Source organism: Psittacula echo (genome assembly GCF_963264785.1).
Source record: "Psittacula echo genome assembly, chromosome: 9".
Taxonomy (NCBI): Eukaryota; Metazoa; Chordata; class Aves; order Psittaciformes; family Psittacidae; genus Psittacula; species Psittacula echo.
Window position 1 is genome coordinate 5,968,910 of NC_137745.1, and position 144,179 is coordinate 6,113,088.

The 144,179-nt window shown below is 43.2% G+C and overlaps 1 protein-coding gene across 1 annotated transcript; it reads right to left on the reverse strand.

Annotated features, from left to right (window-relative positions):
* Positions 1–8,800: 8,800 nt before the first annotated feature.
* WNK2 (WNK lysine deficient protein kinase 2) lies at positions 8,801–120,293 on the reverse strand (the record flags this gene model as incomplete). The annotated part of the gene is made up of 28 exons (XM_080625531.1): positions 8,801–9,154; positions 20,821–21,074; positions 22,612–22,656; positions 27,808–27,906; positions 28,952–29,170; positions 31,380–31,594; positions 32,780–33,465; positions 33,543–33,598; positions 34,873–34,945; positions 35,943–36,946; positions 37,397–37,513; positions 38,600–38,645; positions 39,492–39,659; positions 39,821–39,937; positions 40,018–40,183; positions 42,525–42,574; positions 45,378–45,686; positions 48,123–48,653; positions 49,720–49,911; positions 54,219–54,371; positions 57,041–57,237; positions 61,101–61,389; positions 63,707–63,926; positions 64,782–64,870; positions 74,969–75,126; positions 79,129–79,349; positions 80,337–80,509; positions 119,523–120,293. The coding sequence occupies 28 exons, from the start codon at positions 120,291–120,293 to the stop codon at positions 8,801–8,803; spliced, it is 6,972 nt and encodes a 2,323-aa protein (XP_080481657.1).
* Positions 120,294–144,179: the final 23,886 nt, after the last annotated feature.

Below are 144,179 nucleotides of genomic sequence, written 5' to 3' on the forward strand. Positions count from 1 at the left end.
ACAACTTACTGCTCTGCAAGGAAGAGAGAAACTGGAGGCAGCACATAGGGAGGAATAGCTGCAAAGCGCAGCTCTTCCTCAACAGAGGATCCCATTCAGAGGTTCATCCTGGAGGAGGTGAAGGACCCTGGGCACATCTTAGGGCTTTCATTTCCAACTGCAGTGCAAGTTAGTCAATACCTGGGCTACATCCTAAAATGGAGCAGCCTCTTCCAGAAGAGATTATCTAAAGCAGTATGTCTAAATCCACCTGTGCTCTCAGCACCCTTGCAGGCGGGCATGAGAAGCCAAAGTGGAAAGGAAATAGGTAACAACAGCATCAAAATAAGATTTATTATTTAGAAGCAAGATTTGGAAGAGACAGACATGGCAGATAACAACAAAACAAAATGCCAGGCTCCAGCTGTGAGAAAGGATGGTACTGAAAGGCTTATGGGCAAATAGAAGTCCCTATTTCTCTGGTATCAAAAACAGGAGTGAAAAGGCCAGAACACTGTGGTCTGGAACTAAGGAGGAAGCAGCTGAGGTGCTTGGGTGCACAGCATAGCAGCAGAGGGTCAGAAGAGTTCGGGGCCCACATGTAACTGCAGGAGCAGCACCCCCCCACTCATGAGGAACAGTGCTAAACCCCATCTTTCTAAAGAAAAACTTGAGTAGTCCTTTATAATAAATAATTACTCGTGAGATTATTGCTACACACTACTCGGTACGTCACCTGAACCCCGGAGACAGCTGAAACCCATCGTCAGGGAATTAAGAAATCTCCCACTACATCATTTTAGCTTGTTGAAGGCACTTTAAAGTCTTTTAAAAATTGCTCCAATTGCCAACTCCTCTGCAGAAGGATTTTAGTCTTACATTTAAAATTAGAAGTGACTTCAGAACTGTATTTAACTCTGGCAAGAAAACGCGGCCAGTCTGTCAGAAAAAGAAAGAGGTAAAGAGGGAAGTGACAAGCACAAACTTACTCTCTGGTGAAGCATCTGTAGGGTTTTTTACTTGATTTAAGTGGATTTAAAATAGAGTATTATCTTTACAAAAGAACTGTAAGAAATCTAAATGGAATTGGAACTTATCTGCTTTGTACTAGAACCTGAATACATGTGCCTGGCTTATCTTACCATTAACTGTGTGAAAGAAAAAAGGCGTGCCTCCTCCTCCTCCTCCCTCATCTCCAGCCACTGCTCACGGGAACCTGGCTCACAACAGAAGGGAACAATTTGGAACAAAATCCTTTTCCCCCAAAATAATTCTCCTTTATTTTTTTTTTTTTTGCATAACAGTTTTTGTATTTCCAACTATAAATAAATAAAAAAAAAAAGATTAGAAAGAAGTTACAAAATTTCATTGAATGGACCAGAAGGGCACAGAATTTCTCACACATGATAAATCACTTCCCTTCTTCCTCTTCCTCCTCCTTAGCCGCAGCAGGGCCTTGTGCTTGGCGCCATAGCTGAGGGGGCCACGTGTCAGTCGCTGATGATCTCATTTTCAGAATCTAAAAAACAAAATATCCACATATGGGTTTCACACACAGGAAAACCCAAACAAAACCCAGAAGTGCCATTTGAGATTGTGGACCCGGAGCAGGCAGAAGATGCTTCTGCCAGAGCGTGCCAGCTGCGCTTTGGGTACCACAGGGAAACAGAAACCAGAATCCTCTGTTAACACATCACCTGTGTTGTGCTGAAAGCTTAGAAGCATAAAGAGGTTCATGTTTGTGGCAGAACTTAAGCACCTTGTGGAATCCCTCAGACCAGAGTCCTGTGTCCTGGGAGGCAGAAAGAGAAAGCTACCACAGACGCTCAGCGCTCCCCTCAGATGATGAGACTGTCACTGAGGAGAGGAGAGGGACAAGGTGCTGTGTTTGCTGCAGGAGGCTGCTGGAGGGATGGTGGCACTGCTGGGGCTGGTTGTGAGCACCGCATCCCTGTGCCTGCAGGCTCAGCAGCACAGCCCAACCTCACCTCCCTTGTCCAAAGGAAACGGAGCCAAGCCTAGGACCACCTGGGAAGCAAGGATGCCATATCCCACACACCAGCAGAACAGAAGGCAGAGAGGGGACCCATCAGCCTCCACCACCCTTTGCAGCCCACAGGGTGAGGTGGCCGGACATGGGAGTGTGCAGCAATGCCAAGGGCTTGAAATGACAGTACCAGAATAAAACACAACAAGGGTGCTGAGAGCACAGCACAAGGCTGGGGCAGCAGTCACACAGGGTGCCACCACACATCCCCTGCATCCCATGGCATATGCCCCACTGGCTCACAGTGACATGCACCAAAGGCTTTTATTCTATGGCATGGGAAAATGCACACTGTTATGGATCTGCGAGCCTATGTAGGGTTTATACAGCATATGGTTTGTTAGATGCTTTCAGGAAATATGCAGTGAGTCTTTTAGGACATAGAATGAAGGCGAAGGACACAGAGCGGAGGCACACTGTGCAAACAGATGCTGTCTGCCTGGCATAGCTCCTGGTGGGTCTCCGTGTTTTAGGCTTTGCTTTTATTAAATGCTGTCCCAGTTTTCTCCCTCCTGTATTTCTGCTTGTAGGAAGAATCACTTTTAAAGGCAGTAAAATCATGGCTTGATCATAATTCCTCCCCAAGCTTCTAGTCAACATCAGTTCTGCAGATCCACCTGAATCCACCATCAATTCTCAATATCTGCTCACTATGGATAACCAGCATTTGGCACAGAGGTTCATCCAGAAAAACAGGACAGAATTAACTATGTTCAGCTAATGGGAAAAGCCTTACGGCAGCAGCAGGTTACAGCCCAGGGCAGCCATAAAGCCAGAGCAAGATTGCCAGGCCCCTGGCTCTTCGCGCAGACCCTTGCAGATGCTTAGCCCACACCCCATGGACAAGCTCTTCGCTTCTCATTCTGAAGTCAGGCCAAGTTTCCAAAGACTGAACAGGCAACAGCACTGACAAGGTCAGTGAACTCAGCTGTACTCAACATTTTCTCGGTGCTGGGGAGAACTATGGGAAAAAGGCTGGGATTGCAAATCTTGTAGTGCTGTCTAACAGAGATCGGATGTAGTCTATCTAGCCTAATAAACAATAAGGGAATGCTGAGGAAGCTTTACCTGATTTGCAAAAACCAAACTCACACAAGTTAATACTTTTTGGGGTGTTTTATGTTGCACCTGAAGAACACCCGTTTGAGAAGGGCTGGCAGCTGGTTATTTCTTCTTAACTTTCCCAGGTTTTTACAAGGTCCCAGAGCCCTGAATCTCAGGAAAGCTACGACAGACACAAAACATCCCAGAAGAGTGGCTCAAGAGGCTCTCACCACATCCATCCTGTCACCTGAAACTCCTCGAGAGCAATGTTGCTGTAGCTGCACTCAGTGGTGCCTTCCATAATGACAGGCAGAGTATGGAGATCTGCTCCTTTCCAACGGAACAAAGAATTCCCACCTTTTCCTTCGGCCTGTTAATGTGTGACTACAACATGCTAAATATGCACCATGCATCCAGTGGCACTACATCAAAAGAAATTAATCCAAGCTTCCCTTGCTCACCAGACTTTAAAAAAACCCAAGATTGTCACAAGAATTTCACTGTTATAACAGATCTTTCATCAGAACAGTAGGTCCTCTTCCCTGCATAGCTTCTCCAGGCTTAGCAAGCAAAATCTAAAGCTTAATGAGGCTTTGCATGTAACACTGAAGGCTTCAATTACACAGCCTCTTCATTGTGAATGTTATTTCATGGAGAAAATTCATAGTCAAATATAGATCTGAGCATATATAGCAACAATCCTGTTAGTACACCACAACTGCTGCTGAAAAGAGAGCAGGAAGGATCACATAATTTACAGAAGTTGCTGCCTCCTGATACAAGCTTGACTTTCAAATGAATCAGTTGTAAGTAATCTATTTACCAACACAGCTGACATCAGCACCCCAGAACATCCAAATCCCTCTGGGCAACACATTCTTTCATAAGGCAGAATTTGTAACCTGGCAGCTTCTAAAATGCACTTCATTATGTCGCACTTCTGGAGCTTATCCTCATTAATAAAAGAATCAGCAGGGTCAGAGCTGGAACATCACCTTCCTGCTGCATCTGCAAGAACAGATCCACAAACAGACCTACCTGAAAAAGCAAGTATCACCCCAAAAGTCACCAAAGTATGCAAGTCAGAACAGGATTCCCATCTGATTAACAGTTGATTTCAGGAGTATAGAGACAGGAAAATAATTGTATTTGCCAGTGTCTTTCAGAAGAAACACCACAAGGATCAGCACAGCAGATAGCTTGCCAAAATACTCCACAGAAGCTCAGCCTGCCTAAGCACCAGCCAACCACAGCCCAGCACCACACATCAAAGAAATGCTCCTCAAGGATTCAATCAATAATAAATGACCATAGCAAGAAATTCCATACTATTAAGACTTTACTGTTTAATAAATTCAATCCCATCATGAGATATTCATCCACCTGTGACAATGAAGAGCACATGAGCTCCCTGCTCATATGCTTTGCAGAGACCTTGCCCACATTGAGCAATCAATCACACAGCTCTCCAGCACTGCCACCCTGCTCCACCAGCATTGCCAGAAACCAGGGACTGAGAAAGGCAGACGGGGAACCAGAGAGTGCAAGAGAACTTGAATAAGGTATAAAACACAGCCATGGACTATTTCATTTGTGACTTCTGTCTCCAAGCCAACACTTCAACAGCAATTATTGAAGACTCAGGTCATAGGAGCTAACATCTGAGACATCAATCTTACTCAGAAAGACTTGAACCCTTTCTTAACCAAAGGCAGGGGACACAACAGGGAAAACAATGCTGAGGTCACACCTTTTCACAAGAGAGACTTCTGGTTACAACTCTCCAAAGGCAACTCCCAAAGAACATAGGAAAATTGATGTTTTTCCTACTCAAACATGGACTAACTGAACCATACTGACACAGACCCTCCAAGCGCTACATCCATGGGGCTTGTCTGGAAAACTCTCAATGTTCTCAGAATTGAAAATAGTGCACTGGGACCATAAAAAAAATAATAAATAGATAAATGCTGGAAGGGAAAGAGCAGCTGTTGCCAAAGCCGAGTTCAGCCAATGACTGATGCAAAGTATTAGTGACCTCTTTCCACAAATACCTAATGGCAGAACCTGCAGCTTGATTAAGAAGCTCATTTCAGAAATCCTGCCATTTAGTATGAGCACACCCTACTCCCAAACATGAGTATCTCTGTAGGAGCAAAGAGAAGCCACATTTGGCCCATTCAATCTTGTCTTTGATACCAGCCAATGTCAAATATTGCAGAAAAAAGTAATCATTAAGTAATATTTCCTCCATTAAGTTGTGGAATGAAGACCAGAGTTAAACAAGCAAATAAACTGCAAGGGTCAACTTTACATCACTCTTTTGAATGAAATCTGTGTCAGGGAGGTTGAATCAGCATTTGCAGAAGAGCCTTAAACCACCTAAATATCTTTCCCTGCCAGCACCAGCTCCCAGCTTTGCATCCCTGCAGCAGACAAGCAGCACCAGCAGCTCTTCTGTGTGCCCAGCCCTGCTCCAAGCAAGCCAGGGATACGGTAGGAAAACAGGATGTGAGTGCACATTAGGTACTCCATCTATAGTAGTCAGAAAGCCAAATTAACGGCATATGGGCAAATTTAATTTGGCATTTCCTACTGGGTGCGTGACTTGGCAGTTTAAAACGTTCTTCCAATGGTTGTGTTAAGTTTCTTCAGCTTCTAGAAGATTGAAAACTGGAGGTAGATCTGCGAGCTCCCTCCTCGAAACCTCGTATTTAAGGCTAAGGATCCGTACTGACTTCACACATCCCTGCAAAGCAGCATTGAGAACTTCAGGAGACAGCAGAGCTATGGGACATGGCTTCAGGCCTGTGAGGCAAGGAATTCTACCCAGCGGGTTTGCCCCCTGGTTGCTTCACATCAAAGCAATATTGAGAGTCAGGAGTAAAATTAGTTCAGTTCTGGGCTCTGCAGGAGAATGTCTTTCTGCGTACAGACCCCCCACCACCTCTGATGGTGCATCATGGACCCTTCAGGTTCCTCTCGCTCCTTTCCTCACTTTCTGCTCAAGAAGTTGTCTCATTTATTTCATCTCATGTCATTTGCTTAACTGCTACTGACGGTCAAAGCACCCTTTAACATGACTGGCACAGAATCACAGAATGGCTAGGGTTGGAAAGGACCTTAAAATCATCTAGTTCTAATCCCCCTGGCCATGGGCAGGGACTCCTCACACTAGACCATGTTGCCCAAGGCTCTGTACAACCTGGCCTTGATCGAGGACAAGAAAGCCTATCTTGAAATTAGAAGTCAGAACTGCAGCCAAGGCAGCAATCAGACAATTAAACTGATGAGCACTGAAATGCAGACACCAACCTCTGAGCCAGTGTTTGTCCCCAGTGCCAGCTGGGGGACATACCATGCAGCTAGGAACATACCCAATAGAAAAGTGGAAGCTGCACTGAAGCCTGGCTCAGGCAGGGTGCCCAATGCAAGCAAAGCAAGAGGGGCTTGCATTGTGCCCACTGAATATCTTCTCTTCCCTTCCCTTCCCTGGATTTCAGTGATACCAGGATCAAGTTAAAAGGGCTTCTCTAGCATGTTTCAGTGTAGGAGACACACGTCTCCTCTTCCATGTGCTTTTTCCACCACCTACCAAAGTCTAGCATCCTCGTGCATACCACCAGCAACACTGAAGGTACCGTCTGCTCAAAAGAACCCATTTAATGTTCCAGACTGGTTCCAGCATAACATCAGAAATACAGCAGGGGGGTGGGGGGATTTCATCAACGTAACCTGTGAGGAGGCACTATGCAAGCTCTGGAGCATCATTTCACTTCTACAGCTGCCAAGAGGTGGGATGTGTCACCTATGGGTGGAACCTGAGAAACACTGGAGGCACCACATCTGCTCCTTCTACACAAGTCAAGGGATAAAAGTCCGGAAAACAAACGTAGAGTTACCGGAGCAACTGGGAATCGACACAGTTCTATGGTTTAGAAAAACACTGGGTTTTTCACACAATTTTCAAGCACAAAATGTTTATTTTTCTTCTTTTTAATCTATACAATTTCTCAGGGTCTTTAGTGCCACTGACTTTGTCAGTATACAAGGGATGGACTATACAACAGGCAATAGCGACATAAACTGTAAGATTCAGTGCAAGCTGAAGGAAAACTGGTGTGAGAACATATTTTCCATGTTTGCTCATGAAGCATACAGACATGAATCTAAAAAACCCAAACAAATTAAAGATACATGTTACAGAGAACAGAAATCTCTTACTACAGTAAGTATTTTGCCCAGGCAGAAGACTCTGCATAATTGTCTATAAAATTCAATTCTAACTGAATTGATGGAATAAGATATTCAAAGGGTACAAACAAAATAATTTAGACAGATATAATGCTCAAAGTACAATAGAACTATACAATTCACAGCTTGGCAGCACAAGACAGCTCTGCCCTTCTGCAGACAGTATAAAATGGCATCGCAGTAGAGATAGAGAGCAATGTGCCTTCAGATGTGACCATGTGGTTGGAACCTGTGCCTGCAATGCTCTCCCTTAGCGATCCCAGGGAAAAGAGACTTACCATCAGCAAATGAGTGTTAGTGGTTGTCTTGTGCCTTTAGACCGAGAGGTGCAGGTGGAGACTCTATGCACAGTAAAACGGGCAAAAAGCAACTTTCAAACAGGAGAGAGGTGTCCATGGCACCTAGAGCGCAAACTTGAGTCAAACGAAAAAAGAAATAAAAAATAAGAAAAAAAAAAAGAATTCAAACACAGGGTGGTGAGACTCCAGAACCGAAGCGTCACATAGGAAAAAGCACAGCTTCACATTCTCATTCCGTTTTAGCGTGAATACTGCTAGCACGTCAGTGGCAAACCACCGTTCTTCACCTCGGAGGCCGGAACACACACCAGTGCTGTACTTACAAGGCTCTTACAATAACCCGGAGGTACGTTCTCCTACCATCACAATTTCAGTTAAGATTTCTTCAGTTATGAAACATGCATGAATTTGTAATTCAAGTAAATTGTCAAAGCCCAGCGGGGGATAGAAAATGTAATCCAATTTGCTGCTGATCCGGAACAAAACAGTATATGCCTGCCTGGTAGAGAAATAAGTTGCTGTCTATAACAACTTTACCAAAGGCTGTGAAAGAGAATGAATTGCACTGCCCGAAGCTATTACCTGTCCTTATATACAACTTACTTGGATCGCTCTGTAAATGCTTCTATTTTAAAATGCGCATTTCACTATTCTGTTTACAAACACAATTTTTACCAGCACGTCAAACAACTCTCACCTCACGATGATTATTTTAAAGCTTCAGAAATGAAAATTCATCCCATGAATTAAAATGAAAGCATTTACTGAAGAATGAAACTGATAGAGAACGTCAACTGTAAATCTTCAATATCTTTGCAACTAAAAAGAACTCAAACTCACAGGTGGATTGTAAATAAAACACCTTTCACATAATTTTACATCTCTTTCCAGCTGGAACTGAAAAGCAGAAATTCAAGGCACTGTACTCCTGTAGGGGTTAGTACAATTTTCTAGTCATCAATTCAAGTACATCGACTTTAAGGATCGCAAGTGTAAAACATCAGAACACAACAGAATAAAGTGTCTTCAGCAATAAAATAGAAGCAAATATTGCCACCACAGACGAAGGATCTTTTGTGAAACCATTTCACAGTGATTGCTGGATGCAGTGTATGGCTGAGTATGCTCGCGGGCCTGGATCCCTGCCTTGTCCGACACGAATGGCATCATCTACACATCAGACACTCCACGGGACGTTCCCATTACCGAGGGTGGGCAGATGCGGGCCGGGCGGCTCGGCAGCACGCGGCTGCGGCGGCACCGGGAACATCCGCAGGCAGGGTCTGCTGAGGGGCGAGAACCGTGCAATGCCCGCGCCGCCAATGCGCCACTGCGCTCCGTAAACGGGCCTCGGGAAAACTCCTCCGTACTGACAGAGAGGCATCACGTAAGGGGTCACTGTGACAGAGAGGGCAGGCCCTGGCATAGGCACTGGCAGGGACGGTGATGCTCCAGGAGCTAATGCAGCGGGCATGGGACAAGCCACTGGAACAACGTATTTTTTCCCCAATCCCGTTCTTACTGAATTAACCTACAAAAAGAAAAATACAAAAAGCATCGCTATAGAGCTCCTCCTCCCTCCCTGCCACCGGCAGCGCTGCCCTGCCAGGACACGCATGGCTGTGCCAAGACACATGTGGCCATGCAGGGACCACAGTAGTGCTGCTGCCCCGGTGCCATGGCTGCGGCCACTGCCATCACCACTGCTCTGCATCTGGGCTGGTGGCTGGGGAGAGCACAAGGATGGCACTGTGTGCTCAGAGCTTGGGGGGCACTCTCCTTTGTGGTTTTTAGTCTTTTTTGGGTTTAGTTTTGTTTGTGGGAGGGATTGGGGGGGGTTGTGGGTTTGTTGTGTTTGGTTTTTGGTTTTATTTTTCTTCGTTTCTTAAGACAAAAATTTTGAAATCAGAAATATTTGTGCTTGTTCAGCCTGGAGAAGAGAAGGCTTAGGGGAGAAATTGTAACGGTCTTCCAATACCTGAAGGGAGCCTACAGGAAACCTGGAGAGGGGCTTTGGACAAGGGCCTGTAGGGACAGGACAAGGGGAATGGCTTTAACCTGCCAGAGGGGAGACTGAGATGAGCTCTTAGGCAGAAGCTCTTCCCTGTGAGGGTGCTGAGGCGCTGGCCCAGGGTGCCCAGAGAAGCCGTGGCTGCCCCATCCCTGGCAGTGTTCAAGGCCAGGTTGGACACAGGGGCTTGGAGCAAGCTGCTCTAGTGGAAGGTGTCCCTGCCCGTGGCAGGGGTTGGAACTGGATGAGCTTTGAGGGCCCTTCCAACACAAACCAGGCTGGGATTCTGTGATTATTTAAGTCTGGGAATCTCCAGTTAATTTGATATTTCCCATTAAATTGATAAAATTGGTATGAAGGTGAAATTTCAGCAGAAAAAAACCAAACCCCACGACTATATATGTAAGGCTGTATGGAATGCTTACTCTCTGCTTTTGACTTTAGTACCTCTTCTCAACTAAAAATAAAAATGGCAATGTCACTCTGTGATTTACCGCTTTGGGGCACTAACCTATGCTGGAAAGCAGATTTTACAAACTACAGAAACATCTGATATCCTTCTTCGCTTCACTGTTTCCATTTCTAATCTGAAACCTGGATCTGATGGTGAGCATCAAACTAAGAGAAATGCTGCTTTGGTATAATAAATTTAACATTATTAACATATAAAAATCCCCCCAAATTAACAGCAGAAACCAAAGAACAATAAGGACATATTTTTAAGACCTGAAGACTTCTTTAAGCTGTTATTAGACCCTTGTCTTAACATCCTCAAAATGATGGTTTCCACCAAACTGGACAACTGTGAGTGGATGACAATGGATGCCCATAGATGTACCTAATCAAAATATATCATTTCTTATACAAGCAGTAGATTATACAATAACATTGAAACTGTAAGATGGCATTTTAGTAAGTGGCCCTATTTAAAAATTCTAACTTAGTGCTTATTTTCAGTTCCTTTAACATACTGAGAAAACTGCCTCTACCCAATTCATTCTTTTTGACCTTTTTGCAGCTAAATTATTCCATAAAGCAGCTGTATTTAAGGCTATATTTCTACGACTGGAAAGAAAATTGCATCACGTTGCAAAACCAAGCATTATACCTACTTATTAAAACCTGCTAACATCTTGACAAACGCATGTCAATTATTTAAGGTTGCCTCCTCTGCCTTCTAAGAGGCAACAAGACATCTAGCTCTTGAGACTTCCCTTGGACAGAAGTCTTTTGGTCAAAGCCATTTTTTAACCATCATCTCTTAACCAGCTACGACAATCCAACACTGACAGGAGGCTGAAACAACCCATTTCTTGCTGCATGTAGATGCCAACTGAAACACCAAAATCAACATACACCAGAAGAATGCTTTCAAAACAGCAACAGGAGCCACGGATTTCCCAGCTCTAGGAAAGCCAAGAGACTGCAAGTCACTTTGTTAATAAAATTCAAAGGGAAGCGGGTAGCCATTCACGCCATGATGAACAAGGTGTGCACCTGCACTGGGGTCAGTCACAGCTGTAAACAGAACTAGCTCGGCATGGCAACCCATCAGCTGGTATTTTAATGGAAGTACACCAAAAAGCAGGCCCTGAGATTCACGGTGCAGCTGGGCGCCTTGTCAATGGTAAGGGGGTATTTCACCCCTGAGCACGGGCCCTACAGCTGCTGGGGGGCTGAAGGTCACAAGTGAAGCTGTGAACCCCTAAGTTCTCCCATCCATCACTCATGAGCTGGCCAATTCTGTGCTGAAAGGACACATGATCTGTAGCCTCCCTCCTTAGCCAGGTGACCTCTCCTCAGCTACTGCCTTGTCAGTTCTGCAAGTTTGCTCGAAGCTGCCCAGGGCAGTGATAGAGTCAGCGTCCCTGAAGGTACCTAAAAGACATGTAGATATGGCACCTGGGGACATGGTTTAGTGCTGGCCTTGGCAGTGCTGTGATAATGGTTGGACTCTAGGACCTTAAAGGCCTTTTCCAACCTAAAGGATTCCATGATTCTATAACTGGTGCCAGTTCTGGCACAAACTGTCAATGCCAAAATAGGCATCACCTACAGCACACTGCATCTTAGCGGTGATGAGGCCACAGCTTCCAGTGCAGCTCCTGGACTTTGGTATTCCACCCATAGCTTGAAAGTAGGGATGGAAATTGTTTCTTTTATACTGAATTCAGTATAAAAAATTCAGTCCATAAACAATTGGCTATGAGACTGGTGCTGCAGGCAGGGCTTTGGAGTCTTTGATAACGGCTGGTTTTATAAGGCTCCAGTCCGGATGATGGCACGTGGGAAAGGTTTATCTCACAGAGGCAAAAGGATGCGGGGGCATGAATTAGCAGGGCTCATTTGGAGAGCTTTAAACTAGATTCGAAGGGGGATGGGGTTGTAACTGGGCTTGCCCTAGATTCTAGAGTGGGGCAGCACTCTAGAATTGATGAAGACTGGGAGGCCTCCTATAATCCTAGGGTGAAATTGGTGAGCTCAGCTCCCTCCTTGAAATGCCTGTACACCAATGCGTGCAGCATGGGAAATAAGCAGGAGGAGTTGGAGACCTGTGTTAAGTCAGGAGATTATGACCTGGTGGCAATTACGGAGACGTGGTGGGACAGCTCACATGACTGGAATATACTCATGGAGGGCTATGTCCTTTTCAGGAAAGACAGGCCAGCCAGGTGGGGTGGTGGGGTTGCTCTTTATGTGCGAGAGCAGCTGCAATGTACTGAGCTCTGTCCAGGAACAGGGGATGAGAGAGTTGAGAGTCTGTGGGTGAGAATTAAGGGGCAGGCTGGCAGGGGCGATACTGTTGTGGGTGTCTGTTACAGGCCACCAGATCAGGGTGAGGAAGTTGACGAGGCCTTCTACAGGCAGCTGAGAGCGGCCTCACAGTCACAGGCCGTGGTCGTCGTGGGGGATTTTAACTTCCCTGATGTTTGCTGGAAGGACTACTCAGCAACCCAGCCACAGTCCAGGAGGTTCCTCCAGTGTATGGATGATAACTTCCTCATGCAGATGGTGGATGAGCCAACCAGGAGAGGAGCGCTGCTGGATCTCATCCTCACTAACAAGGAGGGGCTGGTCGAAGCAGTAAAGGTTGAGGGCTGCCTCGGTTGCAGCGACCACGAGATGGTGGAATTCAGGATCTTGTGTGGTAGGACCAGTACAATAGCAAGTAGAATTGCAACCCTGGACTTTAGCAGGGCAAACTTTGGCCTTTTCAAGCAATTGCTAGGGGAAGTCCCATGGGCAAGGCTGCTTGAAGGTAAAGGGGCCCAAGATAGTTGGTTGACATTCAAGAATTGCTTATTCCAAGCTCAAGATCAGGGCATCCCGACACGTAGGAAGTCAAGGAAGAGGGCCAGGAGACCTGCGTGGCTAAATAAGGAACTGCTGGGTATGCTCAAGTAGAAGAGGAGAGTTTACAGGTCATGGAAGGAGGGGCTGGCCACTCGGGAGGAATATAAGGCTGCTGCTAGAGGATGTAGGAAGGCAGCTAGGATGGCTAAGGCCTCCTTAGAATTAAATCAGGCAAGAGGGGTCAAGGACAGCAGAAAGAGCTTTTTCAAATACATAGCTGATAAAACTAACACCAGAGGCAAGGTTGGCCCACTGGTGAACGGGATGGGTGCCCTGGTGACAGAAGATACAGAGATGGCAGAGTTATTGAATGCCTTCTTTGTCTCAGTCTACTCTGCCGGAGGCAGTCCTGAAGAGCCCTGTACTCCTGAGACCTCAGATGAAGTCAGGTCAATAGAGCAGTTTGCCTTAGTTGACGAGGAATGGGTTAGGGACCAGTTGAGCAATCTGGACATCCATAAATCCATGGGTCCAGATGGGATGCACCCGCGGGTGCTGAGGGAACTGGCGGAAGTCATTGCTAGACCACTCTCCATCATCTTTACCAAGTCTTGGGAAACGGGAGAGGTGCCTGAGGACTGGAGGAAAGCAAATGTCACTCCAGTCTTCAAAAAGGGCAAGAAGGAGGACCCGGGTAACTATAGACCGGTCAGCCTCACCTCCGGCCCTGGGAAAGTGATGGAGCACCTTATCCTTGATGCCATCTTAAGGCATGTCAAGGATAAGAGGGTTATGAGGGGCAGTCAACATGGCTTTACCAAGGGGAAGTCGTGCTTGACCAACCTCATAGCCTTTTATGAGGAAATAACATTGTGGATGGATGATGGCAGAGCGGTGGATGTGGTCTACCTTGACTTCAGCAAAGCATTTGACACAGTCTTCCACAGCATCCTCATAGCTAAATTGAGGAAGTGTGGCCTGGATGATCAGGTAGTGAGGTGGACTGCGAACTGGCTGAAGGAGAGAAGCCAGAGAGTTGTAGTCTATGGGGCGGAGTCCAGTTGGAGGCCTGTATCTAGTGGAGTGCCTCAAGGGTCAGTACTGGGACCAGTATTATTTAATATATTCATCAATGATTTAGATGAGGGAATTGAGTGTACTGTCAGCAAGTTTGCTGATGACACTAAGCTGGGAGGAGTGGCTGACACGCCAGAAGGCTGTGCTGCCATCCAGCGGGACCTGGACAGGCTGGAGAGTTGGGCAGGGAATAACTTGATGAAATATAACAAGGGAAAGTGTAGAGTCCTGCATCTGGGCAGGAACAACCCCAGGTTCCAATATAGGTTGGGGAACGACCTGTTAGAGAGTAGCGTAGGGGAGAGGGACCTGGGGGTCCTAGTGGATGGCAGGATGACCATGAGCCAACACTGTGCCCTTGTGGCCAAGAAGGCCAATGGCATCCTGGGGTGTATTAGAAGGGGGGTGGTCAGTAGGTCGAGAGAGGTCCTCCTTCCCCTCTACTCTGCCCTGGTGAGACCGCATCTGGAATATTGTGTCCAGTTCTGGGCCCCTCAGTTCAAGAAGGACAGGGACCTGCTGGAGAGAGTCCAGCGCAGAGCAACTAAGATGATTAAGGGAGTGGAGCATCTCCCTTATGAGGAAAGGCTGAGGGAGCTGGGTCTCTATAGTTTGGAGGAGACTGAGGGGTGACCTTATTAGTGTATATAAATATATAAAGGGGGAGTGTCACGAGGATGGAGCCAGGCTCTTCTCAGTGGCAAACAGTGATAGGACAAGGGGTAATGGGTACAAACTGGAACACAAGAGGTTCCACTTAAACTTGAGAAGAAACTTCTTCTCAGTGAGGGTGACGGAACACTGGAACAGGCTGCCCAGGGGGGTTGTGGAGTCTCCTTCTCTGGAGACATTCAAAACCCGCCTGGACACATTCCTGTGTGACCTTATCTAGGTGTTCCTGCTCTGGCAGGGGGATTGGACTAGGTGATCTTTTGAGGTCCCTTCCAATCTCTAACATACTGTGATCCTGTGAATTTTTGAATTGAAAACAAGTGGTACAGTATCAGACTCCTGTATCCCGCTAAAGCAACCAATGTTTAGAGATCACAGAAAACCAGAAGAGCTTTATAGCCACAGCCTGCAGTCAAACAGGACAAGCATTTGGGGTTTATTTAAAATACTCCAATCCTCCTGCAGGAGCATAAAGTAGAAGTAGCCTTTTCCTTTCTTAAATCAACTTTAGATGATGCAACACTAGTAATGAGGGATGAGATTTATTAAATGACTAGGCCAACTATGGGTGATATTTAATTTTTAATATTCCCATATTAATTTACTTCTATTTGTTCTGCTGCTTGTATAGAGTCTGGCAAAGCCAGCTGCCCTGGCCTTAAGCAGGCTGATAAGGTAGACACGGTCTCAAACATAATGAATTTAACAACAGCTCTGCAATGTCATTCCCATGTAAGAAAGTCTGCTGGAGCTATTTCATAGGGTTGGTTGTTTTTTTTTTTTGAAAGAGAAACTGGGTTGACATCCTAAAATGTATCCTGTATCATACGGGAAGGAAGTGAAATTCCCCTCCTCTTTCCCTCTGCATCTCAAGAAAAGAAGGCTATGGGGATCTTGTCGCTCCCTACAACTGCCTGACAGGAGGATGGAGCCAGGAGGGGCTGGGCTCTGCTCCCAAGGAACAAGGGATGGGACAAGAGGAAACGGCCTCAAGCTGCACCAGGGCAGGTTTAGATGGAGCTGAGGAACAATTCCTTCCCCAAAGGGTGCTCAGGCATTGGAACAGGCTGCCCAGGGCAGGGCTGGAAGTGTTCACACACCGTGGAGACAAGGCCTCAGTGCCATGGGTTAGTGGTGGCCTTGGCAGAGCTGGGGAATGGTTGGACTTGATCATCTTAAAGGTCTTTTCCAGCCTGGTTGATTGTGTGATTCAAATAGCCCCCTCTGCAAAAACAACATACTCACCGAACAAATACTTATGGTGACAGCTGTGCATGCTACCTTCTTACCTCTGCTGAGGTCCCCTCCTCTCCTGCACTGGCCAAACTCTCCCTGCACTAATAAACCTCCTCTGCCTTGAGGGAAGCAGGTAGGGCTTGTACAAGTCCTTGCCAGGTACGAGCTACCTCCTGCTCCTGCTTGCCCAAATACCTGCCTTCTCCTGCCAGTCTTTCCCTTGCTGCCACTTCTTCCTGTCCCCATAATGTAAGCACACATAGTCATTGAGAAAACAAAAATAATATACAAAGAACATCATCGACAAGAACATGTGTAAAAATGAAACAAAACCCACAAAAGACAAAGCCTATGGTAGTCCATGAAAAAAACCCCAACTGTTATTCAGCCTTTTTGAAAGTCTCCACCTTGTTCTCATGCTTTAGACCAAGCAAGCTCTACAGTGCCACCTCAGCAATATTCATAGCTATATACTTTCACAGTACTGTAGCAAGGAATTGTGTAGCTAGGATTTGTAAAATCCAGGATTTAGACTATTTTTCTTTCAGCTACATCTTGATGGCTAAGTTACTTGCATTACTTGTTTACTTCTGTATGGTCCAACTACCACCGAAACAAAGCTGAATCACAGGACAGGGTTAGAGCTGGCTGCCCTCATGGGCAGGGGAAGGATGTGAATACATCTCTTTTTTTTTTTTAATCACCTTTTTCCAGGTTGGTGAAACCCCAAAGTTCTGAGGTGCTACAGAAGGTTTGTGTTTGTGCTCTTCCAGATTCCTGGAAAGCTGTTCTGACATTCAGACCCAGAAGGCAGTGTTGAATAGCTTCAAACACAGATTCATCCTATTTTTTCGATTCTTGCAATCCAATGGAGATGGAAGACACAGTACAAGGTGTTAACAGTTCTTCCACTATGCTTTCCCATGTGAGGCTGTCTCCAGAAAGCCTACTTCCCAGGCAGCCAGCTCTTTAAAACCAAGGTGTACTAAATGTAAACAGATGTGCAGCTATGGATGCTGTTGTCTAAGCCCCAGCACATATTACAGACTGATGCGGACCTGCACGTTCACAGAAGCAACCTTATTATGGACTTGGAACATATTTACAGCTCTTTTTGGGAATAGTTTTCTCTTTAAAAGCCATGGAGCTATGTGACAGTATGAAGAACAGAAAACATTTTGGTAAGCCCTTTATTTCCAGGCATCTTCAAATAATGCCTTTAACTGCACAATACTCAGTACTCTTTACACACAAGGCAGGGCAGTTCATGTGTCTGAGGGTATTCCTTGACTGATGGTAACCACAATTACCTGTAAAAAGGGATTATTTCATCATGTCTTCAACAGAGATAAGCATGAGAGAAAACTATTATCAGGCAGTTTGGCTTCAGTTCTTCCTAAGGTTTCCCATCACATTTCAAATTACTGGTGATGAGAATCTGTGTATTCCCATGTTTAGATAAAACATTTGAAAAGGAACATTTCAGTGTTCCTGTGACATAACTGGATGCTCAAAGGCTCCCCCATAAATTCCTAATACGTATCAACCAGGATTTGACAGGTAACTTTCACAGAACCAAAGCAGAATTTAAAGTCCTCCTTCACACGCCGATTATTTTATCACTTTCTACACTTCTGATGATAAAAAGAACGAATATAAAACCACTTCATCAAACACATCACGAACATCTCTTCTAACCTGATTTCCAGCCTTAGAGAGTATCTTTCACTTAAAAAGGTACCAATACTATACTATATTCACATAACGAACAGTTTGCTGATGTTGGTAGAAGCATCTCAAATAAAAAAAGATAATCCAGGGAAATTACTCCTCTGTTTCCAGGTAAAAGAGAAGACTTGAAGTGAGCCAGACAGCAACACAGCCACCCTGCATATTAATAACAGTGGGTGGACAGTAAAAGAAAATAATGAATTAGAAAATAAATAAAATAACTCTACCCTCACCAATAAGGATTTGTTGCAGTTTTCCTTTGGCCTGGATGTTGAAAAAAGAACCCCAAATACACAGGCCATTTGATTTGATGCCTCCTTTGTGATATCTCCTATGACAGAACCCTAAGACTTCCACCCCAGGAGGATGCTCATCACCCACATGGCGGCTGTGTTGCGTATGAGAGCTCTGTGTGGTGCTAATTGCAGGAGAACTGTACCCAACACAGCACCATGGGACTACTCACATTGCTCCTACTCCTGTTTAAAAACCCTTCAAGGAGACATCTTTCTGTCCAACAACCTCCAGAGACAATTTAGAACTGAAAGTATGAATTCTGCCTTCCTTCTGCCCCTCTTTCATCACACAGGACCAAAAATAGCCTCTAAGCACCCAGTCTGAACATAGGAGACAACCTGCCTGCTAGTTTGCTCCCATCAAAAAAAAAAAAAAAGGCGTAAGAATCACCATGTTTCCAATTTACCTTGCCTTTTTTCCAAATAAAACCTTATTATAACTTTCTCTGATGGGCTGGAAATCCATTTAGTGCTCCTTACTTTTTTCTTGCAAGGGCATTTTTCTACTTGATCAAAAAGAGGACAAAAAGATGTTAAAAGATGGACTGAAGAAGTACAGCCCCAGCTGTATACACTCCCTGTTAGAAAGCTATTTTTCCATCCTTTATACGATTCCCTAAGTTCATTTTGTCTTTCCATTACTACTTTAAAAGGTGGACTCAACAGTGATTCCGTGGCCATGTTACATCTCCCCATGCTGCTCATCACACCAGGCGCTGATGTTGTGGGTCACTTCTCTGGCCGTCCAGACTGAGGGTGCTCTCACACAATTTCCTTCCTCTTCTTTTAGCTATTTTTCTCTCAACATCATGAATCCTTCTCATCCCTTAACTTCAGTTTCCCCTTTAGGGTGAATTTCAAGAGGTACAAACAGCAGAATGATGCTCAACTCCCAAAACAAGCTTTATAAAAGTCTTTTAAATCATACTCATTGCCCTGTTTTCTATCATCTACAGCATTCTGTGCCACCTTCATGGCCAAAATATCCCAACAATAACCACATCACTAATATTTGCCATCTACCTTTGCATCTCTTCTGCAGCACACATGGCCCTACAAGGACTTGATGCACAAAACCACCCAGGGCAAGCTAGTGTGGGCTGGCAAAGCCCAAATGACTGCCACTCCAAGCAGCAAGGGATGACTGGAAATGAAGAGCAGGGTATCCCAACCTCTCTGTGCTCCTGGTAAATTACCTCTAAAAGAAATGTTAATTCCCTGGAACAACTGCCATGTTCTAGAAGGAAACAACCCCTCTAAAATCAGTGTATTGAGATAGGGACATTCCTGTTCCTCTCACAGCAATACTTGAGCCTTCTCCATAGGCTTTGAAACAGAGACACCAAGACTGCAGAAGGTAAAAATAACCCTAAATTAATGTTAATGGGTGATTTAAAGAAGCAAAGTAATCACTCTCTTTTCAAGAGTCTGAAGTGGGCAAAACACTCCCACTGATTGCTTCAAACTATTGTAGGAGTCTCACCAAAAAGACATTGAACTGCAAAAAGCACATCAAAAGAGCATAAGAACTGACTTAACAGAATCTGTGCCCTCACCATCACTTTCTGGAAATCTTCAATTTGTATCTACAAGCATCTCTGTTGATTTATTTTATGAGAACTAATAGGGTCTTAAGTAGATGCCACTGTTACTCCAGAACAGGTTTATACTGGTTAAACCATTACTATGTAGAAGGATTATTTACTCTCTGGGTTTTGTTCATTTATGGCAATTAAGAATTGATGTAAAATTGCTTATTAAATTTGCACAAGTGCTTTTCCTTGTGAAGTCAGTGACCCCACTAACTCAGAAACCAGCAGGTATCAAAACAGACATGTTTACAGACCCTACTTGGACACATCTCACCTCACAGATAACTATAGATTTACTACTGGTGCATTCAAGTTTTTTTCTACATGCTAAAAAGGCAATGGTTTACTACCCATAACCAGTTACTGCTTTTTAAAGGGATTACAAAGCAGTCCCTCACCGGCTTTCTTTTCACTGTTTCATTACTTTTAAAATTACTTTACTTCCCTCTACTTTGGCTTAATCTCCAATCTTCCAAAAAAAATTAATCCATCAAAAATTATTAGTCAAAGGATCATCCAGCCATAAGGAAGAGGAGGAAGAGGTCTGGAAATCCAGACCAGGGTGTGACAGAACAGTAAACTGGGATTCTGAATACAACTTCATTCATTTTTGTGCCTGCCTCCAGGTATATCATCACTCAGCCGTGAAAAGAAGCACAGAAAGCACACATGAATGCACATCATGATGTTTTTCCCCTGATAATGAAAGTAAGACAGGCTGAATGGGGGTACATCTGATTTCTATTTTGTTCTAGTTTACTTTCACAGCATTGCTGAAGATGGTATTTTCATGAGGCAGAGCACCTCAAAGATGCCTAGCACAATCAGCAAGGGTCAGAACCACATCCAGCTCTCCCTTGTCTCAGCACAATCCTCACTCCACCTCCACTGAACCAAAGGCTCACTACCACCAAGCCACCAGCTCTGCCACTGCTCTGCCAAAGGAAGACTAATATTAAACATCAAAAAGAAGTAATAGTTAAAACTTAAGTTGAGCAACACATGGTTAACGGTAAGAGTATTGCTGTATATTGCTGTTAATAAGCAGTTTGCCATTTAAAAATATATATTTTTAATATATATATAGCAGCCCATATATCTCTTAAGATTATTCCAAAAGACAATTTAAAAACAAAAAGTCTGGTTTAGTATTTAATGAAAAGAGATGGACATTTATAGGAAGCATCTATCTGAAGTAATTTTAGTCTATGTCCTCCTCCAAATTTGAGTTCTGCAAAGGCTTTCAGACACATAACAAAAGGTACGTTCTTCAAGGAGTGCCACTTACTCCACATGTCTCATTCTGTGTTTGCATGGGATTAGCCTTTGGCTCCATGTCTTGCCTTTTTTGGTTCTGCTTCAGTTGGTTTAAAGAAGGTTTTGTCTGTGCAGCTCCAACAGTTTTGCTTGTCCACTGGTCAACCAGCTTGTGAAGATCATCTGTGAATGTCCCTTTCTTGTTGTTACTGTTGTTGGCCTGAACCTGCAGGGTTGATTGCGGGAGGGGCTCAGGACACGTTGCGAGACTGTTTGTCGAGGATCCTGGAAAACCACACACAAAGAAAGCTGAGGATGACATCTCTGCTTCGCCACTTCCCCGCTCAAACAGTTTCTCATCTACTCCAACTCAAATGGTGGCTTTTCAAAATTTTATCCCTCCCCCTCCTTTCTACAGAACACCTTTGCTTAAAGAAATGGTCTGAGTCCAACGCATTCATTGTTTTTCTCCCATTCTGTTACCTCAGCCACTAGCTGTTGTGCCCACAACTTCTCTCTAGGTAAAATTAATGTTTTGGAGAGAAGAAAGGAAAGCAGTCCCAGTAACATGGACATCCTAAGGCTTACAAAGTCTCTTCTGAGGAGACCACCATGAGCAAGTGGGAGGCAGGATGTATCACTTGCTAAAACTGCACACATTTAAAAAAGTAAATTTACCATTTATTGTACTCGCATAAGTTTACTGTCCTCCTGGAAACACATAATTGGCACATAGGTTACAAGTAGGGCTGGCTACAATGCCTCCAGGAGCCCACAGTCTCTCTCGATGGTGCTAGGACCATTTACTCTGCCATCTGCATCTTTTTTGGGGAAAAAACCTCATCAGGATCATGACAGAAAAGGAGAGGAGGACATAGCAGGTGTGTGAGGTTTTGAGGTAAAGATACAGAACTTTTGGTATAGACAAAAGCAGACAGGAAGAGTATTGACAGATATTTCATTTTATATGGTCGCTTCTTTCTAGAAGAAGTAGGAAAAAAAAAATAATCTGTCTTTCTTATGTGTTGGTAGCTACAAGCCTGACACAGCAAGACCAGCAGGGAACAGCAACTGAAGGTGCCTGAATCGGACCTAAGTAGAAAATACGGGGCAACTTTTCACCTAACGTATTTGATATAGCTAAAGATTTGAAATAAAGACCATCTCTCCAAGCAAAAAGTTCATTGAATTGTGGTAAAATTATCATAGAAGCAAACATGAACATTCAGTCTTCTTGTTTCTGTTAATCAGTTACCAGCCAATGAAACCAAGTAAACTAATTAGTCCTATGGTTATACAAAATACATTAAGAACCTTTAAATGATCATGCATTCAACCTGCAACATAACTTCTAAGTGGATACTGCTTGTTTTCTTTTCCTTTACTTGGGGAAAAGGGGCCAGTGAGAAAAATAAGATTTTTGACAGGAAAGCTCTTCAATTAGTGTTTTGTATTTCATGCAGCTCAATGGGAACAAGATTGCTTTAAGCTATAAATTCCTCCAGCAGAGAACTGCAGTCATATAAAGGTGTGTATTTCAGAAAGACAAACACTGAATCCAGTTTTCTGGCCGCATGCGTGCACAGTCTCACACACAGAGAATACCACGAGTGTCTTGCAGCATGCGTGATCCCCAAGACATCATAGCACATGCATTATTATGAAAGTACCACAGTTTATACAGTCGAATTTCATACCGGTATAAGTGCATCAGCTCTATTTATTAAACAACTAGCTTTTAGTAAAAAATAACTAATAAAATAAAGCAAAAAACATCCCATGCCATGAAGGAAATACTGAGAAACAAAAATGGGATAGTTACTACTACTGTGATCTTTGCCTAGACATAGTCGTTTCAAGGTGGACCCTACAAGGTAAAACAATACAAGACATACAGAATTAGGTAAGACTAAACATAACAAATCTGACGGACAAGCTTCGGTACTTTTAAGCAATCAAAAAGTAGTTATTATGCAAGAAAGGACAGACAAAGTCAGCAGTTCAGGTGAGTAAAGAAAGTCTAAATAACTGGACAGCTCAAACCTTTCTTAATGTGCAGCCATTCAGAAGCTTTGAAAAGTACAATAGCATGCCAAAAGCAAGGTCTCATGACTTAAAGATGCATTTGGTTGGGATATTTTGTTGGTTTGGTTTGGTTTTTGGTTTGTTTGTTGTTTTGGGTTTGTTTTTTTTTTTTCTCCAAATTGCCTTGGCTTCCTTATAGGAAGTTTTAATTCCTACTCTATTTATGCAGGAAATGATGTCAATTCAGTTTGTGATAGGAGGCCAAAAATGCTTTCAGGAACAAGTCAAGCTAGTCTGGCTGCAAAGACAAACTGTAAAACAACCCTAAAAATCCTGTTTTACAAGTCCAAAAAGATACATTGTTCTGCAGGTCTGAGGCCAATTGTTTCCAAATACTTTATTAGTAGGATTTGTGTCTAAATGTGAGATTCTGAACTTCAATTGACAGTAACGGTGAATGAGATTCCCTTATGCCTTGTCCAAGTGCAGAAAAACAATCCAGCAGAGTGGCTGAGTTTTCATTTAACCAAACTACATGGTTTTTTACATTATTATCTTGTTACATCCTTTGTCATGATTTGACATATTCTGTTGGATAGTTACAGTGCCAGAAGTGTACCAAGAACCCTCCTCGACTGTCAGATCTTGCCAGACATAAGCACCATTTCCATTTGAGTGCCAAATTTTCCTGAAAGGTATTTTGGACTTGGTAAGAATATCATTATGGTATGGGAGGAGATGCGTATTTGACATGGGGCATGGTAAGTTTATTGTGAAGAAGCACTTGAAAATATGAGCACAATCAGAGAGGGGCAAAAAGCAGGAATCAGGACGGATGTGCTTTTTGTCTGCAGCAAACCAGCGTAGATAATTTATGTTACTGTGCCAGAAATGCAGCTTTAAACTCAGAGATTGTAGGTCCAGATTGACACAGGCTCTGAATGAGTCTTCAAAGGAGAAAGGAAAGACATCAGTCAGAGACTGAGGAAGAGAAAGTGGAAAAAAAAAAAAAGGAGAGGGAAAAGAGAGAGTAAATATTTGTGTTTTGATATTGGTGGCATGAGGAGAACAGAAAGATTGCTTTGAAAGATTTTCTTATTATTTCATACAGTTTAATGAGGTTTCTATTCCAGGAAAATCAGAAAGACAAGACTACAGTAATGTCTTATGCAAGCATGACCAAGTGTAGGTTTTCATCTCAAAGCCTAGATAACAAACACAAGTCACATTCACAACTCAACAATCTGTTGTATTTTTCACTTCTTTCCCTTTTTCCCTTCAGATACACCTTACCTTGCCTATCTCAAAGTTACCTAGCAACTCCCATTCCGGAAACAGCAATAGCAGTCATACTAGAATGCTATTTTCTGAACTATGCTGCATTTCTGCATGGAGCAATAGGTAGCATTTAGCACAATATGGATGCAAATGAAAAGCAACTGCCTGCAAAAAATAAAAGCAGGCAGCTGACTACAGTACGTGCTCAAATGCCTGTAAAAAGAGTTTAATCATCAAGCCCTCCACTTCCTGAACACCAGTCACAAGTTTACATGTACCTCGGGTGCCAAAGCAAACCTGGGGCTCCCAGAGGTGTAGGGAAGAGGCAGAAAGCAGCGAGGAAGGGCAGACTCACAGAGTACCCACGTGAGGGAAGTCAGCTTTAAGGAAAATCTTACAGAAGAGTCAGTCACCAAAAAAGAGAGCTGTTTCTGTTATCACTCCAGCATGTTGCTTGGGAGACAAGAAACATTATCTAGAGAGGTGATACTGTCTGAAGCAGGGACTGACAACCATCAGCTACGGCTGGTTTTAAATTCAAATACAATTAAAAATGCACTTGGTACACCTAATTCACCAGATTAATTGTACTACTTCTACAATCGAGGTGTTTAATAGCTGTAAAGTTAAAGAGATGAATCATAATTAAGATTCCATCTAAGACTGAAAATATTCAGCAGTGTTTTACCTCCAATTCCAGACTTCTTATCTGAGAAATTAAGTAGCTATTTTATCTTGCAGGACAGAGAAAATCCACTGTCCTGTATTTGCACTATAACAACTGCCAGAAAACTTGAAAGCTAACATAAAATTAAAATAGCAATACAAAAAGGCACATACAATATACTAATTACTACAGACCAGGCAAAAATGGCTTTACACAAGATAACAGGTCTAAGCCAAAAGGAGCTTTTGAAAATTCCACTCACAGTCAGCACAAACTCTTCCTTAAGATGCCCTTGCAATTTAACCCAGGAAGGAGCTCAGGCTAAAATGACCCTGCAGCCCACCAAAACTAGTTTCTTCCATGAAAAGTACAAAGGAAAAGTCAATACTGGGCACGGGGAACAGATCAAAAAACCAATTCTGGAAGAACACTGTGAAAATGTTCAATTTTGATGGATCTTGTAACAAGGGAGCCATTTGTAGAACTATCTTTAAAGAATCTGAACATTTATTTTCAAAAGCATGCTTCTAATATGTCTGCTAATACAGTACAAGCCTCACCCTGGAATATCCAAGCTCCCCAAAGGGCTCTTTTTTACTTAATCAAGCGTATAGATCCAAAGCATTTCTGAAAACCATAGAATAGAATGGTTTGCATTAGAATGGACCTTAAAGAAAAATCCAGCACAACTTTTCTCAACAGCACTCAAACAAAAAAATCCAGGGAAACACCAACTTGGGCCACAGGCCCAGGTTCCTAGACTGCCTAGACACGGTATCAAGCTCCCCACACAGGAGAGCATTATTATCCCCGCCCACTGGCGTTCCCATCATCATTACCTATCACTGTTTTTTCTGAGGCCACAGTAGCTCAGAAATCCGGCTCAATGGAATCACCAGCCATACATTCTTCCAGCAGCAATCTCAGCCCCAGCTGCCCTTGGGAAGGATGGAGCCACGCGCAGCCCCATCTCCATCCCTTCACACACACACAACCAACTGCTGGACTCACTGGGAAAACAAGCCAGAATAACCTCCTATCCCCATCAAAACCTACCCAACAATTCTGCTGTGGAAAGCTCTAGTGCCAGGCAGCATTTGAAACTCAGCTGAGTTTGAAACTCTGAGCAGCAGTGACTTTGGATGGATGTGTCAGGGTTAAGTGCCTGAGACTCAGCCCATCTCCTCGTCTGACTCAGAAATGGGGGAGTGCAAACCTCCTCTCCCAACACCTCCCCAGAAGAAACGAGAAGAGAGCATATGGGCTGAGAACAGAAAGCAATTAGTCGTGCCGAGTTATTTAAGCATTGTGAACTACATGCCTTGAAGGATTTACATATTCCCTTGGTTTCATTCACAATACCCATGCACCCAAACATTTTAATATTTTGGTTTTTAATTGCCATCTCCCAGTCTTTTTGCATCCTCCTGAATAATAATTCTGTCAAAGATTAACGAAACAGCTTCTGGGAATTACGCGTGCAGAGGAAGAAACAACAAAATCCATTTTAACACCAAATGGGAAAATGTGGACCGAGAATTCCCCTTAGGTTCTCAGAAAAAAAAAAAAAAACCAAAACCCTAAATGAAAAATGGTCTCAATTGTCTCACGACTCCCAATAGTTGTTAAAAACTTGCATATAATAACTCCAGTCTGTTGAGCAGGAAACCTCAGTTTTCAAGAACCTGAATGCTTGGACTTTTCAGGGACCTCAAACAGAAAAATCGAGGTTATTTTTTAAAATACTGTTTATCCATAAAATGAGGAGGGGTGTATTTGAGTGGTCTTGTGCCTTTGATCTCTACCACTTGGATAATGATGAGCAATGTAGAAGTCCCATGGGAGATCCGATATTAATGCAAATGAACAGTTAGTTAACCAAACACTTCCTCAAGAACATTATTAGCCTTTCTAATGTTATATATAAGTGGCCTATAGTACCTGATCAGCACAACATATCTTTATTGTACGAGCAAAATCTGTTTGCCTAAAAAGCAGCGTATATGATTGAGTAAAAAGGTCTTAATTTGTTAATTAAGTAGCTTGATATCATTTGGTTGAATTGCCAGTTGCTTCACAAGTCAGACAAATAGGGTACAAATAGAAGGTGCACAGTTATTTGAAACGAAAAATCCTAGCAATCCATTTCAAAATATCATCTGAGAATCTGATATTGCTTTTTACTTCTTTCTGCTTTGATGAACTGCTAATTGACTTCATCTCGGAGGTCACATAAGGTCATAAGAAAATACACTGAGTAAAGTGCTTCAGCCAGATCCACTTACACAAAAAAAGTTAATGGCATTCTCCCTTAAGAGCCACCAGATCTTCCTGCTGCTTATGAATAGGTAAAAAAATTGCTCACTTAACATAATTAAAGTGAATGCAGGGGGAAAACCCACCTACAAAACAGATTTTGAAAGAACTAGCTGGAGCACTATTGTCTCAGCATTTCCACATGCAAAGAGCAGGGGGAAAAAAATTAAAGAAAATAGAGTGGATATAAACAGTACTGTATATTGTGTTAATACAGCCCTTGTATGGAAGTTATACCCTCCAGTGACCTTCTAGTATTGTATCAGCTTGCTACATGCATGTCTTCATAGTCCAAACATGTGTGAAAGAGACCATTCGTCTACAGAAGGATGGATTTCTTTTTGTTGTCGCTGGAACCGGGACAGCAGACATGTATATTTGCCACATTGCAAATAAAATTGCTTCAACATAAATCACATAAAGTACAAAAGCTTTGATAAGTCCAGGGTAGAATTTACCATAAGGCTATATAATAAATGATGAGATCTTCCACACATGCTTTTGGTGCCCAGGCACGAGCCAAAAGCAGTGCAAAAAAAGCTTTCATATGAAAAATTAATATAAATAAGGTGTGTTCATGATGATTACTTAAAAGAAAGATAAAAAGAAAGAAAAGATGGTTCAGAAAAAGGGGCATCCTGCCAAACATATTAGAGATACAAAACATGGAATTGGAAAAAGGGGGTAAAAGAAAGATGGGCTGTGATAAAATACAAAAGAACAAATACAAACAGATGGACAAAGACACAGGTCCACTGAGGAATCTGGTACGAGGTTTGCTACTAGATTTATAGGTCACTCTCTCAGACGTTTGGTGGAAAACCGTCCAGCCTGCAAATGAATATAAAGGGAAGAAAACAAAGACACTTATAAAGTACAAGTAGCTGTGATCAGATGTCCTATACCATCAGTCAAATCAGCTTTGTTAGTTAAACATCCACATCTCCATTTTAACTTTGCCAAAGAGGAGTAAGTTAATTGACCATACACAAAGGATGCAATAATGGCAGAAGAGAACAGATAGGTATATTTTGTAGATTAGTTTGGCAGGATGTGCAATGAGAGGAAGGTATTTTAATCATCATTATAACTTCCAATATGCATGGCAACAAGATCAGTCAAAGCCTATGGAGGTGTGCAATATACAGGAGTTTCAGAGGTCAGGACTGGGAAACACAGCCAGTCTACAGTCCTTGGGCTGGGACTCCAAAACCATGCATGAAGTTAACCCCTTAGATAAAGGAAACACAACTTGATTCTCTGGGTTTGGGTTTCTTTGTTTTGGTGGGGGTTTTTTGTTGTTGTTTTTTGTGGGTTGGTTTTGGTTTTTTCTGGTTTTAGAATCACAGAATGGTGAGGGTAGGAAAGGACCTTAAGACCATCAAGTTCCATCTAGAATTTCCCGTCACCCAAGATGGTCTAGTAGTTTATAATGAGGAGCTCTGCGTATACCACTGTCAAGGGGCTTATCAATAAAGCCCAAAATGAATCAAAGGAAACAATCTCTTCTCCTTCTATATCTTTGTTTGTCTGTTTTACTTTCTTTTTTTCCTCAGAAATCTGTAAGGCAGACTCCAAAAAAGGTGTCAGTATAAAGCCACTGCTGGCAAAAATAAAAGGTATTTCCTTCCTAAAAATTAGCATGCCTTCTTGAGTGTTGACTCTTGACACTTGGTAAGATATACTTTACTTTTGTTCTTCTGGCAATACTGCAACAATCTCTTTAAAGATAAGCAAGTAATTTGCATTGTCAAAGGTTTGTGTTCCTATAGCACTAGAAGTGAAATCCATTCCTAAGTAGTTCAAGCATAAGGGAAGCAAACTAATTTTAGCATGTGCTGGAAGACATGCCAAACAGCTGGGATGAAAAAATCACCTTGGCCAGAGCTTGCGTTCACTTCACCTCCTTCGGGGCCTAAGCCAGAGCAGATGTCAGAAGACAAAGAGGCCTTGACAGAGCATGGCTGCTGTGTCTGAACAGCCTTCCCAAACGTGGCTGAGGCAGAGGAAACTATTGCTGCTGCTGCTTCAGGAGAGCCAGGCTGAGATTTAGGTGTTTCTTTATGGGGTGAGTCTTTAGAGTCTGAAAGATTACCTGAAAGAGCAAACAAACAAAATACATGTGATGACAAATGCTAGGAAAGCACCAAATCAAAATCCATGCCAGAAGTCATTATCCTTTCCAACCCTAACTATTCTATCATTCTACTTTGCCACAAAGAACAACAGAGATTTACAGTTCTGAAGTACTGTGTGAAGCACAGACTTTACAGCCCACAACACAAAATGATCTACATATACTACTGCTGATCCAGTTTCATAGAATCATACAATCCCAGACTGGCTTGTGTTGGAAGGGACCTTAAAGCTCCTCCATTTCCAAGCCCCTGCCATGGGCAGGGACACCTTCCACTAGAGCAGGTTGCTCCAAGCCCCTGTGTCCAACCTGGCCTTGAACACTGCCAGGGATGGGGCAGCCACAGTTTCTCTGGGCAACCTGTACTCCAAGAAGCTTAGGGAGTAGGCTTGACTTTTAGTTTCTTTTCCTGCATTTTTCAGGAAGCCTGGAGTCAGGACCTCACAAGAAGCACCGCTGAATTAAAGTGAGAGCCACAGAAGTGACTAAGTAGGAAGATGAACACACAGAATGAGTGAGCAGAACACGTAGGTTTGTTCTCAAACACGAAAAGTGAAAGCAAGCAAATGGAGTGAAATAAAAAGCCATAAGGAACTTTTTATTTATAGCTATCTATAGATGGATACACATCTGTATAGAAGTATCTGTATCTATCTGTCTGTCTACATGGATATCTCAGGTGAAGATGCTTTACCACCAGAATACCTTTGTAATAATTTGTTACATGGATTTATCAGCAAAAGCATCTAATAGTAGAAATGACAATTACATCGGTAATGGTACTAGAAACTTCTTGTCCTTGGTCCCTAAGAAAGGACTTAGGAGGTCAAAAAAATGAGGAATCTATTTAGTTAAAGATGAGAAGACTCAGGCATGAATTCTTAAAGTTAATGTGAACTTTATGCAGTGCCTCAAAAACCTGGAAAGTATCGCAGAAGAAATGCACAAAAGAAAGTATGCACCAAAGCAACAGATTGAGCAGATCTCTGTTCTCTAACTGGAGGTGACAAGGTAAAAAAAAAAGGAGAATTGTAACATTTTGTGCAGAAATAAACTTACACTCCCTGGACTAGGACAGAAAACTGACATGAGCCAAAATCCACAAGCGGAGACAGATGTGGGGTTTGTTAATAGACAGAGGAAAAAATTGCTAGAGAGAACCAAAGAACAAACCGCAAAATGAACGGACCACACATAACAGACATTCAGAGTATCTCATCAGGAGGAAAGGAATTAAAACCTCTGCACGTCAGCTGGTAGCAGCTGAAGAGCTATAGAGCACTGAACCAACGTAACAATGCTTCAGTTCCTTCAGACAAGTATACTGAGATTCAAGATGGATCACAGAACACCTTGCCTCTGAATATCCTTGCTTTTCCTATCTCAGTTGAAATCCTTAATTAAAAGCAAAAACTTCCAGAACGTGGTCTACAATTCATTGTGGTGCAATGAAATTCAAAGTGGACCTACGATGCAGTGATGTTGAAAACAAGAGCTACCAGGTTTGAAACACAGGGTTCTCTAAATAACAGCATGAACTAAGTAGTAGAATACAATAAAAATAATTTGTCTTCAGTTTGCTGAAGAAATAGGTACTGGGGCATATCAACATTTCCCAGTTGAATTATAACTTAAACTTTCCAAAGAGATAATGACTCAAGACTATACTACTGTTTGAAAAATCTCAAACTGCTTCAAGACGGTCCAAGCATCCATCACAGTTTTGTAACTGTTCTTACCTTCCAGCCTTTGGGGGAGCGAATGCAATATAATCTTATATATATGGCATCTTGTAGGAAAAAATAAACAACACAAGATACAGCACAAAATCAATAGAGGATAACAGCACCTAAGACGGGAATACAAACATCGATAAACTGCATTTGGAGAAAGAAAATGTAACCAGGCTGTATTCCAAATTAAAGTGGACTATTGTTTCTCTGCCGAGCTGATGCAGAAAAGGTGTGCATGGTTCAGCACTGGGCAGCTGCAATAAGCCTGTTCCAAAGGAAGCCCACTGCAAAACCAGTTTGCAGAACACAAACTTGAGCCACACACTATAAAAAACAAGAAAGATTTGCTGACAGTCCTGCAGTTCACGCAATTGCACAGCAGAACCACAACCAACACTAACAAAACAACCAAGGAAACAACCTAGTGTACCTACTTGTGCTTGATGTGCCACTCTTGAGCTGCTGGACCAGAGGGTTTAATAGTTTTCCACCTTTCAATTTATTTTTGCTGGTTCTTCGGCGACGGCTGCTTGGCGGGGCTGAGTGAAGGAACCCCAGGTTGGGAGGAAGGGGCTTGCCTAACCGAATATACAGTGCCTCTATCTCATTCTTCTGCTGAGTCTGAAGTTCAGCAATTTCTTTCATATGTCTAAACATAAAAGATAAAGAACTCTGCTAGCAATGAATTTGATGAAGCACTGCATCCTGACAGCATAGACAGTTATAAAAAAAGAAACAATACAGTCTGGTTATAAAACAATCAATCCAAAAGTATGTGAAGTTACAACAGTCTACCTGTGGTGTCTGACTTCTCAAATACTCATTTGTAAGACAGAATTCTAGACAGCTAAAAAGACTTTTGACATCCTCAGTAAAAACGACTGATTTTGACACGAGATCTGAACTCCAAACTATTTCAGAACTCTCTTCAAACCAGCGGCTTCAAAAAAGCTAACTCTCAAGACACGTATAACAGTTTAAAAGAGTCCAATCTGGAGAAAAACAAAAGTGCTTCCCATAAAAATGTCACTATCAAGAGCCATTACCTTATTTATAATGCAGATTTCATGGTGCCATAAAGCCTTTTTAAGGGGTTCTGCATTACTATAGTTCTGTTTTAAAAAGACGCATCATCTGTATTCAGTAAAACCATTTTCTCTTTAGATAAAGTTTAGCATTTTCATTAAACTAACATTTAGTGCTAGTTTTTACACATCACCTGCCAGGAAAGAAATAAAATGTTCACATTTAAAGAAGTCAGCTCTCAGGACTGGCAGCATGACAGGTTCCTGCTGAGGCTGCACCAATGACTTGATGTGAGATCTGACAGGAGGTGAAGCAAGGGTCTTACCTGCCTGATAGACGCTAGGTTATCTACTGTAAAAGCAAGTCTAGGAATACCAATGGGTCTAAATCACCCCTGCAGAGAAGGGTGTGCAGAGAACACTACAGCAGCTGTCTGTGTAGGCATCCAGATTATTTTTATGATGCCTTAAATAGTGTCCACATGGGGACCTACTATCACATACAGTACAAGTGGTACTCTTTGCTACCATATCAATACAGTTCTTCAGTAAGAAAGCCAGACATCACAGCACAAATGTTTTGGGGTTTAAAAATGTTATTATTGAATTATTCTTCTAAAGGGAATTAACAAATAAAGTGATGTGTAAAACGATGCACTATGACATGTTGGGGAAAGTGATGCCTAATTTGCCCAGAACCAGTGCACTCATTACAGCTATGAAAGCCACATATTTGCTCATCATATGCACAGGTGCTACCTGGGTATCTTAACACAAGCTTCCCCAGCACTGTTTGCAACCCAACATACTTTTCTCTCAGGTTCTGCAATTCTTTCTTCATATCTGCATCTTCAAATTCCGAGTCATTGTCGCTGCTCATGTATGATGACTGCGAGTGGAAAGATGTGATGTTGATGGTAGGAATTTTTGCTCCTTGCCCATTAGGGGAATCAAGGCCAGGCGAGCCAGCTTTGCCAGACCTCTGCAGAAAAGCAGCTGCTTTCTTAATGAAGTCCGTAGCCGTGCTGCTGCTTGGGGGGGACAGTGGGGCAGCAGCAGCCGACTGCCGATGGAAAAGCTCCTCAGCAGAATCACTGGAACCCTGGTCACAGAGGACATCAACAGAGGAGGCTGTCGGCATCCGCCGGACAGCTGTCTTCAGATTAGGGCTGGAAGGGAGCTCATCCAAGTAGACATCTGGGGGTGCTGAGAACCTCAAGCAGTGCGGCGCTGCTAAAGTTAATTCATCTTGAGTGCTGATCACAGAAAACCTGCCAATCGTTTTGGCTGGTGTACTGCTATCACGAGCTTCAGCCTGTTTTCCATAGGAACCAGAGTCTAGAGAGTCATCCCTTTGAAGGTTATTTATCACCCCATCTGCTGTAGGTATCTGTGTTACATTTTCTGTGTGTGCAGACAGTGTCATAGTTTTTGCCTTCTCGCTCCCTTTAGAAGTTTCCATCTGCTTAGTTATGCTTGAAGACGTAGGTGTAACCTGGAGAAAATAATGGAGATTAACATTGAAAGTAACTATCACAATCAAGCATAAAACTGCTCCTTGTTTCTGGTTACCTGAAGAAGGCCTTTTGCTGTAGCAGCAGGAGTTGAAGTGATGCTTGCAGCTGAACCTGTTTTACAAGTTGGAAAAATAATAAATATTCATGTCTGGAATGCTTTAGTATCATAAACCCCAATGTATTTACTGTGATAAACTGAAGTGTGATAAAGTGTAACACCGAGGAATAATTTAACTATGCAATCTTTGTAATACAGGAGGCAATATCAATGCCCATATAAAATATCTGCAGGTAGCAGGCACTCTCTTCAATCTATTGTGGAAATTAAGTGGAAATTATAAGCTCGAAAGGTGGGCACTCAGACCACAGAAGCACACAAGAATGAAAGTGTCAGTGGAAGTAATCAAGACGCAATTATTTCACAAGCTGGATGCTGCTTTTGAAGTTCAACCAAGAAATGAAGCCTTTTATAAAGCCATTTTCTTATGGCACATTGCAGAGAGTGAACATAAGGCAAAAATCTGTCACTTCATATTTCTGAAATGGTGAAATACATCACTGCTTGATGGTATCTAAGATACATTAATTTTACTGCAAAATGCTATATTCCACTTGCATACTCTGTCTGTAGTGAGAGATGAATGCAGGCTACCCAGTGCTCCCCCTCTCACGCTGACCTAAAAGCTGTGGATGATCTATGTTCACTAGGACAAGAATGGTCTATGTTGTCACACAAACCTGGTAGCCAGCTTTGTCACAACAATCTCAAAAGCTATATATATTGCAAGCCTCCCCACCCATGACAGAATGGACAGTTTTAGGTTCCTCAGCCCTTAAAGCCTCACAATGAGTTGCAAGACAGGTAAATGGAGCATAATGAATATCCAGCTTCTTACATTGGCTCCTACTGTGTGTAACTATACAAAGTTCCATTGTATCTACAAGTACTCAAAGCGCTCTTTACTAGTTTTCCATGGGACTTACTTGAAAGTTTAACAGGCTTCCCCCCAGAGGGACTACCCTCAAGCACATTATTTTTGTCAACATGTTTTTCTGAAACCCAGGAAATCTGAGGGAATTTCTGTTTGGACTTTTTAAGGGCACTGGAAATGAATTATTTGGAACACAAACTTCCATGCGAACACCCTGCACCTCCACCACAGGCAGCTATTACATACTTATGGTTTAAAAGAAATCACCTGTGAGGCAGTTCCTTTCTAGGAAACTTGACAGAAGCGAGATGTTCGATATTAGTTGTATTAGAAATAGGATCAGGAACACCTTATGCTGGGCAGTGCTCTGCAGAAGGGTGAGCAGCAAGTAGACACTGGAGAAGAGGACCATGCACTAGTATAGATGTTGCTGTTCACTGAAAGGAACATTACCTTTTCTGCCTGCTGACCCACCTCTTCCTTCTGAGGAGCGGGCACCGATGCCGGTGACCTCCGACTTTTCATACTTTTGGTACAAAGAAGAAAGAAAAAGCATGTCAGTCCCACACAAAGCAGAAAGGCAATGCCTTCTCTCTCTGCTTTCACACTATTGTGGACTATTAAACTGTTTTACACTGTCTGTGAAGGTGGCCTTCTAGCTCTTCCTTCAACTCCTCCGTTTTTCCCCTTCTCTTGGGAAGAAACGAAAAAGCAGTGGCAGTGTCACAGAGGGAACTGTAGCCTAAGTTAGTAAAACACATGCTAAACCCACCCCCCCCAAAACCCCAAACTGAACTATATATCTCTGCTTGGGATTTTCTTCTGGTTTCCTTTTCCAGCCAGACTGTACCTTCCTTCATCTGTATGTCTGTCTTCAGAAATTCTGTCTCTCTCTCTTCTTATTGGCACACATTTTAATAGGACAAATTATTGGAGAGACATAAGACCTTTCAGAGAGGGAGAATTTTATCTGCTGTAGAAAGTCATTATAAACAATACACTCTAAAGAGTGAGTTACTCAAGTGCAGGCATTTTGCCTGTAACATACAGCATTTTTCAAGCAGTTGGTAAAGTTCATCCAGCTAACGCTACACAGAAGAGCCTCATCCTTACTAATGGTGATGTAACTATCTCCAGAAAGGCTACCTTTCAGGTAAGATACACACAGATCTAGCAGAAAGTGCTGCAAATCTGTTGAATTTCATAAACTCAGGATCTTACTTGAAAGAACACAATACAGGGGCACAATCGAGACACTGAGTAAATAAAAGTTTGGTTTTCACAAATGAGCCAAACTTTATTAATGTAAAATGATGGTAAAAATTTAAGAGACCTTTCACACTGGAAAGCAGCCAACAGACAGAATACACCCAGCAGCAGACACGTAACATGTTTAGAAAAGCAAGAAACCTACACATGTCCAACCACAGGACATGTACATGGACATGGTTCAATGTATACAGACATTGGTTCTGAGCTCTACTCTTTGGGTTAACAAGCGGCAGAGTCACCACTGCACTTACCAGTCCTGGATAGGGCAAGATCTCGGGCGCTATGAGTGGCACCGATGGGGCCTCAGCAGCACCTTTCACCTCCTGGCTGGGGTCTGCAACACCATGGCCTGGTTCTCTCGAATCCAACGCCAACGCGGGAACTTGATCTTCGGGAAAAGGTGGCACGTGAAGTTCACTGTCACCCTGTTCCAAGGGGACAGAAGTGTCTGGGGTCCCTGCTGATGCAGAGGAAGTAGGAACGTATTCCTGGTAAAGCAAATTGCGCAGCTTCTCGTCGAGGCTTTTTATAGTGTTGTCGACAAAGTCCACCCTGGGCGGCCCCTCTCCATCGGACTCAGCCGTGCCAGGCGGCTGCTGCTGCAGCAGAGCAACCCCTGTGGCATGCTGTGGGGCTGCGGGCACTGGCCCCTGTGTCGGGCTCTGGAGCTGAGACCCCACCACAGTGAGAGGATCGGCCGTGGTGGCTGCAGGGAATGCCGGGCTCACAAAGGGATGCTGCACTGCGCTGGGCTGGCTGGGCTCCGGCAGCGCAGGGACCTGTGCCACGGGCTGCCGCTCCAGAACGACAGCATCCGGGAGCACCTGGAGTGGGCAGAGCTCCGCTACGTTCGCGGGAGCTGCAGGGACTGCCCTGTGTGGCCCAACGCTGCAACATGCGATCTCCACGTCGGGGACACACGTGCCCTCGTCAGGCTGCGGTTGCAGGCGCGGGGCAGCATCGGGAGGCTCCTCCAACAAAGCAGCACGGGGGACGGGAGTGCTGGGATGAGGCGGCACTGGAGAATATTCCAGCTGACTGCTGTTGGTGGCTGGCTGCTTCAGGATACTTGGAGTAGATCCCGGTTGTGCCGGAGCTGGAAACTCCACCTGGCTCGGTAAACCGGTGGAAGATGCTGTGGCAGGAACTTGTGCCAAAGAGGGAGATGCTCCGACAGGGCTGTCGCACGTCTGCTGATCAGATAAGACACCAGGTGGATCCATCACCACAGGCTGGTCATCTGGCTGCTCTGAGTCTGAAGAGAATACAGACATCACGATAACTTTTTAATGAGCCACAGGGAATTAAAGACAGTTATATGAATGATAACCACATCCAGCTGTAACCTACAAGTGCTTCCCATCAGCAAATAACTGTTATACAAGTCAAATTAGACCTGAAATTGCAGAGTATGCAAAAATATGTCACTGAAAAGACACTGCTTATTGAAACAGCAGTGACTAGAACTTCAGCTACCTTGTAGTGTAAGGCGGGGTTAAAACATTGAGACTTTCCTGAAACTCAGACAAACATTGCCGATCGGGTTCAATTCCAGGAACACAAAACACATGACTGAAGAACATTCACTATGTTCTTCCTCTGACTAAATGAAAGGAAATGACCACAACTAAGTCAGGTAAGAACAGAAGAGAGATGGCACAGAAGCTTCAGAGAAGACACCATTTTCTGTAATGTTTGTAAATACCTGGCGCTTCCGACTGCTGTGTACTCTGAGGTACCGGTGGGGAAAATTCTGGTGCATCAGTAGTAGGGTTTTCCACAACAGGACATATAATAAACCACCTTTTCCCAGTATGCAAAACTAAAGGTAGAAAGAAAAGAAAAAGTAAATGGAATAGTTCCCCATTCATTCCAGGTCATCTAATCAAAACCTAGTCTTAATTTCTGTGTTTCAAAAGAAGACTTTCTACAATTGTAGTCAAGATCAATTAACTCCTAATTTGATTGTCATCCCTTCTGCCTCCTGATTCTGTCACATATTTTAAGTCATTTTCAAGTGTTCACACTTTCAGAAGAATAACAGTTATGTGCTGTAGACATTTTCTCATGATGAAAGATTTGTTAAAGTTCATCCAGTTTAACTTTTCCAGGTTGGAAGTTTTCTAGCTAATATTTTCTTCCACATCTTATCTCAAAGCCTGGCATTTGTGTCAATGGCAAACCAGAACTAGATACACCTTCAAACTTTCATTAGTAGAAATATAAAGGTAATGTTAAAAAGGTGGACTGAGAAAATTCTATGATGTTTACATGGAAAAAAATAAACCAGAGCTTTTGAGCAGAAAGTCTAGTTTGAAGGATTCACAGTTTCTGGACTTGTAAAGGAGGTTTTCACTTATCCTTCTGCCCCGATCAGCATGGAGCAAATAAAGTGCCACATGCAGTAATAGGAACTATGGAAATGTTGCTTCCTTCAGCAGAGGTTTCATTTTTCTCACCAGCATGAACTTACAGAGAGAACCAAGGGCCAATTCCCTTCCCATTCCATTTGCTTGTAAAACCCCTAAGATGTGACTGTGTAACACCAATGTAGCTGAAAATTTCTGGGTTAGAAACTGTCAATTCAATTATCAACATAAACATAAATATTTTAGCTTTCTCTTGCCAATGCAGTCATGGTTGTGAAAAGGGTTTGCTTGCCTGTACCTTCTTGACTTCTTCACCACTTATCATCAGCTCATGCAACCCAGGGCTTCCCTAAACGTCCCCACATGTGAGATTCACCCAGGATACCCCTGCGATCATCCAGGTTGCTAACAGCAGGGACCACTCTTACATCCATATTTCAAGTATATTTCCAACCAGCAGTAACTGGTGAGTTCCTTCCTGAATCTAGCAAACTCATGACTACCTTAAAGCTTAAGTTTGTATTCAAAGGCACACTTACCGTTTTGCTGATACACGGGTGTCTTCGTCTGAGACTGCCGCTTCTCCTGTTAAAAAAAAACAGAAACAAAACAATAGAACTGTCTCCGAACACAGAATCCTTAGGGTTGGAAGGGGCCTCTGGAGACCGTCCAGTTCAACCCCCCTTCCAAGGCAGGGCCACCCAGAGCAGGCTACACAGGAATGCATCCAGGCTGGTTTTGAATGCCTTCAGAAAGGACGACTCAACAACTCCCTGGGCAGCCTGTGCCAGTGCTCTGCCACTTCCAACATAAAGACTCTAGACTAACCAGGCTCAGCTCCTGCAATCTCTCCTCATAAGAGATGCTCCAGATCCTTGATCATCCTTGTGGCCTCTGCTGGACCCTTTCCAGAAGCTCCTTGTCTTCCTTGTACTGAGGAGCCCAGCATTGGACACAGTGCTCCAGATGTGGCCTCACGAGGGTTGAGTAGAGGAGGAGGAAACACCACCCTCAACTTGCTGCCACACTCCTGGTACACCCCAGGATACTCTTGTCTCTCCCGGCTCAAGGGCATAATGCCAGCTCATGGTCAACTTATCTACCAGTACTCTCAGGTCCTTCTCAGCTGAATTGCTCTCCAGTAGGTTAGCCCCAACCAGTGCTGGTACTTGGGTTCTTCCTCCCCAGGTGCAGTACCTTGCACTTGCTCCTCTTGAACCTCATTAGGTTTCTCTTTACCCAGTTCTCCAGCCTATCAGTGCAAGATGAGCATCATTCCAAGAAGCACTCACATTGTAAGCTTTAATGGAGTAAAAGCATTATTTTTCTAGCTAAGAAACTTTTTTCTAATTTTAACAGACAATGTAACATTAATTTACAGTAACTGGCTCTAAGGAATCAAACTAGAAATCTTTATTTAACATTTCTTACCTCACCCATTTCCAGTCTATCGGTATCTTGCTGGGGACTCATTCCCTGATCAGAACTTCGCTCTCCTTCTGTATCTTCACTGAGCATATCTTCTGCTTTATCAATAATATCTTTCATTTGTTCAATAAATGTCTCTTTTTCACTCTGCAATATGAATTCGTTCTCTACCTATAAAGCCACATCAAAATAAAGAAGAAAACAGTAACTTTTCCATTAACCCTCCGTTCCACAACTACTAGAAAGCTTGGACAATAAACACATGAGAACAAGTTGGCTGAAGCAACCTGGTGCACCAAGAGACTGGAGGCAGCCACATAAGCAAGTCTTACCATGTAAGTAGCAATTTCCTCTGGTGCATCACCGTCCAAATCAAACTTAAAAGTCACCATTTTGTGATTGTGTGTTTCAAGCTGGCACTCCACCATCTTATCCCCCGTGTTACAAACCTGCAGGCAAAGATTTACAACAGTTATTTCTGGCAAAGGCAAAGGAATCCTAAAGTCACCCTCGCATAGGCTGTACTTGCATTTAATATGGTCAGTTTGGGTCTGCTGGACTTCTCCTGGCGTGAACGTGCACGTGTAGATTTCTTATGTTTCTTTGAAGACTTTCCTTCTTGTTTTCCACTTCCTATTGCTCCTTCAAAGCTGTCACTCATCTCTTTACCTGAAGCAACATCTGGACTCATGTAGCTTTGTAAGAGAAAGGAAGAAACCCCCCAAATAAAAACCACCATCAGACACAATGGAGTTATGCATAGGTAACAATGCACAGGTAACAACAACAGAGACTACCCAAAGTACACATCTGCACACTTTTGACCTAAACTGAGAGAACTACTGAAAAATTATCAGTAAGTGAAGGGAATTACTTCAAGTCAGGCATGAGCCCTGGCTACCATACTGCTAAGGAATGATCTAGTAACATTTCTGCCAATACCAGAGGGGAAGTCCCATCACTCTTCATAAATCACTACATCCCCCTAATCCTTTCACTTCAGGGATCCTCACAGTCCTCCTCTGAACTCCACAAGTTCAGAGAAATTGCTGTTTTTCTAAGGTCCAGTTTTCTCAACTCCTGCCTGTCTGCACTCACAGCAGAAGGTCTAAACAGGGTCAGGTGACGTTTGTTGGAGATGAAAGAAAGAAGTCAGTACAGCATCCTGTAAAAGACTGACTCTCCTCTCTTCGCAGTTCTCCAGGATCAGAAAGAAGGTTTTGCGCCCCAGTATCCCGGATGACCAGCTAGCAACACTGCATTATTTTTAGTAGTCAAAACAGCAGCTAACAATCTGATTTTCATATGACATGCACAGAAGATGCCAACATGTAAGTAATTTGCAGGAAATTTTCAGAGGTTCATAAAAACCATGTCAGGAAGGAACTCTGTCAGGCCATCTGGCCTATTTTATTACCCCAAGGTATGATCAGCTCTGTCTAAACCAGTCCTCACACAGTTGTGTGTAAACTGATCTTACAAAGCCCTTGTGAGATTTCATCACCTTCCTGGACAATCTATTCCTGTGTTCATTTAGCCAGGCAGGCATAAAAGAATTTAAGCCTAACCTATGGATCCCTTTCTTAAATATACAGCTTTCAGTTCTCGTTTTGTACTAGTTGCATAGAACAGTTTATTTCTACTCCCTTTCCACCTACCTTGTCCTTGTAACTCGTGTATTAGGGAAGTAAACAGATTTTGTGCACTGGATATATTCTAGCTGACACCCTTGCTGCAATTGCCAGCCATTTGATTCGCATGCTGTTACCCTCCAACTGTACAAAAGCACAACCCAGCCCTAGCACGGAGTTATCCATGCACCTGAATCAGGGAGAGCTCTCTCGGAGACTACGAGGCGGGAGCTGACACAGACTCTCCATGCTGCTGTGGCAGTCAGGAAAGTCAGATTTTGAAACACAGCTCTGGAACAGGCACATTACAATTCAAAAGATGACAGAAAATTTGACGTGCCTTTCAACAATGGGCGAGGTAGACAAAGAGAACTCATTTTGTCTAACTTACTTATAGCCAGAACTCACATGTAGTCATGAAAAATTAAGATTTCACAGAAAATGTCACTAACATCCTTAACCCAAAGCTTTATCATCAATAAGGCTGAATTTGTGCTGGCTGTTGCCACAGGGAAGGCATTCAGCTGCTTATGAACATACATTGTCCGTATCTACCTTATCCATATCCCAACCCTGAAAAATCTAGCTTACTGCTGGTGCCAAATTCGGAGCTGTAGCACAGAAGCAGCAGATGCCTGGGGAGAGGAGTCCTGCTCCATTCAGCCCCTCTCCACTCCAGCAGCAAGCCTTCCTCTCCAGGGCTCTTCCTCCGTGGTTCCTCTGAACCTTGACGCTTCCCCTTCTGCTTCTGATTACAGAAACAGGCAGATGAGGGCTGGCAAAAACTGGAATTTCCTTTTTTTTTTTTGAGGAGTGCTAAGCTGCCTTTTGGGGTTATCGTTACTTCTGTCATTAGCAGTACTAAGCTTGAGGGCGGCCTCATGTACTGCAAAACCATAGAATGGGCTTTGGGTGCGTGTTTTACCACTTGTAACGAAACCTTTTGAGTGGCTCAACACACAACTCGCTGATAAGCCCTTCCCTTTAACATACCTGGGGAAGATCATTACAGAGGGTGGTACAGACATTCCCAATTTATTCCCAAAGAGAGAATAAACTATATACCAAACTATACTGGAGTAACATTTTTACACAGAGTCAACAGCAGCCCCAGGGACTGTACCATTTCAGTTACCTGAGCAAAAAGGAAGTTACACGCTGAAATGAAAGCTGTCATACACACATCAAGCCTAGGATGCAGCACCCAGACTAGAGAATTAGAAGTGTTGGAGGGGCCAAAACAGGCACACAGCACACCTGCAGCTTTCTCACTAGACGTGCACCCTTCCATCTTCAAGCCCCTGCCCAAGGCAAAGGGCAGGCATTTGGCCTCGTCTTGGAAAGAGAAAGAGGAAAAACAGCCTCCAGAAAGAAAACATTTCTAATGCCAAAGAGATTATGATACCTTTCACAGCTCTGTGACAGAGTTTGAAGTTTGTCCTGTATTGCCTGCTCCTAAAATGTAAGAAAAAGTCATTTAAGTAAACGCATTGTATCGGCAAATGAAAAACACCTTTATGAAAGGTTTTGCTGTTGAGACACCAGTAACTCTAAACTATTCCATTTAACTTCTTGAAACTTGAAAAGAAGTAAATAACTCATTTTACCCTCCCCACATTACTTGTGTCCAAAGCATCAGTCTCTCTTTTAAGACAAAGTCACTAATGTGCTAGTTCCCCTTCTGTTGTCTCTAAAGCAGAAGAGGTGGTGAAAGAACTGAAACAGTTCTCACCACAATGGGAAAACTTGATTGCAGGACAGTGCACATCAACACATACCTAATTTTATTTTTGAATAGGCATAAAGTATAAATCTAATTTGCTTCATTGCTTTGTATATTTTCTTGAAATACGTAGTTTATTTTCACTGTATTTGGCTTATTGTATTTCTGGGGAACTTACAAGAACAAGATGAAAACTCATCATTTAAAAACACTGCCCTCACACCATCTCCTTTTGCTCTCTACATCATATTTTCCCTAAAAGCTTCCCCCTTTTCACTGGTTGCAGTGCCAGGACAGTGACAGTTACTTTGCATCGGGTAGACCTGTTGTCACAGAATCTGTGCTGACGACACTACTGACCCTACTATGAAAACATACCAAATATGTACACAGACACACATGTGCATGTATATAGCTGTATGTATATACACACACCCCAAACATATTAATAAATATATATATTTTCATATATATTTATATATATTTACAAACATATGTCTATAAAATCCTTCTATAGACACACAGCTAGAAACAAGCCCCTTGACTGTCATCACTACATCTTCACACCCAAGCAGCTGGTAGACTGGAGTTAAAAGCTTAGCAGTTAACCAGTCAACCCCACTCTTTGCTTATAATGCCACACATATGCCATGCCAAGTTTGACTGCAGTTTCGATAAAACTGCAAAATTAATGAGCAGTGAGAACACAGACATAATGTATCTAAATTTTTGTAATGCACTTGATCAAGTGCCTTACAAAATCTCATTAGCCTGATGAATTTGGATTGGTTTGGATGTGAGTACTGCCACATATTGAAACAAAGAGAAGAGATAAAAACATTATGGCAGAGTAGCAACAAAATGCGGTGTTTCCAATATATACAGATATGAAACTCCTCTTACACCCAAGAAACCTTAGCAATATATGTTTTAAAATCAGCATATGGAGCACATTGATCAATTTGACCATCTTATGATACCGGATTAATTTCTTAAATCGAGAGAGAGAAGGGAATTAACTTACAAGATGAAATATGTGAATGAAGGTAGTAAGACAGGGGTTAAAAGTTCCTAGGGATATGATAAAGAGACAGGACAGACATGTGCCTCAGTGGGCATGGATTTCTCAAGTAATACAGGACCACTTGTATCCCCCATATCACACCGCACAATAATAACAAGGTTTATTAATATTTCCAGACTCTCTAATGGGATGGACCCTGCACTGAATGATGTAGCTTTGACATCACTGAACCTAACATGAGCTGTGCATACAGAAAAAATAGGCATGGGATAGGACAGCCAGGAGTTACTTGGGGATCCTGCAAGTGAAGCAGTACAGATGGGTTCTACCATCCCTGCTATATCTAACCAATAGGATACAGAAACTCACCAGGAAATGTCCTGCGCATCACTGCATGAATATTTATTTGACAAGAATAAGGTTGCTACTAGACGAACAGGCAAAATGGGGAATTAGAATCTGGTTTTAGTGTTAGCAGCATTCTTACTCAACATCTTCTGGAAAAGGAGATAAGATGTACCTCTGCTGAAATTAGGCTGTACCATGTAGTCAAGGCATGCAACAAGTGCATGAGAGCATGGGTAAAACCAAAGAGATTTTGTCTGAAAAGATGGGAACTGTTGCTTTGGGAAGAAAGGTAGCCCAGAACAGAGAGCCTCAAGAGGAAGAATTCCAAAAGCAGAATTGCTGAGGCAGATTTCCACTCAGAAGTGGAGAACAAATCAGACTTATTTACTGAAATCTGATATGAATCCCAACATTTTTATTTTGCTTTGCTTATGGGTATCTATTAAAGAGTTGAAGAGAAAGAAATGTTCTGTGACATTCTGTCAAGACTAAAGGTTAAACAATCATGGGAGTGGAAAGAAAAGTCAAAATAGCAGACAGGAGGGGATGATAGTTTTAAAAAGAAATCCAGTAAGAAGTATCTTGCTTATATGGCCACTGAGAATTGGGAATGCCTATGAATATCTCAAGAAACAAAAATCCCAGGGCTAGGCTAGAATTCAAGCAATACAGGAGGATACAACACTAAATGAAATGGGAATAAGGCTCAAGCTGAGGAGCATGAGAGCTTTTACATAGTGAAGAACCAGATGATGAAGCAGTTTCTTAAGGCAAATGATGCCTGGTTGCACAAGTGCTTGAAACACTTAAAACAAGACTGGACAAAACATGGATGAAACTCCACAGAACAGCTTCTTGCTGACCCCCAGCACTTAAAAGAAAGTAATTTCTGCCTCCGTGTTTATGCTTAGCTACAGACAAAGAGGTACTTAGTCCTGCTGCATCATTACTTCAAGGAGACATTCCACAAGGTATGGCATGCAGTTCCCAGCTTCATCTGAAATAGCCAATTATTTGCTGACCTAGAGCTGCCAGCACCTGGGCCAAGCGGCTCTATGTGATGAGAGGGGATAATCTCCCTTGTGAAATAAGCACATTATTTCACAGAGGAGCAAGTAAGAAGGTTAAGGGTGAGGCTGGTGAGTTACTTCAGAGGAAAGTACCTCTTGAGATGTCTCTGCGAGTGCCGGGCCAGCTGAGCGGGGAGCTGGGAGCTGCTGAGCCAGGGGCTGGGAAAGCTCAGGCTGGAGCAGGCCAGAAGGCTGCAGAGGCAGGCAGTGATCTACAGGCACAGGCGGGCTGGCCGCAGCGAGGCTGCCATGGAGCTGTGAAACGCTTTCCGGAGCGGCACGGGGTGGCAACAGCTCGGGCTGCAGCTGCAAAGGCGGTGACATGACTATGGAGGGTTGCACTGGCAGCACGGGCACCTGGGCTCCAGCCTCCAAAGCATACTGAGTGTGTCCAGTCATCTGCTGTAATGCAACAGACAGCTGTTAAAACAAACCTCTACTCAGGGTGCTTGTGACTTACATGACCACGCACCAAAGCCACCAGAGCTCATGAAGAAAGGGTTGTGAGTCTGCAGTGAGACTGTATTTGTGTGGTCTCTGCTTGGACAAGTAACTACTGAAACTTGCTTTGAAACAACCAAATAAAAATACAAGGATTCTTCCTCTATCATGATGACAATGTGTGTATTGCTCAGGTGCTATTTAGTTTATAGAAACAAAGCCATACAATGCTAATAAATTAAAATCTTAGATTATGAATTCATTGTCCTGAATAGTTTGCTCTGCTTGCACTAAGCCACCACGATAGCCATGCTGAGAAAAAGACACCCTAGCCATAATCTAAATCAGTACTGTTTTAAAACTCCGCTCTCTATGTGGACCCAGTCACTGGTATAGACCACACAATCAGCTCTTTTTGACTGGATATATACCAGTGTATTGCGGAACACATTGTTTTCTGTTTAGTTTAAATATTTAAGACACATGCTAAGCACCAAGGCTCCAGTCCTGCAAACGCCTCCTTGTGCTACATGCACAGAGGAAGAAGTTTCATTTATCTCAGTGGATTTCTTCAGTGCATTAAAATAACTTGTGTGCGTAAGCGCTTTGTGGGAACTGGACCGACGCGATCAGATGCCAACCACCTTAGAGACTGTGTTGTTATTCTGCATAACAGTTCTTTTGAGTTGTACATTTAAGAACAGAACATTCTCCTTTTAGGTACACCATGTATTATTCCAAGGGGACTAAGCTTGTGGGAAGTGGAAAAAGGAAAGAAAGGAAAATATGGGAGAAAAAAGGATTTTTACTATTAGATAAAACTCTTGCCTAATTTTTACTTTTTTGTAGACTCATCACTTAGAGATCTAGCCTATTTGGAGGATATGTATATATTAAAAAAAAAAAAGAAGACTCAGACGAGACTTCAGACGAGAAGTAGGCCACAGAATTTTGTTACTGCATGCTCTCTGCATATTCTGGATATGAGCTGGAATTGTTGATTCCAGGTTTTCATGTGGATAGAAATAAAGACATGATGTGCTTTGCAACGCACAGCAGTTACACAACTGCCTAAGTGGAGGCTGGTAGAGTAGTAACTCTGGTGTACAACTAGAATGATTCACAAAGTGGTTCCGTGTACAACCCACCTGGGCAAAACTAAACAAGGAGGTGCTAAACCTCAACTGCCAAAACAGCACTGCACTGGAAAGCCTTTATTTACAGAAATACCTCTCCATTAAAAGCATTTGAAGACATACAACAACGTTATTGAATATTCCCCTACCTTTGTCCATTTTCTTTGTAATAGCTACTTTTTTTTTTTCTGAAAAATATTACTGGGCAAATCCTCCACACATATTTGATAGCTAATACTGTATCAGGACAGTTTGGGAATATCAGTTCCCCAGCTTTGGTGTTTCCTGTGTTTGCTCTCCCTGATTCAATTCCCTCTAAAGCCAGTGGAAACACTACAGCTAATGATCTTAGTGGTAATTGGCTCAGGCCCCATGTTGCCTACAGTGTCACAAACGGTATTGCTGCACCAAATATACAGCTGAAGAAAGTTAGAAATTATGTCCTGCTTTGAAGATGCCATGATATGGCAGGTTGAAATGGGATGCTATGAACTTTAATCAGTATGTTATGGCAAAGTGATGTGGTAGAATAGAGGTTTTTCAGGAATGCTATTATTAACAGATTTAGTGCTCTCTCCTGCTTGGATCAGACTGCATTTCATGTTGTCATATCACAGATGTGGCAATAGAAGTATTTACAGACTCTGTCAACAAGTCCTGAACCAGCTCTCTTGTAAACAGAGTTAATATTAGAAGCTCCATTTTATGCTTCATTTCATTTGAGGAGGAAATGGTCTGCGGCTAGAAATCATTCTTGTCTAATAGACCTCTTCCATGCAGGTTGCTGGAGTCGTGAACGAATGGCCAATTCCCTTTACTGTTTTAAAGCTGTTCTACATCAAACCTACTCTGTCTCTCCTGCCAGCTCACCCAGGGCTTGCACACAGCAGCCCATGTGCATCATGCACAGATCAGAGTAACGGCATCAGTAAAGCTGGGTGGCTGCTATCACAGCTTGATCCGTTCTCCTGGCACAGGAGAATGACAGCTTGTTGTTGTGTCATATTTGAGATGGGAAAAGTAAGGGTGAATTCAGAAAGTGCTCTCACCTGGTCACTTTCCAAAACCTGTGAGATTAATCCCTGTAGCCTCAACCTTCACCTGCCCCTGCTCTAACAACTACCTCCAGGACTGAGGTCAAGAAGTTAACAAACCATCCCAGCAGCAAGGAAGAGACCTCCCTGCTATGAGTGTACAGCGTGGGAGCCCCAGGATCACCTGTGCTCAGAACCACCCTGCAGCCCCGCGCCCAGAGCATTACCTGGTGTCCAGCCCCGGGCACAGGCAGAGGCTGTTCGGAAGGATGGATTATGCTTGGCTGGAGTGACTGAGGTTGCTGCGCCTGGGATACTGCTTGCGTGCCCTGTGTGTGATGGGGAGAGGGCGCTTCGCTCTGAATGATCTGCTGGAAGGTGGCCGGGTACATCTGCTGTTGGGAGAGCTGGGGCACCACATGGTGCGGCGGCAGCGCTGGCACTCCCGGCGGTGCCACAGCAAGCAGCGGGATCGTAGCAGCCGACATATTTGGCACTATTGTTTGGCAGGGCAAGACCAAAGAAGCCACGGTGGTATGAGGAAGATTGACTGCCTGCATGGGGAGGGCAGGGGAGTTTGGTGCCATAGGCAGAGTGGGGTTCATGGGGAGGCTGGGTAAAATCACGGCTGGAGCAAAATACTGAGAAGGAGCAGGTATGGGGGGCACGTTTGCAGCAGGTAAATCAGAGAGGTTTGGAGGAAGGCTGTCAAGTCCTGCCAGAGGAGTAATTGCAGGAATGACAGGAAACTGAGGAATCTGAAAAAAATATAATATCACATAAATTGCAAGTGCTTTCACTGATGGTACAAAGTAGTTTCATTTGCCATACAAGTATGTGAAAATCATCTGTGCCATGATGATAATTATGTCTGTTTGTTAATCACTTCCATTCATTTCCTGAGGTTTACAAACAGTGATAAAAACTGATTTATACTTAAATCATTAGTAAAAGAGGAAAAAAAAAAATCTGGGGGAAGGGATGTTTTTATACCTTAGAAGATTGACACTATTTCTAACACTATCTTGAAGCCTTCAAGCAACATACTAATTAAAGTTGCTTTTATTTTAACAGCAATGAGAAGGAATTGGACCAGATAAAATGCAAAACACTTTCATGCAAAATTCAGTAAGACAATTTAAAACCCTTTAAAACAGGCTGGCTGCAACCCAGGCAGCACGGAAGGTACCGTTAAAGGGGTTTTGCAAAGAAAACCTCCCAGTGATGCAGCAGACTGTTACTACCCTGTCATCATCATGGAAGCAGCTTGTTTCTTCCCTTTGGCACAAGCTGCTTCACATCATGGTGCCTGTCACTACCAAACACTCTAACAGCACCAACAAACCCTTCCACCAGGCCAAGGAAAGGGTCCATCCTTGCTACTGAAAACAGAAACAGGGCTGAGAGGTAGGGAGGGGAGAGGTGGGGAACATGGAAATCGGGAGCTCAGAAAAAGAAAAAATTATTGGGCAACTTCTCATGCTCTTAAGCCTGGGATGGGGAAGAGATTATGCCGGGGGGAGGTGCATGGGGGAAAAAAGAAAAAAAAAAGTAAAAAAGCAGCAGTTATTGCAAATTTGTAACTGCCACGAACTGGATTCTGTAGGCATGAGGCAGCATTGCTCACAGAGGAGATCTCTGCTTCACCAAACGAAAACAAATAGTAAGGAAATGTACAGGAATTAGGAAAAGGCTATATTCTTATGGACTAATTAAATTGGCATGCACTCAAAATAGCCACACAACCCCCACAAATCATGTTAATTATTAGCTGGAAGCTTTGCTGAAACGGATGTATTCACACACGGGTTCCAAAGGTGTTACCTGGGAAGGGGCCACCGGAGGAAGCTGCGGCACAGTTGAAATTTGAAGAGGTTTCAGTGGGGTGCTGCTGGCTGCCACCTGAGAGGTCTGGGGCTGATACTGGGGTAGCAGATGGGTTGTAGGCTGGATGGGGCAAACGGGCTGGCTGGCCAGTACCTGCTGAAGGGACGCCTGCTGGGCTATGGGTTGCTGCTGGGAAAGAAAAGCAAAAGGTTATAGCCCATATATTGCAAAGGAACCAGTGCACTGGACACAGCCACCAGAAGACCAGGTTGCATGGTGCTTGCAGCAACCTGCTCTAGTGGAAGGTGTCCCTGCCGGTGGCATGGGGTTGGAACTGGATGAGCTTTAAGGACCCTTCCAACCCAAACCATTTCATGGTTCTATGATTCTCTCCCCAGTTCAAGCCACATGGTCAAAGCAAAACTGTTGCTCAGAGTAGGGTTGGTTCACAGAAGGACACTCACAATTTAAACACTGTACAAGAGCCTATGTTTAAAACACATTTAAATGCAAGATACATTACATCTGAAAAGGCAAGTTCTAACTGTCTTGAAAAGGTTATTAGTACTGACTCAGACTTTAAATCCTACAGATTGTTCTAGTTCGCCCTGTAAAATACCCACCTACTAACTTCCAAGATTCCTACCCAGCTAATCTTGGCATCCAAAAGCTGACTACATAACGCAGCAGGCATTGAAATATACAACACTTATTATCTAAGACATGAATAAAACACAAGAATTATAGTAGAAGCTGGATCCCAGTTATTTCTGAGGTGCTGTAGTAACAACATTGGTAGCCAAAAAAGGAGTTTTACCCTTCCATGGAAAACAGTGCCCCACTGGCCTGCCAGATTTTGTACTACAGAAGAGAAATAAAAAGCTGCATTAAAACTGAAAATAATCAGTACCAAACTTTCCCATTTCCCATGGTACCGGCACCTCCTCCTGCACTTCCTCTAATTAATGCTGAAAGATTTTAAAATAAAACTGTCTCAGAAGCCGGGCACTGAGGCACCGATTTGCTCTGCATTGACCTACTTGGGATCACAGGACTGATTGTTCCACCTGGGCACTGCAGCACATGGAACTGACAACATGCCCAAGGATCAAAAGGTAACTTTCAAATGAAGAGCCAAGCATTTTAATACTTCACCACTTCTACCATAAATCACTACCAGAATATTTTGCTCTGCACATTTTTTGGTGGCAGAATTCTTCAACCACTTTTTAGGAATTAATGCAATAAAACTGGAGAAGTACCACCAAAGAAGCAAGATACCATCCACCCCAAGATCACTGAAAGTTTCCAATGCAGAGATCAGTGAACAAAAGAGTATTTGGCAACTGGTATCAAGTGTCCAGGGCTGAATGCCACAAGCAGCCCAAGACATGTTGGAGACAGCACTGAATAACTGCATAGCACCAGCTGAGCTCCTGCAGGGTCTGTCAGTCCTGCCTGAATGTTCATCTTGCCACACTAAAGAAAAAAAAAAATGATTTTGGATTTTTTTTTTCTAACTCTGGTCCCAGAAAGGCTTATTCTAGGCAGGCAACAGTTCTATTGCTTGATCTATCTCAGGGCAACATGAGGTTCAGCTTTGAACTCCACCAGGCAGAAAAGGTCTCCTATGGAGCCAGACTGAGAGCTGGGCTGCGTCAGCCTGGAGAAGAGAAGGCTCCTGAAGGGGAGACCTTAGGGCAGCTCCAGTGCCTAAAGGGGCTACAGGAAACCTGGAGAGGGGCTTTGGACAAGGGCCTGTAGGGACAGGCCAAGGGGAATGGCTTGAACCTGCCAGAGGGGAGACTGAGATGAGCTCTTAGGCAGAAGCTCTTCCCTGTGAGGGTGCTGAGGTGCTGGCACAGGGTGCCCAGAGAAGCTGTGGCTGCCCCATCCCTGGCAGTGTTCAAGGCCAGGTTGGACACAGGGGCTTGGAGCAACCTGCTCTAGTGGAAGGTGTCCCTGCCTGTGGCCAGGGTTGGAGCTGGATGAGATTTAAGGTTCCTTCCAACTCAAACCATTCTTTGATTCTATGACATGGCTCTGTACTGCAGTTTCTACCATTCCAGGTTTTAGGAAATCAGGGGCATTTACTCACCTAAACAGCCAAACTCAAGGTAACAACACTGCCAATGCAAACAAGTGGCTCATCGGGTGCTGGCCTGGCACTGACGATGGGACAGAGTAAACCAGTTGGGATGGAGCCCACCTGAGGCACTGGGGATGCTTGCTCATTCCACAGCAAAAGATCTGCACCACGGACCCAACCAGACCCCAGGAGCAGAACAGTCCCATCACACGATGCTGGGCTGGAGCTAGTAAACCTTGGCAGCATCCAGAGGTAACTCAGCATCCCTGGCTGGATTAATCTGCAGTTCAGACAGGCTGTTCACAGATAACTGAGGATTGAGCTGGCACAGGCTGTTCAACTCACCTTCAACTCGAGAGGACACTATGCCAAGAGCAAGAAAAAAATGTGCTCATGGAACTAAGCCACTTCCTAAAGCCTCCATTTCAAATTCATCTTGTGTTTTACAAAATGCTTGTGAATTGGATGAGGCATAGAGAGCGGAAAGTGTTCAAATGAATTATGTGAACTGTGCTCCACTATAATCTTAACATTACAAATGTACAGATATCCAGATTGGAAACAAACAAAAATATTGAGGAGATGCAACATTGGCCCCATGTGTCTGAGCCATCAGTGTGTATTCATACAAGATCAATACATCTCATTCTGTTTGGCAGAGGAATTTTCTCACCTTGATTTCTCATTCTTGTGTTGACCTGCCCTACCACTCATTTACAAAAGACTGCAGATCTCCACTGCTCACGGCATCATGCCTGGAGACTCTGGGAACACCAGACCTACTTCTGTTTCCAAGGCACACAGGGTGCTCTGGGAAATTCTGCACAGAAACTTAATCATTTTACCTATTTCTGTAATAATAATACCGTAAAAGGTCAGTCTTTGATTTGGCTTCCTGGCAAGATTAGGAAACACAGACTAGTTATTAAATCTTGTTACTATCAGGGTTAGAATTATTTCAAGAGACAGCAGTGCTGTGAAGAGAGGGCATGTGAAAGAAATTGTGGAAGTTGGGAAAATATCCTATTCCAAACCAGCATCTACTCATGGAGGAAAATAAACAACAGAATTTGAACTGTCAGCATAAAGCTCCAGAGGCCACTAGAGAGACCTGTGCAACTGCTGAGGTCCTACATTTGCCTAATGTAAGATTTTTGTCTGAGAACCGTGAGAATACCCCTACCCATTAGACAAAAACCCTGACATGTAATAAAATTTCACATAAGCATATGTTTTACAAGACCAAATTATGTTGTCTTCTACAGAAGAACAGGTATAAAAGGCAACCTGTAAGATAAATGTTGCTAACTAAAAAGGTTTGGAGAGATATGACACAGACTGGTCACAAAGAATACAGAAGCTCCCCAGCCTCGTCAACAGTTTCTACTGAAGGAAGCCAAGCTTTGGTAGAATCACAAAAAATGAGCCACGAATTACTGGGTCATACAGGTCTGTGTCTCAGGCTGAGCCCACCTCCGTGAAAAGAGGCAACCACAACCTGCCTGGAGAGAGACGTTTTGGAGATGCCTTTAAGGAACACAGGTTTGGGCCAGAATTTGATAATTCAAGCTGCACAAAGAATTATTATTTGGAGACAATACAGAGAGGGACAGACCCTTCTGCAGCCTTCCAATACCTGAAGGGGGCATACAAGGCTGCCTGAGAGGGACTCTTCATCAGGGACTATAATGACAAGAGGGAGTGGGTTCAAACTTTAGCAGGGCAGACTGAGATGAGCTCTTAGGCAGAAGCTCTTCCCTGTGAGGGTGCTGAGGCGCTGGCACAGGGTGCCCAGAGAAGCTGTGGCTGCCCCATCCCTGGCAGTGTTCAAGGCCAGGTTGGACACAGGGGCTTGGAGCAACCTGCTCTAGTGGAAGGTGTCCCTGCCCGTGGCAGGGGGTTGGAACTGGATGAGCTTTAAGGACCCTTCCAACCCAAACCAGTCTGGGATTCTGTGATTCTAAGATAAAGCTACTGGCTGGATGCCTATACTGAGCTACACCTCTGCACAACTCCAAAAGCAGCATTGCTGAGGATTTAAAGTCAGTTAACACCAGGCAACAGAGTCTCTTTATAACCTTTCACAAAGGAGGTGCCAAATAATAATGCAAAATTAATAAAAGGTTAAAAGCCAGGCTTCAAGCCTGTTAAGCCACAATAGAACAGAAGTCTTAAACTCCATCAAAACATTCCAAGGTATCACACAATTGTTCTCAGGCTTGTTACTCTTCCATCCCTTAAACCCAATGCCCTTTGCTCCATCCCTAAGTCTCTCATCTGGCAGTTTCATGGTCTCTAACACCTCAAACGTGCTACAGATATGAGCCAAAGCAAGGCAGGGTAAGGCAAGGGGTAGGGTAAAGCAAGGGACAGGGAAGACGCTTTTCAGCAGCAGCCAAACCCTCACCTGCTGGCTGGCCAGTACCGGCTGCGGCTGCCCCAGTGGCAGGGAGGCGACAGTGGTGGGCTGGACCACAGGGAACGGCATCGCCGGCTCCGGGTAGGGCTGTGGCCGCTGGGACACCACGGCGGGCACAGCTGGCACTGTGGGGACGCCAGGCTGTAGGAGAGAGAGCGCTGCTTTAGAGAGAAGCAACCTGTGTGTTATGAGCCTCTATGGCTACGTATCAAGAATATAATCACAAAGAACCTGTCTACTTGGTACTTCGTCCAAAATAGAGGTGAGAAAAATGATGAAAATTCATCTGCAAGAAAAGTTAGTTAATCTAAGAAAAGGTGTCAAAAAGGCAGCAAATTCCAAATAAGACAACCAAGTGCATTGCATTTCTTCTAGAAGCAAGGCTGCGGACCAGTAAAACCACTCAAAGCACATACACAGTGACTGAAGGCATACCAACAACAACAACAAGCCATCAACTGTGTGAAACAAAAATCTTCACCAAGACTTTTATAATTTCATAAAGAATCTTTATCTTCCCCAAAAGCAGACACTTTACTTAAAAAGGATGACAAGAAAATGAACAGAGAAATGAGACACAAATTAAAGCCACCGAAGAAGTGAAAATAAAACAACAAAAATTCAGATGAGGCTGGTAACAACAGCAGCTCTCTCAAACTCTGGCTCAAGCAAAGTAGATGAATTAAAAATAAACAGTATGTCAGATTGAGGCTCATAAGCCTAAACAACACTACTACAGCTCCAGTGATATGCCTGCAATCTTGGTAAATAATCTCCCTTGGAAAATGGAAGGGTTTGAGTCACGCTTTTGCTTCCTCTGCTTATTGAGATTTTCAAACCTGGAAACTTTTTACCTAAGCTACTACAGGAATAAAAAAAAACATGGAAACACCATCAGAAAATGAAAAGCTATGAGAGATATTCTGCTTATGAATAAGGTTTTTTATCTTTCCAAAGCCTCAATCACAACGAAGGTAATGCACATTTAGGTTAAAATGACTGAAACCTAGCAATGGAAAGAATGAGTCTGCTCTAAGAGTGCTGCACAGCTCAATTTAATAAAATACTGCTCAATATGGGCCTTTTGAGTGTTATATTTAGAGTTGTTAAGCTGGGCCTCCAGGTGAACAAGAACTGAGGAAGGATGTGTCCCAGGAGACGTATTTGGTTTCCACAGTGGAGGGAGCTGCTACAGATTCCAAGGATGATAATTTTATCTTCAGGTCAACATGTCATGTTTCAATGCATTCATGAAATATACTTTATAATTTCTTGCAGGCATTTTGGAAAGTAGAAGGTAATACCAGGGGAAATCAGGCACTTCCCAAGTATGAGGGTAAAGCTGGATCAAGCCAGACAAAGCCGTTGGCCTTGGCTTTTATTTTTTCTTCTCCTTAGTCAAGAAGGATGAAACAAAGACACAAACAGATGAACCTCCCATGTTATCACTGCCACTTTTACCATGCAGGTTGCTCCCACTGCTCAGCATAGATGCAGCCACCAAGTCACTCTCTGCCAGCAGTGCTTTGCCAGCACACACTTTACAACAGGACTGGGACTGTCCAGATACATTGGCTTCTTCACCATCGGAGCATGCTGAAGGCAGAATGTTCTCTGCAACTCTTGTAGATCTCATGGGAGAAGAACTGATCTTTTGGCTAATTATGTATTGTAAAGGCTCACGGAACAGAGACAGGTCTAAACTTCTGCTACATGGCGTCTCAACCACTTCCCCCTTGAGACACTGAGTTTGTGGGAGTTGGCTACGTGGGGAATGAGAGCTTTCAAGAGGCATCAAGGCTTCTGACACATTTTGATCTTGGCCAGACTGCAATAAGCAGGCTGAGCATGTCTGATGAGATTGTTGAGGAAATACTAGCTCCACCAGGTTTGCAGAGGTCCCCAGTGCCACCAGAGGGAATACGCCTGCTGCCTCTTCTCTGGTCTGCAGATATGTGTTTTCCTCTGCTGGTTCTTGGGAAGGAATGTTGTGCTTGGAGTCAAAGCCATGCTGGGGCTGCTGTGTGGTGAAATGCAGCTGCCTGTCATGTGTGATGAGTGTAGGCTGGAACTGGAACATGGTGGTGCGCCAGCTTCCAAAGTCAAGCACAACACTCATGTTGTGCCTCTCACTGGAAGCACCTGAAGATTAATGTTCACTCACATGTGTTTATTCTTGCACCAGTAGTTCCATTAATTGCTTTTGGTCAAGGTCATAACAGCACAAAACCAGGAGCAAGTGTGAATGCTTGACTACAACAAAATCAGCGCCTAATTTTGGAGCCTCAGTAATGGACGTACATGATTGACTCAGTGCAAGATTAAATCCAAACCCAGAGCCCAGGCAGTGACGGGATGTGTGACCTTTGTCATCAAGAAGAAACATCAGACCCAAGAGGCTCTTGTGCAAATGAAGGAACAGTAATGTGTGGCTATACTGACAGTGAACCAAAAAAAAAAATACCACCCACGAAACAGTTCTCAACTACATGCACGAGTTTAAAACTAATCACTGTAAAGTGACTAATGTAGTTCAGCAACAAAGGAGGGATAAGAAGCTTTTTTACTCCAGTTAGGACAGCTGCTGGTGAAGCACTTCTTCAGAATGGCAAATAGAGCCACACACCATCTACTAAGTGCACCTTGCAGACCAACTAGAAATGTATTACTGAGCAAGTCATCATTAATAGAGCCAGTGAGGGATACATAAAGCAAGCTCTGGAATCCACATGTACTGAAATCAAGAGTTATAAATGAGAAACTGAGTCTGATCTAAAACACAAAATGATTTGTAAAAGCTTCAGACTTACTCCTGAGGGCTGCTGGTAGTGCCCCAGCTGCTGAAGGCCGTGAGGCACAGCCTGGCTCTCACTCAGAGGTGGGCTGTACACCCGCTGGATAGCAGGAGGCACCGGATCAGGCAGGGACGAGTAGATGACACTTTGCTGGCTGCTTTGGGAGTCTGAGTAAACAGTGGACCCCTGGCCACTGTCGAATGTGCTGTCAGCTGCAAGAACAATATCTTTCATTAAAAGCTCAACTCCAAACGTTCAAGCAATGATTTTAGAGCAAGGTCAACACTGGCTTACGTCATTAGCATTTTTACTACCCCAGCCCTTTCCATTAAGTAAATTAATTATACAACACAAATGTAATTTTCTACAAAAGGCACATACTGCTTCTTTTAAGCCAAGACCCATGCCCATGGATTCCTGTGCACGATGATATTTTAGACACATGATATTCCCTTTAAAGGGCATAAGGTTGACATTAAGAATTGCAGACATTTATACTACATTTTATCCTACATTTTGTAGGAGGAAAGGAAAGCAAAGCCCAATTGTAGAGTTCCTAGCAGATCATGGAGTCTTTCAGGGTTAGATCTCCCAGGAGTGTACTCACTTTAACACCTTTTTTTTTTTTATTAGTAGCACTGAAAATTAGGAAATTCTCTATACTGTAAGACTTATGAGTTCAGCAAAACAAACTCTAATTGAGTATATAGCAATGCCTCAAGATGAAGAACAGGGAACAAAATAATTTGCATGTTTGCAGCGATTTAGCAGCACCATTCAGAACTCAGCTGGAGTTCCTCCTGCAGTGTCTGCCCAGCTAACCTGCCGAATTGCACAGCTACAGGTACTTTTGTTCAATGGAAATAAAACTGTACCAGTGAGCATTACTGATTTTAAAATGCATTTGGAAGCCTGTTAAGTAGGTGCCCAGTTCTTTTCAAGCATAAGCTACAGTTTTCTTTATTTGAGAAATAAAATGAGACAATCAAGACTATAAGGATCCAGAAGCCACATAGCTTGTAACAGATTTAAAATTCAGAACTGAAAGGAAACTGTAACACAAGTGCAAAAGAATGGCTTAAATTACACTAAATTTAAATGCTATTTCTTTTTCCAACACTTTCCATCTTCTCTTTTTTCCATATTCCAAATAAGGTTTCACTTACTTAGCTTTTAAATAACAAATTATTTTTTAATAGCACCAGAGATGACATTTCTCCTCAGTGCTCACAAACTATTCTCCCAACTGGCTTTTTGCAAAATTAAACTACCCTCTATGATTTATTCAGCTCATTTCTAAGGCAAGGCAGCATGGCCCTGCTCCAAGGCAGGGGTTTCTGCAGCACTCACACTTCCATTTTGTTACAAAAAAATATTTAAGACCTCAAAAAACCCCAGAGCATGACAGTCAAGTGCTAAAGTAAAAGCTGTGAGTCAGTCTCAGACATTTATAGAACACACATTACACCCATTAAGTTATTAATTTTCAATTCTACATTTGACCTCAGATTTTTATATAAATTGGTAGAACAGTAATTTATAGAGGTCTTTGGCCTAACATCACTTAGATACTGTTCAAAGATACCTGATAGTGAATTATCAAATAATACTAAGTCCTGGTTAAAAGTTGAGGAGGAGTAGGACATAAACTGAGGGGCTTATATTTAGTACAGAATTCTGTCAACTCGTGTCCAACAGAACCATGGGAAGCACACATAGACTCAAATACCACTGGAAACAAAGAGTCATAATTAGGGTGTTTCTCAAAGGAATTAGTTAGCATGGAATAAGTATATGATCAAAAAAAAAAAATTGAAATTAATTCAATTTTGCTTCACAACAGAAGCTTTGTAAATACAGCAATATTCTGAGTGTTATGCAAACATGGCCATTTCTATATCTTGTAAATGTTTTGTTTCTTGTACAGGCATGCTTGGTCATTCCCGTATTCAAAGCAGACCTCTGTATAGCAATTTGTACAATACCTGAATTAAAGCAGCAGTTGTCTCTTTGCTAAAGATAATGCATCTTTAATTTAAATATACTTCCACAGAAAAGTAAACTAGAAACATTATGATTAATAGTTTAGCAGCAAAATACATACATCAGATTTTATCGGAAAAACTGGCCAGAAAAAAACCCAAGAACTTGCATAAAATTTCAAATTTTCCAAGCTAAAAATATCTGACCACATTTCCTTCAAGACATTAAAAAGCATGAACAGATTAAGATTTCAATACCAGCGCTTGACTCAGTAATAAAGGCTGATTTTAGAAGACAGAGACAGAGACAAGTTACTTTAGGGAAATAACACCACTGCTTCTTCATACCCTGCAGTTTGCTAGAGATAAGCCTGACACGCAGAAATAAAATGAAGAAACAACAAGCTGGGCAAGCAAAGCCAGGTAGCTACTTATTCAGAGACAGACCAAGATCAGTGCTTGGAATTAAAACAGGACTGAAATAGCCCAGTGATCACTCTTGAATCAGTCACCAGCTGAATGTGAAGAGCTGGCACATCATTGGCTTGCAGCTACCAGAGCCTGGATGAATAAGAACAACCACATCCTCTGATCTGCCCTTGCTTCAGGGCCATGACAAAACAGATAGCCTGGGGGAACAGAGAAAGTCCTGCATCCAGCTCTGGGGCACCAGCACAAAAGGGATGTGGAGCTGTTGGAGCGAGGCCAGAGGAGGCCATGGAGATGCTACAAGGGCTGGAGCAGCTCTGCTCTGGAGCCAGGCTGAGAGAGCTGGGCTGGGGCAGCCTGGAGAAGAGAAGGCTCCTGAAGGGGAGACCTTAGAGCAGCTCCAGTGCCTAAAGGGGCTACAAAAAGCCTGGAGAGGGGCTTTGGACAAGGGCCTGTAGGGACAGGACAAGGGGAATGGCTTTAACCTGACAGAGGGGAGACTGAGATGAGCTCTTAGGCAGAAGCTCTTCCCTGTGAGGGTGCTGAGGCGCTGGCACAGGGTGCCCAGAGAAGCTGTGGCTGCCCCATCCCTGGCAGTGTTCAAGGCCAGGTTGGACACAGGGGCTTGGAGCAAGCTGCTCTAGTGGAAGGTGTCCCTGCCCGTGGCAGGGGTTGGAACTGGATGAGCTTTAATGTCCCTTCCAACACAAACCATTCTTTGGTTCTGTGATTCTATGATATGAAGACCTCAACAGTAATTAGTGTCAACTCACAAGGTCTGGTGCTCCCACTATGTCTGGCCAAACCACAGCTGATGTTTCCCACAAAACAGGGAAATCTGGAATTGCATCAGGTAACATTCAGAGATGAATTTCTTTTTTCTGCTGTAGATCTTTGCACAGCCTCAAAAAACCTTCAAAGAAGCCATTAACAGTAACTCGCAAAACACAAGAAGCTGCTGAGCTTCAGTTTCAGCTAGGTCTGCTTTTGAATAACCATCTCAATAACCATCATAGAATCAGGGAATACCAGGTTGGAAGAGACCTCAAGGATCATCTGGTCCAAGCTCTCTAGGAAAAGCATGACCTAGACTGGATGTCCCAGCACCCTGTTCAGCCAAATCTTAAAGGTATCAAGTACTGGGGAATCCACCACTTCCCTGGGAAGATTATTACAGTGGCTGATTGTTCTCACTGTGAAAATTTTTCCTCTTGTGTCCATCAGCTGGAATCTCCCCAGCAGTAACTTGTGCCCATCACCCTCTCCACATTGTCAATATTATTTGAAAAAGCCACCAGTCGCTCCATCTGGTTTGATGTCAATTCAATTTCTGCAGGCTCTGAAACTGTTTCACAAAAACTTAGCATTGTTCCCACCACCTGACACAGAAAACAGGTATTTTTGCGTATTCTTGATTTTCCATTTACAGACATATCAGGTTTTCTGCATATTGCTACTGAAGGAGGAGCTATCCCTCTATAATATACTTTTTCTTGAAACTTTCTTTCAAGATTGCCATAAATCTCCCCAAGACGCTTGTATTCTTCGAGCTACTGTGCGAAAGCTTCCAGAACAGCTCATCTCACTACCGAGATCAGATTGTCGTTGATTTTCACCCTCTGACATTCCTCACCATACGCACACAAAGCCAAAACAAGACTTACATGCAACAGAGGTGACACTGGTGGGCAGGTTCTGCTGAAAGGGATGCTGGTCTGCCTCCGGCTCCTCAGGCTCTGACAGGACATGGTGACCAGTGTGAGAAAGGTAAGTGACCTGGACCTGCTGTGCATGTGGCGTCTTCAGCTTCTCCAGACACTCAGAGTCCCGACGTTCCTCTGACTGCATCCTCGGCCAAATTCGCTCTCTTCTCCATAGTATCAATGCTACTCTGTCACGTATGGACTTTGCAACTATCTTGAGATCACTTTCATGAAAAAATCCAGAGTCAATCTAAAGAAGAGGCACAAACACATCAAGATGAGTGTGCACACACACCTATATTACTTGAATCTCTTCCCAACAGAGAAAACATCCATTTGAAAGAATGGAAATTACGTATTTGCTCCTCACAACAACAGTAAATCAACAGCTTGATGGGTGTTCTGAACAACATTTCTATTCCTAACACATTTTAAAACACCAATGTGTGATTTCTAAGACCTGAATATAATTGGGTAAATTTATTCACCAGTTGACAACCACTGAGAAGAAGACAGCAGATGGGTTCCCTCTTGGTTGTGGATTGGGGTTTCTTTTATTCTTTTTTTGGGGGGAAGATTAACAGAATAGACAAAAAAGGAAAAAATGACTTTTGAAAAATGCTCTTTGAGCAATGCAACTGGAGTGAACATCCTACCCCTAAATTACTGCCTTAACCTTGCCAGCACACACAGCTTCCCACATTGCTGTGCTTCATGGCACAGTAAGTCATGAAAAAAAAAATCTCAGCACAATTTAATCTCAAATCAACTTCTCTTAAATGGTAAAGCCAGTCAGTATTGATTGACTTCTATAAAGAAAAAGCCTGTGACCGAGTCAAAAGCAACCATCCACACTTGACTGAGAAGAGAACAAGGCCACCTCAGAATTCAACTGTTCAACACATACAAAGGAAATTCATCTTTGTGCTATTTGTTTGCATAATTTCCCACAGTATAGTGTATGAGTTTTAGTTTAATAATAACCTACCAGATATTTGTCTGCTCTCCCTACATCCTTAACATGCACATTCTACAGATTGGAAAGCACTTATATACATGGAGAAAATCTAGAGATTTCCTTTCTTTGCTCTTGCCCAAACCTAAGACAGTTTTACAGCTTAGAGTTTTTTGTTCTGCTTAAAATGAATATATGCAAAGCAGTTTAAAATATAGCCTGAGATGGATATGGGTACTTTCCACTGCCTGTGCCCTCAGACCTTACTGACATTCCTGAACTGATGATCTAGCAAATGCTAAAGACAGAAGAGAGTTACTCAAGAGAACCACCACACAGGACCAGAGAACCTTGTATGGTATTAACTAATGTGCCAGTAGATTCTTCATGACAAAGCTCAATGGGAGGGACTGAAAACCTGTCATATTAGTATTTAAAAAAAACCCAACAAAACTAATTCTTATTCCTACATATCTACATAGAAAATGGTTAAAGTTTAACAAAGACATGCTATTTTACAGTAGCCTCTGGTTGTCAAAGTTAGCCAGGATGCAAACCCACTAGAAGGCTTCAGGTTCCTTTTGCCCACATCGTCTGGACAGGCTGCAACGCCTGACTACTGAAACCCCATCAATAATGATAAAGAATTATGCCTCACTGCAAACTAACAACAAGAAGACAGACAAGCCCGAATTTCTCCCACTAAATTTGGAGTACGTAGTGGTGAATCCAAGCATTGTAAGGTAACGCTACCAAAATGAGTGCCTCCTAAGCAGAGCAGGAGTGATGATGACAACATGGGATCCCCTTGGGATTTAGATTGTAATAGGAACATTTCTGCAAGCACAAGAAGATTCAGCCTCCTGACTCAGTGCTTACTGATTATGTTTCAATGCTGTTGGAAAACCCAGACAACTGCAGTAAAGGCATCATTAAAATATGAGTTCAAGGACTGTACAGTGAAACTGGAACACAGAATAGGTTTTCTAACAAAACCCTACAAGTTATGAAGATACAGAAACTCACAAAGTTCAACTTATCTGTTAAAAAATCCAAAGCTAATTCCTAACTCTGTGCTGAGGGCTTGACTCTAGTTTCCTATGTATGTTTGGTGATACAGTGGCTGACCATAGAGTTTCTTCACCTACATTCCTCCTAAGGAAAGCTGACAGAAAAGATGGAAAGAAGTGTTTTCAAGAATTCAGTGTGGAGTATTTTGTGATTGAACTTTTGAACTCTTCTAATTCATTTCAAGCTGCTGTCTGAAACTAAACAGGTCCCAAACTAATTTTAAGACATTCAACAGCTAACACAAATCAGCAAAAGAGTTTTCAAAATGTAAAAGTAGAAGAGACCTTTATTGTCCCTAAGCTATTTGAAACGCCTTTTCATGCATCTGCTTTCATACTTGGTAAATGATATTTTGCAGTTATTAGTTCTTTCCTGTGTATTCCTTTCTTGCAGTATTCATTCTAAAATCAATGCAAACTGCTTAAACAAGACACCTGGAATGGTTTAAGTGGAAGTTACTCTACCAGACTTGTTCCTGCTGTCTTTTATGATTCATGCACAATTAAATACATATACATTTTTTGTCAGAAGTTTATTTTACCATTTCTTGTGCAACATCATCAGGAGTTTCCTTCTCCAGATCAAAAGTAAACTCAATGGCTCCATTATCTTTGGGTTTTCCTTTCAGTTTCTTAGGATCTTCTACCCAGAGTCTTAAGGCAATAGAGGATTTCCTACCATGGTCTTCTTCTGCAAGTTCCACTCTTACCCCAGTATCTTCAGCAAAAAAGGCATGGCTTAATAAATCTTTAATTTCATATCTGAAATGGATATAAAGAATATTCAAATAGTGCAAGTCTTAAGCAGTTTCAGAGAAGTTTGTGACAGGAAACTGGTGTTAAAAGTAGGAAATATTAGCTGTATGTTTGGTGTTCATCCCTAACAAATTTGTGTTCTTAACAAAAAGACACAGTATTTCCAGTGTTACTGAGGACTGCTGAGTGGTATTTCCTATTTCACAAAGCTTCAGCAATATTCATACCCCATCAGCATGTACAGAAATGCAGATTATAGCTTTGCTCAGTTTTTCCTGAGTATCTCACATAAGAGTACTAAAAAAAAGAGAGGTTCCCTCTAGGCAGGCAGTTGAGGTCCCTAAAAACTGTATTAGTGAAAGTTATGAAATACTGAACAGTAGATATACATATCTAGGAGAAACCAGGATAAGATTAGATTTTAAAACCAAAGCTGGAAACAAGGCACAATTTGTCTTCATATCCAGAGGTTAATGAGCCAATGGAATCTGTCTGTGGTGAATCTACCATGTCACACTCATGGTCAACCTCCACCATGCTTGATGCTCCACACAGAACCTCCTAAGTGAGATTTTACAGACAGCTGTGCCAGAATGTGCTAGAATACATTAGCTAATATGTCCACAATAGTGCTTCTGACCTTATTCTTTGAAGCTGAGAGGCTGAGAGACATACCAACAGCATTTATTCAATTATCCTGACATTCCTGGCAGGAAAGCAGACAATCATTTATAGCTGTATTTCCATTCTGTATTTTCTCCTGCACAAGGGAAACTCAGAGACCAGAATAAAACCTACAGGCAGCTCTGAAATCTCTGCATACACATTATTTAATTCAAAACTTGATTACTTGAAACAAACCTTTCTTCTTTATTTTTGCAAATGCACTCCCCAATTATCTCCTTAATTTCAGGATCAGTAACTTTCTCAAAGCTTGCTGGCTTTATACCCTAAAAGGACAGAGAAAACCAATTTAGTTTGAAAAAGAATTGCATTATATCTCTTAATTAAGAACATTTTCCCTACATTTTACAGTCAATTCAACTCTTGGAGAAACTAATACTTTAAAGTTCTTAGTCTTAATGCAAAATTGAATTGAAGAAATAGGATTACCATATTTCTAAGTACCACTGCACCTCAAAAACTAAGCACATTAGTTTGTATGTGAACGTACGCAGGGCAAACCTCCCTTTTTCTTTACCAACCTTTGCAAACCTTACCTTTATATCTTGAAGTCAATATTCAAGAAACAGCAAATTTTAAATTTTCAAAATAACTCTTCTCTGAAATTGTACTTTTTTTTTTTTGCCTTAACTCTCAAAACATCAAATTAATAAAGATGAATAATCATGTTTTTCTTCAAACAGCCAGTTTAAGGAATGAGTCAAAAGTACCTCTGCATATTCCAAACTCCTGTTTCCCACAAATCTGTCAATATTTCGCTCTTCTATGTCCCCAACACTCTTCAACACCTCCACCCCACAAAAAAAAATCAAAAACCCAACCCCAAAAGCAGTAGGGGAGCAGGAGAACATGCCCAACAGCTCTTTGTAGCTTCTTCATTTTGCCAGCACATTGTTAGAATCTCATGGGGAATGAGTGGCAGAGCAGGTGTAACACATATATCAACCTATAAATCAAGTTCAGTCTCTGTCAAATGTTAACATTTTTGCTGGGAATAGTGTTCAGTTCCAGATTTGGAACAGCTAACCTATAAGCATGGCCTTTCAAGGAGAAAACCCAACTGTTCCTTGCAGGAGGAAACTTTAAAAGAAGTGCACACACACTTCTAGGGCAGTCAGGTCATCTCTCCCTACTTCCTAATATGCCAAGATGAAGATCCTAACTCAGCACGATATCCCTCAGGGTATATAGCTACAATTAAAACATGTATCAACATAAAGAGGGACTGTAGGAGTGGTAGCATGCAAGTTCTCAAGTCTAAATGATAGTTTATGTATTATGTCATCTTTCTTAATCAAGATATACTAAACAACAAGCTAGGGGGAACACCTGGGCAGTCAACACACACGTGCGTTTTCAGATCCCAGGCTGATACATTTCTGCTGATGCCAGTGTCCTGGGTTCGGCTGCAACAGACAACTGGGCTGCTCTTATCTCAATCTGTGGGATTTACATGCTTTAGATTCTCCTCCCCATCCATCCCGGAGCAGAGGGGAAAAAGAGAAGGAGTGAGCAAGCAGTTGCACGGCTCTGAGTTACCGGCTGGGCTTAAACCACAACAGTCAGGTTGCAGGCAGGGAGGAAGGGATGATCCATTAGGAACAGCCGTCATTTCCAGTGTGGCCACCCTACTGCTCTCCTTGCCAAATAACATAGGAGCAACTAACACGTACCCCAACATCTGTAATGCTGGCAATTCATTCCATGCAGTTCAACAGATTTCCTGTGCATACTTTTCATGTACATACACAGCCATAGATAAGAAAAGTGGCAACACAAAAAGTAACACTTTTTGTGTGTGATATTCAGCTTAAATCACATTAACAACAACAACAACAAAAAAAATCAATTTTAAACCCACAAAAAGTCCCTATCTACCAAAACAAGATGGGCATGGTTGAAAATTAGTTTGGAAACAGATTCTGTAGTTCAGTGCTATTACTTAAGGACCCAAGCATTTTCAATGAAGTCAATAAGAATAATAAAGGATAATCAATAAGAAAGATAAAGGAAACATGATTTCCTTTATCTAAAAAGCCCAGAATCTGATTAAGCACATAACTGAATGGGATTGGGATACTTAACTCCAATGAAATCCTTTTAAAGTTTCACTCTGAAAGACAAGTAAATGACGGATCATGTAGTGGCAGATATAGAGGCTTGAAGTCCCGAAGAGTGGACTTTCGTCTCATTTGGATAACAAAAAGAAAATATGTATTTGAGAAGGTATCTGCAAGCACTTCACTGAATTTAGTCTTGAATAAATGTTATGGGTGAATTTCAATGAAGGCTGGCACATCTCTGAGATTTTCTGAATATTCCAGCATCAGATGATACTTTTATCTTCTCATTAATATTCTGCTGCTACTCAAGCCTCAGATTCAATTTTAAAATTGAATTTATTTATGTCATGTCAACCAGTCCCTTTTTGTTTTGAAACCTGAGAATGAAATATGAAATTCGTAAATTCGGGGGGGAAAAAAGAGAAGAATCACACAAAGACTCAGCTTCCCAGTTTTGCCTCAGCAGAGAGCTGCCGAGATCCACACAAACCAGTCTTGTAGGAACAAACCAAAATAATCTGTATCCGTGGCTGCCTGGCTGTAACCCACTAAAAAGAATTATTTGCTTTAAGCAAACCTAAATGTTACTTATGAGATGAGGGTTCAGATTTTGTATATTAGAAAGAAGTGTCAAAGTGGTAGGAGTGTCTGGGCTTCAATTTGCTCAAAACAAGCAAAAGCACCAGTGTGTCAAGAGCTCAGAACTGGAAATAAAAGAAAACAAAGTAAAAAAGACATTTTTAGAATGAGTCCTCTATACATAATACACCCTAAAGCTGCAAGAACTTGCTGTGTTCTCAAGATGGGGAGGAGTCTGAAGAACTCTTTGGCAATTCAGAATGGAAAGCAATAGGACAAATATCTACATTTTCCAACACCGCAGTTTGCTATAGGAAACCACTGATCTCCATCTCAGTGATACTTAGCAGGAAGAATTTGTAATAAAGACATCTTACTTAAAATCTTACTGTTTACTGAAAAATAATCCATGAGTATGAGTCTAACAGGGTGCGGGGTGGGAAACACAACACCTCAAACACCAAAAAAAATCCCCAAACAAAGCAGTAGAGGCAACTATCATCACACTACCTGAAGAGCTTCCAGCTACCCAGAGGAACAGATTGCTCATGGATCTTCACACTCAAGGGAACCTGCCAATTGCTTTTTATAATTGCAGAGTGCTTCATGGGTATCTTAATACACACTGAACAGATGAGATATAAATAGCACAAGGCATGTTACAGTATCTCAATTTAATTTTCTTTTCCAGAATTCACGAACAATCTTCAGTTACGTGGTTCAGCTTGATGACTGGGTCGGATATGTTGAGCACTGATAAATCAGGTTTGCCTTGAAATGGTCCTTTTGAGATACCTGGGAACTGACCCTGATTTCTGATCTTACAAATTGCTTCCACAAAAAGAAAAAAAAAAAAAAGCAACTTCTCCAAACACCATTTTACTTCCAACATCTTTGGAAGGAATACTGACTCCTCTCGGAACATCTATTGTACTCATCTAGCGAACAGCTAAGCTATGAATACATGACTAAAACAAACAAGGACAAAATATGCACAGTGAACAGAAGTACTTTGCCAAAGTGTGTTCTTTCAATGCCGATATGCTGTCGCACGCTTTTGCTCCTTACTCTTCAGTAAAACCTCCAAGGCCATCTCATTGTCATGCTGCAAACCCTTCCTACCGTGCTGTGCCCTGATGCTTACAGCCCTCCTGACAGTGGAGTGGGTTTATGTGAAAAGCAGGTTTCTACTTGCAAGCATTCATTTATACAAAAGCCATCTGTCTTCCCTGAGCATTCCCAAGGAAACATGGCACCAAAATGCAAAGTATATTAGCTAAGGAATTATCTATGACACTTGAAAACTGTACAGCTGTATTGTACAGAACAGTAAATTCAACACCACTGCATCTGGAATGCAGAGCTAACCAGTTGACAGAAGGTGCATATAGCCATTTTCATGCAAATTCTGTAAATGCTATGTAATCCAAGAGCAAAATGAGAGAAGATCAAACAATCTCCTTTTTGATAATTTCTCTGTCTCTACCAGGATGATTGACTCTGAATCCCTCGCCACCACTTTCTCTCCTCACATTCCGACTGAAGCGATTATATTCAAAATACATTGCACTCCAGTGTAAGATAGTTGAGTTGACAGTCAGGCACATATAGGACATTAAAGTTTGAACCTTCATGTTGGCAGCAACTCTGTGAAGTTTCTTTTTCAGATGTCTAAAACTAATCTCTTATGATTTTTCCATCAGCAGAGACGCTGTATAAGATGCACAGCATACGCCAGGGAGGCCAACTTCATGTCTAACCTATGTCAGCTAGGGATTTTTCTAAAAGTTTTCCTTTCACCTAGAAGGTGCCCTCCTTATCTAGATACAGTTGACTTTGGACTAAACCATCACCTTCTATCTGAAGGTAGTCTCTAAACTCATGTAGTTCTTAGAAAATGAAAAATCTTTCTTCCAAAAAAGCCGAAACCATGTTTCCAACTGCAATTCCACCCTCCCACATACACTCTGAAGTTAATAAAGTGAAGGTAAAGAAGATTACTTTGCAGATCTCAGAATGCACATGAAATGGACAGAAAGTCTGCACAATGACATTTATAACATTATTTGTCTGTTGTTGCTGTGCCACAGCTATAGCATTTGTTCTGTGTGAGTAATATAGAATATAGTCTGCAAATACTGGGAAAACATTCAGTACATTTATATAACAGAAACGAGATGGAAACTTGAAATGCAAAAGCAATACAAACATGGGGGTTGTTTTAAAGCACAAGTTTGTGCTGCTGAACCCGGCCAGGTCACCACAAACCCTGGCAGCTACAGCCAGCCTGCTGTGCATTCTGCAGCACATCAGTAAGAAAACATTGGGCTGGAGCTGCATGGGAAGCTTACAGGCTCCGATGCTTCGTTGCTATTGTCTACATCAAAATCACTCGGGAGAATGACTAACACACAAAAAAAACCCCCTAAGAAAAAACCATCAAGTTAGGCATGAAAAATGAGATTATGGCATCAGAAGGAAGGTCACTGCAAATATGATGACCAGGAAATCACTTCAAAGTAAACTGCAGAAAACGTGCCTTTGACCTGCTGCTTGAAAAGTATGTATTTTCTATTTATATTGCATATGAATGTTTTAACGTTTACATTCCATAATTCAGGCTGAAAGGGTACAGAGGTGACAAGCCCTACAAGCATGTCTCATCTGGCAAAGAAATGAGCCCCTCTGTACAGTTAAAAATGACTGCCACTTCATCCTGGACATACACAGATCTAAAAACAAGTGTAGAAAACTGAGGTAGCAATTAAGACATGAGAATATGGCCAGGCAGAATAAAAGAAGTGTAATAATCTTACACTACAGACACACATTTGGTGTAGTATCTTAAAGCAACACAGTAGTGTTTCAGAAGGGTGATGTTTCTATTCTCCATACCAGTAAGGACCACCAATGCATGGGACTCAACACCTATGACTTTAATTGTATCTTATGCCCTATTCGCAGGCAAGAGTTTGACAGAATGTTAGAACAGAATAAAAACAATTGGAAAAGGCATTATAATGGCAAAATCAAACTAATGCATTGGCTGTACTGGGCAGCAGCAGGAACGTGCAGCCCAGGGTAACCCAAAGTGAGGTTAGAGGCAGTCTGAAGATTAAGGTGGTTATTGTACCTTCACTAGCTAGCAATTGCTTGCTTGATGCAAACACTAGCAAGCAGTTCTGATCCTTTACATGCTATTGGCATCTCCCGTGGTTGCCACCATAAGGCTGAGCCCAAGGCAGGAAAAGTGAATTATTTTAAGTTTTTCAAATACAAGCATCAGCAAACATATTTTTACATTACATTAGCCCTCAGTTTTAAAACACTAAAAATAGTTTTTCCATTTCTGGGGCATAACCCCACACTTTCATCAAAAATCCAGTAATTTTCTCACTGACAAGCTGAAATATGTTACAGCCTTCAGGGGCACCACATCACTGATCCCCTCAATCAGAGAAGGTCAGGGCCACCTCCAGCTCTGCTGAGAGCCCCCAACCTCGTCTAACACTGGAAGACAACAGTCTAACTCAGCCTCTTGGTTTTAGCCTAGGCTCCATTTCCACCCTGTATTTCAGTTTGGTAAAACCCAGCACACTAGCAGTAGCTGCTGCATGACCAACCCTTAGCCCTTCATGGAAAGCAATTTCAGTCTTTTCAGCTGTAAGTCATCACCACCCCAACTAACAGAGCAGACCTCATGGTCTGGTGATGGCTCAGGACCCACACCCCGAACCCCTGCCCCTTCACAGCAGCAGCAACAGCTTCCCTCACCCCTAAGCTGCAGCTCACATGGGTCGTAGTGGGGTCCTTTGCTGTCGCCAGCTCTCCAGCAGATGCAGCTCCTCTAGAGAAGCTGCTGAGCCCAAGCTGGAAGTTTCTTCTGGGACAGAGGATCTCCCTGCTGCTCCTCTTGCACCCTCATCACTAAGAGGTCCACCCCCTGCTCCTCCTCCCAGTCTGACAATTCATGCAGCTCATTGCGCTCACAGGACTTTCTCCCTCTTAACAGGGAGGTGGTTAACTCTTTCCTTGGAAGGACAGCAATACCAGCTTTTCCATCTAAAGAATCTAGAATTTAGTGTGAGGTGTCCCTGCCCATGGCAGGGCGGTTGGAACCGGATGATCTTAAGGCCCTTTCCAACCCTAACTATTCTATGATTCTATGAATCTGTGCCTGTGCCTAATGTCATCTGCTTCAGCTTCCCCTGCTAGACAGCTCTGTTTCAAAAATATCCCTTACAAGTAACAAAGTGACCTTTTAACAGCTTCTCCACCATTACTTCATGATAAGCATGATTTTCCATCTCTAAAGTTGCTAGTACAAGACCAGTTTTACAAAGTTCTAATAACTTCCCCTGTAATCCTCAGCTACGTAAAGGTTATTGCCATAGAAAATAAGTTGCTCAGGCTTTCATCAGTGTTTAGAAAAAATGACTACTTCAGTCTGCAAATTGAAATGTAACATCTAATTAGGAATTCTCTGATTAATTATTATTCTTTGCCACCTTGGATATTGCTTTGATAAATGAGATTTAGGAGCCTTGCAAAGTCTGAATTACCAGTATTCCAGATGGCTAAGAGTAACTGTGGGTTGAAAGCGACACTCCAGGAAGAGAGTTCTGATAGTTTTAACCAGAAGTCAGGGTTGCAATCACAGAATATCCCAGACAGGTTTGTGTTGGAAGGGACCTTAAAGCTCATCCAGTTCCAACCCCTGCCATGGGCAGGGACACCTTCCACTAGAGCAGGTTGCTCCAAGCCCCTGTGTCCAATCTGGCCTTGAACATTGCCAGGGATGGGGCAGCCACAGCTTCTCTGGGCACCCTGGGCCAGCGCCTCAGCACCCTCACAGGGAAGAGCTTCTGCCTAAGAGCTCATCTCAGTCTCCCCTCTGGCAGGTTCAAGCCATTCCCCTTGTCCTGTCCCTACAGGCCCTTGTCCAAAGCCCCTCTCCAAGTTTCTTGTCAGCCCTCTTTATCCACTGGGAAAGATCCAGGTTTACCAAGTTACAAATGTCAGCTTGCAACAGGTTACACAAAAATGGAATAAAGCTACTCCCTCTCTTCATATGTATTCTACTGCTTTCAGAAAGTGATGGCATCTCTCATTTCCAGCAGGGACATCCTCCTGTGTCCGGTGATACTGACTTCAGCTTTTAAAAGCAGACTCCCAAGTAATTTGCATCCTCCCTCTCCCACCAGGTTATCAGCAGTACAGCCTGCCAGCACAGCCATCTACAAGAGCACCAACTTCCTGGCATCGCAGTGGTGGGAAAAGGCAGATATTGAACAGTACAAACTAGAGCTATAAAAACTAAAATTGCACATCAACCCATCATCTGGCACATGCAAGTGTTTGGGTGTTTGATCTCTATATTGAGTATGAGCAATTAGTGTACAACAAAATTGATAAGACAATTTTGACCTCGAGCAGTGTTTGCTGACTGTGGGATTTCACAGAACCCTATTAGTACTAGCCTGACCCAATGAACCTCTCGAAAAAGGCAAGTGGTCTCAAGAGCCTTTTAAAAATCGACCAATTACTATTATGTTTCATTTGCGAAGACTATTGGTCATAACAAGCAGTTGGATAAGAGGAATACAAACTAATTTTGGGACCACATTTTTGGAGACTAAGAGATGGATCCATTCAAGGTATCTCCTGTTCCAGCCTAACTACTCTTCCTAACTTATAGGTCAAAGAAATAAAAGCAACGTTACCTGTAGCTAATCTTTGCAAACTTTAGTGCAGCTTTCTTCTGAGGATTACCCTCTTCCCATCCCGAGTGTGCTGACTGCATCTTTTGGTGACACACAAGGGTCAAACCACACAGCTCACTCTCTTGTTTTGTAACAACCAGATGGAAGGACGTACCTGTGACAACTTTTGACAAACCAGCCCTTTTAACATCATCTATCCTGAAAAGAACCTCCTGTAACTCCTGGTTTCACTTAACCAAGCAGAGCAGAATATAACTACAGCTGCCAAAGCCTTTGGCAAGTCTCATTTCTCTGCAGTCAGTGATTTGCATCTTACAGACTCAGGAGTTTCTTCAAGCATTCACAGCACAGCTCATGTAGACAAATACATTTATCATCTGGGAGTGAGAACGAGGGACAGGGTATTTTGTTCAGTGTAAAGATTATTTTAGATTGACTTCACTAGCCTAACCTCACCTGAAAATGCAGCAAAACCATTTCCATGGTTCTTCTCAGGATTACCAGACTTTGCAGACTTCCAAAATGCAGATACAAAGCTCATCTGGCTGACTCCAAAACTAAATATTGCTAAATTCTCCCTTTTGTATCTTCAGATAATTTCTTACATGTACAAACAGATGGAATATGTTCTGGAAATCCGAATCCAACATCCTCCACCATATAAACAAGTATTTTGGCTGTAACTTAAAAGTGAGTACTTTTGTTGGAAACTTGATCAAATCTGAAAAGTCCTTGTTTAGGAGGCAAGACTAGAGCAAAGATTTTTTTTTTTCCCTGCTCATTCATCAACAGTTATATGTATTTTAGGCTGATGGGAATTAAATCACCAATGAAGATTACTGAAAATACTTTATGCTGCCGCAGTATAAACAACAGGATCCAGTTGTGGAACTGCAAGCTTACACATGAATCTGCAACAGGCTTGTACAACCCGAGCTCAGACATCTCAGCTTCTACAACACACCACGCATTCAACAGTACTGACACCTGATTCATAGAATCATAGAACAGTTAGGGTTGGAAAGGACCTCAAGATCATCTAGTTACAACCCCCCTGCCACAGGCAGGGACACCCCACACTAAACCATGTAAGCCCAAGGCTTTGCCCAACCCAGCCTTGAACACTGCCAGGGATGGAGCATTCACAGCTTCCTTGGGCAACCCATTCCAGTGCCTCATCACCCTCTCAGTAAAGAATTTCTTCCTTATATCCAATCTAAACTTCCCCTGTTTAAGTTTAACCCATTACCCCTTGTCCTATCACTACAGTCCCTAATGAAGAGTCCCTCCCCAGCACCCCTACAGCGCCCCTTCAGATACTGGAAGGCTGCTATGAGGTCTCCATGCAGCCTTCTCTTCTCCAGGCTGAGCAGCCCCAACTTTCTCAGCCTGTCTTCATACGAGAGGTGCTCCAGTCCCCTGATCATCCTCGTGGCCTCCTCTGGACTTGTTCCAACAGTTCCATGTCCTTTTTATGTTGAGGACACCAGAACTGCACACAATGCTCCAGGTGAGGTCTCACGAGAGCAGAGTAGAGGGGCAGGATCACCTCCTTCGACCTGCTGGTCACGCTCCTCTTGATGCAGCCCAGGATACGGTTGCTTTCTGGGCTGCGAGCGCACACTGAAGCCGGCTCATGTTCATTTTCTCATCAACCAACACCCCCAAGTCCTTCTCTGCAGGGCTGCTCTGAATCTCTTCTCTGCCCAACCTGTAGCTGTGCCTGGGATTGCTCCGACCCAGGTGTAGGACCTTGCACTTGGCATGGTTAAACTTCATAAGGTTGGCATCAGCCCACCTCACAAGCGTGTCAAGGTCCCTCTGGATGGCATCCCTTCCCTCTGGCGTATCAACCGAACCACACAGCTTGGTGTCATCGGCAAACTTGCTGAGGGCGCACTCAATCCCACTGTCCATGTCACCGACAAAGATGTTGAACAAGACCAGTCCCAATCATCAAGCTACAAAATTCCAGTACAAATGAAGGAAGTTTACTCACACAGGTGACTTTCCGGTAAATTTGAGCAGCATTCTGGCATTCTGAGTAAGGGTATTCTGAGGTAGCCATTTCCAACATGCACATTCCAAAAGCATAGACATCCACAGATTCATCATAGTGTTCCTCATACATTTCTGGGGCCATGAATTCTGGTGTACCTACACAGACATGAGCAAAAAGAATATAAATTGTTTGTAAGTTCTAAATAGCTTTAACCACAACCTTTTTCATCTATAAGAAGTGTGTCCATTATAGCTATGTACAGGTGCATGTGAAATTATTTCAAAAGGGGAAAGTAACCAGCCAAGCACTGTCCAGGGAAGAAACCCAAAGTCAACACACATACTTTATTAACATACCCATGGCTCGCTGGCAATCATAGAAGAGTTTGGGTTGGAAGGGACCTTCAAAGCTCATCTATGCAAAGAGCAGGAACATCTTGAATAATACAAGGGGGAAGAGGAGAGAAGAGAAATACAAAAAAGAAGTGGGTAGGAGGAAAGTATCAAAATTTCAAAACCGGAACAGCAGAATGAGGCGCAGTACATTGCCTGACCAAGTGCAAGCCAAGAAACTGTTTCTGTTCTGCATGGAGAGCAAGAAAATACAGGAGAATAGAAATTATAACCTTCACTCTTGGTTTTATCAATGCAAATTTGCATTTTTTTTCCCTTCATAGACACATAGCAACCACCCAGCGGGCAGACAGCTCTTTGGAAGCAAGTAGTATCACAAATCACCTACAAAGTAATGCGCAAAACACTAAACCTAATTCCGTCACTGGTTTAGTGGGACAAATCAATGAGGCTACTCATAGGACACGGTCCTGCTCAACAGGGATTAGGGTGTCAGAAATCTAATGCAACTGATTAAATATTAAGTGAAGCACTGTACTTCCTGCTTCATAACTTGGAGTCACCAGGCATGGAATTCTTGGAGCAAGTCCAGAGGAGGCCACGAGGATGATCAGGGCTAGAGCACCTCCCATACAAAGACAGGCTGAGAACACTGGCTGTTCAGCCCGGAGAAGAGAAGGCTGCGCGGAGACCTCATAGCAGCCTTCCAGGGTCTGAAGGGGCTACAAGGATGTTGGAGAGGGACTCTTCATCAGGGACTGTAGTGACAGGACAAGAGGGAATGGGTTTAAACTTAAACAGGGGAGATTTAGGTTGGATATAAGGAGGAAGTTCTTTACTGTAAGGGTGGCGAGGCACTTAAACAGGGTGCCCAGAGAAGCTGTGGCTGCCCCATCCCTGGCAGTGTTCAAGGCCAGGTTGGACACAAGGGCTTGGAGCAACCTGCTCTAGTGGAAGGTGTCCCTGCCTGTGGCAGGGGTTGGAACTGGATGAGCTTTAAGGTCCCTTCCAACCCAAACCATCCTGTGATTCTAGGATTCCATAAGTGGAAATTGCAGCTTTATGACAAGCAGCAACTTACAACACCTGTCACATCTGCACAGCAAACTACTCTGAAAAGTGTGGTCTTACACAGCAAAAGGGAAAAAAACCTACCACTTGTGTAATTTATTCCAGGAACTGCATCTTGTAATGTAATTTATGCTTAGGAGTCAAGACTAGTTTATTTCCTTTTTACATTTAGAAAAGATGGAGGAAGAGAGATTAATGTTTGTATGTTGCGGGGCAGGACCAGCGAGCCGTAAGCACTGGGATGCCAAAAGGAGCATGAGAGGTCTTGGATCACATGAAAGACTCAGACAAACCTTGCCCGTTCAGCCCAGCAGCAGCCCCCAGGACTCAAACTGCCCCCCATCACCCTGCAGCTGCCTGAGATCCTTCCTTTTCTGTTATGACATCTCTTCATCAGCAGATAAAGCACAACTGTAATTGAAGTAACATATACCAGGAGAAAATAGTTCTCATATATGTTTGGGGACTTGATGTAAGGGTGTTCTTCAATGTCAACATGAACAGTGTCTCTCAGAATCAGGGTATGTCAGTAAAAACTCTGCTTTTGCATGTTTTCTTGGCCTAATTCACCAAATAGCACAAACATTCCTGAAAAATTAATTTTACAAAATTTGGGATCAATCTCTCTCATTGTTTATGTTCCTCCCACCTCCAAGACACTTGTGCCTTCCGCTTTTGTAAATCAGCAGGACCCATGAGATGGAAGCTCAGCTTAGTGCCTGCTCTTTAGAGTTTCTGCGACAGCAGTGGTGGCTGTTGCTCTGCAATAGTTAACAACTGCCACAGAGAGAGGGGCTTGGAGCTGCTACCTCAATTTAGAAGGAATGAGACTCAGAGGCAGGAGTGAATCTCATGAATTAGGGAACATCTAAAGCAAATCCGAAAGTGCCAGCAAAAGCCTAAGAAGCAAATGAAATTCTTGACACTATGCCAAAAGAGCATGAAAATGTCATTTTCCCCCATCCCTCCCGGGTGGGAAGGAATATATACAAGCACCCTTCAACAAAACAGACCACCTAAATGTAAAGTTGCTCAGTATCTATTCAGCTCCTCTTGGCAGAAGGAGTTTTGCCCTGGCTCGGCTCCCTGCAGAGATACACTGCAAGGTCAGATGAGCATCAACGATGGCACGAATGCAGCAAGGGAAAAACTGGACCTCAGCCATGCTGACTTCATTCCATTCAAGCCGATATAAAATCACAGATACTAATATTTCTTTAAAGCCGCTACATCTACAGAGGAGGCAGAATCACTTATGTGATCAGTGTTTCCAAGCCCTTCTAATTCTTTCCTTGGAGCAGCCCTACTCATGAAAAGGTAGGCTTAGTTATATTGCCAAAACAAATACGGACACCTTGCCAGCAACCTACACCCCTTTTCAGTATCGAGCTTCTTTTAGACACGAGCGTGCTTTGGTGCTGTTGTGGTAACAACTAATTTTACAAAAGCCTCTATTGGTACTACCGATAATATTCCATTGTGTCCTGTGGACAACTGTTCTACTGCAAAAAAGTATGTGAAGAAATACTGACCCTCAACAGCAAATTATTAGAAGGTAAAAACTAGAGATCTGCCAATTACTGAAAGTTAAATTTAACAGCTACAAACCAACATCATTTCACTAAAATCCACAAGGCTAAGCACACCTACAGCTGCCAAGCACATACCCAAGATTTCTACCATTCCAACTTCCAATTGCATTGGGCTCCCTAAGCATTAAGGTTGATACTTTAGTACAAATAATTGTAAAGAATTATAACCTCTGAAAATTTGAGATGCTAAAATAATTATTTAAGCAGCTACTGCTTGAAAGATAGGGGGCTATTTTCATGCATAGAAAGGGAACACTGACTGTCACTATCAGTTTGCTAACTCTAATTACCTAGAATGTAATTTCAATTTATATTGTAAGTTCAAATACAACTACATGTGTGATAACTTCCCCCACTTTCAGCATCCTCTGAAGAATTTGCAGCTTCCTAAAACCATCACCAACAGATCTGAACAAAGGGAATCTGCTGTGGAAGTCTGGGTATAAAAAATACAAAAAACATAAAAAACACAACGTGGAATGTTTGAGAATCGGGGACGTTACACTGACACAGAAAACGCTACGCATAACTTTTGCAAGGAAACAACGTCCTTGGACAGTCATTCAGGAAACATCCTGGCAGTTCAAGCGAACCCAAGTTCTAATACTCCTCACACGGGCACCTCCTGAGGGCATCATCTATTGTATATCCTAGTGGAAATCTCTTTTAATTTTGTACCTGCTGATTTGATGTTGTTTCAGCATAATCCTGCCAGGATGGCATCGAGGCAGGGACAAGCTCTGCAGCCGCCTGCAGCCTGTTCTGCTGATGCCCCAGTAAATGGGATAAGGAGTTCCAGCCAGATCAGCTCCCCTGCAGCCACTCTGCAAAGGAGAAGCCTGGCTCTGCAGTAGGATACGTAGATACCAAGTAATATTTCAATTAAAGAAAACAAACAACAACAACAAAATAAGAGGTGTTTTACCATTGTGACACAGAAGGAAAGAAAAGAGTAAGTCATAGTCATGATGCCATTTCCTACTCAGATTTTTATAGTGGTATATAGTGAATAGTCACAAAAACACTTTAATCCATTCTACTAACCTGCATGTGAAAAACACACTAGTGTAAAGCATGAAAGAAAGGTATTAAAAAAAACACCACACCAAAAGCAGGAAGCCAAGGAGAACAGGAGAATTACCTATTACACTTTTGGCAAATGAAGCTCTCTTGAGGGTTGCTAGACCCAAGTCTCCTATTTTCACAGATCCAGTGGGCCCAGTAATAAAGATATTGTCACATTTTAAGTCTCTGTGAATGATTGGTGGAGTTCTTGTGTGCAAGAAGAGAAGACCCTTCAGGATCTGCCGGCACCAACTACGCAGGACTTTTGGTTTCATCACTTTAAATCTTTTCAGATACCTAGAGCACAAACATACACAGAAGTGAGCATAAAGAAAATGAAGTGTTATTAGAGATTCTAGGGGGTTCAACAGCTGAAATCCCATTCCAGATAAAAGCCCCTTATTAGATGCCATAATAGCAGCTCAGAAATATCGCAAAATTGAAAGAAATAGATCTTTTCAATGGAGGAATTAAAGCATTCATTTTCAGGGAGGAAGATAATAAGCATTTTTGGTGCAAATACAACCAAATATTTGCAAGTCTAATAAGTGCAGCAATTCACTTCACACAGAGAACAGCTTTACAATATGTTTCCTATATTTAAATCAGAAGAATACTGAAGTTCAATTTTAACGACAAGGTTTTGACCACTGGACCATGCACCTGCATTTTTTCCATTTACCTAAAACGCCGATTGGAAGGGTATATTTTGGAAAGCTGTAGAACCTGCTAATTCACTGGCAGAGTAGCACACTGGGTATATGCAGTGACGAATCCTGCTCCCATTGGGGATGAAAATCTGTTCCAGAATTCATGCCAACTGTTTTATACCACCTTAAAAGGACTGTCAGTACCACAAGCTATTAATTAATATGGTTTAGTAGATAACCTGGAGCACCTTCTGCTTCCAAAAGAGGTTCTACCATTCAAGTGCTATTCTAGCCGAATTTTCTGAGAAAACATGCAAATACAAGCACAACAGCAAGCACAAAAACACACTCTGACAAATTAAAGCATCACAGGCAGAAGATGAAGCACACCAGAGAACAGCTTCTAGTTGCATAACTGAGACAGTAGAGCAGGAAAAGAAAGATGGAGGCCAAAATTCTTCCTGTCAAATCAACGCAGTTCAACCACAGGGACAAATGACAGACACTAGAGAAAAGCTCCATTTATTTTTTTTTTCTTTTATCTAGAGATGCCTTTTTCAGAATATGAAAGTAGGGTTTTTCTAAAAATTCCCATTGCTATTCTTAGCCTCCTCACCAGGAGCGCAGGACTTACGTCTTCAGTGTTCCAGAGGTCATCAATTCGGTAACCAGCACGATGCACCTTTTGCCTTTTACACAGGATTCCCAGAAGTCATAAAATCTCACAATATTTGGATGCTGTAGACCTTTCAACATTTCTGCTTCCTCTTTAAATCTCTGTCTCTCTACTTTTGTGAGTTTTCTGTCCTATAATCCAAAATAAGACATTATTAGTAGCAAACAGACGAAAATAAAAGCACTGCATTGCTAGGGTGTTGAGAATTTTAGATTTGCTTTATGCTTTTATGTAAGAGATGAGCAGCGTGTATGAACTAGGGCACTCGCCTTAAATCCAGTGTCAAGATGACAAAGGCTTGCCTCTGAACAAAGAGACGCCTGTGTTACATGACAGCATTAATATTTCAGGCAACATAAACACACCCATGGCTCGATGGATCCACACAGAGCTATTTACTTCTTGTTTTGGTTTTGTGAGGCTCATGATCTAAGAAGTCAACACACAGGATTACGTTCTAGGTAGGAATGTCCTCTCTGCTGTGATGGCTCACCACCCTCCACAACGGCTCCTTGGAAGCTGTGGCAGTGACAATGGGTTAGGTCCTCCGGAACCACACAGGCTGCAAAGCCCATCCCACTTCCAAATTAAAACAACATCCTTCTCCAAACAAACAAGCACATACATTTTTTTGTTTGCTGTTCTGCCCAATTGTACAGACTTTGCGTTAAGGCCAACAAAGGAAGGATTTAAAACGGTCTTGCAGCCAGAAGCTGCACACTGGATGCATGGAAATATTTACAGATTGGAAACGTGAGGAATGTTATGTTTTACTGCTCTGGTTTTCCCAGAGAAACGGAGGAGCATTTACCATGAACTCCAGGCTGCAAAGTGACCCTATGAGGAGCAAGCAGGGCCTGTCTCCTCCTCCTCCTCACAGGTCAGCAGAAGGCTGCTGGGCTGCCTGGACCTCGTGAGCAGCATGAGACCCCTACCCCAAGCGGGTCAGACGCATGCTCTAGCCTCTTTAGATGATGTAAAAGCAAAACGGGAGCGTCACCAAAGACCACAGCATCACTGCCTGGTTTGTCTGCCCTGGACAGTTGGGTTGGGTTGAGAGCACTTCCCTTCACTGACCTAGAAATGAAGCTTTTTCGTTCTTTAAAAGGCACAATTGTGTAACTGTTCGTACTTACAGAAGCAAAGGCTCACAAATCAAGAAGATCAATTAGTTCAGATTTTAACCTCAGACATTTTCCTTTTCTCTGTTCACTCAGGCATGCTTATAAGAGCATTTACATAGTGATTTAAACTGGCACCCAGCTGATTTGTAACCAACGTGTAGAGGGATCAGACCACTGCTGTTTTGACAGCCTGTCCTCATCTGCAGTCACAAAGAACTTGGTACAGGAACGACAATTTCCATGGCTACAAACAAGTTTTACAAAGACTTCGCAAAAGGTTACAATGAGGATACTTTGGCTTTTCTTGGAAGACAGAAAACCTGCTTCCCCACTGATGTGCGTGCATGGAAGCAGCTTTTCCACTTTCCACCATAGCTGCTGAGGAGCTTCTCAGTTTTCTGTACATTCTATGGAGCAGAATGAGAGCAAACGTTGCCCTGAGCAACAGCAGCCATCTGGCCTGGCACAGGGGGTATCCCATGGGGACTGATGCCTGGGTCCTCAGGAGCACCCTGCACCACGTAGCACTACCAGGGATGGGCAGGCAGTGGCATGGCAAACCCCAACAGCTGAGAGCAAGGCAGGATTTCTGCTGCTCTGTGGAAACTGCAGTTTTTCTAAGTGAAAAAGAAAAAACAAAAAGCAAGCTAAAAAGCAATGACAGAAGAGCCTGAGCATTGCTTCCAAACCCATCACTTCTTCCCCTACTGCTGACTTGCTTCCGAATTTAAACCCTGTAGAATAGAATACTGCTATTCTGAATATATTTTGCTATACAGAATACTGTAGAATAGACACACTGCTGTTAAGGGCTATTAAGGTGGAAAAGGAGCAAGTTCATGCGTGGCAGAGAAGGGAAAAGGCGGTAACATGGATCCAGCAGAAAAACCCTTCTAGTTCCCACACCTGGACCCTCCTTTTCAGCTTTCTGAGCACTGTGAGAAATGTTTCACTGCTGCTTTAGAGGCTTTTGAAAATGTCCTTCAGACGCTGCAAACAATCACATTCAGAATATTCTACAGATTACAAGCACCGGGCGTTTTGGGCTGCTGTCTGAATTCGAAGTATTAAGATGGCAAGTGGGGCAACAGAGTGATTCTGGAAGGCTAACGTGTGTTTTATCTAGAACTACCACAGAAAGAATCTGGATTTCTTTTTCATCATAATGATAACTGCGTATCCTTTTCAGCAGAAAGCCCGGGTCCAATACTACCACTGGAGAGGGGAGGTAGGGGCAGGGAGGATGCACAGGCAGGGCTTGGGTGCCTCACTTGTTCCCCACCTCAGGAGGGGTCTCAGCACTGTCAGGGCTCTGACAACCTTCTCTAAATTCCTCCAGGCTGAGCCTGACACGAGTTGTTGGCCAAAGCAGAAGGTATTTCTGAAAGGGCTTAACAGTTGAAGGTTTCTACACTGAAGCAGCAAACCCACTCATTTAAGTGCATGACTCACACAGGGTTTAATCCAAACCCAAGAAAACCTTCACCAGGGTCACAGACACTTACTCCCCACTATATAATCCACACAAGTGAAGTGGCCTTATGCTGAAGGTAAGGGTGCAAGCCTGAAACAGCATTAGGACATCAAATTTTAAGATAGTGAACAAGAATCTGGAAATGTCACACCAAAGCAAGCTAATCATAGAATCCCAGACTGGTTTGGGTTGGGACAGATATCGAAGCTCATTCAGTTCCAGCCCTCTGCCACTGGCAGGGACACCTTCCACTAGAGCAGGGTGTTCTAAGCCCCTGTGTCCAACCTGGCCTTGAACACTGCCAGGGATGGGGCAGCCACAGCTTCTCTGGGCACCCTGCGCCAGGCACCTCAGCACCCTCACAGAGAAGAACTTCCTCCTAATGTCTCATCAAAATCTACCCTGCACTAATGCACTTGTCCATTTAACTGGATTTAAGGCATCATTTTGCACAATCCACATTTATCAGCATCCGCGGGAACAATGTTTACAACACTGTAAGCTGAACAAGGAGGCTCTGGGATGCCACATTCCACACAACAGCTTCACACGTGCAACCGCAGCATCATGCTGAGCTGACAAACAAGCCATTCCTCAGTCTGCTCCACTGCATTTATGGCATTACTGCTATTCTGAGCTTCCTCAAGACACAACACCTGAACCTTCTTTCCCGCTGTGGTCTGGGAGATATCAAGTTTGCAGATACCTACATGCTTCCTCTCATTTTAAGGCACTCACACTTCTTGGCTCTTTCCCTCCTTGCTAGGACACAAAGTCTTGGCTCAGGAGGCGACACTGTAATTCCATTTCAGATAATTGAAAGTTTCTCAAGCCTACCACTTAGCACAAAGGTTTCTAAAATAAACTTCAACCTTCAAACGCTGACAGCAATTGTACGGATCTGGTTCAACTTTTCCAGACACACTGAAATTAAACAAAACCAAGCCATTAGTGACACAGCCGCTTGCTTTAGTTCCTGCGAGGAAATAACCTGAAATTTAACTTGTTTGCCTGCCTTAATATGAAAACTCTGAAGAACAGCCAGCTTAAAAGGCTGCAGCCTTTGTTGGTGGCACAGCTGGAATCAGAGGACCAGAGGGAGCAGACACAGTAACAACGAGCTTCCTCACCCTTGCAGCTTTAGATGTAGCAGCTTCGCAAACACATACACGGTGCAAACTCATCCCTAACCATTCTATGATTCTATGAATTCTATGTGCCTTAATGTGGGAATCCAGAAATTTGTGTGTGGCTATTATACGATTCTGACACCACAGAGAAATGCTGAACAGAGAAACTGCCCATCATTTCACTGCAGGGCCACAGCTAGAAGCACACCTAGCAGCAATGAAAGCACCAAGGCATACAAAACAGGAGGAGAGAGGAGATTGCACCCACTGCTTGGCGGCCTACAGAGCAGAGTGCTTGAAGGAGGCATTTCCCAGAGCAGCCGCATGGATCTATGGTCAGATCCTTAACCCAATGTTGAGAATTGGACATTTTTTACTACAGATATTCTGGGCTCCTGCAGTTAAATGCTTACAGAGTGCTTCTGCTGGAAAAAGCCACCAGAGCCCTGCTTCACAGTGCATCTTTTACACAGCATCATCAGTCACACACGCAGCCTGGCTTACAGCTCCAGGATTTCACCTTTCCTATAAATAAATAAGCATTAATTGGGTTGGGGTTATCTTTCATTATGAATGACAAGCTAACAGGCAAATATTAAACAAGTGGCAAGAAGAGGTTAAATTGTAAGCTACCTTTTCCTCAATAATTTTCCTAGCTTTCCTGTTGCCAATCAGATCATAACTTCATGGTCAGTTTTAAGTGTCAAATGACCAAAAGCTATTCACTTCTTTTTGGAAGGAAGAAATAATTCCCAGTTAGTACTTTATAGCCTTGCTCTTTATAAATCACACACCCATTCAGAGACACTGGAGTAGAAAGATGTTTGCAGCAGGAAGCTACATTAAAGTAAATATCCTATCCACAAATCAAGTTTCTGCTAATCTAACACACCTATATTCTCTGCTTCTCCCTGCTCGTCATAGGCAGGGAGAACAAACACCTCCGTTTAATACAAAATTTATCTCTTCATTAAGTTCCTTAGCACAGAACAACCGCAAAGAATGGAATTAGTAAGTTAATGTGTTAACAAAATGAAAAGGAAAGCTTACAAATTAAATTTCTGGAATGGCACCCAAATTAACAGCAGGAACATGTTCTGTTAGTCATCCCCAAGCATCATTTCCTCTGGGTTGTAACACATGGGTTCTGACTAAGAAAGTTATACAAGCAAGAGACTGGCTTTCACCTGCGTCTTTAGAAGATTTCTAAAGATTAACAAAGCAGATTAAGAACTGAGGTCAAGTTTCTTGACTACTTACTTGTGAGGGGTAACAGATTTGGGAATAAACTACACGCTCACCCCATTAGGAAATGGGATCAAATGAAAGAAAGAAAAGTCAGACCACACAGAACTTTTTTTTTCTCTTTGTTGGTTTTCTGTTTGTTTTTTTTTACATAGCAATGCCTGTATAACCATGCGAGAGCAGGGTCTGAAGCACAACTGCTACCAGAGCAGGAAGCCAGAGTTCTCCTGTTTCACCCTGACAAGACCCTTCTCTGTTTTTGAGATCCCTGTGCCTCACACGACAAAGCCATCATTTTGGAACAGATTAAGGTCTGGAGAAGCAAGTAGGAGCAGTAGGTCAGCAAATGAGGGAAGGGCTCACCCCTGTCACACAGAAGATGCAACATCTCTTAAACATGTAAGTAATGAAGAAAAGGAAACTAAAGAGGCATTTGTGACACAGGAACAGAAATCAAGCATCTAAATCAGCAGAATGAATATCTGTTCACATCATTGCATTTTCACACCTGCATGTCACGTCTTCACATTTGCTCACGTACCACAACTACTCTGCTAATCAGAGATCGCCTTGAGGTATGAGATCAGCAGTGGAAACCATTGGCAACTCTCTCCTATGTAGTTCTCTATTAGCTTATTGTGGATTTATGACCAGAATTACAGTTCTGGTCTGCCCTACCCTCACCAGTTTGATAGTGAGATACGCAGCCTGGTGGGAACAGGCAGCAGCCTTCCCAGACATCCTGCAGGATAAGCCCAGAACTTGCTTTGTTGTGCCAGTGAGCTTAGGACGTGTTAGCTTGTACCTGCCTATGCCTGTTAATTCATTATATTCTGTACTGCCAGTACTGTCTCTTCAGGGAAACGTCCCAGTTTTGTGAAAGCTTTCAATAAAAAAATAAATCAAAGGCCTTTGGAAATAAAGATGAACAATAGCACATTTTAGAGGAAAAAAATAAAACCCAATTATTGATTTAAAATGAACACTTTACTCATTTAGTGCAATCACTTTTTGCATTTCACATTAAGACTTGTTTAATCCGCTATCAGAGGAATCTAGGATTTCTCCCAAAGACATAACTGGGAGCAAAAGCAGGCTCAGACACGCAGAAGTTGTGACTGTGAAAAGCTCAAGGTAGCACTGAAGTAGCTGCTCTCACATACCAGCTCCATGCCTTTATTATTATTATGCCTATATTATAAATTTTTAAAAGCATTCAGGACCCTTAATTCCCACACCTTGTATATTCAATTACAAGCACATATCATTTAAAGCAATCCCCTTTCTGTGAACACACAGCAGATGCCATTGGACAACTTGCAAATCAGGAAGACAAATTTTATAGCTTCATTACATATCAGCATTCAGCCAACATTCTTCTTCACTAAGTCACCCTCAGCAAAGTTACAGCCTGGTATTTGTTAGCTGTATTAGCATAGCACTGGTAACCCATTTTCCAAATGCTTAAAAAGCAGCCCTTGCACCCAAGGATGCTCACAACTCACAACCAACAGGAGCTACAGACCCAGCTGAGAGGAATACTCATTTGCCTGAGTCATTGCTAGAAAACTAAGGAAAAGAAGGAGCTCAATTCAGATCTTTATGGCTAAATCTGGAACTGTAGAGAAGGCTGAGCTTGCTTTTTTTTTTGCTGGGCACAAGTACAGCTTGCTACTTTTAAACTGCTCAAGGGACATGTCAAAGTCTTATGACAGAGGAACGATGAGATTCACATCTACTGAACGTCAGAACTTAAAAAACTCGTCCTGCAAGGTGTAGGAGGAAGAGGAGTTAACATTTCCAATTGCAAATCTTAACAGCATGGGCCATGAAAACACCTAAGAAACCAAACACCATGGGCAGAGACCGTGCTTTACAGATTAAAGCCTCCCAACACAACTGCACGACAATAACCTATGGTTAAACACAAAAGTTCTTGTCACAAGCAATTGAATTACTTGCAGGTAGCACCCCATTAACTCTCTTAATTACCAGTGCTTCACAGGTTCCACATAAGCTTGTAATTTTAGATGAAATACCAGAAACAGTTCAGGCTTGTCCCACAAAATGACTTTTTCAAAGGAAACTGTGGAATCAACACGTGAAAAAAGCTGGACAAACCCTATGACCAGATCACCTCTGCTCACACAGAAACAAAGGGAAAATCCCAAACCACCAAAAAACTTGTTTCCACATGCCATGAAAATTTGGTATTTTCTGGATTTCACTTCTGAACCTTGTGTTCATTAAAGTTTCTGCAACTGTTTGTGCTATTTTTTTAAGAGCATTTTGCTTCACCTACTTCATATAATTCATAAACAGTACTTGGTCATGCAAAACGTCTAAACCTAGGAGACAGACACACAACATCTCACATAAATGAAGAAAAATGTCAATGTGCGTGTGATTGTGGTCCCATATCCCACATCCCACCTGCAGTGGGCTCCATCTTCTGTCTCCATTCCTAAAGGGTTTGGAAAAACACCAGTTGCAGGCTGGAAGACTCAGAAAATGCAAATATCCAAGTACAACTAAATCATAGAATCATATTGGGGCTGGAAGGGACCTTAAAAGCTCATTCAGTTCCAACCTCCTGTCATGGACAGGGACACATTCCACTAAAGCAGGTTGCTCCAAGCCCCGTCCAACCTGGCTGAAGCCTTTGCCATTTTAATTACTGTAGTTATGAACTACCCTTGTTTCCATGCTGGACTCCACATCACAGAGCCAGACTGAGGAAGTGGCTCCAGCCATCCCTTGAAGGCTCAGTCCTTCTGGCCTGGGCCACAGCAGGAGTGGAAAGAGACACATCAGTGCTGATGCCTAAAAACAAACTTCAAAAAGCTGAATACATGCGGATGGAAGAGAGGAGATACTGCTGCCTGCAGAGGGCTGGTGTTTCCCAGTATAACATGGTATAACACAACAGGTAGAACCTCTCACCAGACCCATACAGCAGCAGGGTGCTTAGAAGCAGAGAGAAACCCTCAGACTTTTTTCTTCTTTCTGCTTCTCTCCTTATTCCAAGGCATTGCACATGAAGTCCAAAAAAGGCAAGTGCAAGGTCCTGCATGTGGCTCAGGAGCAATCCCAAGCGCAAACACAGAGCCCGGCAGAGATCGGCCTGAGAGCAGCTCTGAGAAGGACTTGAGGGTGTTGGTCAATGAGAAGCTCCCCATGACCCGGCTTCAGCGTGCGCTTGAGCCCAGAACCCCTCCGTGTGCTGGGCTGCACCCCCAGAGCCTGAGCAGCAGCTCAGGGAGGGGATCCTGCCCCTCTGCTGTGCTCTGGGGAGACCCCCCCTGCAGCCCTGATCCAGCTCTGGGGCAGCAGCACAAGAGGGACGTGGAGCTGTTGGAGGGAGTGCAGAGGAGGCCATGGAGATGCTGCGAGGGCTGGAGCAGCTCTGTTCTGGAGGCAGGCTGAGAGAGCTGGGCTGGGGCAGCCTGGAGAAGAGAAGGCTCCTGAAGGGGAGACCTTAGAGCAGCTCCAGTGCCTAAAGGGGCTACAAGAAACCTGGAGAGGGGCTTTGGACAAGGGCCTGTAGGGACAGGCCAAGGGGAATGGCTTTAACCTGCCAGAGGGGAGACTGAGATGAGCTCTTAGGCAGAAGTTCTTCCCTGTGAGGGTGCTGAGGCGCTGGCACAGGGTGCCCAGAGAAGCTGTGGCTGCCCCATCCCTGGCAGTGTTCAAGACCAGGTTGGACACAGGGGCTTGGAACAAGGAGCAAGCTGCTCTAGTGGAAGGTGTCCCTGCCTGTGGCATGGGGTTGGAACTGGATGAGCTTTGAGGGCCCTTCCAACACAAACCATTCTCTGAATATGCAAGTCAATTGATTTTATGGGTAGTTTCTCTCTGCTGTGTACTTGCTAAGCAGAAATGTTGTCTTTCAGAAAAAACAGGGGGTCCCACTCCATACCTGCTAGGGAGACTCAGCCAAAGGAACTCTACTGCCTTCCTCAGAATTCCAAGGCAAACTGAAAACATTGCTTTTTACCCCACATTACCACTCAGGATATAAATGTTAAAGGTCACATGGCCAATAAGTTTTGCCAGCCAAAATTAACCCAGCATGAAGAATTACAAGAACAAGGCAAGTTTTATTTAGCTTTGCCCTGACAAATTTAATGTCTCTTGTGTAGAACTCAATCTTGCCTTTTTAACAGGCATATTTCATTTCAATCCCATTATTGTTACCATTTCCCATCCTGCTATAACCTAGCAATTCCATACTTCAGTTTGCAAAACAGACAAAGTGATATTTTCTTACCAGTGAATTAATTATAATCCACCAGCAATCCTAGGTAAAGAAGGGGATGTCCAGTTACAGTCACATTTTCACAAGTAACGAACAGTATAAGCTGGTTGCAGCCAGGTCCAGCACTGTACGTACTTGAACCTATATTGAACCTATTAAACTGGTGGATCTGCTAAGACCCAACAGAAATGCTTGTGTGGCATTACAACTGCACTAAAATACTTTGTAAATAAGTAAAATTTTCTTCACAGCAGTATCAAAGCTGAGCACTAAACCAGATCAATTCCTGTGTGCTGCCACCTTATAGATGGAAGAACATCAATGTGATATTTATAGAATGATTACTAAATGTGTTCATTTCATATTAGTTTTTATCATTCGTGAAATACAGTCATTTAGAAAAGTCACTTAAAAACAAACCATTCCCTTTGGAACTTTTATTTGAACTTTTATTTATGCAGTAACAGGAAATACATTATCACATTTGCAGTGGAGATCATTCAAGTCAGAATACGTATTTTCTGCCTCTAAAATTAAGCCCTTGAACCATGCTGGACTGGCTAGTCAGGCAGCCTTGCCAGACCTAGAAGATACGCACTGAACAGGTCTTCAGACTCAGTCTCTAATTACACACTAAGTGCATTTATTTGAGCAAATAACCTCAAAAATCTTCGAATTAGACTCCTGTAGCAGGCTAGAGTTCTTCAAATCACAGCTCTTAACACAGCAATAAATACACCTTCCATTCAATCACTCTCCCAACAGAAACCACCTTGTGTCACATAAAGGCAGAGTTAAAAGCCATTTCTCACTTGTTCCTGTCCCCCTCCAGTGCAGCATAACATTTGAAGCCCTTAAAACACATCAGCGAGGCAGACCTGAACTCCTGAGAGCATAGAGAATATCAGGAGGTCCCCATGGCTGAGCTGCCTTGAGCTGCTTTTGCAGCAGAACAACTTGCACCTTCTGTCGCCTTTATCACCCCAGTGACTGCAGCCTTCATTTAGCTGGACATGATTTATTCTCTTTCTGGAGAAGAGCTGTCTTGGTGCACAAGCCAGGTAAGCAAGGAAAACCTGCCCACACTGCCTGCCATGGAAGTTCAGCAACTCATAACTTCTCACATCTTTGTTTTCACAGAACAAGTAGGACTGAACAAGTCCATGTGTGTCTATGTACATACATGACAACTTAATTATATTCCTTTCTCTCAATATAAAACAGCCAGACAACAGAAAAAGATGGGTCTTTGCAAAGAACTTAAAATCTCATAGTGGTTTAATGGGTCCTGAAGAGAAACTCTTTCAGTTCTTCCCACACATTGTGGCCTGCTGAGCCACCCGTACCTAGTCAGGTAATTCTGTGCCTACATTTCACATCTCTAGGGCATAAAAACTAATAAGAAGTTCCTTGGTACACCCTGGAGATCTATGGATAAGCAGCACCATAACCAACAGTATGATGAACTCCCCCCTCTCACTTCTGGTTTTTGGTAGGGACCTTTTGGAGGAGTTCATCAGACAGGAACACAGGAAAACAGTCCTTTAACATGACTTGCTCTGTTTTGAGAAAAGAACCCTTGCAGAGGGCCATATTATTGCAAATAGACAACTTAAACACTTGCACGTGGTAAGTAAAGAGCCTCAGAGGCCTTGGAGCTTCTCCAGCAACACAGCTCATTCCAGCCCTGATCCACATCATGCAGCACCCAACAGAAGACCCAACTGCTTGCTGCTGCTGGAAACAAGATGCAAAACAACAGATACGTGGGAAGGATATTAGTGCAAAGACAGAGAAAAGCCAAGGGGCCATCTTGTCTGCTGTAACAACTTGGACACTGGAAACAAGCATTCCATGCAGCATCTTGAACAGCAGGAGCTTTTACCACCACAAAAGATACTTTAGAGAATGCGGTATCCCAGCTCCTGAAGATTCACACAGTAATTTATCTGGAGTTTGGAAACATTTTTAAATGCTGAGAAGTGCTGTCACTTTTCCTGCATTCCTGACACCACTCAACCTGTGAGACAAAACTCCAAGGCAAACGCTGCACTGCTGGCCAGGCTACATTAACAAGTCTTCCACAACAGTTGAGAATTCAGCTGAATTCTTCACATTTGTAACAAAATATTTCTTTTTTCTTTTCTTTCTTTGCCCTCCTGCAAAGCTTGACACTATATAGCCCTGCCCAAAAGAATAATACTAGCTTGTCAGCTAAAACACACTAGCAGCTAGGAATTCAACTTCTCATCCCTTGAACAGCAACCCATGAGAGGCTAACATCAACATGGATTTATAAGAAACAGATCTGGGCCACTTTCCAATGAGATTACATGTTTGGGTTGATAAAGATAAGCATTGACATAATAAACTCAGATTTCTGCAACGCATTTGCTTCACATTAAGAAAGAGTAAGAATGAAATAGAAAATATCTCTTTACATAAATGGATTAAAATTTGGGTAAGCGATCAGTCACAAAACATAAGCTACACACATAAAAATACATATCCTTGATGATTTTCAAGAGGCTCTGCAGGGCATAGGGTTTGTTCTAACAAAGTGATTTGTATTTTCATAAAGAACCATGAAAAAAGCCCATCATTGCCAACACATTTTACACTTGGAAAAGAATTAGGAGAGTGTTGAAGCATAAAGACAACAGGTCACAAACAGAGACTGAGATGCTTGTGTAAGCTGGGTGCAGGCAGTCTGACAACGCGTGGCTGGCAGGAGGTTGTGTAACCGGGGCAGAGAGACAGAGGAGAGACCAGGGACTCCAGCCTTGGGGAGCAGTGATCTTAAACCAGACCCAGCAACTCCAACATCCCTAAGCACAGCCCGCCGGGCTGCAGTAACAGACTGGAGCAGAAACATGAAGCAAGAGCCTGCTGTACTCTCCTGCTGCAAAAAGCATCTCCCGGTGCAGAGCATAGCTTTCAACATGTCCCTTAGCACAGACCAAGTTTTAAGGATGGGTCGTGAGAATCACTGAAGAATTGGGCCATGACTAAAGAGTTCTGCAAAATTTATTTGAGAAAGAGTAAGGTATTATCAGAGATTAATCCAAGAAACTCGAATGAATCAAGGTATATAGGAGATTTGATCAGATGATCACAATGCTACTGTCTGACTCCAAGTCTGTGACATAGTTATGTTACAGTCATACTTACGTTAGCAGACACATTCCCTTGGCTAAGGTCCTGGAATACTAGTTATGAAATGCAAACAATAGTTTGAATCTTCATCAGCAAATCTAAACAGATTTGAGTGATGCTTAGTGACAGGAGCTCCTGCAGGCCATCATGACCTGAGTTTGAAACAGATTCCCAAATAGTGGGCATAGGTACAGTTCTTCTGAGTCACTATCTTCCGATCCCTTGGTCACAGCTGTTTAATAAGCTCAATCTCTAGCCTACAGAATTATAGATTTTATAGTGTAATGCAAGGAGTGCTCCATACACTGTATTTAACAAACAGCATCAGGCATTTAGAGACTCTATAGAAAGCAATATAAATCAGAAAAATATGATGACAAAACACTATGCATATTTCATGAAAGATTTCAAGAACAGAACCATAGAATGGTTTGAGTTGGAAGGGACCTTAAAGCTCATCCAGTTCCAACCCCTGCCACGGGCAGGGACACCTTCCACTAGAGCAGCTTGCTCCAAGCCCCTGTGTCCAACCTGGCCTTGAACACTGCCAGGGATGGGGCAGCCACAGCTTCTCTGGGCACCCTGTGCCAGCGCCTCAGCACCCTCACAGGGAAGAGCTTCTGCCTAAGAGCTCATCTCAGTCTCCCCTCTGGCAGGTTAAAGCCATTCCCCTTGGCCTGTCCCTACAGGCCCTTGTCCAAAGCCCCTCTCCAGGTTTCCTGTAGCCCCTTTAGGCACTGGAGCTGCTCTAAGGTCTCCCCTTAAGGAGCCTTCTCTTCTCCAGGCTGCCCCAGGCCAGCTCTCTCAGCCTGGCTCCAGAGCAGAGCTGCTCCAGCCCTCGCAGCATCTCCCCTCTGGCCTCGCTCCACCCTCAGATTTCCCTGAGCAGCACAAGGAGAAGATACTGTTGACAGAGACATCATTAGCAAAAAACAAAACAAATATATATATATAAAAAAAAGGCTTGTTGTATATTTAATCCCATTATTTCCTATATTCGTAAAACCCAACACCAGCTAGAAAAGCTACAGAAACCTTCCCCTGTTCTCTCTCCCTCCACCAATACACTCTGCAAACAGGGAAAAAATGCAAAAGCAGCTTTACTGTATAAAAGCCCTCAAGAAGAGGGTATGTAAAGATGATGCAGTTCTTGGCTGTCTCACTCTGTAATGATGCGTACCTACGCAAAGCAAATAAAAACTCTTTTCAATCAGCCTAGTATTTGACTTTAAGGGCACTAAAAGGGTACTACAGAACTGAAGAACCCACCCACTGGGAAGTACCCAACAGAACTGTTCTCTATTAATTTCAGCAAATAAAGAGATTAAAACATCTTCCAATGGAACAACAGAAGACCAATAGTGCATACAAATAGTATTAATTTGAATGACACCACCTGGTTTGATTGGGTTTTTTAAAGACCAATTGCACTGCCAGCAAAACTTAGGATTGAAGATCCATTTGGTTCAATGCACATTAAACAAGATGGCTCTGTATTCAACAGATAAATAATATTACTGCTTAGCACTTTCATTAAGAAGTTATAAAGAAGTTTTTTCCTCCAAAGATGGATCTCAGTGAAAATTAACCACCTATAAACCCCCCAATACAGCACTGAAATACTGAAAAACTTAACCAGAAGTTAGGAAAAATGACCTGAGAACTCTGCCTACTTTTTATATGATTTAAATGCTTCCTAATTTTTCTTTAAACTTTCCAAAATTCATGTATTTGATCTCACCTTAGAGATTTTCCTATTAATAAAGGGTAATCAATATGCCCTTTTAAGACTGTAAATGCTGGTCTCTCTGAAGTCCCCGTGGGTTGCATAGCATGAAAGCTTTTTCCTAGTATGAAACAACAGCTTCATTACTAGCAAAGGAGAATCAGCAATATGAATAAGACATTTTTAATCACCAGCTGTAATGGACTCTCACTAGAAAGAATGCAAATACCAGAACCTCATTTCCTACAGTCCCTAGGATAAGTGACAGGTGAGTACACACAAGGGCTTCATTGGTCAACAAGTTACTGTTCAGTATGGGGAAAATGGTACTTGTACAGAAAGATGAAAGCACAGATGTCTGCAGAGCAGACTAGGAAAACACAAATAATACAGTATTTAACCAAGTATCACAGGACACTGACTAGTAATTGCCCTATCCTGGGACAAAGAAATGTTGTAGGATATATCCTTGCAGGAAAGCTAAAAGCAAACCAGATACCCACAAGTGATTCTGTTTACCTCTTCCTCAATAAAATCATTGTCTCTCTATAGTGACATTTCTCTAACACTCAGCTTTGCCTTCCCCAGTGCTCAGCTCAGGCTGGCTGGCCCCAGGCAGCCTCATCCCTACTAACACAGCATCAAACCTCAGCATTTCAGCCAATGGGGAGACTATGTTCATGTGCAGGAGATCCTGAATGGTTACAGATACAACAAAATGAGGCTTCGCCTGAGGATGGCAAATTGTCACCAGGAACAAGTTTAAAAGCTTCCTGGGGAAATCAGAGAACAGGGTGAAGCATGCGTTTGGCACAGAATGCTTTTGCTCAGAATTTCTGAAGGGGTACAGCACTAAGAAGAGATTTCAGAGTCTGTGCACATGCATTCGTGGGTCTAAATTTTAGTATTTACCTCTTTTTAAATGAAGTCTTAAAAATCCCACTTTACGTTTGAATTTTTTATAGTTATTTCTTTACACATTTGCTATAGAGCAAAACCTTGATTAATGCAAGGCACAGCAGACAGAGGATGAGTGAATTCAAGTCTATGAGTCTTATTCAAGTCATCAATAGAGTGAATTAAAATAATTTGTCACCAGTTCTTGGCCAGTAACTTGCCCAATTCCTCCCAAACCCTCCTGAAGTATCCTTTCTGTATAACTGCATGGTAAATTCAGATAAGATTCCATGAGAAATAGCATAAATAAGGCCTGAAAATACATTTAAAACTCACTGAAGAGGGCAGGGCTTTCGAAAAATTCTTCAGCACCTTAAAAATCAAAGACCACACGCTCATTCACAGTTGGCTGTACACAAGCTCAAAGCACATGCCACAGTTTCAGTTCAGTTAGGAACAGCAGTTTGCACTTTTATGTGTATGCTAGAGAAAAAAGTACAAAGAGTTCAAAAACGTGGCGGAGAAGGAGCGGGAGGGAAAGTACTGTGTAACTTGGCATCTGCTTACCCCAGTGTGCACGCACAGCTCAATACTAATAGTGGTTCTCTCTCCTGAAAGCTGTGAGGGATTGCTGAGCCTTCACAAGACTCTCCAAATTAAAGCTTTATTATAAATATTGTGCAGTGAATTAGAATTCATTTCTCAGCCATGCCAGGACCACAACGGTTTTTTCAGATGCTAATTTTGCCAGGCTACAATTTTCCAGGATGAGACAGATGCAGGGAGAAATCACAGCCCATCTGAACTCATTTGGGCTGTCCTTTTCTGCAAGATTCCCACGGAAGACTATCCATATACCTATGGTGCAGCTGCAAGGCAGCCACCCTGCAAGCCCAGGCACCCAGAACACGTAGGATTTATGGTGCATGTACAGCCTGACGAACACCTATCTGAGAACCAGCCAGAACAGAAACTTGCGCACACTCAGCTGCTATACTCCTGTCTCAGGAAATCATACAGGAGCTCTGTTTCCATCCTTCTGGTGGTAACCATACCTCCAAGCTCTTCATCCTATAAATCATTACCCTGTTACTATGCCAGGCAGCACCAGATTGGGCATATGACGCTTATCTGATTTGTCTAACACCATCTGCCTTCGTGCGCAAAAGAACGGTTCAAGGCACATAGACGTTGCATCACTCTCCAGAAGAGCACTAGTGGAAGTGATTCATGCCATTATTACTATTCATGTTCTGTTAACAGAAGCACAAGGACCCATTTTTGGTTAAGAAAACACTGTCAAGGACCATTGGTTTAATTCTATCCTGAAACAGGAGCATATGGAAAACCATCCCATAGGGATCGGTGGTATTCTCCTAAACAGATGTTCTTGCCATAGGAAGCATTTAGAAGGCAAGCAGGTGTGATTGATGTCATGGCTCACAAACATAAACCTTTGCCATAATAGGAACACCATTTCCATTCAATTCTTGCACCAGATCAAGGCTTTAGAAGCAGGAAAAGCAATCACATAACTTTGAGAGAAAGACAGGAAGGGAGAAGGACAAATGCACTTATTTGTGTCCTTACAGAAACAGTACTTTGTGTTAAAATAATGCCTAGTAAAACAAGCAATTATCCTTCCAATAAAGTGTTATTATTTCACAAAAAAAACCCTTCAACATAAAGACACTACAGTAACCAAGTTATAGCTAGATTTACCACTATAACAAATCAAATTATTTTCTCTTTTATTACTACTGTTTCTCTTAACCAACCTTAAGTTAATAACCAGTGATTTCTTCTAGTCTTATTTACCTGGATGCTTCACTAAATATGCACCCAGCCAGTAACAGGAGACCTACTCTCAAGAGATGAGGCTTTATGGAAAACCAAGCACTAGCCCCAGTGTTTTAGCCTCAGCCAAAAAATTACACATTAATGCTTCATTGCTGATGAGATTTAAGGGTTGTATTTTTCCTCTACCACAACCCAAATCCACTTTGTATGTTCTGACAATATAGACACCAGATCTAGATTCTCTAATCTAGATTTAGATTAGACTGAGCAGAATCTAACAAGACACTTGATACACCTGAGAAAGACAGTGTCCTTAAAACAGCAGCTTTGGCAAATGCTCATAAATGCAGCAGTTCTAGAAAGCATCAAGAAAAGCCTCCTCCATCCTGCAGGCTCACTCTATGATGTGCAGTTCCCCTTCAAATCAAGTTGTAGAAACAGTGACTGAAAACCTTTTTCTGACTTGGTCGAGGGGGAACATCAACACAAGTAGGCTACTTAAAAGAAAACCAGAAAGACAGCAGGAAACTTCAGCATCTACAGGGAACACTCTACCACCACTTCCATATCCATAACATAAAGCTCAAGAAAGTAAGGCTGACAAAATCAGTGTCAAAATCAATGACAAAATCAATGACCTCATCATTTCAGCTGGGAGATGAGCCCCAGGACAGTGGTGAGACAGGAAGAGCCATGGCCACGCAGCGATGCTTCCCGCTCCCCTTGCTCCTCCTCTGCTCTGAGGCTTCAGTGGCCCAGCTGCTGAAGCACAGTGACCATCTCTGCATGCTGAGGGCGTTGGACAGTTTACTTGCACAGAACATTTTGCTTAAGAACTGTTTATACTGTTCTGTACTAGATATGCAACCAGCAGGTTACAGCAGTTTATCTGCTCTCAAATTCAAGGCTTTGCTGGCATCAGACACTTGGGTTTCTGTCTCTGAGCCTTCAGCCACTGCCAGTAACTCCAACAAAAACCAAGTCTATAAACCAAAGTGTAAATGCATAACCTGAGAGGCACCATCGCTCATGAACAGAAGGAGAGCCTTTCTTCCTTTTTGTTTTTTAAATAGCAAGCACACTCCAGAAAACACAAAGCTTTATTTCTACAGGTATGTTTAAAACTCAGTTTGTGCAGCTGCAAACCTGACCTGACTTCAGGATACAGCAGACCACTAAAACTTAAAACCAAACAGCAATTCACAAGCAGTAGGAGCACTTAGGAAACAGAGATTTCCAAATTGCAGCGTTTTTGGGGTTCGGGTTTTTTAATATTTCTCTCTCTGAAGTTTCTACTTGGCACATTGCAGGTGTTGGATCAAACCTGAACAGTTTCACAATAAGGCTCCTGACTTTTGGGGAATAGCTCAAGCTCTTAGCAGGAAATGTTCCTTCTCGTGGAAGCCTCTGACATAAGAACTTGGGAGGCCAACTGCAGGATATGCCAGGTAATCTGGCTCACGAATTCAACACCCTTCATCTTAGAACAATCCAAATTCTTGTCATGCCATTCAAAGCAAAGCTGTCCCAAAACCTTATGCCTCTTTGCTTAGGTTACTCAAGACCAGTTGACAAACACTGTTTCCTAAGCCAACTTCAGCCTTAAGGCTCTCTCCCTTCTAGTGAGTTTTCCCTCACTTTGCATTTCTACAGAGCTAGCCCCTCTTGGTTCGCCAGACTAACTGAGCTAAAGTCTAGTCTTACTTTATAAGCAAGGTTCTTCATTCACTTAATCACTCTTGTGGCCCTAACATGACATATCCTTCCTTCCTGAAGACAGTGCCCACAACTGTTAAGGGTAGTTTCTGCACCCAGACAAGTTGCTGCTTCTCTTAGGTGCTTGATTCCTCTATACACAAAATGAGGACATTTTTTGTGGGCTATTATTTGAAGCTGCACCATACACTTACGCTATTTGAAACCAGTTCAATGCACTCTTAACAAAATAAATGCAAATATAACTTTGCCAACAGCCCAATTTAAAAATGACTTATGACTGTTCAGTTTAGGTTGGCTCCTGACCCAACTAAACCACATTTGCATAAATGATGCACTGACTGAAATAACAGGGCTCACAGGACTCACCAGATCAATATAAATGCAAACCTCTTAGCCCTGCATGTGACCAATGCCAAAGCACAGAAAAAGACAATTGTAGCAATTGAGTCTCGAAATCACTGGGAAATGCCACTAGTCTACACCCTGGCTGCAAGACAGGAGCAACGATTTCTAAATTACTCCTGACAGACCTGCCCACCAGCACCAGTGAGCCTCCATACAGAGTATCTGTCAATGCTTAACGGCTCTTAGTTGGAAAGTTTTCCCTTTTGTCCAACCTACATCTCCCTGGACTAAACACAGTTTCATTTTCCATCAATTCTTTGCCTGAACATAGTGGACACGAAGAATCATTTATTCAGCTCTTCTTTTAAGTAAGTTTTAGGGGTATTCTTCAAATACCTTTATCTTAAACATCTTCACCTCAGCCACCTCCTCCCCAGACTGGACAAACCACATCTCACTACCAGCCATGCACTCAAGATCTCTGCTTGCTTTTATAGCCACATGCTGGATTCTGACCAACTAGTCCACATCTTCCTTGAAGTGAGATGAGGTGGTTCACACCGGATAGCATGCTGTTAGTTATCCAAGGGAAATGTCCAACATTTTGTACATTAAGATCAGGAGATTGGGAAGCATCAGTTGAAGGCAGAGTTCATGGCATGCAACCCCAACCCTCACCTGCCAATACATATCCCAGCTTTTTGAAACAGCAGAGATTCAGTAGGTGCTTCACAGATTGTTGGTTATTATTAAGTCTGAAAACTAGACAGCATTTCCATGGTCAGCATCCAGTTGAGGTTAATATGACTGTTCAGACTGTGAGCTATTTAGTTTACCTGTGAGATCTGGAACACAATACTGCCCTAATCTATTTTCAGGAAAACCTTGTGGGTATCCTGGTGCGCTCACTCTGCCTTAGAGCCATGAGACAAGACACCCCATTTAGACGGAAAAGAATCCATACAAGTCTATAGGCACTGCAATACTCGGGATATTAATCTTTAAATAGAAGCAGTGCTCCGAAAGGTTTGAAGAGGCTCATACATCTCAATTAGATGCCCTACTAAACCAGTGCCTCTGAGGGGATTGTGCTGCTCATTCTCACCAGCACCTTCTCCTTTCCCAGGGACTGAGTTCACAACCTCACCCTCTGGGCAGGCTCACCCACAGCACCAGCACCACAGCTGCTCTGTGCACAAGATGCCTGCTCTCATTTCCTACCATGCAAAGCAGACAGGAAAGGTCCTGCTCAGCAAAACAGCTGAAGAGCAGCACAGACCCTGTGTCACACCAGAAAGGCAGAGAAGACTTGGAGCTTTTCCATGGCTCACTGCATATGTAACATACAAGAGAAAGAACAATCTGGGCAAAATATTACCCAGAAGGAAGAAGTCCTCCAAATCCCATCTCACGTTAAAGAATCAGGTTAGCTTCAGCTCAGGTGGAGGAGCAAGGGAAGGATGGTTTAGGCAATCCCAGGAGAGAGGAGATGCAAAGGCATACCGCACCCTGACTGCACATTGCCCACAGTTCCCAGCCTCTGGACTTCCCCTTCTCCACAACCACCCATCTCCATTTACCTCACCCCTTCATTCCTCTCCTCCCTCCATGCCATGCCCCTTGCAATCATCCATTCATACAGTTTATCTTCCCTTGGAAAACACTTGAAGTGCCTTCACTATTTTTCGCTGCACTGACATGACTTTATTCCCTCCTTACCTCCCAGAAAAAAAGACAAATCCAAAAACCAGACCAGTGTAATGTGATTTCCATCAGTGGCCAAATTCAGGCTGACACAAGCTGGGTGCATATCAGGTTCCAGGCTACTGCACAGCCCATCGGGGCAGAAAGCCCTCAGTGTGCCTGACACAGAGACAATGCCATTTGCATGACTTACTCATCCAAAGACCTTAATTAACTCTTTCCTGAAATGCATTTTCCTTCTGCTGTGCCTGAAGAGTGGTGAATATCATACAAACATTTGGGGATCAAACATACAAGGTCTGGAATAATCCCACTCTCTTTGTGTGCTGGTGTTTAATGCTCAGCCTGCTTTCCTAAGCAGTCACATTTTAGTTGTCCTACAATTTGCTAGCAGATGACAGTACTTGTTGTCCTTTATATCCACATTATATAACTGTGCCTCTGCATGTGGACGAAGCTCTCCAATATCAGCTTTAACCACATTTTCCCTTGTACATTCACAGCAACTTTGAGACGAAGGAACATTAGGAAGTCAGTCTCATGAATCATCATCTTGCCGTAATACCACACAGGACCATGCTTTCAAAGTCTGCCCACCAAGAGGCACAGCCTCTGCAGAAACACATGCAGGGGGAGAAAAAGCACTAACAGTGGTCTAATCTGAAGCTGAATTTTCAGAGCTCCTTTAGACTTCCCCCTTTCCAAACAACTTTAATTATTCACCTGTCTGCCCATGCCAGCAGAACAGCTAAAGGAGAGCAGCACCTGCAGGGCTTACCAGGAGCCTCATGGCTACAACCACCAAGCACCCAACCACCCCCCACTGATCCCGTTGCAGCTTGTTTCCCATCCCCGAAGCACCTACACAGGCATTGCTGAGCCAGCAGATTTCACAGCAAATAACCCAAGTAATTTTTGCTTTCTTGCACTGCTCCACGCTTTGCCAGACTCCCTCTTGCCAGGCTCGCTGCCCCATGGGTAGAGGTTGGTCCAGCACTCCCTGAGCATCCCGTCCCACACTGTGTGGAGAGGAGATACAGAGGCCATTTGGGGAGACAAACCCTCAGCCTCTGCTGTCAAAGCTCCATTTCTTATGATTAAGAAACGCACTGAAATTCCTCCAAAGCCAATCTCTCTCCAGCTCTGCAACAGCTCAGAAATATTGTTCTTTCATCACAGACGAATCTGTGATTTTTTTTTCATATTTTTAACTTCATACAGAAGATGTTCGTTAACTGAATGAAGTGCATCATCCAGCACAGCCTGGTATGATGTGCCTTGCTTTCTTTTATTATAAAAGTTGGATTTGAGACATAATAGTTCATTTAAATTATTATGCAAAGTGAGGAAAGAATTTCTTCACCCAATTAAAGTTGAAGGCTCTTGAGAAAGAAAAAGATGTGCACTTAAATCCAGAACAAAAGACATCCCTTAACTGGAGTAACACAACAGAGCTCACCCAGCCTGAAACAGGACTTGGAAGGAACTATAGAAATAGGTCGCTTCAGAATTCAGACAATATATTTAAACCACAACAGATCCCTTACAATAGCATCAGCAAGAATAACTACCTGGATGAAGCACAGCAAGTTTTGGTTGGTAAACCAGGACACGCCTCAGTGTTTGCCAGAAACTTACACAGAAAATACAAACAACAAGCAAATACAAACACCACAAACCAGAAACCAAACTGACACACTTAAAGGAAGCCACCACAGGCCTGTGTGTATGGGTTTGGAGGACCTGCAGTGAGACTGAGAAAAGGATGTAAGTAATACTTTTCTTATTATGGCTGTTATATGTTGGCTGCTGTTCCAAGGAAAGACTGATTAAATACCACATCTGTTTGGTCGGACTTCAAATTAAAAGCTCTGTGATGACCTTTCCTTCCCAGCAGGGTGTTTTAGTTGGTTTGGTTGGCTTTTTTAAAAGTCTATTAACTACATTAGGTCTTCCAGAACATTACCCTGAAGAAAAATGGTTTCAAATGTAGGAGACAAAAATAGGATTGGAAAGAAATACATCAGCAGAGGTTTGGCCTACAAATCCAATCCACAAACTCCCAGATTCCCACCCTACAGATGACCAAGGGGAGCCCATGGTCCTGCTGTGATGTACCCAACGCCCTGCTCTGGTGCAGAGCTGGTGGGCACACTCTGGCACAACCATCGCTGCTGCCAGCAGCTTTCAACAGGTAAGATAATTAAGTTGCCAAGAAGAACCAAACACAAAGTCCACACACCATAACATCAAGACATTTCACATGGAGATAAGATTTTGCAACTTATTAAACACACACAAGCAAACTTTTCCAAAAACCTGGCAGGCTCAGACTTTAATAGGTTTTAATATTTCCAACTTCCAACTAATGAGGTTGCCATGGGAAAAGATGAGCCCTAATCTGCAGTTCTGAGAGGAACCAGGAAATACAGGTGTAGGAAATAAAACATCCTGGTCTATTGAACTTTAAAAGGATAAAAAATAAGCCTGGGAGAGTTTCTTAATTGCATTTAAATTTCCATAGCCTTTTATAGAGCTGGAGAAATGCAAGTAGAAGATTCTGGGAGTTTTCTCCCTGACAACCAGCACAAGGCTGGCTGAAGAAGTTTCTCTTATCACAGCCCTTTCTCTCAAGACATTTCCATGGGAAAAATAAACTTAATTCCCACTTTAATAATACATACATGAAAAGTACATTATTAGAGGTGCATTTCAGGTGCCTGCTCCCAGCACAAACATCCTGTAGCTGCCAGCCACAGAGACACAACATGCATTTCTCACCCAGGAAGGAAGCACATCCCAGCATGTGCCAGATCAGCCCTTCCCACTCTTTCCCCCCATCTATGACATTAAATCCAGAAAGTTTCTCCTAACCCCTTTCCACTCTTTCAGTTAACCTGATCTGAGAAATAATCTCTGGTATTTCCCTGCTGCAGTGCAAAGAAAGAGTGGTGGGCAGCCTCCCTGGGAATGCATTACTATCAGCACACTATACTGAGCCTTTTATTTTGGCAAAAGCTTGGTTTTCATCCAGCTCTAGATGAGAAAGTTTTCAAAGAACACTCAACTTATATCAGCACTTTTAAAACCTGCAGTCCTGATCCAGCTCTGGGGCAGCAGCACAAGAGGGACGTGGAGCTGTTGCAGTGAGTCCAGAGGAGGCCATGGAGATGCTGTGAGGGCTGGAGCAGCTCTGCTCTGGAGCCAGGCTGAGAGAGCTGGGCTGGGGCAGCCTGGAGAAGAGAAGGCTCCTGAAGGGGAGACCTTAGAGCAGCTCCAGTGCCTAAAGGGGCTGCAGGAAACCTGGAGAGGGGCTTTGGACAAGGGCCTGTAGGAACAGGACAAGGGAAATGGCTTTAACCTGCCAGAGGAGAGACTGAGATGAGCTCTTAGGCAGAAGCTCTTCCCTGTGAGGGTGCTGAGGCGCTGGCACAGGGTGCCCAGAGAAGCTGTGGCTGCCCCATCCCTGGCAGTGTTCAAGGCCAGGTTGGACACAGGGGCTTGGAGCAACCTGCTCTAGTGGAAGGTGTCCCTGCCCATGGCAGGGGTTGGAACTGGGTGAGCTTTAAGGTCCCTTCCAACACAAACCAGTCTGTGGTTTTGTGAAAGAATGTAATTTGATTTACTGCAAATATAATTCCTTTTCTAAAAGTTTTTGTTTTAGTCCACAAGACTACATATGTACAGGTTGGAGCTTCAAGAGGTTCCAAGTAGTTGTAGTTAAATTCTAGGTATCCCAGAAAAGGGTGCTCAAAGTATTTGGCAAAGGACTCTTGTAGGAGGAGCCTGGACTGGTCTTGCCAATGGATTCAGCCAATTTCCAAAGTACTGAATGGTTTGAATATCATCAATAAAAGTAATAATAATAAAACATTAAAATCTAAATATGGATTATCATCTCATACAAGGACACCAGAGCGTGTTTAAGATTGATGAAAAACTTACAAGTCACAAAGTGATCTACTTAAAGTATCTTATCTTCAAGCTTTGTTTTCATAAGTTTTCAAATTTAGAAATGCTAAGAGCAACTTCTTGAGTGCAATAAGATAAAAGTTCTAGCACAGCCTTCCTTGAGGCTGCAACTTCATTTTAATGATCAAATTTCTCAATTTGCTAGCATCTTACAAGCATGCTAGCACATGGTCAGCACCATCTTGCACACAGGATTCAAGAGAAAGCCAATATATCAGCTGCAGTGTAAAGAAACAGTTAAAATATTTGTAAAAGCAGGCTTTGATAGAACTCTATCCAACAAGTTCACAATCTACCTAATCCCAATCCTGGTACCTTTTAAAGAAAGCACTTGAGAATCCACAAACAAAGAAGATTTTAGTCTGGTTTTGTTTGGGTTTTAACCATACAGGAGACATGGTTTGCGTACCAGAAGCGCACAATGTATTCTGCACCACTACAATTAAGAGTGCCATATACTGCAGTTATTTAAAAACCCACATACTTTAAAGGGTCCTTGAACAAAGAATAATGCTCATTGCAATTATCTTATTCAATACTCACTAAATTCAGGAGGACATTGACAATTTCAGATTCTTGTATTTCTCTCACCTGCACAAACATTTTATCGATACTGATTACGATTGCACATTATTGGGGGTTATTTTTAAAGTAACTCTCACATACATCTCCTAGATATGCAGTAAGTAAAGACGAAGGAAACCAAGTAAACCCTTTCCATAAATATGAAAGCAAACAGCAACCCAGCAGGTGACACCAAAGTAATCTAAATCAAATCACAACACAGCCATTACTTAATGAATTCCCCACTCCACTCTCAGCACTGTTACCAGCGATATCACTTCAGCTATTTAATAAGGCTTAACACTACAAAATGAACCCAGATAGCAGCTATAATGTTCCTTAAAATGTTTTTTTAAAGAAAGGTAGAATTACTGGGTTTTCTTTGAAAAGCAGAGGAAGCTTTTAAGCACATATTTTCGCCTCCACGTTTGGGGTTAAGGAGAAGTCTATCAACTGAACTGCTGACTCTCTCGCTATGTTATAAATGTATATATATGCATTTGCAAATATGCTGATTTTGCATTGTGTCTTCCTTTGTGGAGATTACAGCTCAGTACAAGCCTTCTTACTGCCACTGCTGTATACTGTATATAGTTATAGAATTGCTTTTGTCATCTCTCTTTAATCATTCACATTCACATTAAGCTTGCAAGGCAACATTCAAGACCTGCTATCATCACACCACAATCAATGCAAGGAATTGTTTTGAAACCAGGTAAATCTGCACGGTAGCTTTGGGCAGACTCATGATAAAAAGCTGCTGCTCTGGGAATGTCATTACACTTCAAAACACATAGCATGCTTAAAGCACAGGCTGAATATAATGCTTATTGAAACACATGTATAAACTCTGGCCCAGGGATTCTAAAACTTTGATACATGAGCACCTTAGAAATACTTTGTTTTAAACTGAGCTCATTAAAACAGGTAAACAGGCTTTCATGACCAATTACTCATCTGTCTTAAATCTCTAAGAGTAATTAACATTTCAGCATGTTAAGAACTTCCAGCTAAACCAGTCCTTCCATTTTAACATCGATGCAATTAAACATTGCTTTGTCACAGATTCTAGCTCTTTGACCCTTAAATAGGTATCCTCTCAGAAAAACAGATGCAGAACTGTACTAAGTTGATGGAAAAACTGAAAAACATTGCTCAGATTTGATGTAATGATGATAAACAAAGAGTGGTTTTTACTTAATTCATCTAGTCTGGGAAATGACTTTAAAACAGGCTTGAAACACTCTACTGTGTCCTCTGTATAGACTGCAGAGTCACCCTCCACTGTTACACAAGTGTGTTCTTTGAGGCACTGTATAAGCACTACAAATAGCACAGGCTCTGCCAGGCTGTCAGTGGGGCATGGAAGAGCTCTGCCCCAGGAGCAGTAGGACCCAGGGTCTCCCCAACAACCCCTAGTCTTGCTGCCACCCTCCATCCCCACCGGACCACTCTGGAGCAGCAGAGCAGCATCTCTGCAGGACACATGCCACCAGCACACACTGCAGCTCTCCTTACAGTGCTCGTCCCCACTTCCTGGGAGTTTGGCGTCTTTCCACAGACTTTAACTCAGGAAGAGCAAGCCAAGGCCAAGAAAACTCCTCCCTTCCAGTTACTTCTAGTGGTTGTCAGAAAGAAAAAAAAAGTAAACCCAAAGTTTGGTTTTCAGCATTTGTTTCTTCAGGAAATAAGACTACACTGATGCTGTGTACCTACTGTTACTCACAATACACAGTAAACCAGGGTAGTGGATCACAGAAACAAAGCACCTCGTAATGAGGTAATCTGATATTAAAGGGAAAGAAAATTCTCTAGTTGCTCCCACTGAAGGAAAAACAGCAGAAAAAGCACAACCTTAGCGTCTGTAAAATCTATAGATAAGCACATTCGGAAATAACCAAACTGGGAGAAGCAGTTTCACAGGAGTTCGCATCTTCCTAGGTACCAAGGGCTCCAACTACAAGATGGTTTCATCAGTTTCCCTGTGACAGAAATCCATTTTGAAATATACACTATATATCTTTCAAGATACAAAGATTCGTAAGAAATTACAGAGCTCTCCCTGCACACAAAACTCAGCTTAGTAAAAATGTTTTAATGGCTTCTTTCCTTTCTTTAACAGAATTCATTAATTACAATTTCATCTGATGGGATGCAACAAAAGCATGCATAAAATACACAATATATTAATTTTATCAAAGCTTTTTTAAGAAGGAAAAACCATTAAACCATTTAAAAAAAAAAGAAAAAGAAAAAAAAAAGCATTTACAGCATGTGTACTGTTAAAACATGAATTGCAGCATCAGAATTGGGGGACCTAAGCATCAACAAGGCAGTTGGATTACCTGTATCAATCATTGCTAAAGACCAATTATTGCTCAAGAGGTTATAAAATGCCTTTATCATATCATCTCATTTGATGCCAATTCATTTTCCTTTATTTCTGTGCAAATTCCAACTTCCATCCCAGGTTCATCAGGATTTTCAGAAAGATTAGGAAATACTACAGCTGTCCCTGTCAGCCCCACTGCTGCACAGAGCAGCTGCCCAAGAAAACAGCATGCACAATGGGCAGACTGGGAAGTGAAACAGTGTTTTATGGGATTAAGCAAAGATGATAGTTTCATGCAACTGTGAAGATGATCCTCTAAGAAAAAAGGGGCATGAAAAAGGAACAAGCATATTTATATATACCAGAAGGTGTTAAAGAGCAGGGCTCTGTCCTTGTAACTTTGGGGTGGTGGTAAAGAACATGGAAGAAATAAGAAGGAAAAACCATTAAACTGGTTTTAAAAAGCCTGCTGGAAAGTTTTTATGAAGTAGCACCTATTTGTGATAAAGCCTCCCTAGAAAAATGCAAAGGAATGCAGGAATGCGATAATGAAACACTCTGTAATCCTTTTCCTAATCTGTAACAAAACCAGATCAGCATCAGTCACCCCACACACACTGAGAACATGGGGTTCAGCAGCAATGATCTCATGGTTGGGTCCTAGGTTAGCAAGCTGTGTACTTCCTGTTCAGCCCTGTTCAGGCAGAGCTAACCCACCCCCTCATAGCAGACCCTCCAGTTTCAGTCATTCTCTATCACCATCTTCACGCTACGAGATTCTCTCCCAACATAGACCACACTCTGACACTTTCTAGAAATTGAGCTGTTCAGCAACATCACAAAGAAAAACATGGATAGTTATTAGTGTCACAAAAGTCAATAACCACCCACAGCCCCATTTATGTGCAAGTTACTTCTGAATACACCAACTCCATCATTTCAAGTCTCTCATTTCACACAGAAGAGCCCCAAACCAAAGTTATTTAGAGAAGTTTTCTTTGAAGCCCATGCGTGAATGGGCACTAGCCTGTTCTCCCCCTCCTTCAAGCCACCTAAGAGATAACTCTGAAAAAGTATACACACACTTCAGTAAATGAAGCTTTGTGTTTAATGCTTTGATGCAAAGGCACAAGAAAAACAATGAGGTGGTTGGTGACAGCCAACATGGCTTCACAAATGGCAAATCCTGCCTGATCAATTGAGTGGCCTTCTATGATGGCGCTACAGAATGGATGGATAAGGGCAGAGCAGCTGACATCATCTACCTGGACTTCTGCAAAGCATTTGACACTGTCCCACATGACATCCTTGTATCTAAACTGGACAAGACATCAATTCGATGGATGGGCCACTCGGTGGGTAAAGAATTGGCTGGATGGCCACATGCAAAGGATCTTAAAGCTCATACAGTTCCAACCCCTTGCCACAGGCAAGGACATCTTCCACTAGACCAGGTTGCTCCAAGCCCCATCCAACTCAGCCTTGAACATTGCCAGGGATGGAGCCTAACAACATCTTAGAGGTTGCCCTGTCTGCCTTTATAAGAAGCAGCCCCAGAGGCCGAGTTCACCACCCACTGCCTGGTATAGGTCTGAGACCAGCCTAAACAGAGAGTCCTTAAGGTCTGAAATGGAGACTCCAAAGTGAATTTTCTATTTAAAGACCAAATGAGCACTGCTACTTGACACCAATGGGGCTCAACAGCTCTCAGTAGCCTCGAACAACTTACAGGTCAAACTTCCTTTAGATTAACTCCAGTCCAGTTCAAGAGTCTGCCACATATTCGAAGACCAGCAGATTATCAGCAGGAGCTTTCCTCTCACTTTTTTTAGAAGGAAGTCACAGAAAAGTACCTCTATTTGTTCCCTGAAACAGTGCTGAGAGCACTTCAAATTAATTATTATTAGCAATTAACAAGGACCTCACAAATAAGTCCCAAATATCACATTCTCTCTCCCTGCTTTGCTCCCATCTGCCTTTGCTGGAAGTTCATCACAGGCTTCAGTTAGGCATTGTGGCAGCTCAGCCTTTTTGAATTCATTAAGGTCAATGAAAGATGTTACACAAGTTATTACAGCTTGTGCAAGAATAAAAAGAAAATCAGAAGCCTGGAGTGCAGTGGGGCCTGATGCTGCATCCCCAGGAACAAGTGCAAAACACACCACACAAGGGAGCACATAACCTGGAAAGACTTACAGATGGGCTATAAGCAACCATTCCAGGCCATTCTTACTGATTTGTTTTACCCTATATCCTGTGGCTTAATACAAGTGGTTGTGTATCTTTTCCTCTACTTCTCCTATTAATTTTATATATGCACAAACGTTAAGTACATAAATAACCACCCCCATTGGTTATGTTTGTGCTGTTTGCTAAAGGACAAGATAGTCTCATCCTCTATTAATACACAAAGGCAATACAGATCTTACTGTAACTGAGAGACAAGCAAGTCCATTTATTAGTGCAACACTTGCTTTATTATCTATAACCATTCTCCAAACACAGATAGGAAAGAGAAACAAAACAAGCCGAAATACACATAAACCATGGCAATTTTCCTTAATTCATCAATGAAGCCTAGAACAAAATAAGCCTATCTGGAACTGGTTTTACAAAGTCTAGATCTCACCAGAAGTTTCAGCAGGGCTCTGTACAGGCCTGGAGCAATGAGATACATGCACTGGAAATTGTGATTTCCCCCCCACCCTCCTACAGTGTCCTATTTTCACAGGCAGGATTGATTCTGCTCAGCCAACCACCACAGCTGTATTTGCTCTAGCAAGTACAATGGGTCACCCAAATGTTGCTCTGATTGATAAAACCCAGACAGCATCAGGAAAAGCAATGTTGAAACACTGCTTCCTGTTCAAAAATGTGGAATAAACACCATAACTTCACTCCTTCAAGCACACACCAGCAAGAGAAAGCATCACCCATTGCAGAAGCAGACACAGGCAATGCCTGCCTTACCATGCCTTTGTAAAATCCTCTGTTCTCAGGAGGAGGTGACCAACTGTCTTTTACATTTTTTAATGAAAGCTGATTTTATAGAATACCAATAAGGTTTGATTATTTAGGTAAAGAACCTTCCTCCAGCTCTTCAGGCTTACTGGGATATAGGCAGTTTTAAGAACTTGAATCCCTGACAATGGTGTTTAGACAAGCACAGGAATACACAAAACAACATCCCTGTGCTTGGTACAGAACTACAGTTTATTAAGGCCAGTAGCTGACTAAAAAGTTAACGGAAACGGTAAGATAGTTCCCCTAAAAGCATAAACATACACAGGAAAAAAAGAAATCAGCATTCATCTATGCAGACTTACATTCAAATCCTCTGAGTTAGGTCAAAATAATTTTAAATAGTTTTCAGAACTGGACTACAGTAGGATTATCAGAAAGAGAGGCAAACTGGGAGTTTAGTAACCAAATGCAGTACAGCTTTCCCCAAAAAGCATTGCAGAAAAGGACTAGCACCACGGAAACATGCCCACTTCCTCTCAAGTTTTCATTTTCTTAGGAAAAAATCCAAACACTAGGAATCAAAGCCATGATTTTAAGCTTAACGTAATCAAAAATTACATTAATTCAAATTAACTTGGGTAAAGTGCTGCTGAGATTCATGATAGGATGAAATACTACTTAAAACGTGTTTCATTTTCCCTTAAGTCGGCAATGAAGATCAGATTAAATTCGGAGAGAAATGGCCAAATAAAAAGCCCCACACATGTTATTTGAGCCTGCTTTCTCCGGTTTCCCTCCAAGTTTATGAATAAGTGTTTTGTATCCCTCTGTAGCAAACAACTGAAGAACAGATGGTATTAGATCTTAAGTTACTCTTTCCTTGATATTTTAAATGAGATGTATATTCCCATAATATGGCATCTCATTTTACCCATTACTCCCACTGCATATTTAACTACCACATTACACAGCCATTATACCGTATTAACACAATAAAGCAAAATTATTTTCCAGTAAATCACTTACTAAAATCTAATTGTGTATACTATGATACCTGATGAGAATTAAAAAGCATGTGGAGCTATATGGAAGATTCTTGAGGAGAGAAGAAATCCCCTCCACTCCAGAAATCCACTTATTTGGAGTAATGCCGTAGCCACAGTGGGGTCAGACAGGATATGGCATGTTTACTAATGCATTTTTAGTAACAATTTTTCCTTAGAAAGCATTGTTGGGATGAGGGTGAACTGAAAACCCAGGTACTTAAGATCACTCAAGCCTGCGAAGGAACATCTGCCAAAAGTAATATTCAAGATGACTCCAATTATTTGAGTTCACTTATTTTTCTTTCAGGGATTGAGTAGAAGTGATACTACCACACCCCACTAACTGGATAGATCGGGAGTGAGCCAAGGCACTGCTGACAACAAGTCACTCTAGAAAGTTCTTGGTATATATTTTTGTCAACTGACTTAGAACTGTAAGTTCATCAATCCTTACATGCAACCAGCTGTCAACTAAGATGCTTCCTAAGGCTCAAAGCTGTTCAGTGACATGACACCCTGTGTCCACAACACAGGTGATTGCAGGAGACACATGAGAACAAGAAGGACTTGCAATCTTCTTGCATCAATTTCTCAGTGTCTTATCTTTTACATAGACATCATCACCTGCAAGAAGAAAATCAGAACAGCCCAGAAGCTATGCCACACTCTGGAATTCAGAACAGACAATTCAGAATGGACAAAATTCCCGACAAGCAAGCTGTTCTGGATAAACATCATGAGAGAACAAAGACTTGATTCAGGGATATGGGAAGCTGCTTATGAAGATTAGTCCATTCCAGAGCAATGGATCAATCTAACCCATGAAACAGGCTCTACTTTATGGCTTATGTGGAAATCAGATTTAGGGAGATCTACAAGTACTTTTAGGGAAGAGAAGAGAGGTACGGACAATGAGGGTGCACACCTTCCTTCTTAGAACATACTGAACAGCTCATGCTCTTTCACCAATTGATCAAAGCCTTTTTATTTGTCCTGCTGAAGTGAGATAGAGACAAAGAGGAGGCAAGACTCTTCTCTCTAAACATCACACCAGATCCAGCAGAGATTTGAAAGTATCATTCATCTTGCAGTTAACAACTGGTCCACACTCCACTGCAGGAGAGGCTGCAGCTATTCACTGAAGCAGAGAATATAACTGCAATACTTGCTCCTGGCAGAAAAGGAGCCTTCTCATTTCAGAGCAGGCAGAAGGGCAGGAAGAAAGGACGAGTTGGTTCCTCCATTTCAGAGCTACACAGGAATAGCAAGAAGCTAGATGAAGGTTGTTTCTAGCTGACTTCTCAACTCCACAAAAAAAGGCCAAATTTCCCCTTCTTTGCCAAGCTAATTTTCAGGCACACCAAAATCAGCATTGGGATAGCACCCATGTTCTCTAAAAGGCCAATATCACTTCAGGGAAATAATGCATTTCCAGATGTAACTTCAATTTTAGATGTACAAACTTAAGACAAAAGAAAAGAGTTCTGACTCTTTCAGATATTCATAGAATCCCAACATGGTTTGTGTTGGAAGGGACCTTAAAGCCCATCCAGTTCCAACCCACTGCCATGGGCAGGGACACCTTCCACTAGAGCAGCTTGCTCCAAGCCCCCTCCAGCCTGGCCTTGAACACTTCTCCAAACACTACTTGCATAAACCCCTCTTATTTCAGAGCAACAAAGATATCTCTTCCAACAGGAATTCCAAGAATCATACATCTCACATAACACGCCTTTGTTCGCCCTTTTCTTATAGGTACAGGCTGTCAAGGTATCATGCACCAGCACTTAACTTTTATTTAAGTTTAGTTTGTATTTATCACCAGAACTACCCCAGAACCTACTGAACACACACATGGAAGTATCCTGCTGCCAGTAATCCACAGCTATATCATGGCAAGTCTAAACACCAGACTTCCCCTGATCAAACAGTTGTAGCAAGCTCTTTCTAGCACTCAAACCCAAACCTACTATTCCCATGGGGTTCCTAGAGCACAAGAGATTTATCACTACCTCCCTCCTCAACAATCTCTTCATACCTAATCCTTACAGGGATGGGTAGATAGAGCAGGAAGGCCCCAAAGAATCACTGTTCCCAAACTCTGCAGCATCTCTGATCTCTCAAAGCATGCAAACACACTAACTCTAGGAACCAGCAGCTAAATTGCTATTGCCACCCTTTTAGCACAGTACGAGTGCCATTGAACTTCCTTCAGACCTCTGTTGCACCCTTATCACCAGACAAGATCATAAATGTAAGCACATTAGAGACACAAGTCAGACTGCACATCAAGCAGAAACATTACTAAGACAACAGGTTGCAACATCAACTTCCTCCCTCCCCCCATCAGCTGCGTGCAAGAGATGGCCAAAGGGACCAGAAATACCCTTTACACCAAGTTCACATGTTACTTTATTCCCTCTTAACGGCAACTGGACCCACACATGTAGCAGGAAGAGTTTAACCACGATTCAAGAGCACACAACCAATCTTCAGGCAAAATGTACTCAAAAGCGAAAGAAAGGAGCCTTGTTTGATTCAAAAGCAGAATCTAAGTTTGACCCAGCTCTATTTACTGAATTTGAGAAGCAGTCTATTAATAGTTCACTACCATATCCTTATCCTGCTTCTGTGTCAGGGCAACAGCAATATTAACAAACACCAGTGATACAGGCAAATGTTTTCATATTGACACTGTAAAGCAGAGATAAACCAATTGTTTAGATTTAAATAGAAGTCACTATCTCATGAATTAACTCCAAACAGACAAAATTAGTCTCAGAGTTAGTTTAATATGAGCACACAGCAGTATCAGATTCAAGCTTTGAAACAGTCTCCCTCCTTTCTTCTCCCAAACAGATTTTCTAAATCATTCTGTTCATTTACACTACAAAGTTTACCCAGTCAATAAATTAATAGCATCAAGAATAACCAGCTACTGTTGCAGCATCAGATGAATGCTGCCAGCCAACAAGGACACTACAAAAGCACAGCAGTGAAAAACCTGAACAAACCAACAATAAACCCTGGATTCTTGATACAGGGGCATAGGACATCCTCCTTCCACATCAAGCCACAAGTGACTTGCCAGCTAAAGCAAAGTGAACTTGCTTTAACACTGTCTACTTTACAGGTTCCCACTTTCAACCGACAGCATGTGAGCCATGAACCTTGGCTATCACTTTAAGCAACTACCACAGATCTTCAAGTGGACATAAGATGGAAAATACCACTTTAAAACTTAAAATCAATAGTTACAGGCATCATAGCCTTCTCTCATACGTAAGGTAACACACTTAGCAATAAGCTGCATGCTTCTCCTCCCTTCCTCCACTTCAACCAAGCATTTCATTTCAAGGAAAGATCATCAGCCTTAGAAACAAAAAATAGCAAGTTCACATAGGTCTAGCATTAATGATTTTAACTGCCCTTTTTATTCACCTTACATAAAACAAAGCCTAATTTCACTTCATGTCTAGAATATTCATGCCATATTAAAAATTAGTCAGTTATCTGCCAATCTAGATGAGCTTCTTGTTTAAGGAATAAAAATTAAGATACAGAAAATAAATTATCTGTTCCCATATTAATCCTGCATATGTATCAAATGAAAGAAGGGTTCAGAGATGCATCCACATTTACAACTGGACTTCCAGTAAAGATCCATGTCCTCCAAAAATGTGAAACTGCTGAACATCGCAGTGATTTGAGCCATACAATGTACTTTTATTTGTTTGGGCTGTTTGAAAAACCTGGCAATGACAAAGTGCCAGAAAACAGTGAAATCAAACACTCCTTAGGGCAGAATGTCTATCTGTGGTTGTTTCAGCATTACAGACCCCTTGGTGTGGTGGCCATTTGGAAAATGCTCTCAGAGCTATTCTAATACTCCTGATTTCTAATTTCAGCTATATGGGCAGGGAAGGAAAATTGACCTCTGCCTACCCTTCACCCTCACATACCTCTTTAAATACCTCTAACATCCAATACCTGAACTGACCTCTGTCCCAGGAAGCATCAAGGACTTCCATGCATTCTCACATGGAGTACCTGGAGGCCAAGTGTCTCGAATAAACCAGCACCCATCTAAGCACCACTAGGTAGAGTGAAGAACAAGCCTTAAGCAAAAAATGGAAAAGCCTGGCTTCTCCGCAGTGCTCACCAACAGGCATTTCTGACCTTCCCACCACAGGTACAGACACAGCAGGATAAATCCTAGAGTGGTTTGGGTTGGAAGGTCCTTAAAGCTCATCCAGTCCCAACCCTCTGACACAGGCAGGGACACCTTCCACTAGAGCAGACTGCTCCAAGTGGAAGATGAGACAGTCCACCCTTTCCACATTTTCAAAGACAACTAAAAATTAAATACAATCAAACAAGTTAAACATTCATAGTCCAAGCAAAACCATTAAAGTACAATGAGGTTTTTGCATTTGAGATAGGTTCTAAATAGAGTACCAGGTTCTCTATATGTTTCCAAAGGGAAATAGAATACGGATTTTTAAACCATTCATCTAAAAAGATTATTTGGCTTGGCAGCAGTAGATTGTCAGACCCCTATCTTCTAACATTTTATTTCAGAGTGCAACTCCACACAGCAATTGTATGCCACCAATTAAAATTAATTATAACTGTTGGAAACTTTAGAATGCAAACCCTTCCAAATCGCAAGGGCACACTAATTCTGCTCCAATACTTCACTTTCAGGAAGGAACAATAAACCTATTTTCTAGCTAGAATCTGACTATAGCTTTTCATGTCTTCAGGCAGGTCTAAACCCCAGACCTAGTTTGGTTGGCATTTGGAGCCTACCCTAATCCAAGCTATGATTTTGGTTCTGAACCCTAAGCCATCTTTTCAATGAAATAAACCCGCTGAACAAAAACAGCTCACAAGGTCTTTGTACACACAGACAGGAAAAAAAGAAAAAGACATAGGCAACAGTACAACTGGGCTGAAAAAATGCTGAGCCAGGACAGAGGATTAATGCCTGCATGCAACCTCAGTGCTGCTTGTTTTTAACTCTCCAGCTCTAAAAGTAACAAGCACAAGCGCATCTCCACAAGGAAGACAGTACAATTTACTGCTGGTTTTCCACAGACAGGCTCTGGGATGAGGGTTGATGGTATGAGGTTGCAGAGGAAGTCATTTTGTCTTCAACAACATGGTGGTGGCGGCTTCCAGCCTTCTGCTATCTATGTCTGAACTTAACATTTCTACAAAGAAAGAGACAAACGAGGGCATATCTAACTGGCACAGCTTACCCAAAGACTTTCAAAAGTGCCATGAATAAAGTGACCACTTGATAGCAGCCTCTGAATGTTTTCCCAATAAAACTCCATAGCTGAATTGAGAGTACTCTACAAGTCAAAAAGCCCTAGACAACACACAGCTATTCACACCTTCCCCTAATTGCTTCCTTCATGCAAATTCAATCTAGAAACACAGGCTTTAATCCCCATGGTGATTAAAGTCTTTTGTCATTCAGTTGGGCCTTCTCAATCCAGCCTCAAGTACTGGCTTTCAAAATTCTCACTCCATCTCAGGGCACTTGGCCTTTGGCATCACCTCCAAACCTGCAGGCAGACAGACTCTGCGTTCAAGGAGAACCAGCAGCCCTCACCTGCCTCTAGAGATTCACACCATTTTCTCTAAATCAGTCAAGTAATGAGTTTTCTTTCCATAAATTCTGTATTAAAGTGAAAATATCTAGTAGTAAGATCAGATTAAGACAAAGCACATATAATGGAAACCAGTAAGAATGACGCAGTTACTACAAATTATTCCTTTACATGCAGTCGGCTGACAAATACCCAAACAACTAACTAGGAATGCGATGACCAGGCAAGCTTCATACTGCAATTTTTCCCTCCCAATCTTTTAGGTGTAAATGACCCAATGCCCTGTGTTCTCCCACACATCTGGCAGTCTTTGGGAGTTAAAGCTATTCTGTTAGAGAAAGAACATTGAAAATCCACCCATTTCAGTTCCTCTACTAGAGCACACTGAGAATGTGGCACCAAGATGAATTCCTGATCCACGCAATGGCTATGCAGTGACAGGGCTGGCTTGTGCTGGTCAGACTCACATACGACCAACATCAGCCCCTTCCTGTGGGAAAACTTTCCCTCTGATAGCATCCCAGTTATTATCCACAATGAATTCAGGCTGCCAAGAAGGATACAGTTCCAAGCAGAAGCCAAAGCCCAGGCCTGCCCACAACACTCTCCCAGCCGTGCCCACCTCAAAACCCCTTTATATCCCCTTGGCAATCCCACAGCCTTTCCCATTTCCCTACAAGTCCTGCAGAACCCTTCTGGGCTAGGGGGAGAAAGGAGTTAAACCCCTCACCACCACTCCACCATGTCCTCAGAGCCATACTTTGCCCATGTTCTGCATCTATGTCTAATAAAAGCCAAGGGAACATGATTATGAAGACTGAGAAGTGCTCCCCATACTTCTTAAGGAAGTGGTGCTGTGAGGAGTTGTGATTATGTCGTGTAATGACATCATTAGGCAATAAAGATGTGCTGTACATCCATCCTCAGCTCTGCTAGTGATTTACACACAGACTGGGTCAGCATTAAAAATAAACAATCAGGAGCTCCAGCTTATTATACCACATTATTGACATGCTATTCTCAAATACTTTCATAGGCCATGAAGCTCAGTCAACCAGTAGAAGTTTAAGGACCTCAAGCTATAAGTAAGAGTTAAATCTTCTAGTTCCCACCAAAAATCACATATTAACTCAGACTAGAGTAATAGCTCATGGAAATAAAAATGGTCTTCGGTTCTCTTAGATAGTGCCCATTTGAATGGGCCATAACAGAAAAAGTAGGAAAGAGACAAAATCTTCACCAAAAATATAAGCATATACTACCATAATTTTTGCAGAAGTGAGAATATAAAAGCCAGAGAAAAGAGTAACCCTTATGTCCCAAACCAGCAAAAGGCAGTTATCTAAACCTTCACTGTCTGCAGGTATTACTGGATACTTCACTCTAAACAACTAGACCTTAAATCAGATATTTTATTTAAAATCTTCCTCTTAAAAGATATTTGGCTAGGCAGGTCTTTGATCTAACTGAAGGTACTTTTGGAGGTTTGATTCACAAGATCTGGCAACAATCACCATTTCAGAGCAGGGGAAAGGGCAAGGGGCAGCAGATCTTCAGTCTCTACAACAGCATAATTCATCGATGTTTGAAGCAAAAGGAAAGTTCATTCCTGCAAATGCACCCTAAGTTCATTTATGTTTGGTGTTCTTTTTAATGCACACCTGCTTCTCCACTGCTGCTCAACCAAGCTGCTGCTTTCTGAGGGGCCAGCCTGAAGCACAGGTTAGGGGTAGGGAGGAAGACTAGCACAGTTTAGCTCTTTCTGGCATACTTTGGGCATTCGAAGAGTGACTCACAACCTCTCTGCGATATGACAGGTCTTGTGCTCATGTCCTTCGTGTCAGCAGGCAGACCCCAGGGCCGAGAGGGTTAAGCCTGGGAGGAGTGTACATAAGGTGGTAGATTCAGAGCCAATGAGATTATTGCGCTATAGTTAGACACTGGATACTAAGCAATGGTGACTATAAAGGCTGCTCAAAGCTGAGCTCTGTAGATGACAGTGGCATGTTGCCCTTAGCTTCTAGGCTTACAAAGCAGAAAAAGCACAGGAGGATGAGCTCAGCTTACCTGAAGTTCACACCACGCGACTTCCACCCACGTCTCCGTGTCCAGACCCTTATAGACCGTTTTGAAGGATCCCCTCCCGAGTTCAATATCAAACTTTAGGAACCTGCCATCCAGCGAGGTGGCAACCGCTTTCATATCAGCCTCCTCCTCCTCGGGCTCGTCTTTCTTAGCCTTGCTCTGATCTCTGGAAGCATCCGCCGCCTCTTTCCTCTCCACATCCCTGCCAGGTTCCTTCTGCTCCTCGGCGCTCGCGGCGCTGCCCGGGCCCGGCGCTGGTCTCGGCCCAGCGGCAGGCTCAGACCCCGGGCAGCCCGGCTCCGGGGGCCCGTGTCCTGCCTTCGCCCTCTCCGCAATTATCCTCCGGGTTTTGGGGAGCAGGATGATTTTTCTCTGATGCTCCGACTCGGGAAGGTCGAACGCGGGCTCCTCCTGGTCCGAGTCCACCACGCTCCTCCGCAGGAAACGCTGATGGACCATTTTGGGGTCCCTGGAGCTAGGGGCGCGGGGCGGCGGGGCCGGTCCCCCCGGCATTGCAGCAGCGTCCGCGGCCGCCCTGCTCCTCCTGCCACCGCCGGGGCCATCAATATTCATGCTCGTCTCCGCAGCCGGGGGAGCGCCGGGCTCGGCAGTTGCTGGAACCCCGCCACGGCCGCCGCCTCCTCTTCTGCCTCCCCGCCGAGGTGCCGATCTGGCATCGCCCCCAGTTTCCATGAGGTCTGAGGTTTCAGCTCCCGCCGCCGCCCCCGGGCTCGGGCGGTCACCGTGGTCCATGCCCGCTCCGGGCCGCCCCACCGCCACCTGCGAGGGGCAAGGCACAGCACAGCAGCGCCCTGACGCACCGGCCACTGCTCCCCGGCCCGCGGGCACCCCGGCCCCGGGGCTTCCAAACGGGAGGGCGGCGGCGAGCCGGGCCCCCGGGCTGGGCCGAGCCGCAGCCGCCGCGCTGCCCGCCCGCCCCCCCTCCCCGCCCGGCAGCGCGGCGGCTGCGGGTCCGGGCAGCCGCGGGGGTGCCGCGGGCTCAGGTGCGTGCCGGAGCCGCCTCACCTGCGGCGGGAGCTGGCAGGGCCGCGCACAAAGGAGCGTGCGGAGCCGCTTACTTACGTGCGGAGCGGGGGGCTACCGCCCTCAGCGCCATGGACGGGGATGAGAAGGGCGGCGGAGAGAAGGGGCGGGTACCACCGCCTGTGCGCCTGTCTGGGTGTGCGCGCCGCGGAGCGGGTGCCGGGGGAGCCGGCTGCCGGGGCTCCGCGGCCCGCCCCTGCGCGCTGCAGCACGGCCCTGCCCGCAGCGCCGGCCTCACGCTCCGCTCCCCACAGCTCCGGGCCCGCGGAGCGCCCCTACCCGCCGCGAGCCCTGCGGCAGCCCCCGCCGCGCCCCCAAGGGCGGCCCCAGCCCAGCCCCTCACCCGCCCCGCAGCCGCGCTTTTGTCAATGAGAAGCGCTCCCCAGCGAGCGCCCATTTAAAGCACCGGCGCTCGGCGGCCACCAATGAGGCTGCGGAGGGCGGCCCCCGGCCCCCCCCGGCCCGCCCCCCCGCAGCCTCCGCCGGAGACAATGGGAGGGTCCCGGGCCCCGGGCCTCGCCCCGCGGCGCGGGCAGTGGAGCGGCGGGAGAGGTGCCGCGGGGAGCGCCAGTCCCACCGCAGGTGCCGCCGCCCGGACCCGTCCGTCCCTGCGGAAACACCGGCACCGGCGGGTCTGGGGATCCGCGGGGCGAGGAGATGACTGCGGATTACTGAGGTTACTAAGGAGGACCCAGATGCGCCTGCCCGCCGTTGTCCAGAGTCCTTCACACGTGAAAAGGGGAACCGGGAACTGCTCACGCACAGTGCCTGGTAATGCGGCGTTAGCACCCGTGGCTGCGGGTCTGAGCGCTGCCCGCCACATGATCTGCACACCTAACTGCAAATGGATCTGCACATGCATTCCTTTGTTCGGGGGTTTTTCACTCCCAGCAGTTCCTGACTCATTCGGATCGAGTGCATCTTCAGCAAGTCTGTTGATGACACCAAGCTGTGTGGTGCAGTCGACACCTTGGAGGGAAGGGATGGGATCCAGAGGGATATGGACAGGCTGGAGAGGTGGCAACATGTGAACATCATGGAGTTCAACAAGGCCAAGTGCAGGATCCTGCCCTTGGGTATGACCCATGGGGGTCCTTGTGCAATCCCAAGCACAAACACAGGCTGGGGGAGACTGGGCTGAGAACAGAGCTGAGGAGAAGGACTTGGGGTACCTGATTGACAAGAAGCTCCCCATGACCCAGCTTCAGTGTGAGCTTGAGCCCAGAACCCCCCTGGTTCAGCCTGGAGAAGAGAAGGCTCCTGAAGGGGAGACCTTAGAGCAGCTCCAGTGCCTAAAGGGGCTACAGGAAACCTGGAGAGGGGCTTGGGACAAGGGCCTGTAGGGACAGGACAAGGGGGATGGCTTTAACCTGCCAGAGGAGAGACTGAGATGAGCTCTTAGGCAGAAGCTCTTCCCTGTGAGGGTGCTGAGGCGCTGGCACAGGGTGCCCAGAGAAGCTGTGGCTGCCCCATCCCTGGCAGTGTTCAAGGCCAGGTTGAACACAGGGGCTTGGAGCAACCTGCTCTGGTGGAAGGTGTCCCTGCCTGTGGTAGGGGTTGGAACTGGGTGAGCTTTAAGGTCCCTTCCTGCCCAAATCGCTCTGTGATTCTATGAATATTGACCTCCTGGTTCACTATGACTGGCACTGGCATTAGCCGGGACTGAAGGAAAACTGGAGCTGAGGACAAAGCTGTGCTCCTTCTTGGTTAGTCTGGAGACCCAGGGAGCTTGCTTTACTATGCCCATCGACAGTAGGGACATTTCTGCTCTGTAAATTCATGAAAGGACCCCTGTCTCCACTACTGCCACACTTGTTTTCTTAAGTATTAGCTTTATACAAAGATACCATATGTTATAGTAATTAAAATTTAACTAAATGAAAAAATGAAATTTTTACCAAATAATCATTCCCCATGATTTCTGAAGGAGAGTGCTGACTGCCAAGCAACCATAATGAGTTCTTTTAATTAATTAACTTTTAGTTACGGATGATTAAAAAGCCCTTTTAAAATAAGAGAACAGGTGGTTCTTTTAAACAGAATCTCTGGTGTTTCCAGTTAAAACCCGTGGCTGGTGACTAACAATCCAGCGGGGTGGACACATCTGATCTCTCAGTGGTTTCTTTTTCAAACTGTTCAAATACGCACGACATTTCTACAACATTGCAGTTGTGGCATAAATCACAGATTGGTGATGCAGAGGAACACAGCATCCCTGCCGTTAGTTCTGTGTGCCGGGCTGCTCTTACTCCACAGACAGGTTTCATAAACAGAAAGCGGGAAGAATTTAGCAAGAGAAAAGCAGGGAAGATTGAGAGCATTTCTCTCAGACTTCTTCCAGCTACTACATAAACTTGACCTAGAGCTCTTCCCACCTAGAGAAATTCTCACCCCCATGTAGAAAAAGGACGATACCCAGGGTAATGAGACAATTGGAAGTACTGCACAGCATTGCACTCAGTCGGTGGACAAAAGAAAATGGGGAATATTCTAGAACCAACCAGCATTCTCAGATGAGGGCAGCATCACAAACCGGCCTTGGAAGGACACAGGGCACTGCTTTGTGGCTCCAGGGACTCCTGACTGGTCCTCAGGGCTGGGCAAGCAGAGGAAGACCCATCCTCACAATAGTTTCCTCATGGCTGAGTTTCCTGTGGTATTTGTTATGCTGCCCTATGTCCAGATGGTGCCAAGTGCTCTTCCCATATCCATTTGGCTACCGAAATATTAATATAATTTGTATGTAACAAACTTAATCGTGGTCCTATGAGGGTGCTGAGACACTGGCAGAGGGTGCCCAGAGAAGCTGTGGCTGCCCCATCCCTGGCAGTGTTCAAGGCCAGGTTGGACACAGGGGCTTGGAGCAACCTGCTCTAGTGGAAGGTATAAAAGCCCCTCTCCAGGTTTCCTGTAGCCCCTTTAGGCACTGGAGCTGCTCTAAGGTCTCCCCTTCAGGAGCCTTCTCTTCTCCAGGCTGCTCCAGCCCAGCTCTCTCAGCCTGGCTCCAGAGCAGAGCTGCTCCAGCCCTCGCAGCATCTCCATGGCCTCCTCTGGACTCCAACAGCTCCACGTCCCTCTTGTGCTGGGGGTCCCAGAAATTACAACACCTAGAAACACAGAATAGTTAGGGTTGGGAGGGACCATAAGATCATCCAGTTCGAAACCACCTGCCATGGGCAGAAACACCTCCCACTAAACCATGTTACCCAAGGCTCTGTCCAACCTGGCCTTGAACACCACCAGGGATGGAGCATTCACAGCTTCCCTGGGCAACCCATTCCAGTGCCTCACCCCCCTTACAGTAAAGAATTTCTTCCTTAGATCCAATCTAAACTTCCCCTGTTTAAGTTTGGACCCGTTACCCCTTGTCCTGTCACTACAGTCCCTGATGAAGAGTCCCTACCCAGCATCATTATAGGCCCCCTTCGGATACTGGAAGGCTGCTATGAGGTCTGCATTCCAACAAAAAGGCAGTGAAGGTGCCACCTCAGACATGGAGATTTCATCAAGCTTTTGACTTGGAGAAACCATCTTTTCATGTATTAGAGCCAAGCTGCTCATCTGCTGGATGAAATTCTGTCTCCAGACAAGAAGCTGAATGAGCCACACATCGCCCCCGGAGCACAGATGGGTATTCCCACTTGACAAGCAGATTAACACTGATCTGTCTGTGACTCCCCTCACCGCTCCACTAACTGATGCTGGGAACAGCCAGCCACTACCCAACACAGAGCAGGACAGCTTGTCCAAGTTACTGGCTAGTGTTATTTTCAAAAGGGAGAAAAATAACTATTTTCTCCAAAGAACAGCCATTGTTTTCTCTCTATATTTGTTAGTTTTGAGTGAGGAAGTCACAGCCAGCTCAAGTTAACAGCCTGATTTTCAGGTTCTCAGATACTGAGAAATTTTCTATTTGTTTAAAGGTAAAGGTTTTTGGGGGACTGCTGAAACATTTATATTGGCCACCAGTTTTCTATTAACTTGGCTTTTATATAATTCACAACTTCATTAAAAACAGGTCAAACCCCTGTTTGAGAGCTACTTCCAGTTGCACCCAAGGTGTGCCCTTACCCCTTGCTGCATATGTGCTACTGGCCCTAATGTAGTGTTCTATTATAAATGTGTTTTCTTTTGAAGAACAGTAACAATGATTTAAACCCACAGTTTCATAATATATCCTCAGTTAGGTCACCTGTCTTCTGCTCTATTTGTTTATAGATACAATCGTTCAAGTCATTCAGTTAATACAAACTTGTGCAAACCCATAAAAAACCATCCTAGTGTGTTGAGATGACAGCAGCTGTGGGCAAGCCCAGGCAGCAAGAGTGGCGAGGATGCGCATTGCCCAACCCAGGAGGGGACAAGCTCCAGTTCTTTTTGCTTGCACGCAAGTGTGACACTGGTACCATACATCATTCTAACACATGTGACAACCTCAGACTGAGATAATCATTATCACACCATAGTATGTGTTGGAAGAGTCATTAAAGCTCATCCAGCTCCAACTCCTGCCAACTCCAGCACATTCCACTGGAGCAGGTTGCTCCAAGCCCCTGTGTCCAACCTGGCCTTGAACACTGCCAGGGATGGGGCAGCCACAGCTTCTTTGGGCACCCTGTGCCAGCGCCTCAGCACCCTCACAGGGAAGAGCTTCTGCCTAAGAGCTCATCTCAGTCTCTCCTCTGGCAGGTTAATGCCATTCCTCTTGTTCTGTCCCTACAGGCCCTTGTCCAAAGCCCCTCTCCAGGTTTCCTGTAGCCCCTTTAGGCACTGGAGCTGCTCTAAGGTCTCCCCTTCAGGAGCCTTCTCTTCTCCAGGCTGAACCAGGGGGGTTCTGGGCTCAAGCTCACACTGAAGCTGGGTCATGGGGAGCTTCTTGTCAATCAGGTACCCCAAGTCCTTCTCCTCAGCTCTGTTCTCAGCCCAGTCTCCCCCAGCCTGTGTTTGTGCTTGGGATTGCACAAGGACCCCCATGGGTCATACCCAAGGGCAGGATCCTGCGCTTGGCCTTGTTGAACTCCATGATGTTCACATGTTGCCACCTCTCCAGCCTGTCCATATCCCTCTGGATCCCATCCCTTCCCTCCAAGGTGTCGACTGCACCACACAGCTTGGTGTCATCAGCAAACCTGCTGAGGGTGCTCGATGCCACTGGCCATGTCACCGACAAGGACGTTGAACAGTGCCTGTCCCAACACTGACCCCTGAGGAACACCACTCCCCACTGGTCTCCACTTGGAAACATTCTGTGATTGGCATTCCTACAGATTTTACTAGGTTCTTTATACATCCCATGAAAATACGCCATAATATTACCTCTCAGGTTCCCTAAAATAACCAAACTTAATGGTGCTGCGAAGAAGTTAATGGGCAGTATCTTCATTGCTGCATGTATTGAGGTGTGCTCCCTGCTCCCATGCCCAGGAAGCAGCGGTGCCCAGGAAGCTCTCTACAGCCCTCCTGAAGGGCTGCTGAATCAGCAAAGCGACAGCGCACAGTTATTGACTGTTATTTTCCCATTCTATACAAGTCACATGAAGCATCCTCTCGCCAAGCCAATTCACACAGGTGAGGTTTGGTTTCAGACAGGCAGGGTACCACCTTCCCAGCCCAAATCTGACCCGTGATTAATAGTTGTTTTAGAATTACTGCGTAGTTCAACAGTTCGTATTTAATTATTTATCTGGTTTTATTTGCCAGAAAATGATGGCTTTGAGCCTGCAATGAACTCAAATGAACTACCCAGTTAATTTTCCAATGGTTCTGTGTGGCCACCAGGGTTACAAGAGTTCAAACAGCACATTGGTGTTTTTTAACACCAAATGGCTTCTTGTGCCATTTTCTGCTGTGATCCCTGCAGCACCTTTATAATGAATCTAAAATAGATAGATGGATAGATAGACAGAATCTAAAATGGATAGAGCAATGTAACGGTTAGAGCAAAATAAGGAACAGAGAAAAGTAGATCAAACCTGTGAGTTAAGTGTGGCACTCCATAGCACAGTTAGAACTTCCCAAAATGCTCATGTTTATGCTGAACAAGTGAATAGCCTTTATTTTTTTTTTTTTTTTTTAGCATGAAGCTATATTTTATCAAAAAGCCCATCTACCACATTGTGTGGCAGATTTAAGGCAGATTTAACACACAATGGCAATACCATTATTTCTCCTAACATAAAAGATGGGGCATTAGTTCTTGTAAGCTTGATAAGACTCTCTATGCATTGCTGCTTGTGGTACTTGGCTCTTTGATCCTGTTTGTTTTCTTACAAATCGGAGAAGTGATGAGAGCATATAACCTTAGCACAAAACCCTCCCTTCCTGCAATGAGCATTCAAGTGACCAGGTTCATTTTACAAACGAGTAAAGCACTGAGATATGAGGATTGCATCCATTTGTCTGACTGGTTGCAGTGACTGAGTGCAGCACTATGATCAACACTCAGAAGTGAAGAGGTACATCTATTGTGGCATTAACTTGAACTAAAACCAATATTTGCAAAGGTAAACTGCCTAAGTGTCACATGCAGATGAAAACAAACCCCTGAAGAGTGAACGCCTGGGCTCTAAACAGCCTTCATCCTCAAACCTCTTCAGAAGTCTCCTACTTAGCACACTGGCACTCCACTTTTAAGTACTTTTAAGTAAGTAGCATATACCATTGACTCCCTGAGAAGTGTCACTGTGGACACATAGAGCTCCATTTAAGCCCATTTAAGGAGTCACAAAGACAAGGAGCTTTCCACATTGGCAAGGTCACTGAGATACATCATGTCTGGCCTTTCAGTCCTGACTGATCGGCTGGAATGCCAGGGGACCATTAGAAAAATTGCAATATGATCTGGATAAGAGGCTCATCAATGGAAACAATGCATGGACAAGGAGTGTGGATTATAGGAGCGAGGTGGCCATGTGCACAATGAGTGTTGTCACATGCAGTCATGTGAAGTTGCTTAGTATAATCTTGCTCTTGTTTCTGCTAGCTCCCCTGTATACACCTGAAAAAGTCAGTTTAAGATGCATTGTCCTTCTGGGCAGAATTACTTGCACTGGTCTTTTGTTGTAATAAGTTCTACTGGATACCAGCCACTGGAAAGCAATCCAGAGCAGCTAAGAGAACAGGACATGAGAATTACTCGCTTCCCGTGTAAAATGCCACAGCAGAAGAATGCTGATATACTACCAGATTTCTGTATTTGATAAATATGTATGGTACATTGTTATGCCAAAAATTTCCTTCTCATCTGTCAGTCCAACACAACAGAAAAGAAGTTACCTGGAGCACTGTGTACAGTTCTGGTGTCCTCAGCATAAGGACATGGAGCTGTTGGAGCAAACCCAGAGGAGGCCACAAGGATGATCAGGGGCTGGAGCACCTCTCATGTGAAGACAGACTGAGAACATTGGCTCTGTTCAGCCTGGAGAAGAGAAGCTGTGTGGAGACCTCAGAGCAGCTTCCAGTGTCTGAAGGGGGCTAAAAGGATGCTGGAGAGGGACTCTTCAGCAGGGACTGTAGCGATAGGACAAGAGTGATGGGTTCAGACTTAAATAGGGGAAGATCAGGTTAGATATAAGGAAGAAGTTCTTTACTGTGAGGGTGGTGAGGCACTGGCACAGGTTGCTCAAAGAAGTGGTAAATGCTTCATCCCTGGCTGTGTTCAAGGCCAGGTTGGACAAAGCCTGTAGAGTGACATGGTCTAGTGGAAGATGCTGCTGCCCATGGCAGGGGGTTGGAATGCTTAAGGTCCTTCCCAACCCAAACCAGTCTGTGATTCTATGCTTCAATGATTCTATAATTTGGGCAATACCATGGTGAAAAGGAGCAGCAGTTACTGCCTGCAGTTCCTAAGAGAAAGCCAGAAAAGCTATTGACACTCCCAAGCTGCCCACACAAGAAGTCACTTAAGATCACAGACAACATGTTTCAGGACTGAGTCCTCAGTTCTTTCTGCTTCTCTTCCCTGATCACAGCAAGGAGACTGTGTATGAAACCTTTATTTCTCATGACTCTGCTTAGGCAGTAGGCATATTGCATTGGAAAGGATTTAGGAAGAATCATTGAGACCTATTAGCTACCACATACCTACAAAAAACAAAAGTGACAGCTCTCACCTTGGGTACCAAATTCCAGGGTTGGAAGCTCAGATTCAGTAGCCACAAAACACCTGAAAGCATTCATCTGGCAATATTATTTGCTTGAAAATTTAAAACAAAGAAAGTGTTGGGTAAACATTCAGGGTTAGGATTCAATAAGATTTGTAGAGTGACTGGTTTCTATTTAGTACCAGATAGCTTAGATGATACCAGAGTTGAACTATAACATCCTGAATTTCCAGGTAGGCTCTGAGCACAGGTGTTGTGGCAGAGCACATAACTAGCCAAGGTCCCAATTCTGGTTTTATTGACCTGGCCAGCTATTGATCTAAATGAAGGTAGGACCAGTGTTTGATATAATCATTTCTCTACTTAACTGTGGATCTGCTCACTGTTCACATGCTTGAGGAAAGGCCTACACTCAAATGTGAGGTCTTTCACCCAGATACATCTACACATTCCCAAAATTCCGAGAGGGAAATACTATTTTTTATTTTAAATATGAAAAATAAACCAAACATGACACAATTCTGTCCACCTCTCATCCTGTATAACATAATTACCAAGATCCTAAGGCCAGATTTTAACTTTTTCTTTAAAAATCTAAAACACCGTACATTTCATTGCTTTCAAGAGGAGAAGGGATGATTATCAAATTCGTTAGCAGCTAGGAATCAGCATCTTGTTGGTGAGAACTTAGAGTACACTTTTGGTTTTACTTCCTTAGTAGAGATTTTTTATATCTGTTATAGTTATCTTGATACCTGTTTTCAAGATATACTAACAACTGAGTGTGTAATCGAATAAGTTTGCAAAATGATGTATGCGATAGCCAAAATCACTAAGCTCCACCAAGTGGCATAAGATAGACGGTGTTACCATAATGTCTGTGCATTGGAATGGTTTCAAGGGTGATTATGATCTCCCTTCAGCCTGCCATAATTAAGTGTGCAGCTACTTTTGTTCTCGTACATGGAAGATAAGTAGGGCGTTGGGGGAAAGATGCCCTGTAATGTCATTATTATTCACGCAACGTTCAGCTTGTAATCCTGCAGTTTATTCATCCATCCCACTGGTTATGAGGTTAATTGTGCAAGTATCACGCTCCTGTGTTTCTATCTTCAGAATCAGTGCCTCTATGAACGTACACATCTGGGGCGCAAACATCTGGTGTTACTCATTTCTATCCTGGCAGTGTATCAGGCAAGACATGCATGGTAAACAGATATAGCTCCTGCCCTGAAAGGTTTCCAGCCATTAAACTGACCCATATTGTTTTAGGAAAGCACTAGGAAAAGTAGACTTTGTGCAAAAGAAGCTAACAAAGACAATGATGTGATGCAAGTGTTATCTGGCAGTGTCAATCCTCAAGGGAGGAACAGCTTCAGAAGCCTTACTCCATCCCACAGGCCCAGATTGCCTTTTCCACTCCGGTTTTACTAGACAGGTCTTAAGTTATGATTAAGTTGAGTCCAAAAGCTTGTCTGCTTTTTCCAGCTTTATCAGCTGATGTGATAAAGGCTATCATCTCCCCCTAGGAAAAAAACCCCACCACCTTCGTTGCACAGAACTCCAAAGATGTTACTTTTAGGTTCATTTAACAACACGTTTAGTATGAACCCTAACAGTGTTTTCCCCTCCCAGTGACTTGTTCAGAATTGCAGCGCTTCCCCAGCACAGAATTTCCTCTCTTCTGGAGGTGTCAGACAGAAGGGCAGACCTCTCTGTTCTCATTGCTACACGTGACTAGATTGAGGCTGAATGTACCACGAGCAAGCTCCTGATACCCTGGAATATGCCACATAGTGATATTAATCAGAAAAGACTGTTAAAACTACTCATAATACTTTTATCAGTAGTGCTTGGGGGGACGATGACTTTTTAATTTTTTTGAGGGGACCATTCCATGTTCTGTAACATGCTTCACATTCTGAATTTGGCATGGCAAATATGTCAGGTAGACCATCAATGTGCCCTGGGAGAACGAAAGCCGTAACTCCGGTTTAGGGTGCAGTTCCCCAAGTGATTAGATCAGTGTGATGGAGAGCGTGGTAGCAGTAAGAGGGAGGTGCTGAGCTGCCACTGTAGCCATCAGGCACCTCAGGATGCTGGTTTATAATTGCATCAGTCAGGGACTGTTGGGATTGCGAATCCCACAGAAAGCCCCATTCTTTTCTGAAGATTTCTCCGTGCAGGAAGAAGGTCTTTAACATCAAGAAATATATTAGAAACCAGTTTCAAAAGCTTTGATGCTTGGGGATTTTTAAAGTAGTTTATATGAGTTATTGAAGCTTGTATAGAGGATGAGAAAACTGAAAGCCAGAAAGCCTGTGGATGACAATGGGATAGCCTGAAGGAATGTCGTTAATTGTCCCCACCCCTGGATGGCATTCCATTGAATCTTATCATAAACCGAAGTTATCTGCTGGGTTAGGCTAGCTAAACCTTTTCCCAGACATATTTCAGTTCTCATGCCATATAACTTCTTTTCAAACAAAAAATGGTCATCTCTGTTTAGCAGTCTCATATTAGACCAGAACAACTGAAGCTCGGTTAAACTCTAATGTAGAGTTTAAACCATCTAAACACAGTGTAGATTTTAATACTTGCCTAAGACAATTCAAGATATTTTTTCCTGTCACTTTTTACTTGTTTAAGTAGTGTCAGAACTGACATTAAAAGAACTTCCTGTGCACAGAGGAAAAGCTATTACTATGTTCCCAAGGTTTAAAGATGAATGCCTTTTAATATAAAAGTTTCCTAGCAACATGTTTTCTTAGCCTGGAAAGTATTCCAAAACTGGTGATGCTTTCAGTACTGTGTCTATCCCTCTGTTTGAACTAATTGCTATACTCTGTTGTCATCCTTGCCTTCACAATCCATAGTATCACAGAACAGTAATGTTCTTTCCCTAGGTTCAGCTTCTCACCGTCTCCCACTTTGGTTTTACACATGAAAATATCTACCCACCCTTGTTGAGTAATGTGTATTTTCTGCCTTTCTCCATCATTCTGTGGAAGCATCTCATTTTTTCTCACTAAATATCAGTCTCCTGAATATTTCTGGATCTCACATTACTTAGACTATACACTCTCCAAACTCAGGAGCTATTTTATCTGTGTTTGCACAGTTGTGGACAGCCTAAGGATGCTTCTGGGCCACCATCACTCATCCACCTGCAGCACCATACTTTCCGATGTTGTTTGTGACCATAGAGCAAGAGCATAGAGCAAAAGCACCTTCCATAACAGAAGCTACGTCCCCCACAGAGAGAAGTAAACACAGAAAAAATAATATCGAACCAGATTTTCAATATGCTTGGGAAAGCAGAAAAGGAGACGGGGATGAGACCAACAGAATTTCCTAGGATGCAGATTCCTTATAGCCATGACATGGCAGAGAAATTGGTCATGGCCAAAGTCGAGCCAAAAAGAAAAAAGGTAGTGGCTACACATTTGTTTTTCACTCTTTAGCCACCCTGTGCCAGAGCAAACGTATGTAAGAGCATCTTGTGTTGTTGTGTGACACCATGTCCCCATACATTATCTGGTAGCTCCTTTGAAAGGGAATCATGAAGGAAAGGGTTGTGCCAGGTCACTGAGTCTTGAGGAGCGTCTCCTGGTGCATGGGTATGGATACTCAGAGCTGTGACAAACGGCTCTTCTCCTTCCTGGGTGCAGCCCCTGCCCAGGCTACCACACTCTCCATTCCAAGCCATGCCCTGTTGTGAGTAGAGGGCTTTCTAAATGCTGAGAGAAACAACAGGGGAAGGCACAGTGAGGGAGATGTGATTCTGGGGAGTCGGTTAAGGTGGAGAAGAGAAAAAATACCACCCCTGACCGTTTCTGGGAGGAATCAGGCCCAGGTGCTGGGATTGTGAAATGCAGACAGACAACTGTCTCCCTGGCAACCTGGAAAAAAATGGAGAGAAACACAGTGCGCACCGATGCTGCACCGCAACGGGGGGATGCAGCCCCGAGAGATGCTCAGTGACCACATGGTGAAATTACACAGCCTGAGAAAGAGGGGACTGTGCCTCACACATGTAGATGCAGCTGGTCCTAAGCAGCTGAAGGGTGGATGTGTGGATGGAAGTCCAGGCTTCATTGGCTTCCACAGCTCCCAGGAACACTTGAGGAGGTGGGGCATTAAGAACTGTACAATGTGCAAAGGCCAAATAATCCAGATCCCAGAGGGAAATTAACTTGCTCTAAGCACTTGCTTGGGCTCAGAGGAATACAGCACTGGGTTTTGCCAAGCCAGTCTTTTCCAGCAGTTGCTTATATGGGGAGAAATATCAGAAAACTTTGCAATTTGCTCTTTGCTTGGGTTTAATCCCATTTAATAGCTGTGAAAAACCTCTAACTAGGAGGTGAAACCAGGAGGCAGGCTGCTGGCAAGCACTCTGCAGAGCAGCATACAGGATGATATCTGAGCTCTTTTAGTATCCCTTTCTCACTTATTTACTGTGAAAACATACTAGTGCAGTGAAAACATAAAGTTTCACAAAAGCAGCTGAGATGGTGCACTGTCAGTGGTTTTGTAATACAGTATTTGCTTTAATATATCTCTCTTGAGAAGGCCACAAGACTGAGTTATAGATGCTCTAGAGAACATTACTCTCAATTTACTCAGCTATTTCTGTAGTTGAGAAATTAATTTGTAATGTCACAGAGGCACAGACTGGTTTGTGTTGGAAGGGACCTTAAAGCTCATCCAGTTCCAACCCCTGCCACGGGCAGGGACACCTTCCACTAGAGCAGCTTGCTCCAAGCCCCTGTGTCCAACCTGGCCTTGAACACTGCCAGGGATGGGGCAGCCACAGCTTCTCTGGGCACCCTGTGCCAGCGCCTCAGCACCCTCACAGGGAAGAATATGCCACAGAGTATGTCTCGTTCCTTAATTTCAACAGAAGAACTGCAGTAGGCTATTCCATTAAATGGAGGTTAACTGTACTCTGGAGCCTGCTGCATGCTGCAGGGAACACCAGGCTGCAAGTTCATCATTTGGCACACATAGCCCCCGCCAGAGGCTGAACAGGCTTTGAAGCTGCCTTCAGACAGGTAAGAAACTGTCCAATGCTATAGGAGCTATAAACCAGATGGAATGTACTCTACACATTCAGCTGCTTTCATTAGCAACCCCTGCGATCATCCTCATCCGTGTATTTATGGTACCTCATTGCGGAGGAGTCAGAATTGCCTAGAAAAGTTCCAACACACAAACTGTGAGAAGATACATGAATCCACTCCAACTGTTGGGAGAATTCATGCGCCTACATGAGAAAGGGGATTTCTTCCATTGGCTAATAAGGATTCAAGTGCTTTTTCTGTAAGATAAATGTGAAGCACAAGTAACACTAGAGGAAGGGTCCTCCTGGTGCACTTGTGGCTAGCGGAGGAAAGAAAGGCGGTTTATTTCCCTTTGACCCCTGAAATCAACCCACAGCCACCAGGATTTGTGAGCCAGTGGCTTTCTGAACACAAATTCCTTGATGTTGAATGTTACCAACCCAGCAGCATTCTCACAAGAGACAGATTTGGACTTGGCAAAGAGGAGGCATAACTAGGATTCCTCTGCTGAATGTCAGGGGTGTCTCACCCTCTCCATTTCTTTCCCAGGGGACTGGGCTGCAAAAGTACTCCTGGAGATTCTATATTTTTCTTGACTCTGTTAATTCTGGGATAAACCGGATATTTTTGGTTCTTAGTATGGGAGGAAAATACTCAGATAACTTTTACAGTGATAATTGCAGTACACACAGCCAAAGCTTAAGCCATATGTTTTCATTTGGCTTACAGAGCACAAATTTCACATTCTCCTCTCTCTTTATCAGCTTCTACATCTTTATTTATAGATACTTTCCTTTCCTCATAGAGTAACTTTAGCCCTAACCAGGCTTCTGCACTGCTACCTTTCACTTATTGACCATATAATCACTCTTCTCTTTCCAGTGATCCTCAGAGACAACCCCAAAATGACTGCTACTAAATGCATTTATTTATGCCTTGAAACAAAAGACTAACCAGAGAGGTATGCAGACTAAACATTGTGCTTGGGGCAATGTTCTACTTCAGCTGTGCAATTTAGGGGTCTCAATTACTTTTCTCATTGTTCGGAATACTCTGAGTCATATGGTCAAATAACTTGGGTAAAGCAAATCTAAAAGCCATTATTTCTAAATTTAAATTATCTGCAACAAGGTTTTTTAGTTTGGTGCAGATTTTTAAGCAGCTTTTCCAGAAAGCCAAGAGATGTGGCAGAAATGACTGGAACCAGTTATTGCCAACTGTTTCCATAAACTCAAGACAAATACACTGGAGAACAGTGTTTGCAGGTATTTTATGCCTTTCAGTTATGAGATGAAGATAGTAAGAAATGGCTATTAAACATATATTGGTGAGACACTGAATTTGTCATGGTTAATTTAGTTATACCTCTCCAGGGCCATGGTTTTGAAACCTAATTGACTCTGACTTTCTGCAGTCAAATGATTTGGGACATTTTGAATCATGTTGTTCTCAGAATCCCACAGAAGGAAAAGTCTATTTTTCCAAAATAAAACCCTGCCATTTTCACCCTGGACTCAAGTGCTTTGATATTAAGATGACAGGCATCTTCTCTAGATTCTATTTCCACATGCAATTTTCACCCAGCAAGAAGCCTTCAGGCTTTAGATTAGATCACACAACAATATGATTAGAAATACAGAAGGATATAAACCATGTCATTTCTGATTACACATTTCCCAATACAAGCTTAGAGACACTCTTTCAGCACTACTTCCCGTACTCCTTACATATGATACCACAGAATCAATCAAAAGCATGTGTATCACTAAATCAATCAAGAGCATGTGCCTCTCCTCTTTCATCTTCATGCTGTGTGACACCCAGTAGTAATTTGCTTCATGACAGACAACACATCAAAAGAATTAAGCATTGTGAGACCATACCTTTAATCCCAACCTGCGATTTTACACGGTTGGTCCTGTGGGTACCACAGTATCTTTGCCAATATATGATGCCTGCAGCTGAGCAAAACAAACCTTCTACACCTGACAAGGCACAGTCTACAAGCACCTGTGTGGGAAAATTAGAGGCTAATATGGTGTAGATAGCTCATGGTACAAGGTCATTTTCTCCATTTGATTGAAGTACACATTTTCTCCACTATTTGGTTACTTTGCATGTGTTCCGCAAAAGTTAACTGTGAGTGTTAACAGTTTCTGTCCTGTGCCACATACAAAACAAGCACATGGAAAGTACCTTGCAGTCCAGGAGTGCTGCTCTGCTCATCTCATCAAAGTCATTGTAATGCAACAGCTAGAATAAAATGGATCCTATTATACTCTAAGCTCACATTCCTTTTCTGCTTCCTTAAGTGTGTGAGTACCTGTGCTATTTCATTCAGACAGGTGTAAAATAATTCCTTCATAAGCTTTAACTTCATAAGTATGTAATTGCCTGTTATCATACATGCTGTTAGTTCTCTGCTCTAAATCCACCAGTGGATTTCACCTGTGCACACAGCACTACCAATAACGTACCTCCAAAAGTCTGCTAGCACCTGGCTCTTCTCCAGTGAACCACAGAGTGACCTCAGAGCCAGAGCTCCAAGATCCCCAAGCCAGCCCCCAGCTGCAAAGTGAGGTGGTTCCAGGCACTTTGCAGTCTCTCCCTGGCACAGAGTCCTTGTAACTGTTCAGATTGGTTTTTCCCAGGGGCAGAAACCATCCGCAGCAGCCTCCAGGCTGCTTCAGCTCTAGATGCTTACAGTCATCTTCATGCTACCAGGCACTGAGGGTGAGAGACAGAAAGATCTCTGCCAATTTTCCTTCCTATTTGATACTGCTCACATAATGGAAAAGCTGTGCTGAAAGTCCAAAGTGTATCTTCCTGATCACAATTTCACGCTCAGGCACAGAAACTGCATCTGAACTTCCCGATCCTGATTTTCTTTTCTTTTTTTTTTTTTTTTTGGTAGAGATTCTTGTTCCTTCTTAGGTTCACATCTTAAGACTCCATTTCTTATTACTTGTACTCTGTGGTGCTCTATAGAACACCCGTGGCGAACTGGAGGAGGAAAAGCCCAGGAACGCCTATATTCATAATTTCTCATTTTCTTCATAATTTTACATGATGTCATTCAAAACTGTGTTGGAACAGCTCTTCAGTGCTGTTTCTGCTCTCTGCAAATTAATGAATCAATGGCAAAACACTCAGAAGCTTCAGTAGGAATAGAGCTGAGGGCTGCCATCGCAACAAGCCTGCTCCAATTCCTAAGCTTCTTGCTGTAGCAGTATGAGAAACCATTTTGCCCATTTCAGCAGTCTTCATTTTCATTAATAGCGTTATTTTTCTTTCCCCCTGGAGCTGTAGACTATAAACAGCAAAAAAGAACAAGAATAGGCAGTCAGTCAAATGACAGAATATTAAAAAGGTCATAAGTAGTACACAACACCAAAATAATTGAATGGCTGTATTAGAGAGTGGAATTTCAATAACAGTCTCCCAACTCCAAGATAATATCGTAATGAAAAACTAGCACAGAATGTTTAATTCAAGTAACAGTGACACTGAAAATTAGATTGCTTTTCCGATGTCAGCTAAATTATATGAGCATTATCATCCTTTCACTGGAGGTCTTAACGGTTTTCTTTACATGAGAATGAAGTAGAATTAAGGAAAGCCTCAGTTTCTCACTTTGACCTTCCACATCCATTTCACATGAAACATACTTCTCTTCAAAGGCTGCCATCCAGCCTCTGTGAAGCTCAGTAGATTATGTCCATCCCCCCCAAGTATGAAGATTCATCTCGACATTGGTACAGAGTCAAGGCACACTAAGCATGGGTGCAACCCCAGGGGAAGGGTGCAAGAGGGAGACATATGGGACAATAGAACAACGGCTTGTGAGCCCATCATCCTGGAAGATGCAAACCAAGCTGCTGAGTCACATTTCAAAGGATGTGCACAGTATTTTCTGTCCCTGAACACCGGAATGGTTCAGGCATTTAAGACAAACTCATTGATTTTTAGCATTCTCCTCTTGAAAAGGCTGCCAGCTCTGCAAAAGCATCAAAATCTGTGCTCTTTCCAAAACCATGAGAACTGGTTTACTTCTAGGATTTTCATATAAAAATTATATATAACCTTTCAGGGCTTCTGTTAGAACACTGTGGATAGGGAGAAATCTGTGTTGCTACTGGAGACCAAAGTGAGAAAGGAAAAACGTTTTTTGACAACACGCTGTAAACACAGCCCTCAGCTATAACAATGTCATTGCCTGAAAATCACCTTTTTAACTGGGCAAAGCATATTTGTATTAGGCAGAGAAATTTGAATTAGACAGGGAAAAGAAGTGCTGTGTGGCTCTCACAATTCAGTGCCCAAGCAGCAGGTTTTCAAAGTTCAGGAAATTATGAGCACATCACTGGAAATTAATGAGGGGCTGGTGTAGCTCTGCGCATACTGAAAAGGTTAATCTGCAATTTTCATTTTCATTTTGATACGTAATAAAGTGTAAACAGGGTGATAATTTCTAGAGGGTGAATGTGCTGCCCTGTGACAGACTGAAGCTAAAGGTGGCTCAGCACTTCACCCAGGCAGTCACCCAAGTCTAGCTTCCTTCAGGCTGATCCTACTCTTTGCTACCGAGGAAGACCCTTCTCTGCCAGCCACTTAAACCACTTCACATCTAGTGAAGTTTAGAATATACAGCCTAAACTGGCACAAGTGCTAATTTCTAAAGGAGATAAAAGTTAGATCCTGGCATCTCAACATAAAATACTGTGGGAAACACTAATGTATTTGAATGAGGATGCCTAGTTTCCATCTGTTCTTTAACTTCTGCTTTAGGAGGCTTTATAGCTTCACATATATAATAAGCAGAATAACTAATAATAATAATACTATAAATAATAACAAATAATAAAAAATAAATAATAATAATAACTTCTGCCATTCCTATTTATGAATGGTTTTTCAGTAACTTATTCACACTTTATAAAGGTTAGCCTTCATTTTCAGGTAGGGTTATTTAGTATTATCATTGCTTCTTAGATACTGCTGTAAACAAGAGTATAGTGCAAAAACCCCAAAGATGATCTTACAAGTAGTTAGAAAAAAAAAAGGAGTTAAAATATGGGGCTTTCAGGTCATGCACCAGACAGGCACTGTAATGACTTTTGGACAGCTTTTGACAACAAGGAACAGAGCATTCTTTACTGAATTCCATTACAAATTTGAACCACCTTGAAGAATGAAATACTTTTTACAAATTTGCGGTTTTACAGATGGACTTACAAAGGTTTGGGGTTTGGGGTTTTTTTCCTTTTCCCCAAAGTTTGCAGAAAATATTTGCTAAAAATTAAATGAAAACAGTTATAAAATATTCTTTTATTTTTAACTTTAAAGCAAAATCTTCAGTTCTCCCCTTTGCCTAATACCCAGTTACAGTTGGATCTTTCACTATTTCCCTTTGTGAGGCAGAGTTGCTCTATATCAGGCAGTAAAATAATAGCTCAGCAGGGAATTTTTCAAGCTCTTTCTTTTAAGCATTTATATATTCTAAAATGCTGTTCTAGTTTTACCAATAGACTCCAACTTCAATAAGTAATTGAAACTGTATTGTAGTACAATTGAAACTGTTCAGTAGATTGGGCATCCCTGGTCTGAACCACAGGGGAATAAAAATATACCTTTATCCTCTGCACTGAAACCCTAATGGCTGAAGTCAGCACTTCCTGTTGATTTTGCAGGTTTTTACAGCAGGATTAACTATTCGGTGCCAAATTCTGCTATTGGGTACAGGTCCATTTGGTTTGATTGCTAAACTATAGAAGCATCGGAAAAATGAATGATCATTTTCCACTGTGACCTTTTGAAATGTATCCGGTTGTCCTTAAGATTATTTATATCAATGATATAAAGGAATTAATGGAGTAGACAACATCAAGGACTATATTGCAGCAAGGAAATCACTTCTGCTTGAAAATGTGTTTTCCCAGCATGCCAAATCTACTATCTTTCCTAGAAGACAGTGAAAACAACTGAGCACTCTTCCTTCCTCGCCGCAGCTCTCTCCTATGAGGATCAGTAGCTTGAAGTAAAAGGGCTGAGCCAAGCTCAGCTGGGCTGAGCTTGCCAAGCTGTTGTGCCCATCACTGTGCAGCCTGGGGCGGTACAGGGCTGTACACCACCGTACAGAGTGACCCCCTTCCCAGCCTCCTCTTTGAAACCTGCTGCTGGGAAAAAGGCAGCAAAGCCAATCTGGAAGTATCCCTGGAAGTTTTCTTTCCTACAAGGAGCACTCAGCAGAGCTGGATTTGCTGGGCTGGGGAGCGAGTATGAGCTTTTCAGAGGAACATCATGAGCAAACAACTGATGGTTTAGTGTGAGGTGTCCCTGCCCATGGCAGGGGGGTTGGAACTGGATGATCTTAAGGTCCTTTCCAACCCTAACTATTTCTATGATTCAATGATGCTTTACAGGACTTCTACTGTTATCATAAAACAGAAGTGCCATCAGGTCCTGTCCTGCTAAGAGGGATACAAACGGTTAAAGCACATAAACCACCTCCTTCCCAAACACTGCAACACTCAACTGTAGGGACTCCTAGAACTGGAAAAGCAACACAGGTGCTGAGGAACTGCAGTGCTGGGAATGACATGGAGGAGGACGGTGCCAGTACCAGCAAAGCAATAACACAGCGCCTCTCTAACGTGGGGTAGCAGAAGATCAGAGGCAGCAAACCTCTAGTGTAACACAGATGCCCTAAAGGCACTCAATCTGCTTTTCCCAACATCCTCTGAAGGCTCTGCCAGCATTTTTGGGGGTGGTTGTGCAATAACAGCCTTTGTTTTATCAAGGAACAATGCACAGATACCTGCTCAGGGGGAGACTGGGCTGCAGATGCTGCTCCCACCACACAGGACATGAGACAGCAGCAAAGGCAGTGATCTTTTGCAAGCATATGGTTGTATTTAATGCCTCTTGCAACAAGTTAAAATAGCTCTATTTGCTTTTGTCATAACTGTTTCTTCACACTCGAGATGGAGCAGAACAGTATTTTCTCACTTGATTAATGCCCCTCTAGCAAATGACTTATAAATAGACATAAAGCAAGTGTTGCTGAAGTGTAGAGGGCTTGAGCCTGTCTACCACATTTGGTTTCATAATCATGAACATACTGCTTTCCAAGATTTAGCCCTCCTCTTTTCCATTCTTTTGACGCAAAAATAAGCCCATGTTAGATTCTTTCATAACCACCATATGGTGCCTGGAAAACCTTTCATACATTTGCAGTTCCCCAGGGCCTGCTCTAGATTTAAGAAATAGTCTTCTAAGGATGACATTAGTTTATGCCAGCTCAAACACTTTTTAGAGGTGGTGATTTTTACCTCTTTTCTAGTGCTCAGTGTATTTGTCCAGAAAACAGAGCATCTCAAGACAAGTGAAACTGTCTATTGCCATTTTGATACATTGGATTTTATGCCTTTTGATTTAAAATGCTTGCTTTTGCAGTAAAAGTACATGGAAGTGCAAGACTTCTCTGTAGTTCTCTAAGCACATTCATTACATCCCCTTGGCCCATAGTCTGCCTGCCTACCATTTGTCTGGCTTATCTCTTACCTACTTTTCTCAGTAGCTTTTATTTCAAAAATCCTTTTGCAAACAGAATCAAAGCTTCAGGTGAGGCTGCAACGTGGATGGCAAATATCACACAATTACATTTGCAGTAGCATTTCTCTAGATTGTTATCCATCTTCTCACATTTTATGAGACGGCCACTGCCACATTCTGATCAGCTTCCTTTAATTTCATCCTGGCAAGGTTTATAGGTGCTTCAAGTTTCTTTTCCATTGTGTTTCATCAACCCTGAATTATGCCTACATTGTGGTGAGGCTAGCTCAGTTTATCAGAAATCTTTAGGTTTTATCTTTTAAACTAAATTTCTTCTTCAAAACTGTGCTGAGACATCCTTGTCCTCTTTGTTTTAGTGGCTTCTATAATTTCTTCTTTTCCAGAGATGAGGATAATTAGGAACCAACCTGAAAAGACTTTTCAGTTTGGGAGCATACCACTGTTGCTAGAATGAATATTCTTCTTCTTCTGGAGTCATTTTAAGACAGCTGGAGAATTGATCTAAAAATTGATGTAAAAAAGCCCAGTAACAACTAAACTTCTGTTTGGAAAGACCAAAGGTGCAATCTGAAGTTCAAGAAGTTCATTCGTTCCTTCCCATTCTTTCTGAAAGCTCCTTGTTCTGACTGGTTTTGCGTCCACAAATGGAAGCAGAAATCCTTCACAGTAATCACACAGGTCACAGTATCACAGTATGTTAGAGATTGGAAGGGGCCTCAAAAGATCATCTAGTCCAATCCCCCTACCAGAGCAGGAACACCTAAATAAGGTTACATAGGAATGTGTCCAGGCGGGTTTTGAATGTCTCCAGAGAAGGAGACTCCACAACCTCCCTGGGCAGCCTGTTCCAGTGTTCTGTCACCCTCACTGAGAAGAAGTTTCTTCTCAAGTTTAAGTGGAACCTCTTGTGTTCCAGTTTGTACCCATTACCCCTTGTCCTATCATTGTTTGCCACTGAGAAGAGCCTGGCTCCATCCTCGTGACACTCCCTCTTTATATATTTATATACACTAATAAGGTCACCCCTCAGTCTCCTCTTCTCCAAACTATAGAGACCCAGCTCCCTCAGTCTTTCCTCGTAAGGGAGATGCTCCACTCCCTTAATCATCTTAGTTGCCCTGCGAAGGTCGTCCTCTTCAAACCACTGACTTGTCAAGGACAAGCTCCACATTGTGCAGGAAGTTTGTTTTGCGGAGACTTCTGCCCAACTTATCACCCTCAGCATTCAATCGGAGTTTTTGCAAGTATCTAATATGTAGCTGTCATTAATTACAACATAAACAACAATAAATGAGCTGGCAGTTTCATTACAAATATTGGTTAGAACAAATACAGCAGCCTAAAATTAATCTACGGTGGCTGTAATACAACCCCCAAAGCCAGCAGAGTGCTGGGATAAAAATTAATTGAGCACTCTAAAAAACACAGACTTACTGGAAATAAGTAATTGGAAGTAGACGCATCTTTAGTAACACATTAGACTTTGGAAGTCTTATTACGCACATTTCAGATGTAAGCTATTAGGAAGGTTTAGCAGATCATCTCTAGCTTGGTTAATTATGGTGACTTTCAAGCACATAGTTTAAGACGCAGGGTTTGACCAATTCCTGCATAATGCAGCCATCTGGCAAAGTAACACAGAAACAGGCTTGTGTTTGTAGAATCTCCTACAACCAGGTTTGCTGTAAAGATTTCCACAATGTGAATGACCCTCATGAATTCATCTGGTGCAAGAGACATCATCCCTCCAGGTACCGCACAGACGCGGCTGCTCCACAGGGATTGCTCTCTCTGACAGTGGGATAGGCAGACATCACCTTGCCCTTGCCCTGAGACAAACCTTCCCCAGTGGGCATGGGATTCCCTTCTGCCCAGGTCCTACCACCCAGGCTACCAGCAGAAACTCTGCAAAGGTGCCTTCTCATTTTGTTAGGGGTTTTTTCCTTGTATTTTCTACTAGGGTGGTGCAAGCATCTTTTCTGGTGGAAACATATTGCACAGAGTGAGCCTGCAAGCAGAATAGCAGAGGCATTTTCCTTATAAAGAGCATCATATTTCAAGACACCAAAGACCTTAGCAGCTATGATAAAAATGAGCATGATACCAAACACCATCATATCTGTGCACCTGTGAAATAATCTGCAAAATTCTTTACCATAAAGCAACAGAAAGAAAATGTTATACAGATTTCTGGGTATATTCTTCACTGACCTAGACTTACTACACCAGTGCCCAGGCATTGGCCTGTTTAAAGCATGCACCGACCGTGGATCACTAACTGGTCAGCTGTTTCTCAATATCATGGAAAATTACCGTGAACCAGCAGCTATAAGAAAATGCAGCAGGGTCTTGCAACCTTGCTGCTAAGTATTGTCATTTTATAGGAAAATGTGGGATGATTCCAGCTGCTCATTCTCGAGGTGAAGTTAATGAACATAACAGCAGGAAAGAACAGCTTCAGATACAGAAAAATAAGGAAAGCCAGTAGGGAAATGCTCATGTGCAGCAAGAAACCCTTTGGTCAAGGTTTTTACCAGGGCATTATTGCTGCTGTCAGAAAGTACATACCTTACCAAAGAGAGAGTGTGTGAATGCGACCACAGAGAACTGTTGTTTTCTGCTAGAGCTGTATAAGGATTCACACCATCCAAAACCACTTTATGATGCCAATAACATTAGGAAAGTACATAGTGCACTACTTTCAACACCCTTCTGCTTTCAGCAGTTCTCTGGTTTGTTGTATATTTTCATGACGGCTTATATTGGTGTACAGCTCTATTCATAACTCAGATTCACTTTCTTCACGCCTTCTTCCTGCAATAAAAAAGAGGTTCTTCCTTCCTTACACATGGCAA